General features: G+C 35.7%; 1 pseudogene; it reads right to left on the bottom strand.

Moving 5' to 3' along the window:
• Nucleotides 1-28,522: 28,522 nt before the first annotated feature.
• On the bottom strand, nucleotides 28,523-111,459 carry LOC149552380 (GDSL esterase/lipase EXL3-like; annotated as a pseudogene).
• Between the last annotated feature and the right edge of the window lie 32,720 nt (nucleotides 111,460-144,179).

The following is a 144,179-nucleotide window of genomic DNA, read 5'->3' as shown; positions in this document are numbered from 1 at the left end:
TAGTTTAGTCTTCCATCTTGCATTGCATACTTGAGGGATTCCTTGAGATATTTGCACTCTTGCTCTTGTCTCAAAGAACCTCCCGTTGCATGGTTTACTAGCAAGAAACACGTTTCTAAGGCTTAGTTGAGAGCCTTCATGCTTGAATACTAGCCTCTTGCACTCTGTGGATAGGGAGCTCTAAGCCGACATCCAAGCATTCCAACTCATGGAATTGTTGGGACAGAATGGTTTAGAGTGTGACACATTTCGAGTGTACAATTACCCTTACTTTAACTTAGTTGCAGACACATAAAAGAAAATAGCATGAACACATTTGACACTAAGATTTAACGTGGAAACCTAATTTGGGAAAAACCACCAATTGCAACTAGTTACTATTTTCACTATTCTGAAGTGAGCCCTGTTAAGAGCCAACCCTATTAAAGGTTACAAAACACATTGTTAGGTGTGACCCTGTTAAAGGATTTGATCACCCTATTGGGAGTGACCTTGTTAGAGGTCTTAAGACAATTCAATAGAACTGCCACCTTGTTAATAAGCCAACTCTATTAAGAGATTTAGATAATTACTACAGTGGTTAGAGAGTAACAATGATATGACTTAATTTGAATGCAACTGAATTGTTGATTACAAATCTCTTTTTTGGCTTGTACTTGATCCTTCCTGATCGAATATATCTTTTTTGCTCCACAAAGATATTCTGCTTATCCTTCAAATTTACTTCCTCTCTTCATCATTAAGTCTTCAATACATTCACAACTTCTTACTTCCATTGAATCCACAACTTGACCTTATACTTATATCTTTCATATTGTCAAGTTGGCTCATATATAACTTAGAATAACTAATATTTATCACCTTAGTCAGCTAGAACCAATAGATAAATCATGAAATGTATCTTCCTCTAATTTTATATGATATTTCAAGCCTCTAATCATATCTTTAAGATCAAACAAACAATCTTTCAAAGATCCACCAATTTCTCAATAAACCCCAAATTGGGTATGCCGGAAATAGTGCCAAAAACTTCACAGCTTCACATATTATTAGTAAATCTGAAAGTGGAAATTTTTATATAAATTTCAGCAACATAAAAGCCTACAAAATGACATTTTCATATTTGTATAACATTTACATAACAACTCCCAAACGGAGGATAAAAACAATGCTCATCGGGCTCCCGAAAACAACATAGAATAGCTCGAAAACACCACAAAAACACTAATAATCTATCACAAAAGTATAATCATGACCAAATACATATATTCATCTCTATTTTAACATCTAAAAGTCTAAAATACAGCAGCAACCCAAACTGATATGAAATACTCAACCGAAAACACCAAACTCTTACAAAAAACACACCCGAAAAATCACAAATCTGCACTGTTCAGCACAAAGGAAAACTCTGCATGAGCATGCACATGGAATGGCTTCAAAATCCCATCCTTATCCTTCCTAGAAACCTACAAACTCTCATTCTTGGGTCTCCTTCTCCACAGGTTTGACAACCTTTGAAGAATAACAAAGAAATGAGCAAAAATCCAGTTCTGGAATCAGCCCAAAATGCCTCCAAACCCCTTAAAAGAGGGCATAACCCTAACTCACTTCTAAGAGGGGTTAATAAAACATATTTTAATAATAATTTTCATTTATTAGTCCATTAGCTTCCCAAGATTATCCCCTTTTTCCGAAAATTCACCTTTTTGGGCCTGCCTGCCTTAACAAAGATTATTATTTTTAATTATTTGAAAAGGGGACATGACAAGTCCTCCCCTTTCAAATATTGTTTGTCCTCAAGAAATGGCTGAACAATAGACCAATCAATCCACTTGGATCCCAAATGTAGTCATGAAATATACTATTATCAATTAACACAGGCTCCTGCAATATCCTCTACAATATAACCAAGAGGAATCCATAATCAAACTGACAATTACTGCTCAACCAAACTCCAAAGTCACAACTTCCACAGTCAGAAACCCACGAGACACAAACTCTTAGAACATCAAAACTCAAGTAAAGTGGACAAATCAAATTGCCAACATAGTAAATACCATCAACACATCCCACTAGCCTATATGGAATGTACAATTCAACTCTGCAACAATGGTGAATGCTCTCGAATGAAACTATACCAAGTATGGAGAATCCACACACTGTACAACTCCTACAGTCAACACAACTCTGCAGATCACCGGCCACTATCTCATAACCATAACTCCCATGCACCCCTGATGGTGAAAAGCCATCACAAGATAAACAACAAGGATCAAATGCTAACTGATGTACATACCCTGCAAAATAATGTTGATAAAAAAAACCAACCTCAGTCAACATCTCACCATGAAAAAGTGATACAACCCACTGTGACTGATCACCAGCGAAGTCAGGAGATGTCATAGCCAAAGGAGTAGAATCAATAACAACACCTGCTGAAGCATCACTCCAAAACTCTTGCTCTAAGTCATGTATTATCAAGCTATCAATTGCAGGACCTATTGCCATGTCGTGCCCATCACAACTCTCATCCCGAGGCATCAAACTATCCCATAACTGATGATAAACACTAGGAACCAAAGTACATCTCTGTATCATCATCTCATCAACATGGTCATCAAAGGTGAATTGATGAGCATACGACACAATGTAATGTCGATAGAATGCACTAGTCTCAGTCAATGGCTCAGACTGCAATCCAGATGTAACTAATTGCAATTGATCACTAACCAAGTTGGAACTAACTACTACCTCTGAAGACATCGCCAAGGGAGTAGTATTACTAGTAGGAACCATGCCAATTGTCGGATCACCAACATCACACATGGTCTTTGATACATCATCTCTAGTCTTCGTGCCATTAGTACTAGAGGTCACCACCATGTCAGGCATACCACAACAATCTGTTGCAACACCCAACTCAACTGAACCTGACTCTAGTGGGGACAAAACCGATATGCCAATGTTAGTATCGAGGATGGATGCATCCCCATCTCCACTGTCTTTGACAATATCGACCATGGACATCCTCGGATCACCAGACACCATAGCTTGTGACTGTATAGAATCTGGTAAAGACTGTAGTTGCTCTAACTCCATGGTCACCTTAGCCAAATGAAACTGTGACTCCTTGAAAGCCAATTGTGTACTCTCAAGAATCTCAGAAGTCACCTCAAGCTGCTGAGTAAGCTCACTCACCTCATCTTCCTTGGCCAACAATGCATCATATGCTGTACTGCCCCACTCCATAAGGTAATCTCTATCGGCTACCAACTGCATATAATCTTGTCTCAGAATCTAGATAGCCTCCCATAAAGAGTGGAACTCTGTCAAGGAAAGATAACTACCTCCCTGCTCATCACTAGCAGGAGAACCCCATCCATAAATGGCTAACAACTGATGAGCAGCATCAAAATGCTGGAAAGCGATAGCAATGTCTCGCTCACTAACTCTCAACTGATTAGACACATGATGGCACTGGCTAGACTGTCTCCTACAAACCTCCTCTGATGCACTATCTAAAGGAGTATCCTCAAAGTTACTAGTCTCTAGAGTATTACCATCCATATCTTGTGAATCAACTCCAAAGCTCATATCAACATATGGGGTATCAAAAACTATAGCACTGATGTCTAACTCCTCTATACCAAAAGAAACTGCCAAGGAAACTAAGTCTTCAAAACTACCCACTGCATCCTCCTGGATGTCATCAATGCCAATATGATCCTGGGACTCATCTGTACACACTGCCAAATATGAAAGATCATCAACACATTCCAGCAAGTATGGTCTACTGGATATATGAACAAAGCCCAACACCGGTGTATAAAAACTAATACCAGCATCAGACAAGCTGCTGGCACAAGAAAAGACAACACTGTGCAATCTACTAATCAAATCCATGATAGTACCCAAACAAACACTGCTACCAAAAAGTGTTAAAGATCTCCAGTCAATTGAATCCCAAACGCCAACATAACAATCTCGAGTCCATATCTGTAAACTAGAATCAATTGGTAACTCAAGAAAACTCCTCACCTGAGTAATATGACCAATACCAACTAACTCCACATACCTGTCATGATGAGATAATGAAGTCACAATACTGTCTTTGTTCACTTTCAGCCGGCTGGACAAATCATGTGAAGTACTACCAGCCTCAACCTCATGTGTCGAAGCATCTAACTATGCCTGGTACTCTTTCTCAGCAAAGTCATGAATGCTCAATGTCTACTCGTCTCTACTAGGTATCTCACCATCATGCACAACAACATCCTCATAATCATCATCTGCACCCACTACGCTGTAGTCACTACCTGTTGTAACTATACCATCCTGAATACTTGTAACATCACCCTTTGATGACCTGTATACAATTGTCTCAATTTGAGTATCAAGTTGACCATTACTATCAATCTGCGTAATATCCTTTCTCACTACCTCCTGTGGCGGAGTAGAATCTGAGACCTCAGCCTGGCTATAAGCTAGTTTCTCAAACTCCTCATGCAAGTTCTTGGTAATTGTGTCATCTGCCCTGTGAGAAAATCTGCCAAATAGAAATCCAGTCAACTTATCCACCTTAGCTGGGTCAGACAACATGTCATTCATTATACGGTGGTGCTCAACCAACTGTTTAGACATGTCATGGCTTATTTTCCTAAATTTATCTCGAATGTCTAAATAACCATCCTTTCTACTGTTCTGACTCTGGATATCAATTGTCCAAGATTGTGTCCTCTGAGACTCTGTACTATACCTATCCATTCTGGATAAAGTAGAGTGTAACCCCAATAGGTTATAACTTCTTCAAACACCAAGAACTAACATGCAATTGATTAGAAGTAGCATGCAACCATAGATTTTGACATGCAGCTGATTAGAAGCAACATGCAACCACCAAATTCACCAAGAACTAATATGCAAATGATTAGAAGTAGCATGCAACCATAAATTTTGACATGCAAGATTTGGGTAGTTGTCAAAACTAACATGCAAACTTCTACAAACCCTCAGGCTAGCAAGATCATAGCTCTAATACCATTGAAATGTCCCTTCCTCTTATTTTATATGATATTTCAAGCCTCTAATCAGATCTTTAAGATCAAACAACCAATCTTTCAAAGATCCACCAATTTCTCAATAAACCCCAAATTGGGCATGCCGGAAATAGTGCCAAAAACTTCACAGCTTCACATATTATTAGTAAATCTGAAAGTGGAAATTTTTATAAAAATTTCAGCAGCATAACAGCCTACAAAATGACATTTTCAGATCTGTATAACATTTACATAACAGCTCCCAAACGGAGGATAAAAACAATGCTCATCGGGCTCTCGAAAACAACATAGAATAGCTGGAAACACCACAAAAACACTAATAATCTACCAAAAAAGTATAATCATGACTGAATAAATATATTCAACTCTATTTTAACATCTAAAAGTCTGAAATACAGCAGCAACCCAAACTGATATGAAATACTCAACCGAAAACACTAAACTCTTACAAAAAACACACCCGAAAAATCACAAATCTGCACTGTTCAGCACAAAGAAAAACTCTGCATGAGCATGCACATGGAATGGCTTAAAAATCCCATCCTTAGCCTTCCTATAAACCTACAAACTCCCATTCTTGGGTCTCCTTCTCCACAGGTTTGGCAGCCTCTGAAAATCCAGTTCTTCAATCAGCCCAAAATGCCTCCAAACCCCTTAAAAGAGGGCATAACCCTAACTCACATCGAAGAGGGGTTAATAAAACATATTTTAATAATAATTTTCATTTATTAGTCCATTAGCTTCCAAAGATTATCCCCTTTTTTCGAAACTTCACCTTTTTGGGCCTGCCTGCCTTAGCAAAGATTACTATTTTTAATTATTTGAAAAGGGGAAATGACAAATCAATTAAGCTTAATATAAAAAAACAAGAAAATCCTTCATTAGCCAACCTAGCTCGATAGACACTAACTCAGAAATGATTTCCTGTGTTAACCAACAGAAGCTCAATTAGCACTGCAAACTCACAAAGATCCTTTGGCAACTGAGTGAGCTCGACTAACACTGGTTCCATCCAAATTTTTTTCATTGATCGAGTGAGCTCGGTTAACATTCATCTTCTACAAACTATCCTTTGATGCCTAAGTGAATTTAGTAGATACTACCTTTTGAACTATGCAAACACAGGAACACTTGGTAGACATAGAAAACTGTCTTCACTGCCTAAGTGAGCTTGGCATACACTGACTAATAATGATATGACATTTGTGTAACATCAAAGACAATACATAATTAATCAATTGCATCTAACAATCTCCCTCTTTGGGATTGATGGAAACAAAACATATCATAACACAATTAAATTTTGGAACAAGAATAAAGTAAGAAAAATATCCTTAGTTTTATTCATGAGAGCTTCCTCTATTAGTGTGAGCTCTTCCTTTCTTCAATTTCTTCCTCTTTCTGCAACAACTTTTGCCAAGTTCATTCTCCTTCTTAGATATTTCTTCATAAAGTTTCTATGATAGCAAACTTCTCCTTCTTTGGAATGACAAAAAATTTCTTTGAGATATGATAGTAAACTTCTCCCTCTTTGACAACACATGCCAAAGATAACAACTTTGTTAATATCAATGTACCTTAAGTACTGATTCATTTGCAATATGCCCTTGTCAATTCTGCACTGAATGATTGATCTTCAACTTGCTCTAGTTGATTCATCAGTAAACTTTATTTAGTGAGCTTTAGATAGGGGAATGACCCCTAGCTTACCTCTTAGATACAAAAATGCATCCTTAGGTAATGGCCTGGTAAATATGTCTACAATCTAATCTTTTGTTTTTACATATTCCAATCTGACTTCTTTATTCTGCACCAACTCTCTTGAGAAGTGATATTTTATAGAAATGTGTTTTGTTTTGGTATGCATCACTAGATTCTTTGATATATTGATTGTGTTGGTGTTATCACAGTATATGACTATTGGATCCTTGATCTCTATCTTCATTCCTTCCAACAATTGTTTGAACCAAACAATGTTAGAACAATTAACTGCTTCTACCACATATTTTGCCCCTTTTGTGGATTGAGAGATGCAATTTTGTTTTTTTCTTGTCCAAGACACTAGTCTTTTACCAAGAAAGAATGCTCCACCACTAGTGCTTTTTCTATCATCAAGACTTCCTGCCCAATCAGCATCAGTAAACACCTTCAAGTCCAAATTGCCTCCAATTTTGTACCATAAGCCATAGTCTTCAGTACCTTTCAAAATTTCATGATTCTCTTAATAGCCATCATGTGATTTTCTCTGGGATTTGCTAAGAATCTTGCCACCATACCAACTGCTAGTGCAATATCAAGCCTTGTATGTACTACATACTTCAATTTTCCAATCATTGATCTATATGTGGTTCGATCTGCTTCTTTGGAATCATCATTCTTGGAAAGCTTATGTCTAGTAGACATAGGGGTTCCAGCTCGTCTTGAATTTTCCATTCCAAAATTCTTTTGTATCTCCTTAATATACTTGGATTAAGTGATGTAGATACCATTTTTGTTCTATTGTATCTACAACCCAACAAAGAATTTATCTCACCAAACATGGACATCTCAAATTCTTTACTCATTTCTTCTAAAAATGCTTTGCACAAGTCATCATTTCCTATGAATAAAGTATCATCAACAAATATTTCTGCTAACACAATCTTCTCATTTGTTCCTTCTTTGATATACAGACTATTGTTATGATTTGTTCTTTGAAAGCCATTTTATACCAAGTAATTACAAAGTCTTTCATACCAAGCTCTGGGAGCTTGCTTGAGACCATATAATGCTTTGTGTAACTTGCAAACTATGTCTCTTTTGCTAGGATCTACAAAACCTTCTTGTTGTTCAATGTAGTCTTCGTCATCGAGAATTCCATTCAAGAATGCAAATTTAATATCCATTTGATATACTTTAAATCCTCTATGTGTTGCATATGTTAGTAAAGCTCTAATACTTTTCAATCTTGCAACAGGAGCAAAAGTCTCACCATAATCAATACCTTCTTCTTGAGAATAACCTTTACATACCAGTCTTGCCTTGTTTCTAGAAACTTTTTCATCTTCATTTAGCTTATTTCTAAACATCCACTTTGTGCCAATTACATTTTTGTCCTTAGGTCTAGGAATGAGAGTCCAAGTTTTGTTCTTTTCCATCTATTCTATCTCTTCATTCATTTCTTCAACTCAACTTTCATTTTCTAGAGCATCTTTAATATTTCTAGGTTCAAATTCAGCAAGTAAACATGTACCTTTTAGTTTGCTTCTTGTAATTGTTCCCTCATATTTGTCTCCAATGATTTGATCAGGTGCATGATGCCTTTTGACATATCTTGCTAACACAGGTTCTTTGGGTTTTAAATAAGTTCCACTATTTTCATCATGAACTTCAATATCAAGCTCGGGTTTGACTATCTATGACTTGGAAACATCAGACTCGATTTGAACTAGCTCTGTAGCCTCTGACTACGACTCAGGTTCTTCAAATTGTGACTCAAGTTGCACTATCTGCAACTCAATAACTGTTGGAGATTTTGGGGACTCAGGAGATGAAGCCTCCTTTCTTTCAGATAGGTTTGGTAGGGTATCAGGTTTATAGTAGACAAATCTTATGTAATCCTTTAGCTCTTTGTTGCTTTCTTCACTCTTTTATGCAAACTTATCAATTCTAACATGTGCAGTTTCTATTATTTTACGAGTAGACAAATTCAAACATTTGTATGGTTTAGTTTTGCCAGAGTATCCTATAAATATGCCTTCATCATGTTTTACATCAAATTTGTCTTTTCTAGATTCTTTCAAGATATAACATTTGCTACCAAATACTTTCAAGTAACTTACATTAGGTTTGTGGCCATACCATAGTTGATAAGGAGTTTTGTTTGAATCTTTCTTCAACTGTACTCTATTCAAGCTGTGAACTACAGTGCCAATAGCTTCCTTCCAGTATTTGATAGCAATATTCTTTTCAATCATTAGGGTTCTTGCACAATCCATGATGGATCTATTTCTTCTTTCAGCTATATCATTCTGTTGTGGTGTACCAGGGGCTGATACTTGTCTTTTAATTCCTCTTTTAATGCAAAAATTATTGAATTCATTGGAGATGAATTCACCACCTCTGTCTGATCTTAAACATTTCAATCTCTTTCCAGTTTCTTTTTCTACTCTTGCCAGATACCATTTGAACTTTTGAAAGGCTTCTAATTTTTTTTTAGATACATTACAATCATCATTTTAGAATAGTCATCAACAAAAAGAATGAAAAACTTTTATCCACTATAACTTTCTATTCCAATAGGTCCACATAAGTTTGTATGAACAATTTCTAAGACTTCTTCTGACTGATAGTTTTTGCTCTTGAAACTAGTCTTTCCCGTCTTACCAATATGACAATTCTTGCATAAACTCATATAAGATTTCTTCAAACTAGGAATACCTCTTACTCTTCTATGTTTTCTTATCTTAACCAGATTATCAAAGTTTGCATGAAATAGTCTTTTATTCCATAACCAACTTTCTTCTACTTGAGCAATAAAACATGAACATTCATTGAGATCAAGATAAAATAAATTACCTTTTGTTTGCTTGCTAGATCCAACCAGATTTCCTTTTCCATCCAGTAGTTTGGCCTATCCATTCATGAATTCTACCTTGAATTCAATGTTATTCAACTATGCCACACTCAGTAGATTATGCTTTAGACCTTCAACCCAATAAGAATTGTCACATACAAGTTCTTTAGTCAATGAAATACATCCTTTTCCTTTTATGTGACAAGGTTCATTGTTTCCAAATCTCACACTACCTCCATTATAATATTCCATGTGCTCAAATTTTGTTTTATATTCAATCATATGATGTGAATAGCCACTTTCAATAATCAATATATCATTTTTGCTAACATGAGGGATAAGTGTCATCTTATCTCCTTCATCATCAAATTCATCTTTTCCAACAATATATACCATTTCATCTTCACTGTTATCAAAATCTTTAGCTATAAAACAAGATTTATTACCTTTGTCCTTATAGTTCTTGTAGTTCTTAGAATCCTTCTTGCCTTTGTGCTTATTAATTTTCTTTTCATCTTTGATTTCTTCATTTGGACACCTTGCAACAATGTGACCAACTTCTTCACAAGAAAAACAAATTAGAGGAACTTTACCTTTGTATTTTCCTCTACCTTTGGAATACTTTCTTGCAAGTAGGGCTTCAACAACTTCAAGATCACTATCTGAACTTTCTTTTGTTTCTTCTTCACTTCTTGATTGACTAGACTTTGATTTCTCACCCTTTAATTTGAGTGAGAGCTCAGCTTTAAAAGTAGACTCAATAACCTTTAAACTAGGAACATAGTTATCAAAGTTATCTAACTCAAAGACTGTCAATCTTCAAACTAGAGCATCCAAAGATATTTTATTATTTAGATCACATCTCATCTATTGAATATCAAACACTTTATTTGCATAAATAGGAAGAAGAGCTCTAAGTACCTTGATTACAACTATTTTATCTTCAATGTCTCCTCTAGATGCTTTGATTGCACTTACACTTGCTTTGATTCTTTTCAAATATTTTGCAATATTCTCATCTTCTCTCATTTTCATCTGATCAAAATTAACACTAAGACTTTTAGCCTTAGTTCTTCTTACATTGTCATTTCCTCTGTATGTCTCTTTTAGTTTGGTCCACATATCATGAGTTTCTTTGTAGTCTTTGACTTCATTAAATTTAGCATAACTAAGAGCAGATGCAATATCAATCATCATGATGTTATGATTCTTCTTTTCAGCAATATCTTCAACTGATAATGTTCCAGTGGGAGTCTTGTATTCAACATCAAGATATTTGCATCCTGAATCACTAATAGTAGCCAAATGTAACCTCATAAGTCCTTGCCATGCTGCAAAATTGTCTATGTTTAGCTTGGGAATCTCTCTTATGTAAGACATCTTGATCTTTAGCTTAGGTCCTTGAAACCTTCTTTGCAAGCACCAAAAGCTCTGATACCAATTGTTGGAAATATAAGAGAAGTAACTGAGAGTGGAGAGGTGAATCAATTACTACAAAAATAAATCTCAGATCCCTTAGATGTCAATACAAAATAAAGTTCAAAAACTGAATATTGTCGATGCTCGGCAAACACACATAAAATGATGTAATTTGGTAAGTATCAATTATGCAAATCTTTAAATGTTATCTATTATTACCCTTACTTTAACTTAGTTTCAAACACATAAAATAAAATAGCATGAACACATTTGACACCAAGATTTAATATGGAAACTCAATTTGGGAAAAACCACCAATTGCAACTAGTTACTATTTTCACTCTTTTGAATTCAGCCCTGTTAAGATCCAACCCTGTTAAAGGTAACAAAACACATTGTTAGGTGTGACCTTGTTAAAGGATTTAATCACCATGTTAGGAGTGGCTTTGTTAGAAGTCTTAAGACAATTCAATAGAACTGCTACCTTGTTAGAGGATTTGCAAATAATTGTTAAGCCAACTCTGTTAAGAGATTTAGATCACTACTATAATGGTTGGAGAGTAACAATGAGATGATTTGATTTGAATGCAACTAAATTGCTAATTATAGATCTTTGTTTTGGCTTGTACTTGATCCTTCTTGATCAAATATATCTTTTCTTCTCCACAAGGATATTTTTCTTATCCTTCAAATTTGCTTCCTCTCTTCATCATTAAGTCTTCAATACATTCATAACTTCTTACTTCCATTGAATCCACAACTTGACCTTTATACTTATATCTTTCATATTGTCAAGTTAGCTCATATACAACTTAGAATAACTAATATTCATCACCTCGATCGACTAGAACCAATAGATAAATCAATTAAGCTTAATATGCCAAAATAAGAAAATCCTTCATTAGCTAACCCAACTCGGTAGACATTAACTCAAAAATGATTTCCTATGTTGACCAATAGAAGTTCAGTTAACACTACAAACTCGCAAAGATCCTTTAGCAACTAAGTGAGCTCAATTAAGATTGGTTCCATCCTACTTTTCTTCATTAACCGAGTGCGCTCAGTTAACACTCATCTTTTGTAGACTATCCTTTGACGCTCGAGTGAATTTAGTAGATACTGCCTTCTGAACTAGGGAATTTCAGGATTGCTCGGTAGACATAGAAAACTATCTTCACTACTCGAGTGAGCTCGACATACACTGACTGATAATGATATGACATTTGTGTAACATCAAAGATAATACATAGTTAATCAATTGTATCCAACATCTTTATCTTGGCTTTATAACCTTCCTTCCCCACCCATGTTGGCCATCACAAAAAACTGACTTATCCAAGTTGCCTACCCTCTTCATTGTTCTCATAACATTCACTATAATCAAAACCTTTTCTTGGCCATGCCCACTCTAATAGGGAATCAATTCCCACAATTAGGTTCTCCGAAAATAGATTTTTCATAACCTATTCTACTTCTTCCACTGGGCATGTTATCTCCAACCCCCATGCCATTATTATCACCACTATATCCACATATATATTCCAATGATGGGAGAGTTTTGAAATAGCTCCCCCACCATCTCCTTAATGACTTCTATCACACCTAGCGATGGGCACTTGAGCAGCAGTTTCAACCTCTTGTCCTACACTGGTTCGAACAATGCCTTTTGCTGTCTGCATGTTTTAAAGGTAAATGTCACTTCCATTTTGCCTTTCAATTCAAACACTATCAATTCTGTAAATTCGTCATTCTAATTTTTAGAAAAAGCCTTTCCACCTTTACCATATAATGTCCCTAGTTAGTTTCCACATTCAAGGAAATGTCACATCCACCTTCCTTAAAGATCATGCCTTCCCTGCTATCGCATCTTGTCATGATGAAAACATTTATTGCAGATTTTCCATATCTGTCCATCCTACTTTTTTGATAGTTTTTTATGACATCAGTCATATTTCCATCACCTCTTTTTATTAAAAAACTCAACCAATCTCAAAAAAAGCACCAACTAATAAATGCATGAAATATCTTTGTTAATTCCTTCCCAACGACTACAATTTTCAAAAACTAACTTTCCATCCTCCCTTAAGCCAACCGCCCATTTTGAAAGAGCATCCACATCTTTGTTTGCTTCTCTAAAGACATAGCGGATTTGAAATTCCTCAAATTCATTTAACTCTTCAACTATACATACTAACAGATTTTCTAAGTGCCATGCAAAGATCAAATTATTGCTAATAGCTTGCACAACCACCATCAAATCACCTTCTAGAATCATTTTATTTCCTCCACATCTTTTTGCACATTTTAATACTAGCAATGCTACCTAAAACTATGCTTAATTATTTGTTCCATCCTATAACCTTAAAGTTCCAAAGGCCAAAGTCTCCCCTAAATAATCCCTGACAATGCAACCTGCTCCTGATTTTCCAGGGTTTCCTTTAGATGCCCCATCAAAGTTTACTTTTAAACAACCTTCTTCAGGAGCTTCCCACTTCACATCTTCCCTCTTATTGGTTTTAGAAGTAGATTTTCCCTTTGCCCCTACCTTTCCTATTTTAATCCTTGGCCACATTTTCTAAATAGCTCTGTCATAATTCATAAAAACACATTTTGACATATTTTTCCTAAAGACTGCAACATTAACAACTTCTTCAATAGAATGATCAATCCTTTCTAAAAGTTGATCAATTGTCTCTGATAGTTACTGAAAAATCCTTTTATTCCTTTCCTTCTAGACCTCCCATATAATAATTGAGGGGCTCACTCTCCATATACATTCAAATAAGTTTCTCCTTCCTACTCTTGGCCATGAAATAAAGAAGGCCTTAAGAGAGGGGCTCCAAGGTCTAGACTAACCTAATTTGCCTTGAAGACACCTCCAACATTATGCTGCAATGTCACAATTTAACAACAAATGGTCAACACTTTCCTCTTCCTTTCCACACATAACACATTTTGTAGGGCCTTGGAAACCCAATTCTCTTCTCCTATCCCATATCAGGATTCTGCTTTGTATTGCTAGCCATGAGAGAGTTCCTGCCTTTGGAAGTATTTCTTTACTCCAATGCAAATCCCTCGCTTCAAAACCTTCTTCTTCCTTATTGTCTAAAATTTCATATCCAAATTTAACTGAAAACTTACCATAAGTTGTCACACACCAACTAATCCTATCTTCTTTATTAATTATGCAGACCTTTCTTCTATTAAAGATCTCCCTTAGGGATTGTTGTTGTCCTTCAGATAGACCTTCCACTCTCCAATCTTTCCACACCCACTTTTTCCCAAATACTCCCTCACATTCCACCATATAGTTTCTAACATTCCTACCCCACAAATCACACAATATATGTTTCATTTCTCTATCCCCTATTTCCTCATCTAAAGATTTATTTCCATTCCACGTGTCCCCCCAAAACTTTGCCCCGTTACCATTACCAATGACCCATGAAATATGGTCTGTTATGACATGCCTACAAGAGAGAATAAAGTTCCATATTACTGAACTTCTAATCAGATTTTGAATAGTTAAAATCCGTGTATTCTCATGAGAGTCTAAATATTTGGCTTTGAGAATGCTAATCCATATTTTTTCATCGTCATTTTCCTTTTGCCGCACCAACTTTTCCCCTTGAGCAATGTTCATTGTGTTCCAGTCTCTAATTTTAGCACCTCCAAACTTCTTAGGTTTGCAAAAAAATTTCACATTTAAGTAATGGCCATTTTTTCTCTTCCCCTGCTCCACTCCAAAAGAATTTCCACATTTGCCTTTCCACTAAGTTAATCATCTTCTTTGAGATTTTTAAACACATCATTGAGAGAGTAGGAAAAGCTGAGACCACTAATTTTAGCATCAGAATCCTTCCTACAGAAGTCAACCATTTACCTTTCCATCCATCCATCTTCCTCAAACATTTTTCTACCAATCCCTTCCATACTTCACTTCTATTTTGCCCTTGGAATAAAGGGATTCCTAAATACCTACTTGGAAGATTTCCCTACTTTATATTCAGAGTTCTTCCAATAGCTCTTATCCTATTAAGAGGGGTGCTAAAAAATAAAATTTCAAACTTTTCCCAATTTATCTTTTGTCTTGACACTATTCCATAGATTTCGAGTGTCGTTTTCATCAATCTATCTTCCTTCTCCAAAGCTTCACCAGTTAGAAAAGTGTCATCCACAAGCTACAAATGTGAAATTGTATCCATTCCCCTTGACACCTTTACCCCTTTCCATAGACCTTGAACCCCTTTTTCTTTAATCAGCCTCCCTAACACTTCAACCAAAATTATAAATAGAAAAGGAGATAAAGGGTCCCTGCCTAATCCCTTTTTCTAACTCAAAAAAGGTTGGGAATTGCCATTAACCAACATAGAGAACCTCATAGAGGTTAAACAACCCTTTACCCAACTAATCCAATCCTTGTTAAAACCAAATGTTGTTAGAAATTTGAATAGAAAATCTCTATTTACCTCATCATAAGCTCATTTAATATCCAACTTTACCATCATTTTGCTAAGTTTGTTTGTTATGATCGAGTGGATCATTTCATGGGCAATAATCACCACTTCAAAAATGGATCTTCTTAGAGTGAATCCACTTTGTTCCTTTGATATTACATCATTCAATGCCATTTTAAGCCTATCGGAAACTACCTTCAAAATGATTTTATACACAGTATTGCATAAAGAAATTAGTTTGAAATCATCAGAAGATTTGCACTCATCCCTTTTTGGAACTAATGCAATAAAAGTATTATTCAAATCTTAAGAACAAACCCCCTTCTTATGGATTCCTCCACCATCCCCAAAATTTCCTCTTCTATACACTCCCAAATGAGTCTAAAAAAATTACCTGTAAAGCCATCTAGCCCAACTCTTGTCTTTACCTAAACCCCATAAAGCTTTTTTCACCTTTGCTTTTGAGACTTTAGCATTTAACATTACATTTTGCCTCTCTATAATACATCCCTGAATGCAATCCAAAACATCCTCAACTAAAGCCTCCTCCCCATCCTCTATTCTTCCTCTATCTTTGAAAAAATCTACTACCACTTTCTTTATCATCTTCAGATCACTAATCACCTCACCCTCCCCATTCTTAATAGAGAATATTTTATTATAAGCTCTTACTATTTTAACTGAATTGTGGAAGAACTTTGTGTTTCTATCCCCTTCTTTCAACCATGTTTCTCTAGATTTCTATCTCCAGAATACTTCTTCTCTTAGCAAGATTTCATCATACTCTTTTTTAACCTCTTTTCTTCTAGGAAATCCTCCTCCTTCATCCCCTCTTGAATTATTCTTTCATTCAAAGTTTTAATTGCTTCTTCTAGTACACCTTTTCTTTTAAAAATGTTTTGGAAAGATTCTCTATTCCACACTTTCAACTTTCCCTTTATATGCTTGAGCTTCTTAAAAAAATTAAAAGCCTTATTTCCTTCCCACTCAGGTGCCTTATTCCACCATTTTTCCACCATCTCGTTGAACCCATCTGCCCTCAGCCACATAGCTTCAAATTTGAAAGGCCATCGATCAAGAGTATATTCTTCCTAAATTCTTAGACTGATAGGGAAGTGATTTGAGCCATGAATAGGCAGAATTTTTGCTTTAACAGACCAGTCAACTCTTGTCCAGTCCCCCCCCAAAAGGAACCTATCTAATTTTTCAGCAATAATAAAAAACCCTTGCCTCCTATTGTTCCAGGTGAAATCCCCCTATTTAAAGGGAACATTAATGAGGCCATTTTCCAAAACAAAGGTCGAGAAGTCCTCGTGTTTAATTGACCTCCAACCTTGACCTCCTTTATTCCCCCTCTAGGTAGAATAGTGACTTCATCTTGTAAGATTTCTAGAAAAATCTCCTCCTAAAATAGTGACTTCATCTTGTAAGATTTCTAGAACTTCTATTAGTGTCTTTCATAGTTCTCTCTTCTCTCTGCTTTGAATTGGACCATAAACATTAAGAACATTGAAATCATATCCTAATTGTTTTGAAGAAACTTTTGTCCACTACCAATTCTTGTCCATCTGCATTATAGTTCCAATCACTATCTCCTGATTCTAGAAAACACACATTCCCCCTGAGGCTCCCTCTGTAGCCATCCATTCACTTTTCCATCTATTAAACTTTCTCCTCATCCCCTCCAAACCATCCATCGTTATATTTGTTCCTTGCACTAAAACCACATCCATTTTTTCTTGATCAAGGCCTCTCCTGGTCAAGCACATTTTGTTAGGGGCATTACATCCCTTAACATTCCATAAAAGGATTTTCATCCCTTCTTGGAGGGGTTCTTCCCCCTTCCCATTCTCAATTTACTTTGACCTCTTACACTTCTTGCAATTTGGATCAATGCATTAATGGTTCTTCTTCCTCTTTTTTGACTCTCCCCAATATCTGCTTTCTGTTTTTTACTTTTTATTTTCTTTATAGTTTTTGCATTTTATTTGAAGGGTCATAGTCTCCTCCATCCCAAAGAAATCTTCTTCTCCATCAGCATCCCTTTCCTCGTCATCCTTATTTAAGCTTTCCTCTAAGCTTGACTCTCCTGATCTTCCTTTCAAGTTTCTTATTGGAGAAATTTCAATGTCCTTAAAACACTCTCCAATCCCACCCTCCACTTCTTCTTCCAACCCAATCATATACCCTTCATTTTCCTCCCACTCCCTCTGTATTTCTTTTGGCCTTTCTGACAACATTACCACTTGACACCCTACCTCCTGAGACATTTGAGGTCCCTCTAGGTCCTTACAACCCCTTTTTTCATTTCCATCCAAAGTTCTATATTCAACCCCATCCTCGTTAACTAGCCCTTGCCTTTGTTCTATCCTTATTTCTCCATTCTCACTCACCAACATCTTATGTTGATGTTCACCCCAGTTTTTTCCACTTTTTGGTTTCTCCTTTGATCCTTTGAAACATTCATCACCTAAAACTCTTTCCTGAACCATTTCTAGATTCTCAAATACCGCATACCCTTTTTCTTAACAGTTATTTGCTCTTGTTTTCAACATCATATAATTCTCCACCTCTGCATTATCCATTGTCATAAGATTTTTAGTCTCATCCTTCTCTACTTCTTTTATCCTAGCCATCTCTATAATCTTCTGGAGTAACCTTTCCTCTTCATTACCCTTATGATGTCCTTCTTGTTTACAACTTTTTGAGTCATGTTCCTCACAAAGGAAAAACTCGCACACCTTCAACCCTTCCTCCAAAGACACCAGTTGTCTCCAAACTACACCTTCATTAAAGATCTCAATTATTTCAAGGATTGGATGACAATCATTCCACATTATACATATTCTTGGGAACATTTACAGAGTTTCTCTATCCACCATTTCTACCGCCTTAATGAATGTTCCTAGCTCGTTCCCAATCACTTTATAACATTATTCTCGTTAGTATTCCTAGGGCAGATTTCTCAATCCTAGCCATAGAGGAAGTTCCTTTATTAACTCTTTTTTTGGACCAAAGTTGGAGATCCATTTCTTCATATAGAACCCATATCCTTCCATAAAATAAGGACCACTATTCAAGATCCAATCCCTAGCTTGCACTATATCCACTGTGACCATAAAAACACCATTTTTTAATGTTTTAAAGTCTTTCACTGCACCCAATTTCTCATAACACTAGGTTTTAATCTTACTTATTAATGGCCTTGGACCTCCCCATTTGAGAAATAATGCATTACTCTCCAGAAAGTCAATCTTCTCCTTTACCAAGCCACTTTCCAGCACCACCTTCTCAACTGTGCATCGAGTCAATTGCTGATATTTTATCATTTTCTTCTCCTGGTTTTTCACCACCTATGGTTTTCTCATTTTTTTGGGTGTATTTTCAAAAACCACATTCCCACCAAGATTTACTGATGTGAATCTTTGCATCGGATGACTTCTCCAACCATTTACATTCAACCTTTCTCTTCTATTTTGTCATTTTTTTACATTGAGAGCTTTCTTGGTAGTTTTTGTAATCACCTAAAAATGGTCATCTAGACTATTAGCCCCCTTCTCAGCATTTTGGCTAAATTAATTTAATCATTTACCTAGACCAAATTGCTAATAATCAATTTATTTGATTATAACCTATAGTTTGACCATGCTATCCTAAGTTCATTATTTGATTAAAAGAACATGTCCCCTTTTAATTAAATAAAAGACCCCATTCTTCTAACCCACTTAAAGTGCACACATAAAGTCCTTTTTCTATTTTACAATTAAAAGAAAAGGCTTGTGAGACTTTTGTCTTATGTGACAAGTCAACTTATATTCTATTGGTTGACTTGTGTGTGCACATGGATCACTCCTCTTTTCAAATTCCACTGTTGATCATCCACCATCTTCATCTTGATCTCTACCGTCCGTACAACTTTAAAAGGGAGAGAGCTTTCCCCCTCAAAGGATCCATCCCTCATTTGAATATTGTTATGCTACAGGTTTTCTAACAGGTTTCTTTGGAGCTTTGTGGAGAACTTCTCATTTCTTGTCTCATTCTCTCATTATCATTGTACACTAGTTTAGATTCATACTTACATGCTAGTTTAGTTATTTCCTTGCAATAATCTATCTCACATAGTTTAAATAATTGTATTGTAACACTCTCATTCATATTCTAGCATAGCTGCATCTTGCATTTCCATTCTAGTTTAGTCTTCCATCTTGCATTGCATACTTGAGGGATTCCTTGAGATATTTGCACTCTTGCTCTTGTCTCAAAGAACCTCTCGTTGTATGGTTTACTAGCAAGAAGCACATTTCTAAGGATTTGTTGAGAGCCTTCATGCTTGAATACTAGCCTCTTGCACTCCGTGGATAGGGATCTCTAAGCCGACATCCAAGCATTCCAACTCATGGAATCGTTTGGATAGAAGGGTTTAGAGTGGGACACTTTTGAGTGTACAGTTTCTATTCCTATTTTTCATCTCTTATTCCTATTCCCGTAGTAAAACCTTCTTTCACATCTTCTGAATGGCTTTGTGCCCTTTCCAAACCTCCCAAACCTCTCACTATTCCTGTTACTCTCTATAAACCCTCTCTGAAAACAATTTCTCTAGTACTCCTCCATTACTCCTATTTTTGAGGTGACATAATTAATACATAATCCAATCCATGATTTACATCAATGATCAGTCTTCTAATTAACCAAAATTTTCAAATTCCTTTCATCAATCAAATATAACCATCAAGTCAAACAAGACCTTGTCACTAGGGGCATCTTAGCTTCATCATAATTCATATCAAGTTGAGGTTCTTCAATCCTTCTGAATGAGTGGTTTCATCATAATCCACATCAAATCACTTGAACATACATCATATTTGTTGTAATGTAGTCAAATCTCTAGTGGCATACTGGGTTCATCAGAACCCATATCAATATGAAATTGTCCTCTAAATCTAATAATTATCTTCATCATAACCTATACCAAGTCAATTATCTTGCTCAACCTCTTAACAATAATTAGGCTCTTTATGACCCATATCAATAGGATTATTTGTTCAAATCAAACTTATGGTTTAAGATTCTTTTTTGACAGTAATCAATTTCATCTGAACCCATATCAAATTGGTTATTTGTCATCATCATTAGATAGACATTTAATTTCACCAAAACCCATTTCAAACTAAACAGTTTGGTCCATCAACAATTGAACTTTGTTTAATCAAGCTTGAAGTCGATTTATCCTTCTCAAGAATAGTTTCATTTCTTCATATCAAAATATTCTACACTTCAACCTCAAATATTCTTTGAAATAATGTATTGCTCACACGCCAATTCAAAGAGAGACAAATATAATCACTAAAAATTGGTCTCCTATGTTAGAATATTCAAAATAACTAAGAAAGGGGTGAGGGGGGATGTGTGAATTAGTTATCCAATTCAACTTTTAACAACTTCATACAACTTATTCAATCTCATAAAATCACTTGGCCAATATAGAAACTTATCAGCAACTTAACTTATTCATTCATCACTAGCTCTTTGTTTAGTATATGTTGAATAGCATAAATAAACAACAATAAATAATATGCATCACAAAAAAACATTCACACATAAATGATATCGAGATTTAACATGGAAACTCAATTTGGGAAAAACCACCAAGTAACATGCTACCACTTTTGACTCTTCTAAAGTGAGCTCAGTTAAGAGCCAACCCTAGTAAAGGTTGCAAAAAATATTGTTAGGTGTGACCCTATGAATCACCCTGTTAGGAGTGGCTTGGTTAGAGGACTTTAAATCATTCCATTAGAATGCCACCTTGATTAAAGGATTTAAAAATGACTATTAGGTTAATCTTAATTAAAGGATTTTAAGCCACAATGGTTAGAAAGTAACATCTAGTTTTGTTTCGTCAAGATACAACTCACTTTAAAACTTCTAATCTCCATTCGACTCAATTGTTGGTTCATTGACTGGACTTTGTCATGTCCTCCATCTCAAATCTACTTGGCAACCCTTTAAGCAATCACACATCAATTTTCTCACTTTTCTTCTACTACTTTTTTCTTCATAGGTTCTCCATAAAATTGCCAATAAACAATGAAACAACCTTAATAAATATCTCTTGTGCCTCCTTGGATAGGTATCTTTGATCTTTTATTTCTTAAACATCACTATAAATCTTAGGGTTTGATCATATTCATTGAATATGCCCATCATTTTGTCCTTCTTCTCCTTTCTTGATACTTTTAGAAACTTCTCTTTAAATCCTTGCTTTTCATCACTTAACAAACTTAATTTGTGCATTAAATACACTAACTCATCAATCCTTGTCATGTACATGTCTTGACTAATCCAAAAATTCAACTATTTTGGCCTCAAAACTTGATTCTTCACAAATTGTTAAAATGTTGACACTTAGTCATCACTACATGCATCTACTTGATCAACATTGAGTAGCTCAACCTCTACTATTCTATCTCCCTCAGCTTACATTGGTTCACTTTGTCTTCACTATGCTTGGTCATTGCTACATTTTCCTTCTTCATCTTGCTTGGGAATAACTCACTTGACTGATATTGTTTGCTCAATTATCTCTGAAGTTCCTTAATCTTCTACTTCATTGACCTAGTAAAATTGTCACTTAGTCAAGCTTAGTGTTTTACTCAACTTCTTGTCTTCTCTTCTATACATCAATTCAACTATCTTCTTCACTTCATATAATGTTTAGACAACACATTATATTGTGAAAGACTAATTGATCAAGTGTCCATTACAATTCCAATATACTTGCTCCTCTTTACTCAAACAAATTTACTAGTTCATCTAGTTATCTCTTTTCAAATCCTCTTCATCAATCAACTGATAGAGCACTCTACACTGTTAGCTATTGGTCTCAGAATGGTTTTGACATTTGAGTGTCAACACACTTAAATAATTTCACTATACATGCCAAGTACACTATGTATGCCAAGCTATAGTATGTGCTGAGCTAGAATTTCAACAGGTGTTGAGTGACTTCAGGTGCTGAGTAAGCAATAGATGCCAAGTGATAAATAGGTGTCGAGTCACAGTTGATGCTGAGCAAGTCAGAGTGCTTTATATGCCGAGTGAGCCAGAATCATACATGTGCTGAGTGAGATAGAATGTAATAGGTGTAGAGCAAACTAGGATAGTATATGTGCTGAGCACCAGTAGTCCAGTATGTGTCGAGTAACACAAAATCAACATATGAGTTTGTGCCATCACAAACTCAAATGTAAATGGTTTTTGGAGCTGACATAGAAAGATTTTGAAGGAAAACAAGGATAAGAATGAATCTTGTATATTTCCTATGCAATCAACATGCAACCAATCAAAAAATGGAGAAGGCATGCAACCAATGAGGAAAATGCAAGGAATGAGCGGGAATTCAAGATTCAATATGGATCATAGATCCATACCTAACCCTAAGTCTACAAAGTCTTTATAAGGAGGCTTAGACCCCACAATTTTATGTTGCTAAAGAAAAGTTAGAAGGAAGTTGCTAAGCAGACAACAAATTGCAGAACAGGGCAAACAACAGGGGCATCATAAACTTAGAGAATTGAGTAGTAGTTACACATTCAGTTGATCAGAACAGAACAAGGAATAAGAACATATATCAGATCAAGCAAGGGTCACATCAGAGAGAGCAAATCAAGTGCCTAAAATCAACAATTGAAGATTGTAAGCAATCAGGTCAAAGGTTTCTAATACTCTCTAGCCATTGTATTAGATAGTGAAAATCCTATATTGATAGGTTAGCTTAATAGCTACTTTGCAGATCCTTTAAAGAGGTGACTAAATCCTTTAATAGGGTAACACTTCATGTAAAGTGTTTGTAAATCCTTTAACCAGGTCACTATTGACATAGTGTAAAGCCTTTAACAGGGCAGACCTTTCACAAGGTAGACCATCAGAAGTGGTCAAACAATTATTGCTGCAGTAATTTTTGTGGGTATCAACCCCACCCCAATTTTACCTTCTTATTCCTAGAGGGTTTCTAGGTTACCAAATTCCTGATGTCATGTGTTGATGCATACTTTTATTTCATGTTTGCTTAAATATTTATATGCATGCAGTTTACTTTCAGTTATGTGTTGAAAAGGATTTAAAAGGATAACAACTAGTTACTTCTGATTCACCCCTCCCCCCCCTTAGAAGTACTCTTCCCATTTTGAATATTTCAACAATTAGCAAATGTCTCACAACCAATAAGTTTTGACATCAATGACAACATAATAATTGTTTTAATTGTAGTTTCCAACAATATCCCTCTTTAGTGTTGTTGGTAACACCTGTAGTTACCATGCAAATGCAAAAGGCTTTCTCAAGATTTTTCATTAACAACTCCCTCTATAGTTTGTATCAGATCTTCATTAATATCCTTAGTTTTATTCTGATTCTCATCCATAGGTGCATGGATTTCTGACACCAATTGTATTGGCTCCCTCTTTCACTTCTCTTCTTGTAATTCAACTTCTCCCTCTTATATATATATAATCAAAAACATCATCCACTCTATACATGTCATCCTCTTGTCACTGTCTGAATAATCTTGCAAGCTCACTTCCTCTGTCATCTTTGATTTGTAGCTTTATCTACTTACACCTCTGTCCATATTTTCACATATTTAGGAAGCTCCTAAAGTGTGACCTCTTGCATCAATCTATAAGATATTTTGATCATAACATTTGATACAATGTTGTATCTCTATTAAGCTTGCTTCAATTAGGGGAATGACCCCTAACTTACCTCTTAGATACTCAAATACATCCTTAGGTAATGCCTTCGTGAACATATCATCTATTTGCTCCTCTGTGTACACATATTCCAGTCTAACTTATTTTTCTTGTACTAACTCTCTCAAGTAATGATACTTGAGTGAAATATGCTTGCTCTTTGTGAGCATCATAGGATTCTTGGGCATGTTTATGGCACTTGTGTTATCACAATATATCACTATAGGTTCAATAATCTCCTCCTTTATACTTTTTAACAATTGCTTGATTCACACAATGTTTAAACAATTAACTGCTACAACAACATACTCAACCTCTTATGTGGATTGAGAAATACAATTTTTCTTCTTACTTATCTATAAAATCAATTTCTTTCCTACAAATAAAGCTCCTCCACTTTTACTTTTTCTATCATCAATGTTTCCAGCCCAATCAACATCTGTATAAACTTTCAGCTCAATTTTTCATTCTTCTTGTACGATAATCCATAGTCTTACATTCCTTTCAGATATCTCAATATCCTTTTCACAACCATCATGTGATTCTCCTTAGGATTAGCAAAAAATCTTGCAACAATTCCAACAACTAATGCAATGTTAGGTTTGCTATGAACAACATATTACAATTGTCCAATCATTGACCTATACTGTAATACCCTACTCAAGAACCCAAAAGAAATAAACCTAATATGTTACAAAGTTTACTCAACTATTTTTTTCTAAAGTTTATATAACATCAAAGTAACAATGTGGAAGAAATATACACAAACACAACATTTACACATGCAATCACAATATAGTTTTTATTCCTCAAGGGTTCCTTCACGTTGAGTCACATTTAAGATTTTATTATTATTAATTGTTTAAGTCTTAAGTACAATGTTCGTAATCATAAAAAATATAGCATATTAATCTCATAAGAAAATGCATGAATACAACTAATAAAATCAAATACATCTAATGGATAGCATCCACTGCACATGTCGCAGGGTATTCGAGAATAGATACAAGTACATCAAAATATAAGATACATGATAACATTTAAATACATAAACTGAATAGAAGACTCCAAGATAGGGATAAGAATGATAAAGGTACAATTGCATCATCGAACATCCAACAATTGGTAATGTGAGGGGGACCTAAATGCTGAGAAGAAACTACCTCCTGATTGTGTGATTACCTAGTCAAGCTTCCACTCCCACTGTGTAGGGAAGATAATGAACTATCCACATACGACTAATCAATCATAAAACATTCCTAGGCAAGGAATCCTAATAGCCAAGACTATCTCAATGGTAACACATACTACTCAAGAAGAAAAGGTAACCAAAGTTGAAAGAGAACTCATCCAATACCAACACCACATACCAAGCCAACATACATATACCAAGTATATACCAAGTACCAAAATCATGAGATAAATTCCACAAAAGATATCCACCTCAAGTCAAGAGACACATGTCAAAAGTACAATCACCATAAATCTCCAATCATCATCAAAGAAGGTAAACACCAATAATAAGTACAACACCAATAATTGCACCACTAGAGGCAAATACAAAATCTATGGAGGAGACTCAAGCTACATACTAGGGTGTGTCATCACATGGTAAAACTACTTGAGTTACCCTGAACTAGTCTCTCATTAGACCCAGACCCTAAAGCGTTGAGTTACGTTGGACTGGTCACTCTGGACCCCGACCCCTCAATGTGATACATGAGGAACTAGAACACCCTCTCATGAAGATGAGGAAAAACTAGTCATACCTCTCACTAGGTATCATCCCATTCCCATCCTTAGCCTATACAAGTACTCAAGGCATGGGCGAGGCACATCTCTAACTTATGTTTTTAATGTATCTCAAGGAAAAGGGTTGGGCAAGATATTTTAATTACTACGTTATCACTTATTACACAAATTACAATAGGTTACCCTCGTATTGACCATTTTGGGTTCTGGACCCCTATTTTAAGCCACTCCCATAGACATATACCTAGACAACCTCCCATAAGCACATAAACCACAATTATGTCTCATACCACACCACCCATAATAAAAGAACTTGATTCCTTAAAAGACAACCCCAAAATAATTTGGTTCTCAAAACCCAAGTCATCATATATGTTCACCAAAAAAATCTCATAAACACAAGCCTCAACTTTGAATCATAAAGTGCATCTTGACATCTAGACAAATAGCCATCATAAAAGAAATATTAAAAGATGTCTCTGGTGCACATCCTAGTTTGGCCAGCTAAATAGTTCACATAAAAGCCATCGCAAAATAAAACATCACATTATTTATTTTAAACCCATCACAAAACAAATACCAAAAAACCTCAAATAAACACACCTCAAATAATACAAGGTTCCATCGAATTCAAAAGTTTTGTTTGATTATATAAAGGTTATAAAAGTGTAGATAAATTCAATATGTTAATTATCTAATAATTTTATAATTAATAATTCTATGTTAAATCAATAATATTTAAAAATAAAGATAAAACATTTTCAAAGTTCATAACTTTGAGTTTTTATGTGTTTTCTCTATGTACATTAGCTGGTAATTTAAATGTTATAATCGCATGTGGAATGATGTGGATTTGCAACCTATATCGATGGAAAGATAATTAAATTTACATATCTTTCATTATTACTAGTCCTAAATAAAAATTCATTTGAATGGTGTAAAATATGAATCTTCCTAGCAGTACTATTCAGATTTGAAGGTTACCAGTTTAGAAGAAAGATTATAACTTGTTTGAACTATTGGATATTCATGAAAATCAAGAAAAGTATTCGTAATATAATTATTTAAAATAAAAAGAAGACATTTTTCTTACCATATATTTTGCGAAAGTTATAAGTGATTTGTTCATGTGTCTTTAGTTGAAAAATCAAGCTCAAATAGGCCTAGTTTTAGCATGATAGTCAATATTTGACCATGTCCATACAAAACAATCATATGTGATTTTTATATATGTTAAATAAAATCCAAATGGGTGTCTAAAAGTATCTTTACATTTTTTATAAAATATATTAAATAAAAGTTATAGTAAAATCACATGTCTCAAACTCTTAAACTGACACACAAGTAATTGCAAACAAATTTATTCATAATCAAGAAAACACAGAGAATACAATCTTTCCAATAGAAATTGAAAAGAGACTTGAAAATTCCTACCTTCAAACACCAAGTTCATTTGTTAAGAAGAAGAAGAAAACCCAATTCTAGACTTTATTCCCAAGATTTGAACAAAAAATTTTACTTCCAAAATTTGAATGCCTAACCTGTAACTTGTCTTCTAAAATCTACGTTCTAAATTATTTGATTCTTCTCCAAAAATCTTCTCCCTCTAAAAGACCAGAATGACCTCTTAATAAATAATAAATAAAACTAATAAAACTAAAGTTTCTAAAATAAGTAAACTTACAAAAGAAGGTAACTCAACTAAAATAAAATAATAAATTTTATTTGTTTTCTTATATTTTAAAAAATAAATAAAATCAATTTACTTTTTCTTTAAGAAACAAAATACATGATTTCTACTTTTTTTTCCCTTTCTTTTAATATCAAATAAATGTATATTATTTATTTATTTACTTTCTTTTTACAAAATAGATTTATCTTTTTATAATAAAACAAACAAATATCATTTCTTTTAAATGAAATAACTTATTCCCCACTTAAAAAATCTTATTTTAATTTTCCTAATTAATATGTAATTAAATTGCATATCATTAGTTTAATCATTAATAATAATTAAAGCCTACCAATTATGTGCAAGTCTAATTTTATTATCATTGATTAAATATTCATGATAAATCAATATTTAATCTTTAATATTTTAATTTATCCCTTTTCCAACTTTCACATTTAGACTTTTAAAATTAAGTCTTTTAAATAAATAAAAAATAAATATTTAATTAATTTAATTTCCCAATTAATTAGATATCCTGATATAATAATTCTTCCTTTTTATTTAAATAATATTTAATAATTCCAATATTATGTGATTGATCTAAATATCATAATTAAACCTTTTACCAAGTAAATAACATTATCAAATCCACATAAGCAAACCTATTTAAAACCCAAACTCAAACAACACACACAAAGATAAACTTATGGGTTTAAAAGGGGGTAGAGAGTCAAATACGAGTCCTCTTTGCAGGACAAGTGTTTAGGCAAAGAGGACTCATATTTAGGCTATGGATGGGATTGGATCTAGTCAGTATCTTCCCATTCTTACCACTGAGTTATTGTGATAGGGCATGCTCATCCTGACAGTTCAGTCAATGCCCAGTACTTGCAACCTGCATAAAAGACAAGCATGTACATATGCAGATATATAACTAAACTAGACATGCAATGACATGGAGTGGTACACCGTGTAGATCCCAACTAGCAGGTGACTACGACTCCATCCCTTCACCATATCAGACACGTCAGACAAAAAAGTAAAATAGACACACACACCATATACATGTAAGTATGAGGTAAGTACTATAATGAATCATGAGTCAACTCATCAAATGCTCAGATATAACAATGCATTACTATGAATGTAAAATAATCATCATTTGATGCAGGAGCATCCAGAGGTATAAGGGCAATCCTGTGTCAACAAAAAAAAATGTACTTAGACTTAGTTTCTGTTTTATGTGTTTTCATTTTTGGATACCCATTTGGGTCAAATAAAGGTTCCAACTCTCACAGTTCCACTATTAGTGTTCTAGGATAGAGTATTTGAACACCTTGGGATACATGTAAATGCCAAAAAAATAGGAGTATGTAATTGAGCCATCATTTTGGTGAACTAGAAGGTGTAAATTGGCCAAATGATTGTCAATTTAGAGCATTCCAGAAAAAGAATCAGGTCAAAAGGCCCCACGGTTTGAAAGTTATTACAATTTTTCAATTTTTTGAGACCTAAGAATGTTTCAAAGTCAGGTTAAGGGAATTAAATGACCTCTAACAAGGCCAAAAATGGGGGATGAGAAAAGCTGGTCCATAGGGCTATAGAGTGCTTCGAGAGCTTTTCGAAAATGTAAACGGTTCATCAATTGGAGCTACGGTTCAAAAGTTATGCCTCCCGAAAGTTCGGTTACCGTTTCTATATTCTTCTAGATTTGCGTCGACTTCTAACGCAGCTTTTGGAGCCTTCTATTTGGTCGATGGATGCCAAATAACACTTTCTAGAATGTACTCCTAATCCTTAACCCTCCGGGGTCTATTTAAGAACATTTCTGGCATTGTAAAAGACAATTCGGAGTGGAGTTTGAGAGAAGGTACTAAAAGGAGAAATTATCTCCAGACTTATACTGTTGTAAGCCCTTAGGGCATGTTTTGAAGTCTATTTTCTCTGTATTGAATGTATTAGCTTATTTACAAAGTTAATAAAATTTTTCTTTCCTGTTGTGTCCATTCTGTGCTTGGGTTGTGTCCCCATCAAGTGGTATCAGAGCTGGTTTTCCTGAGTGTGTAGACAGAGTGCCAACTGTGAGGCAGTTTGCACCAGGACTGTGTGGTTGTGGGTTTGAGTTAAAAAGATGCCTCCATGAAGAGAGTGTGGTGGAAGGGCCGAAGCTATTAACCTTGAGGAGGTTAAAGCCCTCCAAAGGTAGGTTCAAGCGTTGCAGGAGGAGCTCTGTAGAGGAACAAATGTTGTTGCAGGCGACGAAAGTGAGGACGACAATGAAGAAGAAGAAATTGGACCAGAAGGGGAATTTGACAGGGAAGTTCTGAATCAGGTAGAGGAAAGGCTTTTTAGGGCCATTACTAAGTTTTGGAAAAGACCCACAATTGATGTGGGTGTATTTTTAGGAAACTTGAAACCAGATGAGTTGATCGACTGGATCAATGAACTGGAAGAGTACTTTGAGTATGAGGATATGAGAGATCCAAATAGGGTTAAGTTTGCAAAGGCCAAACTGAAAGGCCATGCCAAAATCTGGTGGCAAGAGGTTCAATTGGAAAGAAACAAAAGAGGAAAGGAGAAGATCACAAGGTGGGATCGTATGGTGGACAAATTGAAGAAGCAATTTATTCCTGTTGATTATGAGCTTGATTTGTTTAAGAAGATGCATGGGTTAAACCAAACAGGAAATCAGTCCAAGAATATATAGAGGAGTTCTATCGAATTCTTATTAGAGCAGGGCATGCAGAAGCAAATAAGGAGAAGGTTGCTCATTATATCAGTGGGTTGCGACCTAGCATCTAGGAGGAATTAAGTCTAATAAGAATGACCAACGTTGAAGAGGCATACCAGTTTTCCCTACGAGTTGAAGAGAAGCTAAATAAGAGGTTTGAAGGGAGACAAAGAGGATGTGGTCAAGGAGGAAGGGGTAGTGGTAGGTCATTTGCAGGCCGAAATGAAACTCAAAAGAAAAATGAAGATGTGGGTACTAGCAGGAACCAGAGGAACGAGGGTTTCAATTGCTCCCGTGATCAAGACTTTGGAAATCAGAGAGGAAGAGGTAGAGGATGTGGACAAGGAAGAGAAGGCTTTTGTGGTACATGTTTCCATTGCAATGAAGAAGGTCATCATGCCTTTGAATGCCCTCAACGACAAGGAAGGATAGATAGGAGAGCTGAGGGTCAAGCTAGGGTTGCTCATGTGGATGCACATTCAGAAGATGCAGAAAGAGGAGAGACTTTGGTAAATGAAAGGGTCCTACTAAGTGGTGAGAATGAACCTGGACAAAGGAGGAGTTTATTTCGTACCAGGTGCAAGTGTGAGGATAAATGTTGTGATGTGATAATTGATGGTGGTAGCACTGATAACTTGGTATTATAGGAGATGGTCTCTAAGCTGAAACTCAAGAGGGAGAAACACCCCCAGCCCTATCGGATTTCTTGGGTGAAGGATGATCATAAGGTCCTGGTAAGTGAACAATGTTTAGTAAAATTCAAAATTGGGAGTTACCATGATGAAGTTCTCTGTGATGTTATTCCAATGCATGTTTGCCATCTATTGTTGGGTAGACTGTGGCAGTTTGATAGGCATGCAGTACATGATGGTCATGCAAACACATACTCTCTAACAAAGGATGGAGTTTGCCACAAACTAAATCCCATGAAAGGAAGGTGAAAAGGTATGTAGTAGTGCTAGGATTTGCCTTGTTGATGGAAGGAAGTTTTTAGATGGCATGAAACATTAGCGTATGTGCTATGCTTTGATTCCTAAGAAAGATAAAGAAGGTAGTAGTGAAATACCACTTGAAGTTTTAGATTTACTAGGTGAGTTTGGAGATATCATCTCTGATAATGTTCCAGAAGGATTACCACCAATAAGGCAAATCAATAATCAGATAGATTTAATTCTAGGAGCTAGTTTTCCTAACAAGGCTGCTCACAGGATGACTCCTACTGAAATTGAAGAGCTAAATAGACAGGTTCAAGAACTATTGAGGAAGGGCTTGATTCGGGAGAGCCTGAGTCCATGTGTAGTACCTGCAGTACTAGCACCAAAGAAGGATGAAGAATGGAGGATGTGTACAGACTCTCGAGCTATAAATAGGATAACCATCAAGTATCGATTTCCTTTGCCAAGAATGGATGATCTTATGGATTGCTTGAGTGGAGCTCAGTACTTCACAAAGATAGATATCAAGAGTGGCTATCATTAGATACGGATTTGAGAAGGAGATGAGTAGAAAACAACCTTCAAGACCAAGGAGGGTCTTTATGAGTGGTTAGTCATGCCCTTTGGATTGATGAACGCCCCAAGCACCTTCATGCGGCTTATGAATGAGGTACTTAAGAAGTTCTTGGGAAAATTTATTATTTTCTATTTGGGTGATATTTTAATTTTCAGCAAGACTTTGGAAGAACATTTATTGCATATTCGTAGTGTCCTTGAAAGGTTAAGGAAGAGAAACTATTAATTAATTTGAAGAAGTGTATCTTTGCAAAAAGGGAGTTAGTCTACTTGGGATTTGTTATATCACCTGAAAGTCTCAAAATGGATCTAGAGAAGGTAAAAGCCATCTTGGAATGGCCTACTCCAAGGTTTGCTACTGAGCTAAGATCATTTCATGGTTTGGTTAGTTTTTATAGGAAGTTCATTAAGAATTTCAGTGGCATATGTGCACCCCTGATTGACACAATAAGAGGGGATAGAAAATAGTTCAAATGGATTGACGCAGCTGCGAGAAGTTTTGAAATGGTGAAGAAGAAGGTGACAGAACAACCTGTATTGGCACTTCCAGATTTTAGAAAGGTGTTCCAGGTGGATTGTGATGCTAGTGGCAGTGCTATTGGAGCTATATTGAGTCAAGAAGGTAAGCCCATTGCATATTTTAGTGAAAAATTGAATGATGCGAAAAAGAAGTATTCTGTTTATGATCAAGAGTTCTATGCAATAGTTCAAGCCTTAAAGAAATGGAGGCATTATTTATTGCCAAAGGAATTTGTTTTGTATACTGATCATCAGGCATTACAGTACCTAAATAGCCAAGGTAAATTGAATCAGAGGCATATGAAGTGGGTAGAGTTCTTGCAGAGCTATACATTTGTGTTGAAGCATAGAAGTGGAAATCTAACAGGGTTGCAGATGCACTAAGTAGGCGACAGTTGTTGCTTACAGTAATGCAGGTTGAAGTAGTTGGGTTTGATGAACTCAAAAATTTGTACCTTGAGGATCCTGATTTTGCTGAAGCATGGAAAGCTTGTAAAGAGCCTGTTGCTGTAGATAGAACCAAGTGGCTAGACTACTTGATTCAGGATGGTATGTTGTTCAAGGGCAGTCAATTATGCATTCCAAGAAGTTCCATGAGGGAAAATCTGATTAAGGAGAAACACAGTGGAGGGATGGCATGACATTTTGGTCGAGATAAGACCATTGCCATTCTCAAAGAACATTATTTTTGGCCTCAAATGTCATAGGATGTGAAGAAGTTTGTATAGAGTTGTCAGATTTGTCAAGTTGCCAAGGGATTTAGTCACAATATTGGACTATATCAGCCATTGCCTATTCCATCAAAGCCATGGGAGGACATAAGTATGGATTTTGTTCTTGGATTGCCAAGGACACAAAGGGGTAATGACTCAGTATTTGTGGTGGTTGATAGGTTCTCTAAAATGGCACATTTCATTCCATGCCACAAAACTCATGATGCTGTCCATATTGCAAACTTTTTTTTGAGAGAGGTGGTAAGACTACATGGCCTCCCAAGGAGTATAGTTTTTGATAGAGATACTAAATTTGTAGGGTATTTCTGGAGAACATTGTGGAAAAAGTTGAGAACAGACTTGAAATTTAGTTCCACACATCACCCGCAAACTGACGGCCAAACAGAAGTCTGGGCAATTTGTTGAGATGTTTAGTTGGGGATAAGCCCAAGGGATGGGATTTGATTCTACCACAAGCAGAGTTTGTTTACAATAACTATGTAAATAGGAGTATTGGAAAATCACCATTCCAAATTGTATATGGAAGTAGCCCAAGGACTGCACCAGAATTGAGGAAGATAGAACAAGGGGAGAGGACAAGTGCTGAAGCTGAAGAATTTGCTGAACATATCAAGCATCTACATGGGGAGGTCCAGGCACACATTGTCAGGATGAATCAAAAGTATAAAGCTAGGGCTGATCAAAGGAGAAGACATAAGGAATTCCAAGTAGGGGATCTAGTCATGGTACACTTAAGAAAAGAAAGATTTCCAGCCGGTACTTACAACAAGCTAAAAATGAAGAAGTTTGGTCCCTACAAAATTCTGAAGAAACATGACTCAAGAAATGCATACGAGGTGGAGTTGCTAGACGGTATTCACATTTCTCCTATTTTCAACATTGTGTATCATGATGACGGTGCAGACGAGGAGCCAATGTTAGAGCCATGTCCAATTCCTGCTTCTAAGAAGGAGGAGATAGAAGACATTCTAGATTATCGTGTGGGCAGGAGTACCAAACATAGGCAGTATGAAGAGTATTTGGTCAAGTGGAAAGGACGATCGATCGAGGACTCAACTTGGATATCAGCAGCTGAGGTTTCCCATTTGGGATTTCCTCTACCATTCATAAAGTGATAGGATCACTTTTCAATCTACCCTGGGTGTCTGATGCAGGAGCATCTAGAGGTATACGGGAAATCCCATGTCAACCAAAAAAAATGTACTTAGACTTAGTTTCTATTTCATGTGTTTTCATTTCTGGATACCCATTTGGATCAAATAAAGGTTCCAACTCTCACAGTTCCACTATCAATGTTCTAGGATAGAGTATTTGAACACCTTGGGATATGTATAAATGCCAAAAAAATAGGAGTATGTAATTGAGCCATCATTTTGGTGAACTAGAAGGTGTAAATTGGCCAAATGATTGTCATTGTAATTTAGAGCATTCCAAAAAAAGAATCAGGTCAAAAGGCCCCACGGTTTGAAAGTTATTGCAATTTTTCAATTTTTGGAGATCTCCTATGAATGCTTCAAAGTCAGGTTAGGGGCATTAAATGACCTTGAATAGGGCCAAAAAATGGGGGGTGAGCAAAGCTGGTCCATAGGGCTATAGACCGCTTCAAGAGCTTTCCAGAAATGTAAACGGTTCATCAATCGGAGCTACAGTTCAAAAGTTATGCCTCCTGAAAGTTCGGTTACCAATTCTGGATTCTTCTAGATTTGTGTCAACTTCTAACGCAACTTTTGGAGCCTTCTATTTTGTCGGTGGATGCCAACTAGCACTTTCTAGAATGTACTCCTAATCCTTAACCCTCTGGGGTCTATTTAAGAACATTTCTGACATTGTAAAAGGCAATTCAGAGTGGAGTTTGAGAGAAGGTACTAAAAGGAGAAATTATCTCCAGACTTATACTATTGTAAGCCCTTAGGGCATGTTTTGAAGTCTATTTTCTCTGTACTGAATGTATTAGCTTATTTACAAAGTTAATAAAATTTCCCTTTCCTATTATGTCCATTCTGTGCTTGGGTTGTGTCCCCATCATCATTAAAGACATATCATCTAACATCGTTATTAAAGAAATCACATTTAGTAAGAATCATTAAAGTAACATTAACAAATTATAATCATAATCATTAGAAAACACGTGAAATATAATTAACAATGTAATCATAAATGATATTTTGAAGTCATGAAATAACATCATACCATATATCTCTTAAACCAACACATGTATGAAATAGGCCTAAAAGAGTTCAACATATATAATATAAAGCAAACTTCAGGTCAACATTACATATACAATATTTGATTTGCTTCAACATAATCATCATTCTTTGAGAGTTTGTGATGAGTTACCATAGGTGTTCGAACTGGCCTTGATTCTTCCATTCCAAAAATCTTCAATATTCCTTGATATACTTTGTTTATGTAATGTAAATTTTACCTCTCTTCATCTGATAAACTTACAAACCAACAAAGAATTTAATCTCTCCAAACATTGACATCTCAAATTCTCTCTTCGTTTCATTAGCAAATGATTTTCACAACAAACTAGGATCTCCAAATATGATATCATCAAAAAATATTTCAGCTAGCGATATCTTGCTCTCAAATTCACTTTTCAAGTATAGATTGCTATTGTAATTAGTTCTTGCAAAACCAATTTTCACCAAATAAGTGTGTAACCTTTCATACCATTCTCCAGGGGATTGTGCAATTTACATACCATGTTCCTCTTATTAGGGTCAACAAATCCTTCAGGTTTTTCAATGTTGACTTCTTCTAAGATTTCATTTAGTAATGTAGACTTGACATCCATTTCGTATACCTTGAAACCTTTGTTAGTAGCATATGCAAGAAAAGTTCTCACTCCTTCTCACCTTGAAACTAGGGAAAATGTCTCTCCATAGTCAATTTCTTCCTTTTGTGCATATGCCTTACAAACTAGTCTTCTTTTGTTCCTTATGACTTCACCTTTCTCATTTGGCTTGTTTTTTAATACACATTCTGTTCCAATCACATTCTTCTCCTTTGGTCTTGGTGCCAATGTTCGTGTCGCAAGGGGCTACTTCATTTTGGATATTTATGCACACTTCATCATATAATAGGGGCTACCCATATAAGAAATAAGAAAATGCTAGAAATGAATTGTGGTTTAGATTTAAGCATCACAAAGGTTGAGATGGAATTGCTGATGGTTGGTACATACTAGAAAATACATGCTTAGGAACATTGAATAAAGTCCCAAAAAAAAGTAATCCAGCAATAGATTGTACTTATACAACAAGGATATTTTAAATCTATATGATCACACTCAAATATTAAGAGAAGATGGATCCTACAATACATACACTCTAGGCATTAAGTTCATGGCCCCAATAAGGTTAACTGGTAGCAACTTATTTCCCTTATTGATGGTTTTAACTATGATTACTGAATAGTAAAATTGGATGGTCTTAAGATAATCTTATTATGATTCACAACCAAAAATGTAATTCTTGTCCTCCCCTCTAAAACAAATGCCACAAACTATCTTTCTAAACTTTGACAATGGTTTGTCTTCTCAAACAATATTTGATGTTTTGATAAGTGAGTAAATCTTCTTAATTTGAAATCTTGAAATCTGCACCCATTAAATCCCTTAAGACTTCATATATCACAAATGCAATTTCTATGGAAGGCACCAACTTAATTTAATTTGGAACCAATCCCCTCTACAATGCAATAAACCTTTCGCTCTAGTCATTTTCCCTAAATGCATCAACCATATCAGAGTAATGGATAGGAATTGTGATTCTTCCATCTCTAGTTACAATAGGGGAATCATCTTTCCATCCAACCATTTGCATCCTTCCACACACTACATCCAAAGGATAAGCCATAGTCAACCCAATAGTTCCTACGACATCTCCACATGCCAATTTAGTTACCACATTTAACTCAAAGCCATATAACAACCCAAAAGTTTTGTTCTTTGTCAATATGTCCTCGAGAGTCTCATGCACAACAAATATCAATCCAACATATGGAATCACTCCAATAATTGATGGTAACCATGACAATATTCATCAGGGACCCATCAAGTCAAATAGTTGTACTATTCTATCTATTAGATTATTGGTCTACTTGATAGACATGTTTCTTTCAGGTTTATATTTGTGAAAACAATCATTTATGCATGCTAGATGAAGAAAAACCCAATGAGTGTGATGGAGCCTTGATTTTTTGAGTTTGCAATCACAACACCTCTAATTATCAAACTTTTGAACAATTAGAAAACATTCAAGAGTGCTAGAAACAATGAAGAAAGAAGAGTTCTTCCAGATTTTAGAATCATAGATATTTATTTCAAAAACCTTTGAATGATATCAATCACAAGTGAAATTATAAGTATGAAGAATCCTGGATTGAGTCTCAAAGACTAAAACTACAATTATTAGTACATGAGGTCAACATAAAGTTTCCAGACTTGATGATAAATAACTTCATTGACTAAGACTAGTAATCACTGTTCTCTATGTTTTCCATCAACATTGGGTGATGCAGTTGGTGTCTTCTATCTTTTGTTTCAAATTGAAGGCATTAAATGAAGATAAAATGAAGATTTAAGGGGTTGTTGACAACTTCTATCACCATCATTCATCTATAGAAGACCTGTACGTACCTACAATGATATGTTTCAAGGTATTTAGATGCAATCTTATTGAAAGTATTCCCTATTCATGAAAATGGTGAGCATCCATTGGTAGTAGAACAAGATGGTTGTTTTAGAGTATGTGAAGATTTCCCCAATCTAGTACTAGTATGGAGATTGCAGTAAATGAATGTCCACCAAACATATATAAAATATACACCCAACAAGAGATATCATAAATACTTTTTGGAACAACCCCATTGCCAAAACATAATGATGACCACCAAGTTTTAGTAACTCCTTCAAGTGATGCAATATGATTGAGATACATATTCCAAGAATAGGGGACATGCCTCATGTCATCACAATAGTCTATGGATGTTAACCAACAAATGATCTAAGGTTCTGGTTTTAAGAGATCCACATAGCAATAACCACATGTACAGACATATGAGTTCTCTTCTCACCAATTTTTGGAATTGATACAATATTGCAAGACATTTGAATAAAAAACATGGGGAGTGAACCTGATAGAGAATTAAGAGGGAGAAATAGTTAGAGATGAATCACGTTTCATGTGTGCAACTTGATTACCAATTCACTTGCAGAGATTTGCATCTATGAAAATATGACTTCATCATATTTGAACACATGACTCATCTGTAGAAAAGAGTGATTAAAATAAAAGAGAAACTTCCCATGTTGAATGATGTGGCTCCCTTGGACCCAATCAAATTTCCAAACATGGTGATGGAGATATATTTTAAGCATGAAGATGAATTGAGAAGTGTTGCCACAAACGATGAGCCTATATACCTTGTATTCTTAAAATATGATGATACACTTATGATAGTTGGTATCTTGCAATATATTGAAACAATAATAATATTTTTGTATTGAATTAACAGTCAAAACTCAACACCGCCTGTGGTAATATTATGACATCATACAATCACTATTAAGAGAATGACCTTTTCTTGTTCCCCTAATCAACATTCTCCTCTTGCTCTGTAGGATAGATGCACACTTTCAATAGATAACAACATGTTATTCTTAGTATCATTCAACATGACACAATCATGCATAGATCTAAATGTGATAAATAGTCCAAGATGGTGATGACTTCATGTGGCCATGGTAGACCATTTGGTTCCACAACTTTGAAGAGACTCACGAGTAGGGAATGACTGAAGATATGCCTGGCCTAAGTGCCTCAATATGAATGTTGCCAAGGATGTAAACATTAGGCTTACCAAGGATGTAAATATTGGGCTTACCAAGGAGGTTTCCCTTAGTATTAGTGGTACAACATAGAGGATATTGAAATAAAATTAGGAAAATTATTTTCCTTCAAAACTTTAACCATAAATTCATTCACCACACATCCATCTCATCATTTGCATGTAACTGAAATAGCTAGCTAAACATATTCATCCATAGCATGAAAACAAATAACATTCAACATATGTATGACACAAGATATTTGGTTATCCAGAAACCCTCCAATGAGAAGGTAAAAATGGGGTGGGGGATGACACCCACAAATCTCCACTACTGCAGTAATAAGGTGCATCCAATGAAGGCTATAATATTTGATCATAAACTATGATGTACCCTGTGAAAGGTCTGCCCTATTAAAGGATTACAAGATTGTTAGATCCTACACTGTTAAAGGATTTCAACACCCTATTAGAAATGTGCCTGATTAAAGGACTTTAACTTACAATGAAGTAAGCACCATGTTAAAGGATTTACATCACTCTATTAAGACTACTTTGTTAAGAGATTTAACTAATTCACCTGCTAAAATGTCTTAGCAATGATCCTTTGGTTAGCACTCTGCTGCTAGATAACAAATCGCCTCTTTACTAATGTGTACTTGATCCTCTCTAATCAGATGTATTACTTTTGTCCTCTAATTCCTTGCCTTTTTTCTCCTTTAATTAATTTTGTAATGTATATCAATTCACAACTCCTTAGCCACCATGAATACTCTATTTGTAGATGCAAAGTTCTTCTCTTCTTGCATTCCACACTTACATCTTTAGGGTTAGTCCTCCTTAAGAAGACCTAGGTGACTTAGGCTTAGGTATGAATCAACAATTGTGATTCACCCAATTTTGTTGCTTTAAACATCCCTTCAATTGAATGGTTACGTGTACTGCATAGGAATCCTCAAAAAGATTCATTCTTATCATCTTAGAATTTTAAAACAATCCTTAAGTTAGATAAAAAATGATTTACAAAGAAGTTTGTGCCATTATAAACAACTATGTCCAAAACTGTTTACTTGACACTTGAAGTGTCTAATGCTCGGCATCCACTATATCTTCAATGTTGTAACTCGACCTCTAAATGACATGATATTCATTGATCACTAGGCATTTGAATGATTTAGCATCAACTATTTGCTCGAGACTTACTAGTTACTCAGCACATACTGTATATCTGACAACTTATGCTAGACATACATTACTTGTTCGGCATGAACTAAGCAAATGATTTAAGTGTGTTAAAACCAATATAAGATTAAAAATCTCCCCCTTTGACATGAGTGGAAAAAGCACTTGGTCATGCATGAATATCTTTAGCTCTTGAGCATAACTCAGATAATATCCATTTAGCGCTTGCATACAAAATTAAAAAAACTTCAAAATTTTACAAAACTTATGACTCATCAGTCATACCTCAAAAATTCTATAACTCCCCCTGAGTTGATTATTCTATTCTAATTTTGAAACTAAATACTCTTGCTTCACTCTGTTCCTGGTTCTATACTATAGATTTTGTTTCTGTTTGGTCTCCCCCAAAATTTATCTCTCCTTTCATGCATTCTTTTTATTTGTTCTCTCCCCCTTTATTCATTCTACCCCTTTTGACACTTATGTCATGGGTTGTACATGAATTGTGTGTTTGTCCAAGAAAGATTTATCGACCTCCATCATTACTTTCATTGATGCATCCCACTTGTCACATGGTAGCTCTAGAGATTTGATTAGTATGTCTAAATCGACAACAAGGGTGACTAAGCCTTCATGTGTAGAAAGATGAGGATATTTCTTCAACAATGTCTCTACATAAGCTAGTTACTTATGTAACACCTCTATGTGAGGGGTTAACATGGACTAGATGTTGATCAGTGTGGTCCTAATATTTGTATCTTGAGCATGTAAAGTTGCTAACTGACCTTGTGTTGATAATAAATTCTTGAAGTGAGACTGACCTTGGCTAGGAGATTATTGTGGAATGTTACCTATTTTCTTCAGGTCTCCCTCCAGATGGTCAATGTGTCTTTGCACTTCTTGTGTGAATAGGGGAACATCACATAGCTTCATGTAAAGAGACAAAATGTTCTCCAACACCTTCTTCACACCCTCAATCTTGGTTGCTAACTCATCTAAGTTTGTGTCACCATAGGATGTCACCTCATCAACCTTATATGTGCTAGGATTTGGCCTTGATGCTTGCAATGGGGTAGCTTCTATACTCGGTTGGTGAAGTGCTTGACTAGGAGTAGGAGTAGCAGTGTCTAGTAAGGTATCTGGTGTTTGTATTGCTATTACTTCCTCTAGATTCGTATTCAAGACTCAATCTTCAGCCCTATCCTTCTCCTTTTCCTTGATTTTTGCTCCACCTTGTGTTTGTGGTGTAGGTGCAAGACTGTCTTCCTAACTTGTTTGGACTAGCTAACATGTGAAGGCATTGTGTCCTTCATTTGATATACTACCATATGCATGGTAGGTTGCACCTCTGTGGATTGAGAGGCAATAATGGATGATGTATGTGTTTTCTGCCCTGCAAATGCCAATTCTGCCTTCTCAATATCATTCACACTCACCAACATAGGATGATTGCATAGTTGCTCCTTGGTGGTGGAATCAGTTAGTATCTTCTACATATCCTCCTCTATTAGGGAATTGATTTTTTGAATGGTGGTGTTAGACACATCCTTAGCCTTTACTATATCTGCTTGTGGATTGGCACTCAACATCTATACTTTTGGTATACTTATTTCTTGTTGTTGCTCTTCGTCAATTGTCGCCTCTGTAGTTCCTTCCCCATGTACTCTCATTACAAATTCATCATTAGTTACTTCACTACCTCTTCCTCTATTTTGTCTTCACTTAATTCCCTAGGTGCTTGTTCAATAGCCAAGTTGTCAGTCCATAGATCACCTTCCATACATGTGTGCTTTGCTGAAAAACCTCCCCATTTCTATTCTGTAGGATGTTATAGGCTCAATATTTTGGAGAAAATCTTCCCTTATATTTGTTAATAACCTTTGTCATTTTAGATTTTTCCAAATCTGGCATCACTCTTACAAGTGTAGTTTCTCTAATGTTTCTCTCTGTTGTGAGACTATATTTTCACCTTTGCTCAACTCTATCATATAGGTTCTTGGGTAAAGAGTTGGAAATCTCAATTGGAGTCATCTTGAAAGTTGCCATCATGGCATATACAGAATCTTCTACTTTATCCATATCTAACTTCCCAAGTGTATCAAACTCAACATGTGTGAATCCACTTAAATTATCATTATTCTTGATATTTTCACACAAGTTGTCCAAATTAGAAGAGGGACTATGACTTAGACTTTGAATTGGTTGTTTCTGCTTGGGTTCATCTTCTTGTGTAGTTATACTAACTCTCTTGCCTTAGGCTTTTGAACTTCTTGAGTCGTCTTAGCAGTAACTCTTGTGATATCCTTGGTAATAGGAATTGTAGGATTTTTTTGTGAAGGTTTCACAACCTTTTTAGGTTTTCTTACTGCAGGCTTCTTTGATTTCCTCTTCTTTTCTTCTGTGGCAATAGGTGCTTCATTGGCTTCTTCTCCCTTGACATCTTCATCAATTTTTGCTTCTTATTCTCCTTGGTCCTCACCTTGACCATGTGTAAGAGTAAGTGGTTCTTGGGTAGGTGTATCTCCATCATCTCCATTATCTTCTTCCTCTTCATCTCCTTCTTCCCCTTCACCAAATTGTTCCTTGAGTTTCTTCACAAGCTTATTCTTCTTCCTCATCACAAAAGTTATCTTCAAATCCATTATTATCTTGTACTTTGCTACATCATAGTTTCTAAAAGTAGTAGCCTCCTTATCTACTTCTTCTACTAAAGTAATGATGGTTGTAGATGCCTCATCAACATTAATCTCACAAGGCAATGACCTGAGCCATCTCACCCTTGGAACAACAACTTGTAAATATGTGAAACCAACTTCAACTAGAAAATAAACATTGTTGGAATACTTCTCTACTAGTGATACTGGAATCCTTTGTCTTTGTTTCATTGACTTCTTAAAGTCTTCAAAGTAGCTAGTCATCACAGTCTCAAAATTATCTCCAAGTTGCTATGTAAATTTACCAATTTGCACTGCAATTGACCTATTGGTCTTCCAAGCTATTTTCCCAAATGTGGGGAAAGTGTTCTGCACAAAGAAAAAAATGCAAATAAGTATTGAACCAAATTTGCACTGTGCACTTTTTGTTTTCCTTATGGCTCCCAAGTTTTTAGATAATTGTTGGAGTTGTAATTTGGCAAGGTCATAAGGATGGTCTTTCTTCACTATTTTGTAACCCAAATCCACAACCACACATGGTACGCTATTTAACCTACTAGATTGAAAGAACTTATGTGCAATAATTCTTATTGCAAATGCAATTAGGGGATCAATAATTGTGTCTATGGTCATCCCTCTCTTGTTCCATAGTGCCCTTGTATTCTTTTTAATTGCCTCTTTTGCATCACTCCTCATTGTCTTAGATCTATCTAGGGTTGGTACCCTATCACTCTATGAATGATCCTCTTTGTGATTTTGATAGGGGCATCCTCCAACCATACAAAATTGTCATGAATTCTACTAAGAACAATCTTTATCCATTCTGTCTTGAACATGTTTGGAAAATCTAGGGCACAAGTTAACCCTTTTCTCTTTACATTTCTTTCAATACTCTATTCTCACATATCTCTCTTATCTCCATGTCTCCAATGCTTCCAACCTTACAAGTGTAGCAACACCTTACATCTTTTATCATCAAAAGTTGTGGTGGCATCATAGATAATGCACCAAATGGGTCTCCTTTATATGCATTGTCAGGAATCACACAAAAATGTGGTTATTTGATTTCATTACTTGTTAATTGGACATTCAAAACTTCCTTTCCTTGCTTAATTGTAGCTGCAAAAGAGCTAGACACCATTACACCTAACTAGAATTTGTGAAAATTCAAACAACATAGCTCAGCACATGATAAATACCTTGAAAAATATGATGACTTGTGTCAATTAGTAGTTGAATTTAGTTTGCAAACACTTGAATCTTTTTCTCCAACTTGTCTTCATCTCTTCATGCTCTCTTCAATCTCAAATAATAGTAAATGAGTCAAAAATTGACCATATAGCCCTTGAAACTTCACAATTAATGCTCATTGCTTACACAATTGTAAGCTCAAATCCAATAACAATTTTGACTCACTTGACTTCCATGTAATTCCTACTATGCTCAGCAACCATAACAAGCTAAACCAACACTATCACTTTAAATAGCTCGACAACACCTAACTTTCACTCGACAACCACAGTAAAAATTTTCATGCTTGACTGTAACAGGAAAACTTATAGATTCCTTCTAAGTTATAGCCAATACTTTGCATCTTACTTCATGCATATATGACCTTTTTAGAACTAAATCCTTGGAATTGATGTATAATTGAACTTTGAAATATTTGTCCCATACATACCTCTTAATTGCCTAGTTGGGGGTGGTGTGATAATTTGATCCATTGAATGAAGTGATCCCATCTGAGCTTGATGTGTTGCAATCTTCCTCCTTCCATATCTTGTTCATCTACACCTTGACTTCTTCAATATCAACCTTTCCTTTGCCTTTGTTGAATTCATTGCTAGGTGCTCTTGACCTTGTTGGACAATTTATACTTATGTGACTAGTCTTCAAACAACTAAAACATGTAGTTTGAATCAACCATCTATTATAGTAACTTTTGAAATGTGTTCTAATGCAATTTTCAGCAACATGTGCATACTTTGGATAATAGTGACAACTATACCTTGTATTGTAATCCCAATTGTAGGATCTACCAATATGGTTTGCCTTGGCTTGCTTGTTTGACGACCAGTTAGGCTTTGATCTGCACTCATATGCTCTATGTACATACTTCTTACAATTGTAATAGTAACATTCAAATATTTTTGTGCTTGATTTCTTACTCGTACATTCATGTGCCTGATGTCCTTATTTGTTGCACTTGTGACAGTTACCCATGAATTTCTTTTTAGGATTCTAATTTGTTTTTTTGCTCTTGCAAACATTTGTTGTATGACCTATCTTACCACAATTATGACAAGTGGGTTTATAGCTCTTACCTTTGTTGTTCTTTTGTTAACCACTTTTGGATGATTCTCCTTCTTTAGTACTAGTGTAAAACAATCTAGTAGTATCACTAGTAGAGCTAGAAGATCTCATCAATTGCTCAAAATACTTGATGGCTTCATGAGGTCTGTTGAAACTTTCAACAAGTTCTCCTTCCCTTTTCAGATCATTTCTTGGTTGTTCATTTTGCAACTTCATTGTTGTGATTTCAATATCTTTTCCATTAAATTCATGATTGGCAATCATCATTTGATCCAATGTTTCTAGTTGTATATGAGCAATCCTATTCATCTTTAATGTCTTCTCTTCTAGTCTGTTGGTCAGTATCCTTTCGTCATCTTCAATCATTATTTTTTCCTCTTCATCTTTCTTTTTCTACTTGGTCATCTCACATAGCAATACTGATTGGACTTCTTATTCTATCTTAATATTTATTACCTCTTCAATTAGGGTTCCATTAGTTTCCATAAGATCTACAACTATTGCATCAAATTTACTTGTGTTTCTATCTGCAAATAATTTAGTAGTGTCAATCTCTTGGTATTGTGTGTCATTCTCTTCAGTAACTATCTCTTTCCTTCTCTTTAATGAGAGATTCAACTCATCTTTTACTTCATTCAACTATGTAGGGCAGGCTAGATTTTAATCTTCTAATTCTCAATAGTCTTTCTCAACTTGTAGACTTCCATCTTCAAGATCTTTCCTCAAAGCTGCAAAGCTTTCATTTCCAAAGAACTATGCTCTGATACCAATTGTTGGAAATACAATAGGGAAAGTAAACTTTAAGAGGGGGCATGAATCAATACTTCAAAACTTTAACCATAAATTCATTCACCACACATCCATCTCACAATTTGCATGTAAACTAAAATAGCTAGTTAAACATATTCATACATAGCATGAAAACAAATAACATTCATATGTATGACACAAGATGTTTGGTTACCCAAAAACTCTCCAATGAGAAGGTAAAATTGGGGTGGGGATGACACCCACAAATCTCCACTACTATACTAATAAATTATATCTAATGAAGGCTACAATGTTTGATCATAAACTATGATCTACCCTATGAAAGGTCTGCCCTATTAAAGGTTTGCAAGGTTGTTAGATCTTACCCTATTAAAGGATTTCAACACCCTGTTAGAAGTGTACCTGATTAAAGGACTTTAACTTACAATGAAGTAAGCACCTTATTAAAGGATTTACAATAGCCTATTAGGACTACTTTGTTAAGAGATTTAACTGATTCACTTGCTAGAATGTCTCAACAATGATCCTTTAATTAACACTCTTCTACTAGATAACATATCAACTCTTTCTTGATGTGCACTTGATCCTCTTTGATCAGATGTATCACTTTTGTCCTCTAATTCCTCCCCTCTATTCTCCTTTAATTAATTTTGCAATGTATCTCAATTCACAACTCCTTAGTCACCATGAATGCTCTATTTTCACATACAAACTTCTTCCCTTCTCGCATTCCACACTTACATATTTTAGGGTTAGTTAATAAGAAGACCTAGGTGACTTAGGGTTAGGTATGAATCAATGATTGTGATTCACCCAATTTTGTTTCTTAAAATGTCCCTTTGATTGATTGGTTGCATGTACTACATGGGGATCCTAAAAAATATTTGTTCTTATCATCTTAGAATCGCAAAACAATCCTTAAGTCAGCTCAAAAATGATTTACATAGAAGTTTGTGTCATTACAAATTACTATGTCCAAAATTGTTTACTCATAATTTGAAGTGTTTGATGCTCAACATCCACTATAGCCTTAATGTTGTAACTTGACCTCTGAATAACTCAGCATCCATTGATCACTCGGCATCTACTGTCTGCTTGATACTTGAGTGACTCAACACTTACTAGTTACTCGACACATATTGTATATCTGACAACTTATGCTTGGCATACACTACTTGTTCAACATGAACTAAGAAAAATAACTTTTAAGTTTGTTGTCACTCATATGTCAAAACCAATATGAGATTAACAAATAAATGGTTCTTTGCCCAAATATTTTGCAGACCAAACATGCCATATCTGAGAAAATGACATAGATGCATATTTTAAAATTGAAATAATAGCAAATCCAAAAAATTTAAATAATAGTGGATCCAAAAGTTAATTTATTAAAAAAAAAAGAAGCATACCACATTTTCAAATTGGGCTTCCAACTCGAGTTTGCAAATTCTTTTGTCATAGATTTGACTTTTGCCTAATATAGGAAAATTTATAGTCAAAATTTGTTGAAAGAACCACCCGAACATAATGAAGATGTAAGATCTTGCTCTAGATTCTCCAACAAGTTGTTGATACTTTGGATTCAGATTGTAGCACTCAAAAATATGAGACAATGATGCTTTCCAATGGCTAACCAATGAACGTCCCTTTGGATCTGATACCATGTAAGAAGTTTCCTAAGGCAATGAATGAAAACATCAAGATCTAGAAGCTCAATTAATATCACAAGAGATTAAAAATGATATGATCATCAAATGACTTGATTTAATTATGATAAATAAATTTTTAGTACAATGTAGATGTGCCTCAATATATAGGCAATACATGATAACTAGGAGCAGTGCAAGTGATGACCTATCAACTAGAGTAGGTGTAATCACATGTCTACTAAAGGTGGATCATATTTCATTGTGAAATAAAGCATGTGCAATATGTGCAACAATGAGAAGATGATAGTGTGATAAGAACACAAAGGTGGAGCTCACAAACAATGACATGTGAGAGAATAACTATGTGCAAGTAGATTCCTCCTCCACCATGTTCTAAAATAAAATACAAACTCCTATGTGTTTACATTACTATTGACATGAAAATTACTTATAAGTTAACTTAATTAAAGCATAATTGGTAATATAACATATAGTTTATATTATGAATTAAAAAATATGTGCATGAATGTACATGCAAAATTCAATATCCACTTTGGGTAGGCCACCCTGCACATAGGAAAAAGCATCAGATTACTTCCAAAAATGAAATATATAGTCCAGATTACTATTTCACCTCTTTCCCTAGCTTGGGTACTCTTGAGGAGTCAGTCCTTGAGGATCACTTTCACTTGCTTCACATTCCTTTCTTATCCATCTTTGTCTATCTACCAACTTTCTCCTCCATCGTGTCCTATACCTTGCTAGACATTGGGAGAAAATGATGTGATCTTGCTTAAGAACTAGTGATCTCTAAATTATTCTAAAAAATCCAAAAAATCATATATGATGCTGAAAAAATCCTAAAAATCAGAAAATGTCCTGAAAAAAAGATCTTCTTAGTGAAAACCTAGCAATAGGCGCTTTGATTTGTGTCACTCTCTAAACCCTTCTATCCAAATGAATTCCCATCATATTCTTTGCCATAATGTGTTCCGAAATATATTACTCTCTAAAAAAATCATTTTCTTTGACGTAATGTGTTCCCAGATCGATCACGCATTAGTCAAAGAGGGGCAAATGTATGCACCCAAAAATGGTCGCCTAGACTATGGGCCCCCATTATTCAATTTATCAATTTATCAATTTTTTTGAATCAATGGTTTGTAATATTTTATTAAATCATTTCAAATCAATTTCCTTGATCAAATTCGATTTATTTCATTTCTAAGATTGATCATTTTATTCCAAGTCTTATTTAATTAAAAGAAAATCTTCTCTTTTAATTAAATAAAATAAAATCCCCATTTAATTAAAAGAAAACCTCTCTTTTAATTAAACAGTTCATCCACATTTAATTAATTAAGAGAAAAACCTCTCTTTTAATTTAATTAAATATCTTCTATTTAATTAAAAAAGAACTTGCTCCCTTTTAATTAAATAAAAATCCCACTTAAATATCTCTTTTGATGAAAAAAGGAAATCAAATAAATTCTTTTTATTTAATTTCTCTACACTTAAAAATGTGATCTAAGTGGGATTTATCTTTCCACTTTCTCCTCAACCTTCATGCACTACTCCATTCACTCTTCATTCTCCCTTGTCCTTAGAAGTGGCTCCATGTCAAGAGGGCTCGCAAAATGAAAAAGTTATAAATGTTAAGAAAGATCAAGATCAAGCACCCTTTCATCTCCTTCAAAATGTCACTCCTCCATATCCTATATCTTGTCCACCTCCTAAGTATGATGAAGATAACACTTCCATTATCTCCCTTGAGCTTACTGAAAATTATGAGAAAAGTTCTCTTCATATGCTATCCAAGGCTACTTGTCAAGATCAAAGCATCCCCTCATGTTCTACTTCTCCATATCCACTTCAAAATTGTGCTCAAGCTTCAAGTGCTTCTATTAAAAATGCTGTTCCTATCAAAGCTACTCATGAGTCTGTTGATGGCTTTTACCATGTTGCTCACTCTAAAGATGTTGATATCCCTTCTCACTATCCATTTGCATATCCTAATTCTATCCTTGGTCCTCATCCATTAGAGCTAAAGCCTTCAAACCTTCCATCCATATTGGGGCCTTACATTCCTTCATCTCCTATACTTTCCACTTCTAGCTCTCTCATCATACCTCAAGATCAACAAAGACACTCATCCTTGATGAATTTTCACCCATCTATCCATCTAAACCAGTCATATCAGCCTTATTCATCCACAAATCCCAAGTCCTTTGGAAGTGAGAATAAACATAAGAATCCATTGAAAAATAAAGATCACTATGTCCCATCTAATCGACATGTGAATGCTAAGAAGGAGAATTCACAAAAGAGACTGCAAAGGTCAACTATTAAGAGAGCTAAATCAACGCAAATGTGGGTTCCTAAACCCATTATTGAAGAAATATATTTTGAAGTATCGAAAGGAAAATCTAAAGCTATATGAATTCCCAAGTCTCTTTTAAAAGAATTGAATATTGAAAATACTTCAAAATTGACATTCAAGCTTCCAAAGGCTTCCATTCCATCTTCTTCCAAAAATCTTCCTAAAAATATCCCAAAGCCTTCCACTCCACTTTTTTCCAAATCTCTTCTACCACCTCATACATCTAAATCTCAATCTATTTCATCCATGATTCCTCCATCGTTCCAATACCCTTCAAGGTGTGTGTCAATGTTGATCTTGTCCAATATTTCAGCTACCCTCATGAAATTCTTTAAAGCTTACACTAACTTTCTATACATGAACTATTATCCTCCATATATTCTTCCTACTACAATTTCTCTTTCATCACCCTATCAAAATCTTTGAGCATACCTTTCTATGGTCTTGGCTTATCATGGCTTATCTTTCCTATAGGAGCACTATCTAAATTCAAAAAGCTTGAGCTCTTTCTAAAAATTCAAAAAATTCAAAATAAAAAGAAATGAAAAAAATGAAAAAATATGAAAATGTGCCTTGGTGAAAACCACTTCTTGTGGCACCTTGGTAGCAAAATTAAAGCGAAATAAATCCATCCTATGGTGAAAACTACTTCTTGTGGCACCTTGGCTAAGTACTATGATGAAAACTTGGCAAACAGGCGTCATACGTAATTCTTCCATCATCCATCTATCCCCTCTTCTCTCTTTGATCTTGACAATGTTGAGCTATCTTTGCATATTGGCTATCTTATCTACCAGATTTTCTATTGTGCTCTCCCATTCACTCATAGCCTCTATCTTGAGCTTTTTTTTTATTGCTCTATCCCATCGCTATCCTATCTAGTTGACCCCTTGGTCTTGATCATAATAAATGAAACATGGTTCTCATAGGTCTCTTGACATGGCTACTCTTTTGGACTACACACTTTCATGCTATCTCTCTCATTGGCTTCCATTGCTTATCCTACATGCTATCTTACTCATTGGCTTCCATTGCTTATCTTATATGCTATCGCACTTGTTGGTTTCATTGCTTATCCTTCATGCTATCTTGCTCATTTCTTCCATTGCTTATCCAAAATATGCTTCATATGACTATTTCACCTCTTTCCCTAGCTTGGGTACTCTTGAGGAGTCAGTCCTTGAGGATCACTTTCACTTGCTTCACATTCCTTTCTTATCCATCTTTGTCTATCTACCAACTTTCTCCTCCATCGTGTCCTATACCTTGCTAGACATTGGGAGAAAATGATGTGATCTTGCTTAAGAACTAGCGATCTCTAAATTATTCTAAAAAATCCAAAAAATCATATATGATGCTGAAAAAATCCTAAAAATCAGAAAATGTCCTGAAAAAAAGATCTTCTTAGTGAAAACCTAGCAATAGGCGCTTTGATGTATCACCAAAAAAAATTTGAAAAATTCAAAAATACAAAAAATTGAAAAAAGGTCCTAAAAAAATCTGTCAAGTTGTGAAAACCTGAAAATAGGTGCTACTTGAGACCCTTGCACCTCTGTCTATCAGTCTCAGTCACCTATTTTGCTACACATTTCCTAGCTTGGAATTGTTTCTTGTCCTCGTCTTGGGGGCACAACTGCTTAGCTTATTGAGGTATTCTTGTGCATTAGAGTTTCTTTGACAAGTCAGAAAATAATGTTTCTCAACACTTCCCCCACCTTGACATCAAGTGCTTTTCAACACTTTACAGATAGTTTACCTACGGTCTCCAATGTCGCGATATTTCTCACTATCAGAGTCAAGTCTTGAAGAAATGGCCAAGTGACTTGCACACACGCACTTTAACACTTAAACGACTGAGCTATGCTAATCTTTATCTACTTTGTGTGCTGTCTATGATGATTTCTTTGCCATGTGTTCCCTCCCTAATAGTCTTTTGAGGATATCATTGACTAGAAGACTGGGGGCATGGGGCATGTCTTCTTGATTTCTGCTTGTGGGTATACTTTGTTTGTCTATAGTGTTGTAAGCATTTATGCTGGTCCTATTCAACACGTTGACTTACAAATGTATCATCCTTGACTTTTTTGCAAGACCGCACTCAGGGTTTATCCTGGCGCTTATGCCTTGATACAGGTGTAATATTGCTAAATTAAACTTAGGGAATCTAATCACGTAGTTATCTTGACTTACATGTCTCTGATGCTTAGATTGGATTTCCACATACCTATCTAATATCGATCATATTCATATCCTCATAGTTATACTAGTGATGGTTGTATGATCTCATGATGTCGCTAATAAATGCTCAATGATGAAATTAAGAGTCTAAATGTTATGCGCTTCTTGCTGGTAAACCACATTGCATATTAGCTTGCATTTTAGGTTCATTTTCTAGATTAGTCTTGCATTCTTGCATATGGGGAGAGCTCTCTCTTCATCTTTTTTGTGGACATATCAGCTAACTCCTTTCATATATTTCTTTACTTTCTTCTTGTTCATGTCTTTTCACCTTCTTAATCTTTCGCTTCATCTTTTTTCTATCTTATCATCACATTATATAAAGTTTTGACCTCTTAAATAATTTCAACATCCTAGATTCATTTTTGGGATCGAAATCCAAATTCGAGTTCATCTTGATGGTCAAAATCACATTTTAAAATTTTACCTTCTTCTGAGAAGTTAGCTGACCGTTTGAGGTCTAATCTTTGAATTATCGTTGGGGCATCTTCATTTCTTCATGTATTCATCATTTCCATACTTCATATCTATTTCAATTCACTATTTTATGTCTAAATCATCTTTCTACTAGATTTGACCTAATTTTTATGCTATATCCTTCAAGGTCAACTCTAGTCAAACTGGGGCATTTTATTAGTTTCTTATAGTCATTCTTGGGTTCTAATTTTCTCATTTCTAGCCAGTTTTTGCATCCCCTTACCTCATTTCAATTTCGATCCCGAGGGGGCAGAAATACTCCATCACTGCTTAGGAGCATTTGTTTGATCTTCTCACTTGCTCTCATTCTATCTTCTTTTCTAAGTGTTAGTATTCTTCTTGAATTCTGACATCATCTCTTCCTAGTGTTCAGTACTACTGCTATCAGGTTGTGCATTCAAGACTTGCTATCTATTTCTGCATTTCACTCTTCGAAATTAGACATCTATATCTATCATCGCCTACTTGGCTTCAATTTTCTTTGACATAAATGTGTTCCCAGATCGATCACGCATTAGTCAAAGAGGGGCAAATGTAATCACCTAAAAATGGTCATCTAGACTATTAGCCCCCTTTTCAACATTTTGGCTAAATTAATTTAATCACTTACCTAAGCCAAATTGCTAATAATCATTTTATTTGATTATAACCTATAGTTTGACTATGCTATCTAAGCCGGCATCCAAACATTCTGAACTCATGGAATCATTTGGATAGAAGGGTTTAGAGTGGGACACTTTCGAGTGTACACACACTAGGCCCAAAAGATTATTTAGATAACTTTTAAGGATGCAGTCTCATAAAGCTCTCTACAAACACCCTAGTTGGGCATTATATCAATATAAGTAAGGAAGGATGGATCTCTATGAGACATCACAAGTAGAGGAAATCAAAATAACATTATATTACTCCTAATACACATTCGTATTTCCATTAGTGTCAAACAGTCCAAAAAAAAGTTGATAAGATAGAAGTCATTGATTAATGAATGAAGTCACCAAGTCATAGTATTCATTGAGTTACACTATAGTGCCCAAGAAAAGAAGAGTCAAGAAGTCTAAGTATGGAAACTTATAACCGAGTAACAATACTCACCAAGTAGACAAAGATTAACTAAGCACAAAAGTCACCGATCTTTGCAAGTATTACCGAGTCTTAAGGACACTCAGTGACAACATAATTATCAAACAAGAATAGAGTGTACATCAAGTTGTACATAGGCTACATACAAATCTAAAATGGCACAAAATTTTATGTAATGATCATATTGAGTGGAAAACATGATTTACATAGATTGAGGCAAAGATATGGAGATATTGATTGGTAAGTGTCAATTGGTTGTTTATGATTTCTAGGCAAAATATAGGCCAACAAAATAACAAAAAGGAAAAGCATGGAATAAGGACTATTCTAGATTATTGATTTTGACCTATGATATATTCTAGAGAATTCTAAACCCTCGCTAGTACATTTGAGGCCATTTTTCGACCAATATTGGTCAAAATTTTGACCAAATTCGATCAACCCATTGGTCGTAATTTTTTTGGTCAAAATTTCAACCAACCTACTGGTTGGTCCAAAACTTTCAAACATGTTGGCTCAATTTTTGCCAAGCATTGGTCAAAATTTTGACCAATGCCTGGCAGATTTCAACCAAGAATTGGTTGAAATGTCAACCAATTCTTGGTAGATTTTGACCAATGCTTGGTCGAGATCTATCAAGTATTGGTCAAAATTTTGACCAATGCTTGGTAGAAAACTGCCAAGCATTGGTCAAAATTTCGACCAATGCTTGGTCAAATTTTTTTTGAGGCTCACACTTGTTGAGGTCCACTTCAGCAATGGCCCTTCTTGTGAAATTTCTATTTAAAACCTTTCTAATGAGATAATGTGTTATGAGCTCTTCAATAGTGGGATGGAACGTGAATCTAGGAGGCAGTTGTGCATCACCCATATCATGACTATAATTAAAGTTAAGAGCCTCTATTATTGAAATCTCTTCCCTATTTCCCATAGCAAAGGAAATGAATATGGGTGATAGGGAAGAGAATTCAACAATAGAGGCTCTTAACTTTAGTTATAGTCATGATATGGGTGATGCACAACTGCCTCCTAGATTCACGTTCCATCCCACTGATGAATAACTCATAAGACAATATCTCATTAGAAAGGTTTTAGACAACAATTTCATAGGAAGGGCCATTGCTGAAGTGGACCTCAACAAGTGTGAGCCTCAGGGAGGGTTCAATTCCCTCCTTTATTATTCACTATGCGTATAATACCTTCATCTGTACATAATGTCTTTCTAGTTTCGTTCTACTCGCACACCCATTTCATTTCATATGATCATTTGAAAATTGTGTTACTCTAAGCTCTCAACTGTTTCCTCTTGATTGATCATCTATTACACTTCACTCTTGCATTCTTGTCTCCTGATGATGGATCTTGTAGTGTGATCCGAAACATTGATCCTAAAAATACCATACACGATCAAATTGAAAAACAAAAAAATTACTTTTCAAATAGATTAATGTTGATGTAGCTACAAGATTATTCTTACCACAACTTCATTTGATCTAAAACATTGATGTTAAACCACACATTCATTTTATCCAAAAAATTGATGCTAAACCACAAATTCATTTGATCCAAAATGATGATGCTAAAAATATTTACACAATTGAATTTAAAAATCAAATTACAATGTCATTCAAACTTACCATATCTGAAGGGATAAGCAACAACATCCACTATAATGTCATAGATGTTTGAGTAAACAATAGTTGATCCTAGCAGTGAGCTCTCCAAGTTGGAGAGAGTAGGTGCCTAGTTTCTATTGAAGTAAGGTGAAGCATCATTTATTCTTACATTGCATGGCCTCCTTGCCACAGCAAGAAATGTTCTTTTTGAAGGTGAACATCCCAAGATGGACAACCCTACTACTATGAACTTTCTGGCTCCAACATTGTATAGATCCTAGCATGGTTACTGTTAACATTTCCTATATTGAAGAAATAACTAACACCCCAATCAGCATTCCTTGAAGCCAAGTAGTAAAGTGCATTGCATACAATAATCAAAGCACGCTCTGCCCCAACAACGTCTATTATTTGAGATATTTATTCCTTGAAATACTGCACTTGCTTCCACAATGCTATCACATTCAGCACAACCCCACAAAATATAAAATCTCTCAGCCCAAACAACAAATTACCCACATTACATGCACCGGTAATGTAACCATTTTAATGCTTAAATGGAAATGCTTTAAAAAGACTTATTTATGCCTACCCCACTCTTTGCAGTAAAATTATCATAGCCAAAGCCAACTGAAGCAAAGCTTACTCCTGTAGGCAAATCATCTGAGGTGAGACTGTCATCCAGATATGCTAGAACTACTTCTTTGATGCCCAGTGCAGATGCTGTAGAAAAAACTCCACATGACCAATACTACAAGGGAAGCAAATATATCATTTCAAGTAGGAATACAAACTTGTTTGATGACATGAAAAAGGAAAATATTTCAGCCACTACAACTAGTTTTTGAATTTAAATACAAGGATTAGATAATGCTACATGTCTTAAAAGAGTAGCTGGAACTATTTTTTTTTGTATGCCTTAAGGTTATGTTCTTGGGCTTCATTATGTTTTACATATGCTTGGGTTAACTATGAATCTCTATCCATTTAGCCACCTACAAATAAAATTATAAAATGAATAGGAGACTTAATCTAACTTCAACATATGGAAGTGTTAACATAAATAAAATCATGCAATTCAACATGGTTTCTCAATATTGTCTTCTTGTTTGTAAGATTCAAATAAACTTAAAGAAATGGAGGATCATGAATATCTCAAGTAAAACTTGATTTACTGTCCATACATTTCCAAGTCTGGCCAATAGAAATAGTAAATATTTATCAACTTTCTATTTAAATGGGAAGTTACACAAGGTTCCCTAGAATGTAATCATTCCATCTCTAAATTTTGATACAAATAAGAACATTCTAATAATCAGACATCAGAAACTTATGGTGTAAATATAGAAAATAAAATTAGCACCTTAAATGAGTACTAAGTCGATCGAGTTAAGGAGGGGCCTAATTCAAAATAAAGCTTACAATTTATCATTTCCTTAACTGCTTTCTATGCTTGAAGTGCTATTAAACATATACTCTAGATGACTCTTAAGGGCATAGATATTCCTCTAGAGTTTTGAGAATGCTAGTGAAACATTTTATGGCAAATTAAATGATAAAATTATCTATAACTATGGATCATTGGGGAAAGAAATGCTAGTTGTTTAAACAAGAAAGATTGCCCTGTCTCATATCTTGTTTGTATTTACATTCAAAAATTGAGAATTGTCCTCCTCCATTTTCTCCACTAACCAATATTGATTAGCTACATTGCTCATTGATCACTACACTGTAATGAAAATGTCAAAATGAGAAAAAAGAAAAGTAAATTTTTCTGTCATCAGTAATCAGCCAACAAAACATAGTATCTGATGCCATTCAATGATTGAAAAGTTTACCGATATGAAGCATCAACAATTACAAAAACATGGGGCCTTAATTCTTGAAAGGGGCTCAATAATCATCTTTTCTTTGACTAGGACTACCATCAGATTTTCCACCATTCTGACTTCCATAGCAATCATCATCACATCGATCACCATGATATCCACCACCAAACCCTAAGTATGAACTAGGCTTGTATCCTCCAGATGAAGATAGACCACCATACCTAACATAATTATATATTATGTTTGCATTATACGTAAATAAATATAAAAATAAGCTGATCAAGCAATTATTTTATTCCATAGTTAATTTTGAAAGAAGCCAATAACTACTTAGCCACTTACTTGTCTCTATTGGCTGTAGCCTTTTGTCTCACTTCTTGTATTTTATCTTTATCATTGATAAGAGAGAAAATATTCTGAGCCTTCTTTCTCACATTGATTCCCTGATCCTAACTGTTTAGTTCAACAAACTCAAAATCTGAAAGTGTCTAATCAATGAAAATTCCAACTATCAATCTCATAGCTAAAACATCAATCTCAAATATTTTATGGGTGGGGGAGCATAATGGTTGAGCCAACTAAACGCTTCCTAATCCCCGCACAGTGGCTTCCTCTCCTCTTCCTTGTCCCTTTGTCTCTTCATTATATAGCTTAGAAAAATTTCTTCCTTTGCCACATGGGGAGGTGAAATCCACTCCTTGATGTGGCAATCTTGCCACTTGAGAAGGTGTAGTCCACTCCCTGATGTGGCAGTCTTTCCAATTGAAAAGGTGTAGTCCACTCCTTGATGTCTCAATCGATAGATGAGGTGGTAAAAGAAACTTATAAGCACCATCACGCACTTATGGAGGTAAAAGAAAAAAAGCACCAGGAGTTTCCTTTATGAGGTACAAAACATTTTGAAGGTGAGAGCATTCTTAGCAAAGGGGCACACCTGTAATAAACAACAAAGGCAATAGAAAGCAAGGTTGGTCAAATAGGAGGAGAAAACATATCAAACATCTGCTTGCCCTTTGATTTATTTGTTCCTAAATGTAAAAGGAACAAAGCTCATTCGAGATCATCTTCTCTTCAAAAGGTTGAAGGTTTATAGGCTGTAAGTGTAGAAGATCCAAATTCTTCTTCTTTACAGGACCATGATATGAATGAAGTACAAATGGAAAACAAGGAAGGTACTGCGGGTGATGAAAATAGAAATGATTTATGAGTAGTTAGCTAAGGATTGGTTTTAGCATAGTTGAATGACACTTGTCAAAATGTTGTGTACATTTTAGCAAAGATAGGGTCACATGTACCATTATTTGTAGGCAATGGTCAGCTTAAGCAAGTTTTGAAAGAATTAATTGCTTTGTAAAGGCTTTTTTCTGCCATTTGTAATCATGATAGGTGTCTAGTGTTTTTGGATTTAGGAACCCTATGGTTTGAGAAGGGTTCTTGTATGATGAGAACTACATACATACTTGTACCAGATACTAAAGGATATGTAGGCTATCGTGATAATCCAAACTTCAAATTTAATTACAATATGCAAAAAGGTTGAGAAATTTTAAATGAAAAATTTAAAACATCTCAACATAATTTTTGCATTTTCTGTTTGTAGTTAATGTGGAGTGAGCCACAACGATGCCTATATTTGAAGTATCAAGGATATATCACTAATATTTCAAAATTTACATTTTTTAAAGCTTCATAGGTGTACTATTAATTATTAACGAGTAAAATTTTGCTAGAAAAGAGTTGAATATCAATTATATCATTTACAAGGAACATTGATGAACTTGCTAGAATGTGGTTCCTTTCAAAGTTTTTTGAAACCTAGGAGACTAGTTGCCCTTGCCTCTTATTTATTTTCATCAAAACATGGAAGACTTGGTGGACTGCTTACAAAGTTGAAAGTTATCACTTAATTGTTAGAATTTCACAACCAAAATTATTAGATGTTGCAGTATAATTCTAATAAAAATGCACGTCCGATAGTCACCTGCTATCCTTTTACGAGGCCTCAAGTCAACATGTACAAAAGACAAACACAATTATTCAAAGACATTAGTTGATTTGTCGTTAAGCTACTTTTTACCGTGTGGATGGCGAGCATTGCATATTGATAGACACATATTGCAACATAACTATAGGGTTACCGCCAGTTTTTCAGGAAGACAAGAATGCCTTGTTACTACACTACACTGGGTGGCTTAGATCCTAACAATATCATACTAATAACACCTTCCTTTGTGTTACCACCCATGTAGGTAGGATCAAATAAATAAAGAATTGGGTTGTGGGGGAAGAAACTTAATGGATTCAATGAGGCAAGGGAGAAACAATATAAGAAAGGGGAGACAAGAAAGTTTTTAACTAATCATGAAGCCCCCTACCCTAGTTTGAATGGCCTAGGTAGAAGCTATGTTTTCACTTCAAATGCCAAATTAAGGGCCTCACCACAAACTTGCAGCCCATGTACCAATAGTTTATAATATCAACCAATTAGCAAGCCCTTTGTACTGAAACAGGTGGGCCTTATATGACCAAATCAAGCTTAAACTAGATATAATGATGCCTATAATCGGGCCTACGATGAAACATGAAGTTCAAAACTCGAGATTGGAGCCTAAAAATGATTTAAACAGCCTTTGGGTCTAATGAATAGACCTAATATAATTAGACAAGGCCATTATTCAATGTAGAATGTGCTTGATTAGGCCCCAATAGCTAACATACAGGCCTGCTTAGGCCTAGATCCAAGTGGCTAGGGCTTTATCATATAGGGTGTGAATTTGGGAACATATACCGGGCTAAGTTTGAGATAGATCTGACCTCAAAAGGTTAACATGTGGGCCTCAGCCCAGAACATGAAACATATAGGCCTTAGTCACATGAAATAAGACCCAAGTCTGGGCACAAAACTCATAAACAAGGACCTAAACCAGATCCAATCCAAACATGTCGCCTCAAATCTACAAGGCAGATCCTAATTGGCAAGGTGATCCCAAATCGAGGCTCTAAGCTCGATGATAAGAGAGGCCATCAGTAAACTAACATGCATCCTTGGAGGGATAAATCATGCCCTAATTTAATTAAATTTCAAGCAAGTTAGATCCTAGTCAAATGAGTGCTTTAATTGGGACCCATGGCCCTAAATCTGAGTTTCCATTAAACTTATAACTACTTCTATCAACCATATGGGCCTAAATCAGGCCTTAATTTAGATGAGGCATGACATAAATCTGCCCTCTAATCGACCACACAGTTCTAATTTCAAATGCAAGGGCCTTATAACCAAATGTGTGGCCCATTGTTCAATGATTGGCCCCAATATCCAAACGTGTGGGCCTCTAATTGGGCCCCAGATATGAATGCATTAGGCCCTACCATGAAATGTGTGACCTAGAGTTTGTAAATTGGACTAGAAAGAAATGCATTAGGCCCCAAATTGTCTAACGTGTGGACCCAAGGCCTTAAATCTGGCCCCTTGCTCAAGAAAATATGCCTAATTGAGGCCCAAAACTCAAAAAAATTAGACCTTAAGTGAAATATTCTAGCTAAGAATTTCTCTGTATGCAGCATGATATCTAAATTTTCTATTCATAGATAGGATTAGTTTCAAATTAAGTTAACTAATCTCCAACACTTCCACCACAAACTAGTTACAATTCATCACCTACTCATAAGATATTACCCAACTGACTTCAATCACTAGTTCCCTTATATTTGCACCATTTGATGAGCTTGGTAGCTGCTACAGGTACATCAGCATCTGAGGATGCTCAATCTTCCTTGTAGACCTAATTGTAGTGGAAAAATATCTTCCTGGAAGTCTCAACAGAAACATATATACTAACCCCCATGAACTTCAGATTTTACTTTATCACTTTTGTCATAAACTCATTATTTCACTGATTAATATGACTACCAAAGCTAACTGGGGCTACATTCAGGCAACCTACAAGGGTATCCTCCTGTGAATGCAGTTCTGGTTTGAACTTGCAGAGCCTCAAGAAAAATAAACATGTATCATCAACATACCCATTTGTCTCCTAGGAAATTCCCTAAAATTAACCCTCCAGCTCTCACAAGATAGATTTTAGATTTCTTCCAAATTAGGAGACCACTGATGGAATGTTTCTAATTCAAACACTCAATCACCAAGTCAAGAGAGCCTTTGATTAAGTTGAGGGATAAAATTGGCTAGAGAAGAAAAAACAAATTAATTGCCACTTGAGGTGGGGCCATTACATCAAGCATCAAACACATGGGCCCTAAATCTAGCAGGTACCCTAGAGTTTAACAGCCAGACCTTATTGCTAAAACGTGTAGACCTAAAAATTTATAGGAGAGACCCAAATTGCCGAACATGTAACCTTGAAATCATAAGTTGGGCCTAAATCATCTTCAAGAGACCATATACCATGAAAAGCATGGGCTGGACAGTCCCAAAATCATGAAAACTGACCCTAAATTTGAATGAAAAGAGGCTCAGATTAGATAATTAATGTGGCATATATATTCAATGCCCAAGGATAAGACTCTAATCAAATGTATGGGCCTAAATATGGGTGTAATTTTGACATGTCAAACCTTAATTAAGACATGTGGATTCAAAACTCTAAGCTTGTAGCCCCTTTCTAATCAAAAATTTGGATGCATATTTAAGATAGGATGTCACCAATTTTAAATGATAGACATCAAACATGGCATCAAGTTGCCTCAAGTTGAACTAGGAGAGGCTTAAATTTAATAATGTGATACCTACATAGATAGCTTTGATGCATTAAAGGGGTTTAAATTTTATTTTAAAATGACAGAGAGGCCTAGATTTAATAAAACTATGAATTCAATGCAAATAAGAGTGATTATTAAATGTTTGATAATAATGATTAAATTTTTCTAGAACTACAAGGATAGAATCACTCAAAGAGGTCATCTCTATATAAATAAAGTCATTTGTTCATTTCAAAATATTTTTTTCTAACTAATTACAGGTAGATATGAGAAATCCAAACCATCAAGACAAGGATTTTGGAAGTTTTTCAATCATATTGTGGCAGATCTAAACAATGGAGATGATGCAATTTGACACACATCTTTCTCCTCCAAGTTTTTGGGTTGAAGATGAACTGATTACCAGCATTCATCATCAACTTAAGGTCTAATTGCAGGTGTCTACTAGCAAGTTAGGCTCTAATTATCAGCATTCATCATAAAATTAAAGACCCTATTTGCATTTACTAGCATTAGAACTTTGATTCCATGCACCTACAGGCAGTCACCAGTGTAAAAGTTCTGCTTTCAAGAAAATTGGGGTCTAATTGCAACAAGAGGACTCAAATTTCAAGAATTTGCCAGTATAAACTGTAGTCTCAAGCTTTTACAATCAAATTAGGGTACTTGCCAGCAAATCAAAGCTTAATTTCCATCATCACCAATAAGTGCCAAGGTTTGAATTAAACAAAATCAATCAAGGTCTTGAAGCTTCACCTCCAACAACTTTATTGTTGCTGTTAATAGTGGTTTGCAATTACTTCCAGATTTATATAATTCCATATCATAATTCATTTTCCAAATCTCAGTCCTCTTTTCCATTTCCACTAAGAGTGAATTAAAACCAAATTGATAAAGGTGACATGAGGCCTAGTATTAGAAAATGACTACATTCCTAAGTGTTTAAGCCATTTAGACTTCTAATTCACTAATTTTAAAAATCTAATGTAAATGTCTAGGATTTGGTTTTAGGTACTTCAACAGCTATTAACTTTAAAATTTAGTCCAAGTTTGATGAAAATGAGTTGAAATCTGATTAAAGATTGTTGTGGCAGGATTATTCATGGAGAAAGGAGGTGAGAACCCAAAATCCAAATCCAAATCCATAGCCAAAGCTGAGGAGAAGAAAGATCCACCTATAAGAGAGAAAGAAAGAAATGAGCAAGCAACTATAGGAAAAGGAGTTAGAAATGCTGAAAGCGCCGAGGCATGAAGGTTGGCATAGTTGAAAGCTGATACACAATAAATGACACATCAATCCAACTTCACCTCTACATGGGAGAAAATTGAAGACACCAATCTTGGGCCATTTGACATGAAATTTTATAAGGGATAGAATGTATGGAGTCAACCAATCCAAGGTGATCAAGATGATCATTATGAATGGCATCGCATAAGCAGTGGTCTTCCCTCCTACAAATTAATGGATAGAGTTAGTTTTAGAGATGGCAAAAAACTACACTCTAACCACAAAACAAGTCCTCACACCGAAGGGAAATGTTGTAGCTCCACTCATAGTGGATGCCATAAGAGAAGCCCCCAACATCCCAGAACATAAGGTAGATGTTAGTAAGACAAAGACGAAGGCCATGAAAGGATATGGAAACAAATTCAATGATTACATTAACCGTGTCAACAAGGAGTGGTTGGCAAGACCTATACGAACTTGCTCCCAGCTCCCCAAGTTAACGAAGATTGATTTTAGTGAAGATGAAGGAGATTTTAGTTTAAAAAATTGACAAGTGGAAACCTTATCTTGAGCTGCATTTCATTCCACACACATCCTATATGTTTTAATTTTTAACTTCTATTTTTTCTAGGTCGGTAACTTTTGGCCCGTTTTAATTTATACAATCCACACATTTTGATCCATCAAACATTTTCCAATCTTGAGGGAATGATTTTTATACAATTAAAATTTGCCCCATTTAATTTATACTTCATGCAATCCCTTTGAATCTTTAAATTTATGGCTCAATATTAATTTAGATTGTCTACATTTCCTCTCTATTAATTCAATATCTAAACTCGAGTTTAAAAACAGAAGATCCACACAGTTTTGTCTTGATTTTTTGTTCCGATGACTATGTTTCTCTCTGTTATGGAAGAAAGGAATGCTCTCTTGCTTGCTTCGGAAGCTAGAGATCTTGATGCAATTCAAAAAAATTATGACCAGAACCAAGATGTACTGCTTGTTCATACTTTTCAAAGAGATACTGCTCTGCATATTGCTACAAGGAACGACATTCAAATCCTGTTAAATGGTTTCTAAAAAAGAAATGCTCTTTGGCTAAAATTCAAAACAAGGATGGAAACATGCCACTACATGAAGCTACTAAAAGTGGTAGTCTAGGTGTCGTTGATATTTTCTTGCTACTCAAAGAGAGTGTGTTCTATGGTTCCAATAAGTTTGGAGAGACAACTCTAGTGATAGCCTTGCAGCATGGGCACTTGGGAATACTCAAAATTTTATTGAATGTCAAATCCTCTAAATATTGAGTCACAAAATTTGATTGGGATCAATCTCATCCTACATTCTACATGACCCCTTACCTAGTCTACACGATGGCATGGATGCCTAAGTATCCTGGCTTGCAGTATCTTGGGACAATAAGGAACTAGAAAGGAGAACTTGTGGTTTATGAATACTACCCTCTACTAAACCTCCGCAACATCAGTGATTTCAAAATTGCTAATGGTGTATTTTCTATGTTTAAGGTGAGGCTATTGTAAGGGAACTCACTAAGAAGACTGTCAAAAGAAGCAGAGGATCTAGTAAAGAATCATGGTTCATGGTGCATTCAATTTCCCAAATTCACTTACATCTAGATTCTACAAAGTGTGGTGTGTTCAAAGAAACACCCTAGGTTCCCACCTAATGAGCCAATACTAATGGAGGTGGTGAGGCAGTTGTTGATGTATGACATGATTCAAAAACACAAGCATAGGCTAGGGGTTTTGTTTCCATTTAGCCTTGGGAGTGAAGTATGCCCAACTCTTCAAGCAGTAAAGAAAACATAAGAATTTGAATTCTAATCTTTCAGATTATATCATGGCAGAGCTCACTATGATCTCGACCATCAGATTAAGAGAGCATATGGAGTACAGTACAAGCACATGGAACATATAGAGGATCATTGGCCTAATGCTAGAGATGACATAGAGATAAAAAGATAAGCAAGTGGATTTAGATTCCTAACCAAGTGGAAGATGATAGGCAATACCTTCAACCTAATTATGAGATAGAAAAGAAGGATAGTATTCCAAACATTGATTGGAAAGACAAAAGTGAGGTAAGTTTGGATGCAGTAATGGTAACAGTTAGAACATTCCCTGAAGTTTGGTTGCAAAAACAAATAGATCAACTACAAGTGAGGAGGCTTCTATAGACTTACAAAATAATGAAGGATGTAATTGAACTTGAAGAGGAAACATCTGGACAACCAAAGGGGATGAGTACTAGATTTAAGGGTCATGCATCAAGTTTTCCCTTAACATTGTAAGAATCACCACAACTGGCAATATCATTTCTTGGTTCTTCCAGTAGATTCCAACACCTTCCAATTATACTGGGGCAAAGAATGAACTTTGACCTAGTTTGTGCCTTGCATGAGTATCCTAAAGCCTTACCCATGAGGCTTCACCTAATATGTTCCATCACCATCTCAAACATCACAATATTATTGAAGTGTACGTTCTCATGAATATATTGGAACAAAGAGAAAAGTCCAATATTGTGGAAGTGGTTCAACCTATGGGCCTCACAGTCAAGTTCTAATTCCAAACACCATGCTTGGATTATAGTTAAACACTTTTGGCAACTCTAAGACATCTTAAAATCATACACAATGGGAATTATTTGAAACTGAAGTAAAAGAAGGTGGGCCATTGTCTTGTTATCTCCAGGAGGATTTCATTTAACTTACTTAAGTAGATGAGTGTATCTAGATCTAACAAAACCATGTAGTCTAGAGGAACCTAATTTTTCAACAGAGATTGTATTTTGAATGCTGTGGACTTAATAGGAAGAAGAGTTACAATTTTCAATATAAGAACTTACATGATGTCTTCTCATGGAATGCAATGATTACAAGATATGTATGAAATGAATTAGTTGAAGGGATCTATAAACATTCAATAAAATGAAATTGAAATGTGTAGACACAGATTCTACAACTTATGCTAACATTCCTCATTCTTGTACTAAAATAAGATCTTTGGAATAGTGCACAGGTATACATCAAAGTTTCAATTCAAGTTTCCTTTTGTACCAAAATAAGATCTTTTAGCAAGTTTCTAGTTGTTGCACTATGGATGATAGGCACAAAACATAAAGCTAGGGCCAAGTTAATCAATTTACTTAGTTAAAATGATGGAATGGTGGCTATGGTTAATCACTATCCTAATCGATAACAATTAGAAAACTTGTGAAACACAAAAAACTTTGTACAAACAAAAGAAGATTCAGTGGTATCCAACACACCATTCAGTAACAACTTACAGCTACTTAGCAATCCCAACTACTCTTTGAAATAGATAGGCCTCAACAGGGAGCCATTCTTATGGAGAAATCAAAGGGTTTAATTCAATTTTTTGAAGGGTAGAAGTATCTTTCATTCAATTAGTAGAGAAACTAGGGGATTGGGTATGAAAAGCTCTCTCAGTTTTGGAGACTGGGGCACAATTTGGGATAAGGTAAAAGTTTAGTACAAGATATAGGAAATGACTATTTCATATTTAAAAAATATATTTAAAAAACTCAAAATTTCCATTTTAAAATATAAATAAATGAAAAAATCTTGAACAACCTAAAAGAATATGAATTTTTTTAATGTACTACTAAACAGTATATGGGATGCATAGTAATAATCCACTAGATATATAATTCTTCTGATAGTTATAACATGTATTAGGATTTGTGTTGCATTAATTGAAGTTACATAACAAGTAGTCCAAAGCATGAGCTAAGAAATGCCAAAAAAGAAAAAGAAAAATGTTTGTACCTACTCCATGAATTTATCTAGTAACAAGCTCCAATATTTTAGAATCATCCAATGGGTATCTGAGAAGCTTCTCTTGAACATTAGAATCATTAGACTAAATTGCACCCTAAAAAAAAAAACCCAATCATTACTGACTACACAACTTAGTCTTCCTAATAATGATGAAATAGAAAATCAATGATAGTTTACTATCCATGTGCAGTAAAAAATCTGAACCATGACTAGATAGAGTTCATGGAATGAAAAGAACAATGGGTTACTCAAAGGTAAGAGTGCAACATGACTGAATGAAGTTCACAATAATAAACATAAAGATCATAGTATCTAATAAAAGACTATGAAAATGAAAGTTTATATAGCAGATGTAGAAGGCACAAAGGTTAAAAGTTACATAGAACAAAATATGTAAGAGACATATAACTTCCAAAATAGAGGACTTAAGACGATGAAAAAGTACAAGAGCATTCACTATGTTATTTATGCCATTCCCTTACATTTTTATTTAGTCCTAATTTGATGATGTTGTTTCAATCTCCTTTGTGTTGTAGGTTGCTAAAGATCTATCTAGGAAGGACATCAATGCGCTGGAGTAGCACATAAAGAACTTTCTTTGCCCTTCAATGTCATTTTTCTTCAATACCCTGTACGATCCATATAGGGAGGGTGTAGATTTTGTTCATGGATACCCTTTCGGTCTATGCCATGGAAACAAAAATAAGCATAAATAAGCATAAATAAACACATAAAGAACTTGCTTTTCCCTTCAATGTCATTTTTCTTCAATACCCTATATGATCCATACAGGGAGGGTGCATATTTTGTTTGCAGATACCCTTTCAGTCTGCGCCATGGAAGCAGAAATAAGCATACAAGTCTTTCCGCCATAACAATGATTTCGGGTGCGAAATAGAAAAATTTTCATTTTAACATAATGTAGCCCATGTTGGTCAAAATTTGAACCAACACTTAGTGTTGGTCAAAATTTTGACCAACACGGGCATGAATTTTTAAAAAATGACATTTTTCCTTGCCTATTCCGACCAATTGACCCCATTTTAATAGATGGTATAAAATTTTGGTCTAAAAATGGGGTTAAATGTACTAGTGCCTAATTATGTTAAAGATCATAAGAGGCCAAAGAAAACTATTCAAGGACCTACATGGAACAATTTATTGTTGTTGTCGAGATTAGATTTGTTGCTAAAGTTAGTATTATGTTGAGAAGGATTTGATATAGAAGGATGAGTAGAGATTCAAGAAGCATAAGGAATGATTTTATTTATCAGTCACATGATGTGATATATCAATGAGTAGAAGAGGGATCTGAACCAACAAAGTAAGTTGCATCATACCGATTAATTTATTATTATTCCCTAGTCATTGTAGAAAATTAAATACTTTCACATGGTAGACTTATTAGTCTTGATGTAAATTTTCCTAACAAAGTACACACTTTATTTAGTGTTGTAAAATCCTTTTAGAAGGTATACCCCAATAGATCTATTTGTATTACTCATAATAGAGTAAGTCACTAGAAGTGATGCCATATTATAGCCCTTACAAGGCACCCTCTTACTGTAGTACTCATGGATTTGTGGGCACCATCCCCACTACAATTTTCTCTCTAATCAAGGGTTTCTATGTGACCAAATACTTGTGTTATGTGTAATGATTTTATGGTATATGTTTCATGATTCATGCAAGTTAAATTAGTTGAAGTTATTTTATGGTTTATCAAGTTGCAAAAAGGGACAATGACATTATATATTTAGATTGTGAGCTAAATTTATAGAGGATATCAATTCAACCACCCCCCACCCCCCCAGCATCGTACCTTTTCTAAATAAACCAACATCTTATCACCAAAGAAAGATGAAAGGCCCAAGGATTCCCCATCCCTATTTCCTATTGTGTTCATATTTTCATAGGAAAAAATATTTTAAGTCCCAACATAATTTGGAGGCCTTCCATGAAACCCCAACATTCAGAAGGAATGCTCCAAAACAAGACGTACCAAAAAACACATACTAGACTGATCTAAAATGAGTTTCTACCTCAAATCCTCATCCAGTTGCCACTAGACCTAATCAAATCATGGAGAGTGATTACATGGTTATCAATAATTGGACAATAGAAAGATTATGGTGTGACTATCATGACTTAGGAGTTGTGACATCTTGGCAAGGTAGTTTTTTTTTGAATTAGATTTGGCAGCATGGTTGTCAATACATTACAAAGGAGAGGTATGTACCACTGAACTTCAAAATGGATTCATTTTTGTAGAATGTATAAACAATCAAGTTAGAGACAATTTTTTATCAAGGTTTCCCTTGTCTTTCAAAGGGTTCTATATTTCCTTTTTAAAATGAAGTAGAGATTTTAATCTATCTAAAATTCCCATGGAATCTTCTTTTCATTGGATAGAAATTTCCAATTTTCTTGTCAAATTAATAAATGTAGGCATTCTTTAAAAAATGGGGATTCACTTGGTGGATTCAAGGGTTTACCTAAAAACTTAGTTCCAACTTTATGAGGATTTGGTAGATTTCCCCACCAAGAAACTACTCAAACCAATCAAAATCATCACTAATAATTAAATTTTTAATCTAACCCCTTTTTCCTTTAAAGGATCTATTGGTTCTAATATTCCTTTTGTGGATCCTGGACTTAGTAGAAAGTTTTATCATGTAGAGGATAGCTTTACTTACTTAGAATATGAGGTAGGTTTTAGGTTTTTAGATAAGGGGGGTTTCAGATTTGACAATATCTCTCCTTCAATTATAGTTAGGAATATCAGCCTTCCCCCTTCCCTAATTTTGCCTTTGAATTCCCTTGTTGTGGAAGCTAGACATGTGTCAGGTCTGTCCACATCCTTGCGTAAGGATCATCCCCTTTTGATATTCAACAATTAGGGTCATAACTAGATTGTGAATGAAAACATCATTCCAAAGGTAAATTATATAGATTTGATCTCTGATCTAGATATAGAATAGGTTGATAAGGAATCAAAGGATAAATGTTTTATTGAAGCTGCTCACCTTTGTAAGAATCAAAAGTTTAAACAATATGGATGATATAAACAACTTTATTATCAAAGTAGAGTATAATATGTCAACCCTAAATATTCTAATGAAATATTTAATGCTTTCACATGAGGAATATATAAATATATTTCCTTGTGGTTTCTTTTTTGCTCTGAACTTTCCAATGAGAGGATTTTATCCCCCCCTAAGTTCATTCTAGTAATCTCAAGTTTCCATACTGAAGAAGGTATTGGTTGGACTGAGGAATTTGGTGTGGACCCCCAAATGGGTCTTGATATTTGTTTCCCATCCCTCCACCTTGACACTCCAAATCTTAATTTAGTTGCTCATGTTATCCCTATAATCAATCAATTTTTGTTGGAAGTTATGTCTAGCGAAGTCATGATACCTGCTTCTGGGTTGGAGGCTCTTGAGGGCAAAAGTTTGGCCAAAGAAATTTCATTAGTTTCTCCCTCTAACCATTCTAAGTTGGATGATAACTAGTCAGAGGATTTAGGTATTGTTGCTTTTATAGATGGTCTTGATCATCCTAAATTGCTAAAAAACGTATAAAAAAAGAGAGGTGGGAAACCTCTAGTAGAACTTTGAAAGAAAGATGGGATGATTGAATATCAATAAAAAATTATAAATCTTTTCAATGTTGGAAGGGGGAAGTTCTCTTCCACCCCCATATGAGAATTTCTACTTGGAATGTTAGGGGTCTAAATGCCCCTAACAAATAACAACTCCTACAAAGGAGTTTTAAAACTTTTGACTCATATTTAATATTAATTCAAGAAACTAAATTAAACAAAGAGGAATATCAAATTTAATAAAAATATTAGATTATGGAATTCCACTTGGGTCAAATTAGATGGTGCTTTTGAGGGACTAGCTATGATATGGGATCCAAGGAGGATTAATTTATATAATATTAACAATGGAAAAAATTGGATTTGTGCTAAACTTACAAGTTTTCATAGTAAACTAGCGTTTTCTATTATTAATGTATATGGACCAACTAAGACAAAGGATAAGGTTGAGGTTTGGGATCAAATTAATTCATTACTATCCTAGCATTCATTGGATAATTTTATTGTTGTAGGTGACTTCAATGTTATATTAGATGATTTTGAGAAAAAAGGAGGTAGTAATTTTATTTCTCAAGCTCAAAGAGACTTTAGCTAGTGGGTTTCTTCCAATAAACTATCTGAAATCATAACCATAAATGGAATTTTCACATGGACTAATAGAAGGAAGGACTTTAGTAGCATATCTGATAAATTAGATAGGTTTTTTGTTCAAAGATGATCTAGCTAGCTTTGAGTCTTTCTTGAAATAGAAACCCTTAACCACTCAAGATCATACCACTTTCTAGTTAAACTTTATATTCATGAAATTTATTTAGAGCTAAACATCATTTAGATTTGAAAATATGTGGTTGGAACATAAGGACTTTCTTAATTTGTTCATGTCTTGGTGGGACAGTTGTGAAGTGGAAAGTTCTAAAATTTTGAAATTCATTTGTAAACTTAAACATATTAAGACAAAATTAATCACATAGAATAAAAAGCACTTCAAAAATATATTCAATGAAAAATTAGAAGTTGATCAAGAAGAGTTAACTTGTCTAAATAATACTATAATCAAGGAAGGTATGGATAATGAACATTTTCTTATGGAAAAATAATTTCTTGCAAATGTCAAAGATGTTTTGTCCAAAGAAGAAATATTTTGGAAACAAAAGTCCAGATAAATTTGGCTTTATGGAAGAGATCTCTAATGAACTTGTTAATTTCTTCCTAAAAATTACAACAAGAAGGACTATTCTAATTTGGAAGTGCAATCTAAAATGAAATCTACCATTCCAAACCTTATAACCAAGGAAGATCATAAGAATCTAAATGAATATATTTCCTTTAAAAAAGTTAGGACCACAAAATTTCAAATGAAGCTGGATAAATCCACAAGACTAGATGGCTTTAACCCTAAGTTCTTTAAAAAAAATTGGGACATCATTAGACATGATCTTCATAAATCTATTGAGACTAATAGAAATGTTAGGTCCATCCTACCTGAGACTAATAATACATGTATTATTCTTATCCCTAAGAAATCTAACTATGAATAAGTTAGCATTTTTAGACCTATATCCCTGTGTAACACTATTTATAATTTTTTCTAAATGTTTTTGGCTATAGACTTAAACTACTACCCAAAATCATCTCTAAGGAGCAAACATGTTTTTTCCTAATAAATCCATCCTTGAAGGCATTATTATTGCACAAGAACTTATTCACTCTACCTAAATTCATAAAGACCCTTATATGATGATAAAGCTCAATATTTTGAAAGCATACAACAAAGTTGGTTGGCACTTTTATGATTTTCTTGCAATTGGATTAACCTTACTTTTAGTTTTATATCCACTCCTAAGCTATCCATCATGATTAATGCAATGTTAGAAGGCTTCCTTAATATGTCCAATAATATTAGGCAAGGTGACCCATTATCACCATTTCTTTTTTTTTAATTATGGATGAAGTCTTACAGATATCCATACAAAAGGCACATAGAGAGGGGAAAATTAATGATGTTCAAATTGTAGAAAATACTCCAAATATTTCCCATCAACAATTTTTTGATGAGACTATCCTTCCAGGGGAAAGCTCATGTGAGGAGGCTAGGCAATTTAAAATTATTCTTAATAAATATATAAAGGCCTCTTGTCAAAAGGTCAAGGTTAATAAGTTAGAGATTTTCTTTATGAATAATTCTCCCTCCATAGAGAATGACATTTGTAACATCCTTAGTTCAAATCAAGGGATTTCCCATGTAAGTATTTGGGGGTCCCACTGGATAAAGACACTAGATGTAATAAGCTTTGGGGGATTTTTAAATCTAAATTTCACCATAAAATTGAGGGTTGGAAAGGGAGATGGTTTCTAATGCAAGTAAAATTAGCATGACCAAATCAGTTTTGTTGGTTATTCCTATTTACCAAATGTCTATTTTCCCTATCAACACCTCTAACATTAACAAAATAGAACCCAAAATTAGAAATTTCTTTTGGTAAGGATCTTCATAAAATAAGAAGTTTTCTCTTATTAAATAGGAAAACATTTGCCAATCTATAAAGAATGGAGGGTTAGGGACTAAAAACTTGGCTAAGAAAAATCTAGCTCTATGAAAGAAGTTAGTTTGGACCTTCTTCAAGAATGTAATAGAAAATGGGCATTCATTCTTTTAAATAAGTATGTTGTCAATGCTAACCCTATCAATCTATTTTGGACTTGTAATCATCCAAAAGGTTCTAGATTGTGGAATTTCAATAATTCTTGTATCACTCCTATTAATAAGAAGTTATCTTTGGACATAGGCAATGGGACAAATGATCTCTCCTAGTAGAATTTAGTTAGGGTTTGACATATCTAGAACAATATAAGAATAATCAGTTATATGCAGAAATAAAAGAAGAATATAGAATGAACACAAATAACCCACAAATTTAACATGGTTCAGCCCAAAACTTGGACTATATCCACCTACATAGCCTTCAACCTTTCTATTATCAAGCAAAAATGTACACCAACATTACGATGCATTATGCATCTCAACAATATTAATAGATTCTTGGGTAGGCTATGCTCATTTGGACTCTTTAGGTTTAGATCTCAACATTAAAAATATTATACATGAAGCTAGAGGAAAGAAACTTTGTAATTATATTATAAAGGATAAAGATTCTCTTTTAAGATGGAGGTGGAAAGATTTTAGTGATCTCCCATTATCATAACAAAAATTAGAATCCTTTAATAATATTATTTCTAGTAAGAATTTCTCTATTAAGGATAGATTGAATAGAATAATCTATGTTGGTTCTAAAGATGGGAATTATAGAGTCAAATAAGGTTATAATTCCCTCTCTTCCTCCCTAATCCATCCTTCATTTTTTTTTTTCTATAAAAATTTATAATGATAGGAATTGTGGCCCTAAAGCTAGTACTTTTTTAGGGGCAACTCTGTAAAGAAAAATCCTTACTACAGATTGGATCAAAATATGGGGCTATGAAGGTCCTTCTATATGTATCATGTGTAAGATGGATGTGGAAAATGTGAATCAATTTCTTTTAAATTGTCCCTTTGTTATAAATTTTTGGCTGAACATTAGCACAAAACTAAATTGGCAATATGCCCTCCATTGTGACCTCATAAAGCATCTTAAACAACAGCCTAAAAAATACATAAAGGATTATATGAGAACATGTGGAGAATTATCTGATCAATTGTTACATGGGAATTATGGAAAGAAAGAAGCATACATGCCCTATTAATGGGCCTTCAAGGGTTAATCCTTGACAAAGGAAGGATGGATCAAAATTAACTTTGATGGGGCTACTCGAGGAAATCTGATTATTTCAAAATGTGGATGCATAACATAGGATCATGAAGGTAACTCAGTAGCTCTTGTTGCTAAAAGATTTAGTGATGGGTCCAACAATGTGGCAGAATATGAAGTAGCAAAAGAGGCTCCAATGTTAGGAGTCAAGTTGGGCATCAGGCGAGTGCATTTGGAAAGAGACTAAGAGATTATCATTAATGGGATAAATAAAGACAAATCAAAATCATGGCATCTCGATAAGGACATTAACCAGATAAAATGCCTCTTGACGGAGTTTGAGGACTTCAAGATATCCCATGTTTATAGGGAGGCAAATAATGTGGCAAATAAATTGGCCAACTTGGGAGTGAATGCCCTCTTTGGTAACCAGAATGACATTTTTGAAGAGTTTGGGCTTCTTAAATTCAATTAATGTTGGTGTGCCTTAAGTGGCATTATGTCCACTCAACTCCTTCTAAAGGAGTGATTTGCAATTATTAATCCCCGTTACCAAGGACACTCATAAACAAGTAATCCTCTAGGTGTGACAAATGATCCACACTCATCAAGATTTTGAATTGTGGGCTTCTAGATCCTTTGTGGGAGTGTTTTTAAATAGGGAGGAGTCTCTTTTTTCACAAGCAACTGAATGAAGATTTTAGAAATGGAGGCCAAATTTTCATTGGAGTTAGACAATAAAATATAGGCTTATGAAGGGAAAATCTCAATGAGGCAACTGAAGATTTTTTTCTCATCAAAGATCAAGAATTCATGAACGTCGTTATGGAGATTTTTGGCCTAGAATATATGGACTCCTACTAGAGAAGGATGACCAATCTGGACATTGTTTCCCTCTTTGTAGCTCTAGCACTACTCATTTGAGAGACAAAAGAGGAAATTCAAAGGATCATCGCTATGTGTATCAACCCGCAATGGCTTTTGGGAGCTGATGAGATCATTGACAAAGTTGAGCTGGGGGAAGGGTTGGAAATTAGGTAGGAATCGTGGAGGTAGATTAGAGATGTTGATTCCTCATTACAACCTTTGGTTGTGTGGTCAACTATAATCCTCGATGAGGTACACATGCCAAAAGTAGTCAAAGGATGGAGGAAAGTGGTCAAATTTTTGTAGGAAAAGGTCTGAGTGTTGGAGGAGGGGAAGAAGGGTTTCATGAAGACAACTCCAAGGAAGAGCATGCATCCACCTAGAGAACCATTGAGGCACCAACTAGGCAAGGGGAAACATGAGGTTGATGGGGAGTCCACGTGAGTAGGGATGTGGATTGATGTGTCTCTAATAGGGGATGCAAAAACAAATGGCTCTGGAAGGTAGTGACACTCCATGGAGGATGACCGATCCATTTTGAATTTCACTAAGGAGCAAGTTGCAACCTGGTTCAAGGTCTGAGATGGCAAGGTCTAGTTTTGGATGTCTAGTGGCTTTACCCATTTTTTCTTTCACTTATGTAATGGGTTGGGAGTAGTATAAAGGTGTTAATGCCTTTTTTTACTAGGATGCATTAATTTTTTCATTGATGGGGGTTATATGAGGACTATTATAGTGTCCTCTTCACACTATGTGAAACTATTGTAAGAATCATCAATTAAATTAATATAATTAAATGTTACCTATCAAAGAAATAGACACAATTTTCCAAAATAAAGAAATGTCAACCAAATCACTCTTAAATAAGATGAAAGTTGGTATTGTAAAAACTTTAAACAATAGAATTCATAACCAAACCCATTATGAGGGTATTTTTCTATTATGGATGGCATCATTCATAAAAAAATGGTTTGGATTAATCATTCCTGCCCAATTTGGGCAAGGAGATGGTATCAATAAAATTTTGAGAGAACAGTGCAACTGGGTTCCTCTCAAGTTTGGGTGGTTCAAACTTAATTTTGATGGTGAATCTAGGGGGAATTTGGGAAAAGAAAGTATGGGATGCATTCTCCACAATCATAATGACAAAGTTATAGCCAAGTTGGCTAGACCCCTCTTTGAAACCACCAATAATATAACTAAAATTCTCGCATTAATTGAAGGTTAAAATTTGAACAAGTCATTGTACATTTCCAAATTGGAGATTGAAGGATATTCAAAAATAATTATTAATGATTTATGTGTGGGGAGAACTCCTAACTAGAAAATCTAGTCTTATTTAGATATAGCCTTAGATATGTTAACAACATTTGAAGACCCTGAATTCAAGCATATTTATTTTGGAGGCAACTCGAAGGCTGATCTATTAGCCAACATAGCAATTGACTATGCATCCTTGAATTTATTCCCAAATTCTCTATCTTTACTTCTATATTCTTTTGGTTTGTAATTAGGGTATGAATTTGTTCTTTCAAGGTTTCCTGATCTAAAGTATTTAATCTTAGAGAAGTACCTTGTTGTTTTAATCTTCTTTAGTCTAATTCATTATTCTTAAGTATATCTGAGGCCTTGAGTCTTCAACTCGAAGTATTTCCTAAACCAAATTGTGATTATTTTATTATTCTAGATTTTGTTTTTGTAATTAATATCTTTATTTATTGATTTTTTTTTCCAATTAGGAGATTTTCATGGCTAGGTCTTTTTTGTCCTTTTTAAATAGGTATTTATAAGTAGACAACTTAGTACTTTATCTCAAATCAGCTAGTAATCTATCTAGCCTTTGAATTTTCCCCTCTATATATTCCTAGTTTTTGTTCTCATTCATTAATTTGATCAAGCTCTTATTAAATTATAGTATAGATTTACTCCATGGAACATCTTAGTATTCTAATCCCTTTTGTTAATTGATAGGAGATTTCACACGTCTTGTCAGTATTTTTTATTATTTTCTTATTCAAGATTAGTTTTACCTTTCTTTGAATATATCCTAGTTATTGTTTTAGTCATCTATTTTTATTTTTTAGCAAAAAACCTTTGTATGTTTAGCATGACTTGTCAATTGATATTAGTAAGGAACATCACTATGTATATCTTTACATATCTCTCAGGTTTACCCATAATAGTCCTTCATAAGTCTTGGCTATCTAATTAAGTATTGTCTTCTTTAATGTTATTCATTGTTATTCTTTCCAAACACTAGTATGGTTTTGGCACTTGTTACCATTGAGCAGATCAAGAGTTCATAATTTGTGTTTTCTTGAAAAGCTGCACCATATTCATTATTAAGTGATGCTCTGAATTAATAATAATGCTAAGAGTGCTACATCAATCTATAGATAGTTTTAACTTGGAGTGTCATTTACGTACCTAGTTTAGAATTGTCGATTATAAGTAGTTAGATCTTTCCACTCTTAAATTAGATCCATAGGTCAGATTAGCCTTTCAACTTATTGAAGTTTATTCCTCCAAAGACCAATTATATATCAATTTTCTCTTTGTTAGTTGGCTAATAAAATTCATGATCTTCATGGATGTGAATTTAATTATTGATATGGTTGTCCTTTCCTTCGATCTCTGTTGGCTTTCCATATTGTTACTTTAAGCTTTTTTTAGACCATCTCTTAGCTGGTTTCTAACTTTCAAATCTAGTTGGATTCATTTATTCATCTTAAGAGTAAGTAACATATGATTAATTTAGATGTAACTATCAACTCAATTTTTTTTCAATATGGTATGTAGTTACCATTGAGATCCCCTTAGGTCCCGTTATTTAGGTTTATATTTTATGATTTTTTGACCTCTACTAATATGCTAGTAGGTGTTGGGTATAAGTCATGAGTTGGTATTGTATAATGACCACTCCTTCATTTCTTTCGTAAATGTGGTTAAGGGTCATAACTATCAGTAGACACAATAGCTACAAAGAATGTTTCTCAATTGAATTCCTTTGATATCTCATCTTTACATTGGCCATTAGCTATACCCTTCCTTGGATTTATTCCATCTTCTAAAATATCATAGAGAATATTGCTATAGTATTATTCTATTCTTAAGAAAATAGGACTATGGCATTCTCGGGATCGATCAAACTAGAGAGATGGGGAATAATTTTTCAAATCCTAGATGACATGGTTTAGTTGGTAGTGATTAAAGTACTTGGGGATAAACATTTTAACTACAAGAATACCTGGAGAACTAATAGTGAAGTGATTGGATGTTTTATTACATGTTTCCTGGACGTTGGTGTCACCTAGTGAGACACTGTTAGGATTTGTGAATTCATATTAATCCTACTTGGATGAAGTGTCTTCATAACACAAATTTTAACAAAAATAGTATGATGGAGACTCCTTATCTTGAAGATTAAATGTATTTTACAGTTGGAAGCCTAAAATTGGCCAAAATACCTAAATGACCAATTCTTTCCATTAGAGATCTAGTCCTATTTGAAAGGGTTTGGCTAGAAATGATGGATAATGTGTAGTTTATCCTTCATTGGTGTAATATTATTAAAGAAAGAGACAATTAGTGTTTTGCTCCAATTTTCAAGAAACTATGAATTGAGATCCCTCTAGTTATAGACTTGAACAATCACAATGACTTTGAATTTATATGGACTGAAAAAGTCTAGCAACCTAAGGAAGATCAAGGATTCTTATGCAGCAGTAGGCTATGGCACCAAAAATGAAGGAGAGGACATGAACAAAGAACTGATAGTTATACATCAGTCAGATGTTTAACTTGTCAGTTTAAATTTTCCCATTTACTAGGCTAAAATGCTTCTTTTGATAGGATATTATAAGTCATTATATTTTTTTATTTGTCTATGTTAGTATAATCATATTAAATCATTTAGTGAAGATTAACTCTTAGGCTTGGCTTTGTAATTAAGTTAGACCTTCAAGATCAACATATATTTTCTAGTTTTGTTCTTAAAGAAAAACTTTTTTTTATACGACCTTATAAAGCTGTCTTATAATAGAATATTTAGACACATACTTTCTAAATTTAAACAATTCTTTTGAATACTATAAATCTAGTAGATATTTGAAATCAAATTGAAGTAATGGTGGATGGTTTGTTAGGTATAGGCTATTCTTCAAGTTGATTAGATATTGAGGAATGAAAAAGTAAATGGTTTATATTAAAAATTCAAGTGTCTTTGTTCTTTATGATAGCAATCAATACTTTACATGGTTTTTAGTTTTTACTACACCTTACATTAGAAAAAATCTTGATTTAGTTAAAATTCTTGATGATGATCAAATGGAATGTATGTGACTTGTAAACTAGTTCTATAGGCAAGCATTTGTGGGCTTCAAACATTGACAACTGAATCAAGTTTTAAATTCTAGACTTATCTATAGTAATAGATGCCATTATTCAATTTTTTATTTCCTTACATCAGAAAGATCCACACAAATGTGTCAATTTTATGTAATTTGGGATAGTTTACTCATAAACATTGTTTTGGGCAATGGTTGTCATTATCATCTTTCAAATTAGATAAAACACTAATAAATTTTAAATGATTTTTATATGCATTAGATTTCTCTATTTTAATAACTTGAGACACAAAGGTCTCAAAATGGCCTCAATTTAAACTATCTCCTCTTAAGATTAAACACTTTATCTTAATTCCTTATTTGAAGTTGATTAAAGACTCATAATTGCTTCTTTATCCAATCTTTGCATCATTTTTCATATCTATGATAAGTATTATTCAATTAATTTTTTTCTTAGTTCATCATTTTAGCAATCCTAGTAAAATCGAGTCTTTTTTCTTTCTTTCTATAACTATAGCTTTTTCTTTTTTAGGTCTCTCATTTTTAGAATCCTAGGTTGTTGTATTATTATCAAATTAATTGATTCATTTTTTGGTTAGTGTGATTCATTTTTAATTTTTTTTCAGTAGGGTTTTCTTGGCTAGAAGGACAACTAGAAACAAAAAAATAAAAAATACCAAGACAAAGAGAACATTAATCCATATTCATAAGGAGATTAATGACCTCCTTCTCCAACATCTCCATCTTCCTAGCAACCTCTTTCATCTCTATGAGCTCATTGTTGTACTCTGAGGCTCTCTTCTTCTTGCTGGCTCTTGTCCTCTTCCTTGGGCCTTTAGCCTCTGCCCAGTGCCACATTCCTGTGCTATGATCATTTCCTTTTCCATTCTAGTAGCTTCTAGTTGACTAATAAGAACCTTGAGGTTTTTGTTGGAAGCCTTCATGATATGGTAGCTCTGATTAGCTATGCTTCGCAGAGTAGCCTAAGTAGCTTCAACTTTATTGGTAAGATCCAACACCTTAGCTCCCAGACCATAGAAGGTAGCCAGATTCACACACTAATTGGAGTCATCACTCTCCCCCTCCCCTGTTGCCTTCTTTCCTTACAACAGACTCATTCTTTTGTTAATCTCAACAATATGGTGGAAAAGCCATTTTATGGACCTAAAGTTTTCCATCATGTTGTTCTTAGCATTGTTTAGCACATTGATGTTATCTTCCTTGCTAAAGTCTCTCATGATTAACATTGCAAGGTTAATGAGCTTCTCAAGAACAACCTTCCCTTTTAGGTCCTCATGAACTTGCAAGAATATTTTTTCTCTAGCAATCCCAAGTCAAATGCTTTCCATGTTTATTTTTTTCTTGGTTGTCACGCTCCCTTTAGTAGAGGCAGTGATAGAAACTATTTGGTCTTTCATCATATCATCCATAGGATTAATAGGGATTCCATTCCCCTACTGAACTTCTAGACTCATTTCGTTGATTGGGCTATGCTCCCCATCCTTCTTAGTTCCAATTGCCTCCTCTTGAATGGGTCACTTCTCCTTTTGTTTAGGGGTCTTTCTTTTAACAAAAGTCTCTTCCTCCACTTCTATATCCATCTCCTCTCCTTTCTCATCCTCATCCTCAAAGGAGGAATCCCTCCTTTTTTTCTTCAAGGTCTACTTGGTTTCGCCTTTCCTCCTCTATCTTTTAGTAGAGCTTGTCTTACCAATAGTGTCCAATCCCTCTATATTCGTGTCCATGTCCTCTTCACTAGTATTGAGCTCATCATTAGACTCACCAAGGTGATTGAAATGTTTTCCAATTGAGACTTTGGTAGACCCTTTTTGTTTTTGGGCTCTGGGAGCTTTCCCCTTGGATGTTTTCTTCTTCCTCTTACTTGGGTTTAGAGTCTTCATTAGATTCAAGGCCATCATTGTCCTCCTCCTTCGAGGATTCTTCATATTCTTCAAAATCATCTCCTTCACCCTCAGCATGCTTGGTCTCTAGGAACTTCATCACAGTTTTGGATTTGATATCCTCATAAATAAGGAGCATCAAGCCATCATGAAGTGGGGGGTTGTTGATATTTTGATACAAGACCATCTTGGGTGTAAAAGCAATCTTGCATCACTCAATTTTTTTTTAAATTTTCATCCTTTTCTATTTTAATAAAGACTAGTATACAAGGGGGTTACTATTTCTAGGAGCTTACTATTTTTATTAAGTTTTTCATACAAGCTCAGAATGTTTTGATGTTCTACATGAAGGTTCATTTTAGAATAATAAGCCTAGCATAAAAATCTCATTGCTCCAACTTAAATATTAGAGAACTTACTATGGATTTTTGGTGGAAAATTTTGGAAAAAATCTTTGAGCTTAGTTTTGAAGGCCTTAGAGGCCCTGGATGAGGTCTAAAATCTCAATAGAAAGGTGCTTGCATTATTTTGAGCCTATAGAATAGGAACCGACGTTTCCAAAAAGTTTCTATAATAGTTAATCAAAGCAATAGAGTTAAAGCCTTCCAAAGTTCAACTACCTGAAATTTCTAAAATAAATGTCAAAGATGTATTTGGTTGACTCAGACCCTAACATATTAAGTTGGAATGTCTAGGACCTTCCTAGGTAGCATAAAATTGCCTATCTAAGAAAGACCCAAGTAATGTCTAAAACAACTTTGGGTGTAGTTCGCAGGTTAGCCTTGCAGATTTTTGTAATGCAGGTGCCCATGTGGGTTAGCATATTGTACTTGTAAATTCTATAATTTTGCATTTGCGACAATAATAAGAAGTCCATATTTTTTTCTCCATTTGTTATTGTTTCTTTGTTTCTGTTATGTGTTTATGGTATTAAGGGGAGCACCCTTCATCAAGTGGTATCCGAGCTAGAGTTCTTGAGTGTGTGGACAAATCATTGACTATGAGGTAGTTCACACCAGGACCATGGTTTGGGCTGAGCACATAGATAGATTTCTAATTGTGAGGCAGTTTGTAATAGGGTTTTAGTGGAAGCACAAAAATGAGTCCATGAAGAGAGCATGGTGAAAGTGTTGTAGGTGTTACACCTAAGGGTTTTAGAGCCCTCCAAAGACAAATGCAAGCATTGGAAGAACAAATACGTAGAGGAATAAATCTTCTCGTAAGAGATGAAAGCAAGGATGAGGGCGAAGAAGAAGAAAATGTTTAAGTAAAGGTAGTTTAAAACTCAGAGGAAGAGAGGTTTTTTAAGGCCATTTCTAAGATTGGAAAAAGACCTAAGTTTGAGGTTCCCACATTTTTGGGAATCTTAACCCAGAGGAGCTGATCAATTGGGTCAATGAACTAGAGGAGTAATTTGAGGACGAAGATATTGAGGATCCTAATAGGGTCATGTTTGCAAAGGAAAAACTAAAGGGACATGCAAAAATCTAATGACAGGAGGTTCAGTTGGAGTGAAATAGAAAAGAAAAGGACAAAATCACCAGATGAGATCAGATGATAGCTAAACTAAAGTGATAATTCATTCCCATGGATTATGAGTTTGATCTATTGAATAAAATGCAAGGGTTGAAGCAAGTGAGTAAATATGTTCAAGAGTATACCAAAGAGTTCTACCAAATTCTCATTAGAACCAACCATGCAAAAGATGATAAGGAGAAAGTGGCCCATTATCTTAATGGGTTAAGGCCAAGTATTCAAGATGAGCTGAGTCTGGTTTGAATGAATAGTATTGAGTAGGAATACGAGTTTTCCCTAAGAGTTGAGGAGAAACTAAGCAAGAAGTTTGACAACAAGAATAGTGGAAGAGGTCAAGGGGGAAGATCTGGCAGACGATCTTATGGAGGTCATAATGATGATTAGAAGAACAAGGATGAGGTTGGAAGTAGTAGTCAGAACTAAGGGTGAAACAATTCTAGTCATTTCTATGATTAGAACAATAGAGATTAAAGAGGAAGAGGTAGAGGACAAGGATCTGGAAGAGGAGGTTTCCATGGGAAATATTTTCACTTGGGAGAAGAAGGGCATAGAGCATTTCAATGTTTCCAGCACAAAGGAAGGATAGATTACAGAATAGAAGGCCAGGACAGAGTTACACATGTTGATGAAGATGCCAGATCATCACATTTTGAAGATGCTAAAAGAGGCAAAGTCCTAGTTAACAAAAGAGTCCTGCTAAGTGGTGAGAATGAACCTAATAAAAGAAGGAGCTTGTTCTGCACAAGGTGCAGATGTGAATATAAGTTTTGTGATGTGATAATTTGTGGTGGAAGTACTAACAATCTAGTGTAAGAAATGATGGTCACAAAGCTGAAGAGGCAGAAACACTTACATTCATACTGTATTGCTTGTGTTCACGATGACCACAAGGTCATGGTCAATGAGCAATGCTCTGTGAAGTTCAAGATTTGAAGCTACCAAAGTGAGGTACTTTGTGATATTATACCTATGGACATATGTCATATGTTGCTAGGTAGGTCATGGTAGTTTGACAGGCATGTTGTACATGAGGGGCAAGAAAATACCTAATCTTTGACCAAGGATGGAGTGAAGCATAAGTTGAAGTCGTTGAAGGGTAAAGAAGAAAAGCTATGTAGTGCTACCAAAATATGTTTTGTTGATGAAAAAGAGTTTCTCAAAGGTATGAAGGGTGAGCATATGTGTTTTTCTATAATTTAAAAATATAGTAAAGAAGAAGTAGAGGAGGTTCCTGCAAATGTTGCAGATATGTTGGAAGATTTTTCTGATATTGTATTAGATAATGTATCTAATAGATTTCCCCCAATGAGGAAGATCAGTCATCGGATGGATTTGGTTCTAGGAGCCAGTTTTCCAAACAAGGTAGCACACATAATGACACTAGTAGAAAGTGAAGAGTTGAAGAGACAAGTTCATGAGTTTTTGCAGAAGGGGTTGATTCAAGAGAGTCTAAGTCCATGTGTTGTAGCAATCATATTAGCACCAAAGAAGAATGGAAAATGGAGGATGTGCATAGATGTTAGAAATGTTTTAGAATAACTAAGAGGGGGGGGGGGGGGGGCGGTGAATCAGTTATTCAAGGTCCAAATGTCCTATTCAAACTTTTCACTAAGTATAGTGAGTCCATTCAACCATTCGTTCATCCAAGCTTTAACTTTTCTAATCAACTAGTTATTGTAAATCAACATGGAAATATTACACATAAGAAGTCAACACATAACACAATGATTTACATGGAAACCTAGTTTGGGAAAAACCACCAGTAACATGCTACTCAATTCTCACTCTTCTAAAGTGATGCCATGTGAAAGGCCTACCCTAGTAAAGGCTTACAACACACTGTTAATGTGACCTTATTAGAGGATTTATCCACCCTGTTAGAAGTGGGCTTGATTAAAGGACTTTAGAACATTCACTTGGAATGCCACCTTGTTAAAGGATTTACAAATGGCTACTAGGCCAACCTAAGCCCATAGAATTTTCAGATCTAATGCAATTGCTAGAGAGTATTAGAAAATCTTGAACTGCCTACAAAATACAACTTATCTTGCAAATCTCAGATCACTTCTTAGCTCATACCCTTGCCTAGCCTTCAATCTATGAAAATTTGATAGCTTGTCCTCCTTTTAAGCTTAGTCTCCTTGAGTCTCCATGCTCAATGTACCAATGTAATCATCTCTTCATGACCACTCATAGAAGCAGAGCCTTTGTGCTCTTCCTTCTCCTAGATGTTCTCCCCTTGACACCCTTCTAACTACTTTGCAGATTTGGCTCTTCAGTAGCAACAATATCAACTTCTCTTTACTTCTTGGTCTATGAATCCTTAAATAAAAGTCTTGGAGTTCCTTTTCCCGCTCAATTATTCCATTCTTTATTTTCAATTCACATGGATTAGGTAGGATTCATTGCATCTAACCCATATTTTTTTTCCTCTAGAAACTTTTTGAATAATCCTTTAGAATTTGCCTAAAAATAATTTACATAGGATTCTATGCCACCAACTCATCATTCTTATCTTCCAAATCATTCACAAAATTCAATGTAACCATTATGTTGGCTTAGATTTGGCGAATCTTCATCATTTGAAATAATGCAGCAGCTCGACACTATTGAAATACAAGTGCTCGACACATACTGTGTTACTCAACACCCACTTTGTTTTTCTTGATGCTCGACACCTGAAGATCACTCAACACCAACTAAGAATTTTCTGATGTTCGACACCTAATCTTCACTCAACACCTAAGATCACTCGACACACACTAGATTTTCTTGTTACTTGGCTCCAACTAAAAATTTGCTCGGCTTCAACTAACTTGCTCGACACCCACTAATGATCTTTAGTTTAAGCTTTGCATTCTACCTTTTTACAACTTCTTCCTTTAATGCTTCTAAGTGTGATCAACCTCTGTATCCTTAAGTATGTTATCAATACATCATTTAACCATTGTCTTAACTGATCCTTGCACTTCATTACAACATCATACCTCAACCTTTCCCTTAGGTGCTCTTGTTACATCTTGTTGATCAAATCCTCTTCATCAATCAACTAAGTGATAGTACTTGGATCTTATAAGAAAATATTATACCTACAAATAGTAGGTTTGACATCAATGACAAAACAATGATTGAAAACATTCTTTTAACAACAATCTTTCTTCTTTCCAACAATCTCCCTCTTTGATCTTCAACAATGTGCTTTTCAATTAGATTTCCAACAATCTCCCTCTTTGGCATTGATGGCAAACCAAACTGATCAACCATCAAACTAAACTATTCAACCATAATCTTACTAGGTTAGAACAATAAGTCAAATGCCAAAAAGTAAACTGTAACTTCACTTTTCCTTCTACTATTCTGATTGCTTCATTTCAACTTCTCCCTCTTTGTTGTTGTATCCTTATTATTTATCTTTCTCCCTTTGTATTGCTTAGCTTCGTCTATTATGATCAACCTCTAATTATTTCTATCAATTTCACCCTCTATCTTCATTTGATCAATTTTCTTCTATTTCTGCCTCTTGATCCTTTTCTTGATCCTTCTCCTGTTGATCAGTTTCAAACATCTTCTCCCTCTTTGACAACAATGCCAAAGACATATTAGCATCTTAGTATGCAAATGTAGCTTTTACAGGGCTATTCAATTTCTCCCTCTATCACCTTTCTTGTGACTAATTTGGAATTTCAGCACTTCTACTACTTCGGGCATGAATCCTAAAGTAAACATCCTCTGCATCAATGTGTGAAATCTTCTATATTCAGCTCATTTGATGCAGGGCATACTTGCTTGTGCTTCAAATAACCTTGGCTAAGGGTATCACCCCTAACTTACCTCTAAGATACTCAAAAGCATCTTTAGGTAGTTCTTTTGTAAAGATATCAGCAATCTATTCCTTTGAGCTAACATATTCCATCTTCACTTGCTTGTCTTCAACTAATTCTCTTACATACTGATACTTGATTGCAATATGCTTGCTTTTAGCATGCATTACAGGGTTCTTTGATATATTGATAACACTTGTATTATCACAATAAAGTATTACAGGCTCAACTACCTCTTCCTTGCAACAAATGTTTGATTCATACAATATTGGTGCAATTTATAGCAGCTGCCACATATTCAACTTCATCAGTGGATTGTGAGGTGTAGCTTTGCTTTTTGCTAGTCCATGTAATCAACCTTTTTCCCAAGAAAAGTGCTCCTCCTCTGGTGCTTTTTCTATCATCAATGTTACCTCCCTAAGCTGCATCAATGCACGCTTTTAGTTCAAATTTCTCACTCCTTTTGTAGTACAAACCAAAGTCAACAGTTCCTTTCAGGTATCTCAATATTCTCTTCACTACCATTAAGTGATTTTCTCTTGGATTTACAAAAAATCTTGCTACTATTCCAATAGCTAATGCAATGTATGGTCTACTATGTACAACATATTGTAATTTTCCAATCATTGACCTATACAATGTCTGATTTACTTTAGTAGATTCATCATTCTTGGATAGCTTATGGCCTGTTGCCATTGGTGTGCTAACTAGTTTTGATTCTTCCAACCCAAATGTTCTGAGTACCTCCTTGATGTATTTAGATTGGGTCACAAATATGCCATGCTTCAATTGATGTACATGTAATCCAACAAAGAATTTGATTTCTCCAAACATTGACATCTCAAATTCATGTTTCATTTAATCAGCAAAATCTTTGCAAAGAATATCTTTTCCTCCAAATATTATGTCATCAACAAAGATTTCTAATATCAAAATGTCTTTGCCTTTTTCAGCTTTGATGTACAAGTTTTTTTTGTCATCTATTCTCTCAAATCCAATCTTCACAAGATATTTGTGCAACCTCTCATACCATGCTCTAGGTGCTTGCTTCAATCCATAAAGTACTTTGTGTAGTTTGCAGACCATATCCTTGTTCTTCTCATCTACAAATCCCTCTAGTTGTTCTATGTAGACTTCCTCTTCTAGTATACCATTTAGAAAAGTAGAATTTACATCCATTTGGTATACTTTGAAACCTTTATATGCAGCATATGCAAGTAATGGTCTTACTCCTTTTGTTCTTGCAACAGGGGCAAATGTTTTTCCATAATCCAATCCTTCTTCTTGTGCATAGCCTTTGCAAACTAGTCTGGATTTATTTCTTGTTATCTCTCCATTCTCATCAAATTTGTTTCTAAACACCCATTTGGTACCAATCACATTCTTATTAGTTGATCTAGGAACTAGAGACCAAGTTTTGTTCTTCTCAATCTGATCTATCTCCTCTTCCATACCTTTATACTAGTCATCATCTTGTAGTGCATCTTTCACTATTTTAGTTTCAACTTTTCTCAACAAACATGATTCATTCCTCAGTCTATTTATTGTCATTGGTCTAGCATCCTTGTCACCAATAATTTGATCTGCAGGGTAATGTCTTCTCACATACTTGGCTAGTCTGGGTTCTGTCCTTCTTTCCATGTTTGATCCTTCAGCTTTGGAGTCATTTTGTTCTTCTTCATCAGGCATTTCATCATTCCTTTCATATGTACCATTTTCAAAATTAGAATGTGTATTTTGTACATTCTGCAGCTCAACTTCTAAATGTAGCTCGACATTCACTAGTTGAGACTCAACAGATATTGAAGTTTGTGGCTAATTTCCAACTTGATTTGTAGCATTGTCTTCAACAGTCATTCCTTCATGAAAGTATATAAAGGATCTATAATCTTCTAGTTGCTTGGACTCATCAATTTTGACTTTTGCATGCTCATCAAAATTTACATTTGCACTCTCCACAATCTTGTTAGTGTTAGTATTCAAACACTTATATGCCTTACTTCTAGTGGAGTATCCAAGGAATATGCCTTCATCACTCTTTGCATCAAACTTTCCATTTCTAGTATCTTTTAGAATATAGCATTTACAACCAAATACTTTAAAATGTTTAGCATTAGGTGAGTGACTATACCACAATTCAAAAGGTGTTGCATTTGTGCCTTTCTTGACTTGAACTCTATTTAATGTATAGACTGTAGTGCTTACAGCTTCTCTCAAGTACTTTAATGCAAAAATTATCTCCATCATCAAGGTTCTAGCACAGTAAATCACTGACCTATTCCTCCTTTCAGCAATACCATTATGTGGTGGAGTTCTTGATGTTGATGTTTTCCTTTTGATACCTTTGTCATTGCAAAATATTTCAAACTCCTTTGATGTGAAATCACCTCCTCTGTCTGACCTTAGGCATTTTAGGTTCTTTCCCATTTCCTTCTCAACTCTGGCAAATACCACTTAAACATTTGAAATGCATTAGTTTTTTGCTTTAAAAAGATAGCAGTCATCATCCTGGAATAGTAATCTACAAATAGCATTATGTATCTATCTCCTAGGTAGCTTTGTACTTCTATTGGATCACATAAGTCTATATGGACTAGTTCTAGTACTTCATTGGAAGTGTATATTTTTCTTTTGAAACTAGACTTGGTCATCTTCCCTAGTTGACATTGTTTGCACATTGTGTTTTTAGGTTTCTTTAACTTGGGCAATCCTCTGACCTTCTTCTTCTTGCTGATGCTAATCAGAGTATCAAAGTTAACATGACATAGCCTTTTATGCCACAACCACACATCATCAATTCTAACAACAAGACATGTTGCATCTTCCATATCTAGGTAAAATATATTACTCCTAGTTTGTTCACCCTTTCCTATCAGATTTCCATCTGTGTCATAGATCTTGGCAGTTTTGCTTCCAAATTCAACTTTACAACCTACATTGCCTAACTATGATACACTCAACAAGTTATAATTCAATCCTTCAACATAGTATGCATTGTCACATGAAATCTTCTCTATGAGCTTAATAGAACCATTTCCTTTTATTTGACATGGAGCATCATTACTAAATCTAACACTATTTCCATCATATTAAGTAAAGGTAATGAACTTACTTTTATCTCCTGTCATGTGATGTGAGCATCCACTGTCTATGATCCACTTGTCATTCTTGTTCATACAGATAACCAATGTTGTTGCTTTATCTTCTTCTAATTCATCCTTCATGGACACATAGACGACTTCATCATCATTCTCATCAGAATCTTCTTCAATAATGTAGCATCTCTTGCCTTTCTTCTTGTAATCTTTGCTATCATCTTCTCTCTTGTTCCTGTACTTGTTTCCTTCTTTGTAGTTCTTCTTATGTAGACGTCTTTCAACAATATGACCAACTTTATTGCAATTGAAACTTATAATAGGGAGCTTACCTTTGAATTTACCTTTACCTCTATGGAATCTCCTAGTCAGTAGTGCTTCTAATTGTTCCACATCTTCCTCATTTGCACTACTATCACTGGATGCATGTTTTCCCTTTCTTCTCTTTTTACTTGATGTGTCCTCCTCAGTGTCTTTTATTTTCATCTTGGCCTTGAAAGTTTATTCAAGGTTCTCAGGTCTGTAGTTATCAAAATTGGAAAGCTCAAATGTAGTAAATCTTCCCACTATTCCTTCAAAGGTTAGTGTGTTTCCTTGTACACACCTCAGCTCTTGGATATTTGAAACTCTAATAGCATAGATAGGAAGCAAAGTTCTTAAGTATTTTCTGATGGCTATTTCCTCTTCCAATTGTCCACCTAGACTTCTTATTGCACTTACCACTTCTTTCATTCTTGCAACATATTGGGCAGCATTTTCACCTTCCTCCATCTTCATGTCATCAAACTTTCCTCTTAGGCTTTCTCTCTTTACTCTCTGGACATTTTGATCTCCTCCATAGATTTCTGATAAGGTTTTCCACATTTTGAATGTAGTGTCACAATCTTTGATGTCATTATATTCTACATAATTAAGTGTGGAGGCAATCTCTAGCATTGCTTGATTGTGCTCCTTCTTTTTGTTCAAATCATCTGTAGTAAGAGGTTTTGTTGGAGTTACATGTTTTGTTCCAATAGAGGTTTGTGCATAGTCACCTATTGATCCAAGGTGCAATTTCATCAGACTTTTCCATGCAGCAAAATTATCTTTGTTGAGCTTGGGAACTTCTCTCTTGGAAATCTTGATCTTCTTGCTTCTAGTACCTTGAAACTAAATCAGTAGATGGCTCTGATACCAATTGTTAGAAATATTTTAGAATAACTGAGGGGGTGGGGGGGTGAATAAGTTATTCAAGGTCCAAATTTCCTATTCAAAGTTTTCACTAAGTATAGTGAGCCCATTCAACCATTCGTTCATCCAAGCTTTAACTTTTCTAATTAGCAAGTTACTGTAAATCAATATGCAAGTATAGCACATAAGAAATCAACACATAACATAGTGATTTATGTGGAAACCCAATTTGGGAAAAACCACCAGTAATATGCTACTCAATTCTCACTCTTCTGAAGTGATGCCCTGTGAAAGGCCTGCCCTGTTAAAGGCTTACAACACACTATTAAATGTGACCTTGTTAGAGGATTTATCCACCCTGTTAGAAGTGGGACTGATTAAAGAACTTTAGAAAATTCACTTGGAATGCCACCCTGTTAAAGGATTTACAAATGGCTATTAGGCCAACCTAAGTCCATAGGATATTCAAATCTAATATAATTGCTAGAGAGTACTAGAAAATTTTGACTTGACTACAAAATACAACTTATCTTGCAGATCTCAGATCATTTCTCAGCTCATACCCTTTCCTTGCCTTCAATCTATGCAACTTTGATAGCTTTCCCTCCTTTCAAGCTTAGTCTCCTTGAGTCTCCATGCTCAATGTACTAGTGCAATCATCTCTTCATGATCACTCATAGAAGTAGAGCCTCTATGCTCTTCCTTCTCCTAGATGTCTTCCCCTTGACACCCTTCTAACTACTTCACAAATTTGGCTCTTCAACAGCAATAGTATGAGCTTCTCTTTGCTTCTTGGCCTATGAATCCTTAAATAGAAGTCTTGGAGTTCCTTTTCTCACTCAATTCTTCCATTATTTATTTTTAATTCACATGGATTAGGTAGGATTCATTGCATCTAACCCATATTCTCTTTCCTCTAAAAACTTCTTGAAAAATCCTTCAGAATTTGCCTAAAAATAGTTTACATAGGATTCTGTGCCACGAGCTCATCATTCTTATCTTTCAACTCATTCACAAAATTTGATGTAACCATTATGTTGGCTTAGATTTGGCGAATCTTCATAATTTGAAATAATGCAGTAGCTCAACACTATTGAAATCCTGGTGCTTGACACATACTGTGTTACTCTGCACCCAATGTATTTTTCTTGATGGTTGGCACTTGAAGATCACTCGGCACCAACTAAGAATTTTTTGATGCTCAGAACCTGATCCTCACTCAACACCTGAAGATCACTCGGTACACACTAGATTTTTTCATTACTCGACGCTAGCTAAAAATTTGCTCGACTTTAACTAACTTGCTCGACACCCACTAATGATCTTTAGTTTAAGCTTTGCATTCTACCTTTTTACAACTTCTTCCTTCAATGTTTCTAAGTGTGACCAACCTCTATATCCTTAAGTATGTTATCAATACATCATTTAACCATTGTCTTAACTGATCCTTGCACTTCATTACAACATCATAACCCAACCTTTCCCTTAGGTGTTCTTGTTACATCTTGTTGATCAAATCCTCTTTATCAATCAACTAAGTGATAGTACTTGGATCTTATAAGAAAATATCATATCTAAAAATAGCAGGTTTGACATCAATGACAAAACAATGATTGAAAATATTCTTTTAACAACAATCTTCCTTCTTTCCAACAATCTCCCTCTTTGATCTTCAACAGTGAGCTTTTCAATCAGATTTCCAACAATAGATTCTTGCACTGCCAACAAGATCACAAAAAAGTACATATTTCCATTACCAAGGATGGATGATATTATAGACTATTTGAGTGGGGTTGAGTATTTCACAAAGATAGATATGAAGAGTGGGTAGCATTAGATTCATATCAGAGAAGGTGATGAGTGGAAGATTGCTTTCAGGATAAGGGAATGACTGTACAAGTGGTTAGTCATGCCTTTTGGGTTAACCAATGCACTAAACACTTTCATGAGGCTCATAAATGAGATACTAAAGGAGTTTCTTGGTAAAATTTTCATTTTTTACCTAGACGATATTTTGATCTTTATTAAGACATTGGAAGAGAATTTGATTCATATTTGCAAGGTGTTTGATAAGTTGAGGGAAGAAAATTTACTGATAAATCTGAAGAAGTACAATTAAGGAGGAGTTGGTGTACTTGGGATTTGTAGTTTTAGTATAAGATTTGAAAATGGACCCAAAGAAAGTGAAGGCCATCCTTGAATGGCCTACTCCAAGGAGTGTGACAGAGATAAGATCTTTTCATGGATTGGCTAGTTTTTATAGAAAGTTCATAAGAGGTTTTAACAGTATTTGTGGACCCTTGACTAAAACAATGAGAGGGGATAGGAAATAATTTAAGTGGACTGTAGGAGCATATAAGAGTTTTAATCCGTTGAAATAGAAAGTTACCGTGCATCCTATTTTAGCACTTCCATATTTTAACAAGGTGTTTCAAGTAGATTGTGATGCTAGTGGTACTGCAATAGGAGTTGGTAGACTTGTTGTTTATTTTAGTGAGGAATTGAATGATGCCAAAAGAAAGTATTCTATTTATGATCAATAATTTTATGCTATAGTTCAAGCGTTGAAGAAGTGAAGACACTATCTTCTTCTTAATGAGTTTATTTTGAATACTGATCATCAAGCTTTGCAATATTTGAATAGTCTAGGAAAATTAAACCAAAGGCATTGGAAGTGGGTTGAGTTTTTGTAGAGTTATAAATTTGTTTTGAAACATGGGAGTGGAAAGTCTAATAGAGTTGCAGATGCTCTTAGTAGAAGACAATTTTTGCTGACAGAAATATAGATAGAGGTGGTTGGGTTCAAGGAACTCAGTACTTTATATCCAGATGATCTTGATTTTGGTGAAGTGTAGAAGGCTTGTACAAAACCTATTACACTTGACAAGATAAAGTGGTTGGATTTCATGATTCAAGATAGTATGTTGTTTAAAGGAAGCCAATTGTGCATTCCCAAAAGTTCGATGAGAGATAATCTCTTCAAGGAGAAGCATAGTGAAGTATTGGCTGGACATTTTGGTAGAGCTAAAACAATAGCTTTGGTTGTTGAGAATTATTACTGGCCACAGTTGTAGCAAGATGTAAAGAAGTTTGTACAGAGTTGTAGAGTATGTCAAATGGTGAGAGGAGTGAAGTAGAATACAGGGTTGTATCAGCCATTACCTGTACTAGAGAAGTTGCGGTAGGATGTCAGCATGGATTCTATTCTTAGATTATCAAGGACACAATGTAAGAATGATTCTATTTTTGTGATGGTTGATAGGTTTTCAAAGATGGCACATTTTATTCCTTGCAAGAAGACTAGTGATGTTGTTCACGTGGTAGAGTTGTTTTTCAAAGAAGTGGTGAGACTACATGGTCTACCAAAGAGTATTGTTTCAGGTTGAGATACTAAATTTGTTGGCTATTTTTGGTGTATGTTATGGAAGAAGTTGAAGATAGATTTGAAGTTTGGTTCATTGTATCATCCACAAATTGATGGATAAACAAAAATTGTGAATCATAGTTTTGGAAATTTGTTGAGATGTTTGGTTGGCAACAAGCCAAATGACTGGTATTAATTTTACTATAGGAAGAATTTGCACATAATAATTTTGTCAACTAGAGTACTGGTAAATCATCATTTCAGATTGTATATGGGAGCAGTCCTAGAAATGCTTATGAATTGTGACAGTTGGATAAAGGATAGATAAGTAGTGTTGAAGCATAATAATTTGATGAACATTTGAGGAACATCCATGAGGAGGTGAGGAAGTATATCATAAGATAAATACATAGTACAAGGATAAGGTAGATGTGAAAAAGGAGGTATAAGGAATTTCAGATTGAAGATGAAGTCATGGTTCATTTGAAAAATGAACATTTTTCAGTGGCTACATATAATAAGCTGAAGATGAAGAAGTTTAGACCGTGCAAGATAGTGAAAATGCACGATTCTGGAAATGCTTATGACGTGGAGTTGCCTACTGAATTAAATATTTCACCAATATTTAATATTTTCTATTTGATAGAGTATTATGAAGGAGGTGATGGAGATGAAGTTGTAGAAGCATAGTGGAGTATTCTAGTAGCTAGTTTGGCTACAAAGGAGATTGAGGAGATACTAGATAGTTGTGTTGGAAAAAGTACAAGGAACAAAACTTATAAGGAATACCTAGTCAAATGGAAAGGGAGGCTAGTAAAGGATTCATCATGGCTAGCAAGGGAGGAGGTTAAACATCTTGGTTAAACTCTAAACACCTAAGACGTGATAGAGTCGCTTCTCAAATTAGCCTAGGTGTCTGATGCAAGATCATCTTGTGTGTAAGAGCAATCTTGCATACCCCAAAAATATTTTATTTTCAACCTTTTCTATTTTAATAAGGACTAGTAGACATGGGGTCACTATTTCTCGGAGCTTACTATTTTTAGTAAGTTTTTCATATGAGCTCAAAATGTTCTAATTTTTTACATGAAGGTTCATTTTAGAATTACAAGCCTACCATAAAAATCTCATTGCTCCAGTTTAAGTATCAAAGAAGTTATTATGGATTTTTGGTGGAAATTTTTGGAGAAACTTAGAATGTTTTGATTTTCTACATGAAGTTTCATTTTATAATTATAAGCCTACCATAAAAATCTCATTTCTCTAGCTTAAGTATCAGAGAATTTACTGCAAATTTTCGGTAGAAAAATTTGGAGAAATTTTTTTGAGCTCAGTTTTGAAGGCCTTAGAGGCCTAAGATGTGGTGTGAAAATTTGATTAAAGGGCACTTGCATTGTTTCAAGCCTATAGATCAAGAGCTAATGTTTTCGAAAAGTGGTTATAATAGCCAATCAAAGTAATGGTTTGAGAGTTATGGCCTTCCAAAGTTGGGCTACTCGAAATTTCTAAAATAAATGTCAAAGATGTATTTGGCCGACTCTATATGTATTATTATGGTTTGTTGGCCCTAGTTATTAAGTTGGAATGTCTAGAACCTTTTGGGTGGCATAAAATTGCCTATTTAAGAAAGACCTGAACATTGTCTAGGAAAACTCGGTGTAGTTCACAGCTTAGTAATGCATATTACTATAATGAAGGTACCCATGTGGGTTAGCATATTGTACTTGTGAATTCTATAATTTTTTTATTTACGATGATAATAAGAAGTCCATATTTTGTTCTCGTATTTGTTGTTGTTTCTTTTTTTATGTTATGTGTTTATGGTATTAAGGGGAGCACCCTTCATCATGTTGTAATCTCTTACCCCATTGATGTTATTGGTCACCAAGGAGTAAAGATAAAAAAGAATAGATATCTTCACATCATGCCTAAAGTGATTTAATAGGACAAAATAATACGAATAAACCCTACAAAATCAACCATCAAGGTTGATGTAGGAAACAATAGCCCTAAGGATAAACATCCAAAATTTATTCAAACAATTGGGCTAAAAGTAAGTGATACCTTTTTTCTTCGCCAGTTTCTTCCTCTTCTTGGGCATTTTTGGGAAGCTATTAGCACTAGAGTTAGAGATCTTCTTATCTCAGTAAAATTTCTTTCCAACAATCAGAATGCTAGTGATCTTGGAGAAATAATCCTCTGTGATAGAGAACTTTCTTCCATTCACTGTTAAGAAACCCTCATTCCAATATTGCAAAAACAATTGGGTGACTTGGGAATTTCCTCTATGTAACCTCTCTAGAAATTTCCAAATACTCCCTTTGCCTAGCACATCCTAGATACACACTCTCTTCCTCCATTTGTAACAACTTGCTGCCTCCCAATGCCTTCTTTGACCCCCAATTCTCTTCGAAAGATTTGTAGAGCTCAATGAAATACTTGAAGTGAAGGTAAAAGTAATGAAAATAACTAGAAAGACCTAGAATTCATGTGAAATAATAGTAGAGTGGTAGAAAGTACCACTGCCAGCTCCCCCACACCTCATGATCAAATACACATCCTTCTTAGCATACATAACTATCTTTAATGATGAACGCTTTAGTGCCTACCATTGCGTCATGATTGATTCTTGAGATGATAAGATTGTGTAAGTTTTCATTCCATTTTTGCAAACTATGACATGTCACAACCATGTTGGCCATGTACACTCGAAAGTGTCCCACTCTAAACCCTTCTATCCAAATGATTCGATGAGTTCAAAATGTTGGGATGCCGGCTTAGAGCTCCCTATCCATGGAGTGCAAGAGAGTATATTTCAAAAATAAGAAGGCTCTCAGATGAGCCTTAGAGATACTATTCTTGCTAGTAAACCATGCAATGGGAGGTTCCAAAGACAAGATGCAAGAATGCAAATGTCCCAAGGAGTTCCTCAAGAATGAAATGCAACTAAAGATTAAACTAGAATGAATATGAAAAGTGCAACTATTCTAAGCATGGATGAGAGTGTTACAATACCATTATTAAGCTATGTGAGATTAAGCTACATGTAAAAATGAAAGCTGAGCTAAGCTAGAATGCCATGATGCCATGGATGAGAGAATGTAGACAAGAAATAGAAGTTCTCCACAAAGCTCCAAAGAAACCTGTTAGAAAACTTGCAGCATAACAATATTCAAAATGAGGATTGATTCTTTGAGGGGGAAAGCTCTCTCCCTTTTAAAGTCATGCGGATGGTAGAGATCAAGATGAAGATGGTGAATGATCAATAGTGGAATTCAAAAATAGGTGTGATCCATGTGCACACACAAGTCAACCAATAGAATATAAGTTGACTTGTCATATAAGACAAAAGTCTCACAAGCCTTTTCTTTTAATTGTAAAATAGAAAAAGGACTTTATGTGTGCACCTTAAGTGGGTTAGAAGAATGGGATGCTTTATTTAATTAAAAGGGGACATGTTCTTTTAATCAAATAATGAACTTAGGATAGCATAGTCAAACTATAGGTTATAATCAAATAAATTGAAAATTAGCAATTTGGCTTAGGTAAGTGATTAAATTAATTTAGCCAAAATGTTGAAAAGGGGGCTAATAGTCTAGATGACCATTTTTAGGTGATTACATTTTCCCCTCTTTGACTAATGCGTGATCAATCTGGGAACACATTATGTTAGAAAATAGAAAGCCAAGTAGGCAGTGATAGATATAGATATCTGATTTCAAAGAATGAAATGCAGAAATAGATAGCAAATCCTGAATGCACAACCTAATAGCGGTAGTACTGAACACTAGGAAGATGATGTTAGGATCCGAAAATAATTCTAACACCTAGCAAAGTGAATAGATCGAGAGCAAGTGATAAGGTCAAACAAATGCTCCTAAGAAATAGATAGCTGTAACAATCAGCAATAAAGTATTTCTGCCCCCTCGGGATTGAAATCGAAATGAGGTAAGAGGAAGTAGAAACTAGCTAGACATGAGAAAATCAAGATATAGCAATGTCTGATATGACAGATAAATGATTAGAACCCAAGAATGACTATAAGAAACTGATGAAATGCCCTAGTTTGACTAGACTCGACCTTGAAGGATATAGCATAAAAATTAGGTCAAATCTAGTAGAAAGATGATTTAGATATGAAAAGGTGACTAGAAGTAGATATGAAGCATAAAAATGATGAAGACATGAAGAAATGAAGATGCCCCAGTGATGATTCAGAGATTAGACATCAAAAGGTCAGCTAACTGCTTAGAAGAAAGTAGAATTTTTAAAGACAATTTTGACCATCAAGATGAACTCGAATTTGGATTTCTATCCCGAAAATGAATCTAGGACGTTGAAATTATTTAAGAGGTCAAAAATTTATATAATGTGATGATAAGATAGAAAAGAGATGAAGTGAAAGATTAAGAAGGTGAAAAGACATGAACAAGAAGAAAGTAAAGAAATATATGAAAGGAGTTAGCCGATATGTCTATGAAAAGATGAAGAGAGAGCTCTCCCCATATGCAAGAATGCAAGACTAAGAAAGAAAATGAACCTAAAATGCAAGCTAATATGCAAAGTGGTTTACCAACAAGAAGAGCATAACATTTAGACTCTTAATTTCATCATTGAGCATTTATTAGGGACATCATGAGATCATACAACCATCACTAGTATAACTATGAGTATATGAATATGATCGATATTATATAGGTATGTGGAAATCAAATCTAAGCATTAGAGACATGTAAGTCAAGATAACTACGTGATTAGATTCCCTAAGTTTAATTTAGCAAGATTACACCTGTATCAAGCATAAGCACTAGGATAAACCCCAAGTGCGGTCTTGCAAAATAGTTAAGGATGATACATTTGTAAGTCAAAATGTTGAATCGATCAAGCATAAATGCTTACAACACTATAGACAAACAAAGTATACCCACAAGCAGAAATCAAGAAAACATGCCCCATGGCCCCAGTCTTCTAGTCAATGACATCCTTGAAAGACTATTAGGGATGGAACATATAGTAAAGAAATTGTCATAGACATCAGACAAAGTAGATAAAGATCAGCATAGCTCAGGTGTTTAAGTGTTTAGGTGCGTGTGTGTGAGTCACTTGGCCATTTCTTCAAGACTTGATTTTGATAGTGAGAAATATCGCAACATTGGAGACCGTAGGTAAACTATCTAAAAAGTGTTGAAAACCACTTGATGTCAAGGTGGGGGAAGTGTTGAGAAACACTATTTTGTGAGTTGTCCAAGAAACCCAAATGCACAAGAGTACCTCAAAAAGGCTAAGTAGTTATGCCCCCGAGATGAGGACAAGAAACAATTCCAAGCTAGGAAATGTGTAGCAAAGTAGGTGATTGAGACTGATAGACATAGGTGCAAGGGTTTCAAGTAGTGTCTGTTTCCAGGTTTTCACCACTTGATAGATTTATTCAGGACTTTTTTCAATTTTTTGTATTTTTGTATTTTTGATTTTTTTGGTGATACATCAAAGTGCCTATTGCTAGGTTTTCACTAAGAAGATCTTTTTTTCAGGACATTTTCTGATTTTTAGGATTTTTTTTAGGATCATATATGATTTTTTTTTGGAATTTTTTAGAAGGTTTTAGGTATCACTAGTTCTCAAGCAAGATCACATCATTTTCTCCCAATGTCTAGCAAGGTATAGGACATGATGGAGCAACAAGCCAGTGGATAAGCAAAGATGGATGAAAAAAGAGTATGAAGCAAGTGAAAGTGATCCTCAAGGACTGACTCCTCAAGAGTACCCAAGCTAGGGAAAGAGGTGAAATAGTCATATGAAGCATATTTTGGATAAGCAATGGAAGTAATGAGAAAGATAGCATGTAGGATAAGTGGTCAAGCCAACAAGTGTGATAGCATATAAGATAAGCGATGGAAGCTAATGAGTAAGATAGTATGAAAGCGTGTAGTCCAAAAGAGTAGCCATGCCAAGAGACCTATGAGAACCATGTTTCATTTATTATGATCAAGACTAAGGGGTCAACTAGATGGGATAGCGATGGGATAGATCAATAAAAATAAAGCTCAAGATGGAGGCTATGAGGGAATGAGAAAGCACAAATAGAGAATCTCATGGATAAGATAGCCAATATGCAAAGATAGCTTAACATTGTCAAGATCAAAGAGAGAAGAGGGGATAGATGGATGGTGGAAGAATTACGCATGACACCTGTTTGCCAGGTTTTCATCATAGTACTGTAATCACCTAAAAATGGTCATCTAGACTATTAGCCCCCCTTTTCAACATTTTGGCTAAATTAATTTAATCACTTACCTAAGCCAAATTGCTAATAATCAATTTATTTGATTATAACCTATAGTTTGACTATGCTATCCTAAGTTCATTATTTGATTAAAAGAACATGTCCCCTTTTAATTAAATAAAAGACCCCATTCTTCTAACCCACTTAAAGTGCACACATAAAGTCCTTTTTCTATTTTGTAATTAAAAGAAAAGGCTTTGTGACTTTTGTCTTATATGACAAGTCAACTTATATTCTATTGGTTGACTTGTGTGTGCACATGGATCACTCCTCTTTTTGAATTCCATCGTTGATCATCCACCATCTTCATCTTGATCTCTACCGTCCATACATCTTTAAAAGGGAGAGAGCTTTCCCCCTCAATGGATCCATCTTTTGAATATTGTTATGCTACAAGTTTTCTAACAGGTTTCTTTGGAGCTTTGTGGAGAACTTCTCATTTCTTGTCTCATTCTCTCATTCCATCATATTAGCATAAGATCATATGGCATTCTTAGCATAGTTGCATTTTAGTTTAACTTTGATTTCTTGCAATAATCTCACATAGTTTAAATATTTGGTTTTGATATCAAGTTGGTAACGGTAGCCACATGCCTTTCATTTTCAAGCAATTGGAAACACCACCCAAACGTCCTCACAAACAACCTTGTGATAAGAATCTCGAATTTTCTCAAACACAAACATCTAACGTTTGGCACAACCCACTTTATAGTTTTGAAAATCCATTTGGTACACCCTTTGAGACACCCGAGGATACGAGTGGTATAGTCACTATGGTGCATCCTGATGAAATTAAACATCGCTTAGAAGAACAAGCACGTGAAACCCAAAAGACTTTGGAGGCTATATATGCTATGGAGAGAGAAAATCAACAAGCTAAAACTGACAATCAGGCACGCTACGAAGGATATAAAGGAACTTGTCCTCGAAATCCCTTTGAAAATAATGATGGTAATCACACGCCTCCAAGGACTTCTAGAGCTGCCGCTAGTGCATGTCCTTCACCTAAACCATCTCATCATGATAGTGATGAAGAAGTAACTAGCGAAGATGTGATCAAATTTCAACAAGATGGCTTCGCCCAAAAATTAATGCTCAGAGCTTTAGAGGAAAATGGAGACCAATACTTCCGATACATGACAGCTAGGGGATGGAAACTCCCTCAAGGTTTTAATGTTGAACATATTATTCCAAAGCGAGAGCCCACTGAGGCTGAAATCTTAAGGGAAGAAATACAGGAACTAAGGAAACAATTTGCACAACTACAAACTTCAAAGGAGCCACCTAAGACATCATTTGTTGACTCGATTTGCGCTCTTCCATTCGATAGGAGTCTATACATGCTGCCATTTCCTAAGGATATAGAGGTTCCTAAGTATGACAAATATGATTGAAATGGTGACCCTCACGACCATGTGAGACATTTCTATGCTATTAGCATGGACTTTATGCATGAAGACACCTTTCTTATGCGTTTTTTTCCTAGAAGTCTAAGAGGACAAGCTATGGAATGGTTCACAAAATTGAGTCCTCCTCTTAAAACATTTGACGAACTTGCGCAACACTTCATCCAACAATATTCATACAACATTCAACATCCTGTGACTGTGCTATACTTATGCAACATTAAACAAAAACCAGGAGAATCTTTTGCAATATACCTCCAACGATAGAGATCTTTATACTCTCGGTATCCTCGGCAAGTGCCTGAGGCTGAAAAAATTGACATTTTTGTCAATACGCTTGTACCCGAATTATACTTTGATCTAAGAAAATAGTTATTCACATCCTTCAACACCATGGTAGAAAGTGCATATCGCATTGCGGATGTTTCTATCAAAAAAGGTGATATTGCCATAAACAAGGACAGAATTAACAATGGAAACAACAAAGACAAAGGCAAACCTTGGAACAAAAACAAGTATGTTGTCAATGACGGAGTAGTGGACACTCCTAAGACTAAGGAACCTTCATTTAACCTCTCCAATGCCATCTATGCAACAAAGCAACAAGAAGGTTCGAAACCATGAACCTTTGACAAAGGCTCTAAATTTGCAAAGAAGCGACGTGTTTACACACCTATGGTCAAACCTTATGAAGTGGTTTTAAAAACCTTAATTGCAAACAAATTGGTCACCTTGCCAGACAAATCACGTCCTTACAATCCACCTATTAGACCTCCATGGTGGAGAGAAGATCATACTTGCAGCTATCATCGAAGTAAGGGACATAACACAGAGAATTGCTTCAAACTCAAAGATGTAATTCAAGACCTCATCGAAGCTGGCAAAGTTGTTACAGATGGCCTTGTTAAGAATATTGATCATAAGGCTTTCCAAAAACCATTACCTAAATATGAAAAGGGTGAGACCTCAAGGGTAGCTACCAAAAAGAATCATGACGCCAAAATCAGTTATGCTTATGCTGACACTGATAATGTTATAAGCATGCTTGAGCCCATTGAATACGTATGTATGGCAAGCTCCAACAATGACAACTGGCCAAATTATGATGTTGAAGATGAACGACCAAGAGTGGTCTTAAGGACATGATCCACTCCTCAAAATCATACTGATACTAGACCCAGGGTGGTACTCCGGGTGGCTGAGTCTTCATCTTCTCAAGGTGAACCACTCAACGCTGTCACTAGGGGGCAATCTAAGGTTGTCCTAAAAGTTGCTAATGATCCTAAAAATGCTTCATCATCTAAACAACCAATTACTTCCAAAATCTCCAACTGTGATCTTATTAGCCAACTGCAATGCACGCAAGCACAAATCTCCATTTTCAAATTGCTAGAGTTATCTCCTTTGCACAGGGATATCCTTGAGAAAGCTTTACGTGCTGCCAATGTTCCCACAGATATTGATGCAGAACAATTCCAAGCTATGGTGAACCACATCTCCTCGCCTCACTATCTCACCTTTTCTGAAGAAGATGATCAAGCTCTCGGTCATCCCCATAACCTTGCTCTTCATATCGAAGTTCAAATCTTTCCTACTCGCGTCCGTCGAGTCCTGATAGACAATGGTGTAGGGTTAAATATCATTCGTTCAATGTAATCCAACAATTGGGCATGTCTAAATTTTCCATCGGTCCTAAGCGCAAGATCACTATAAAGGCCTATGATGAGGTTGAAAGGCCTTCTAAAGGTCTAATTGTACTTCCAATCAGAGTTGGTCCAATTGAGAAGAATGTCGTTTTCCAAGTCTTAGACATACCACTTGCATACAACTTGTTGTTGGGATGACCATGGATTCACGATATGCAAGTAGTACCCTCTACATACCATCAGTGCATTAAGTTCCCTTTTAATGGTACTGAAGTGGTTGTCCCCGACGACAACTCCATGTCTATCAACACATTATCTGTTGCCGAAATGCTAGTCTTGCACAATCGCTCTTCTCATGAGCTAGCACCATCTTTCACAGAATGTGAACAAAAATTGAAAATAATGAGCCTTGGTATGGGCGAGTACACTTTGGACTCTATTGCTGCCTTACCAATTTCCCCTTGGTCTTATGGGAAACCAACTATTGCAAAGAAGTCTTCTGCTTCTGCTATGACACTTTTTGGCACTTTTGTGCAATCTTCCATACCACTGGAAGTAGAGAAGGAAGAACAAGCCATTAGGGACTGGATCTACAGAGAAGAGGAAGATGAGGAGGTTACAATGACTACCCCTATTTCTCCCAAAAAATATGGAAAAGGCTATAAATTTTTGACAAAAATGGGCTACTAGGGCCACAAGTCCTTAACTGGTTGTAAGAACGCTCTAGTTGAACCTTTAAGTCACACTCAAGGTCATGATGCTCGAGACACCACTGGTCTAGGCTTTGGGCTAGACAATAATACACCAAACTGTAATCGAAGATTACTCATGTCTAGTGAATCGGAGGATGATGACTCTCCCGTAATTGCTACTACTGCATAAGACGAAGACTTTGTTCCTCTCACTTCCCTCCTTTGGGGAGAAGAAATAGTTACTGCTAATAATGAAGAAGCTTCTAACTCCCAAGAATAGGAACAAGAAGGGTCTACTTCTGAGGACATAAATAGAGGATGAATTAGGCAGAATATTGCTCATCTCATAGATAGGGGTCAAAGTACAGATTCTCATGAGTATGAGTGGGAAAGCCTCTCTGATGCATCTTGCGAGCTAGGGGTGGATGTCATTCATGCCTATGCAACCCAACTCAATGTAGTTGAATGGTCTAGTATGGGGTCGGATGAGTTTGACTCACAACATGTCTCAATGGATCATGCTAGTTCCTCTAGGACTATTCCTGAGCTGGACTCTTTTGCGACATTTTCTATAGGCTCAACTTCACAAGTAACCAGAGATGACTCCTTCCATATCAATCACATTGAAACTTCTCCCTCACTCTCACTAATTTACCCAGATCTCATAGATTGGTCTATCCAAAATCAAAGAACTGAAATACGGTCTTTCCAAAATGACTATGAGATCGCTTGTTATCTAAACGCAATTGAACCTGTCATTTCTTCCACCAGCGAACCCGCGGTTAACATGACGAAATCGGATATCAAGTACCTCATTCAAAAAATTAAAAGAAAAAATAAGCAATCAGACAGCGAAAACCACATTGTGGCGGTGTTTGACCCTCAAAAAAGTAAAAATAAAGACGTATCTAATGGTGAAAACCTCTCTGAGGCACCTGCAGATGAGGTACTTGGTAGTCTGCCAAGCTATTTCCAGGATAGATCTTTGGTTCTAGTCGAACCTACACAGCCTATCAACTTGGGAACAGAAGAATGTCCTCAGATTATCCATGTAGCTCAATCTTTGTCAGACAAAGAAAAGACACAGTTTTCTCAATTCTTTCAAGACAAGAAGGTCAACTTCACATGGACATACTCTGACATGCCAGGGCTTGATACAGATCTCATCATGCATCACTTATCAATCTCACCAAATGTCAAGCCTGTTAAATAGAAGTTGAGAAAAATGCATCCACATGTGGCTCTACTGGTCAAGACAGAGTTAAAAAAACTATTGAATGCAAACTTCATTAGGGCCATTGATTATGTTGAGTGGATTTCCAACATTGTACCTATCTCCAAGCATGACAAATCCATACGAGTTTGTACTGATTTTAGAGATCTCAATAAAGCGTGCCCTAAGGATGACTTTCCACTACCAAACATCGATATGATAGTGGACATGACTGCGGGTTATGAGATGTACTCGCTCATGGATGGATTTTTTGGGTACAACCAAATAAAGATAGCTCCAGCAGACCAAGAAAAGACAGCCTTTACATGTGCATGGGGTACCTTTTGCTAGAATGTCATGCCTTTTGGGCTCAAAAATGCTAGCGCTAAATATCAAAGAGCAATGACAACCATCTTTCATGATATGATGCATAAAAACATGGAAGACTATGTTGATGACACATTGGCAAAATCAAAGAAATGAGACATACATCTCAAAGACCTTAGTTTGATATTGGACTGTATGGAACAATTCCAACTTAGGTTGAGTCCAAAAAAATGTGCCTTTGGTGTCACTTCTAGAAAATTGTTAGGTTATATGATTTCAACAAAAGGCATTGAGGTTGACCCTGAAAAGGTCCAAGCTATCATGGATATGCCTCCACCAAAGACTATCAGTCAGCTTAGAGGTCTTCAAGGACGGCTACAATCCATAAGAAGATTTATCTCTCAATTAGCGGATAAGGCTCAACCTTTCAATAAAAATCTGCATAAAGGATCTACCCACATTTGGAACAGTGACTGTCAACAAAGCTTAGACCAAATCAAAGGCTACTTGGCAAAACCGCCAGTTTTGATGCCACCCATTTTGGGAAAACCTTTGATTCTGTACATTTCAGCTATAGATTCTTCTCTAGGAGCACTCTTAGCCCAAAGTGATGAGACGGGTAAAGAAAGAGCCATATATTATATCAGCCAAACTTTGGTGGCTTATGAACTAAATTATACAAGTATAGAGAAGGCATGCCTTGCTGTAGTTTTTGCCTCCCAAAAACTTCGGCATTATATGTTGGCCCATACAGTTCACTTGATTGCCAAGATAGACCCTTTGAAATATTTATTAAGTAAAGCTGCACTTACTGGTCGCCTTGCTAAATGGATGATGATTCTTTCTGAATTTGACATTTAGTATGTTGAACGTAAGGCAATCAAAGGACAGGCCATAGCTGACCAGTTGGCTGACTTCCCACTTGAAGATATAGCACCTATGCAAATTGAGTTTCCAGATGCCTCAATCATGAACATTACTGACATAACATGGAAGATGTTTTTTGATGGATCCCATACTCAGAATGGAGCAGGAGTAGGGGTGTTGTTTGTTTCCCCTCATGGTTATACGATCCCAAAGTCCTACAAATTATTGTTCTCATGTACAAACAATATTGCAGAGTATGAAGCATTAACAAATGGGATCAAAATGGCCCTTGAATGGTGAATAACTGAGCTACACATCTATGGGGATTCTCAACTGGTTGTGAAGCAAGTGAATAATGAATATCAAACAAAGGATGACAAGTTGATCCCTTATAAAAAGTTGATAGATGCTCTAAGGAATTATTTTACCTTTGTAACATTCCAACAAATTCCTAGAGCAGAAAACAAGGCTGCTGATGCTATGGCCACCTTAGCATCTATCCTCCAATTATAAGAACATGAATCGTGATTTGAGTTCCTGGTGGAAGAATTGTGTCATCCAGCCTATGATTCCTCAGATAACCAGGTGATCTACACTATTGTGGGTCACGATTCCTCTCGCTATGCGGCTATTTTCTCCTACCTACGTGATCAGGTTATTCTCGAAACCCTCACGCACAACCAAAAATGCCAACTCCTTCGTACTGCCTCACACTACACTTTGGTCTCTGGTGACTTGTATAGGAAGGGTCTAGACGGAACGTTGTTTAGGTGTTTAGAGCTAGAAGAGTCCGAGAAGGCACTTGCCGAAGTCCACGATGGCATTTGTGGGGCACATTCTAATGGCCTTGCACTTGCTTGAAAACTGCTTAGGATGGGTTATTACTGGCCCACCATGCAAGCTGATGCTGTGCGCTATGCAAAGTCCTGTCAGAAATGTCAGCTCCATGGCAACTTGATACATGCTCCCGGGCAAGAGTTAATCCCTTCTGTGACATATTTGCCATTTCAGCAATGGGCCTTTGACTTGGTAGGAAAGATTCATCCAAGCTCATCTAGCGGTCATAAATTCATCATCACAGCAACAAAGTATTTCACTAAATGGGTTGAAGCTGTACCATTATCTGTTGCTACAGGCAAACATGTTGCCCTGTTTATACTGAATCACATCATTTGCTGATATGGTATCCCATCCTCTATTGTTACGGATAATGGAGGTAAGTTCAAGAATAAGGACTTAAAACAGCTATGCAAAAAGTTTTGAATTAAACAACATTGGTCCTCCATTTACTATCCCCAAGGAAATGGCCAAGCTGAGGCCTCTAATAAAACACTGCTGAAAATCCTACACCGCACAGTTCACAAGTCTGGGAAAGATTGGCACTTGCAAATAAATTCGGCACTTTGGGCCTATAGAACCTCTATTCGTACTCCTATAGGGGCTACACCCTTTTCTCTAGTCTATGGCTCTAAGGTTGTTCTCCCATTAGAAGTCGAGATACCTTCTTTGCGCATCTCCTTACATGGGTTAATAACCGATGAAGATCATAGAGCTATGAGAGTACAGGAATTAGAGACTCTGGATGAATGGCGCAAAGCTGATTTTGATCACATGAGAGCTTATCAGAAGCGCATGTCTACATAATATCACAAAAAGGTTCACCCTCGTGAGTTCCAAGTTGGTGAACTCGTGCTTAGAGAGAATCCCAAAAATCAGCAAAATCGAGAACAGAAAGGGAAATTTGAACCTAACTGGTTGGGTCCTTACATTATCACAACAGCATTTGGGTCTGGTGGTTACCAGTTTTCTACTTTAGAGGGTGAAGAACTTGTAGAGCCTATCAACATCCTACACTTGAAGAAGTTCTATACTTAGAGGCTTGTTGCTCAACTATCTTGTATATATCTGTGATCCTGAAAAAATCTTAAAAAATCAGAAAATGTCCTGAAAAATGATCATCTTAGTGAAAACCTAGCAATAGGTGCTTTGATGTATCACCAAAAAAAAAAAAGTCCTAAAAAAATCTGTCAAGTGGTGAAAACCTGGAAACAGGCACTACTTGAAACCCTTGCACCTATGTCTATCAATCTCAATCATCCACTTCGCTACACATTTCCTAGCTTGGAATTGTTTCTTGTCCTTGTCTTGGGGGCACAACTACTTAGCCTATTGAGGTATTCTTGTGCATTAGGGTTTCTTGGACAACTCACAAAATAGTGTTTCTCAACACTTCCCCCACCTTGACATCAAGTGTTTTTCAACACCTTTCAGATAGTTACCTACGGTCTCCAATGTCGCGATATTTCTCACTATCAGAATCAAGTCTTGAAGAAATGGCCAAGTGACTTACACACACGCACTTTAACACTTAAATGAATGAGCTATGCTAATATTTATCTACTTTGTGTGCTGTCTATGATGATTTGTTTGCCATGTGTTCCCTCCCTAATAGTCTTTCGAGGATGTCATTGACTAGAAGACTGGGGGCATGGGGCATGTCTTTTTGATTTCTGCTTGTGGGTATACTTTGTTTGTCTATAGTGTTGTAAGCATTCGTGCTTGTCCTATTCAACACTTTGACTTATAAATGTATCATCCTTGACTGTTTTGCAAGACCGCACTCAAGGTTTATCCTGGCGCTTATGCCTTGATACAGGTGTAATCTTGCTAAATTAAACTTAGGGAATCTAATCGCATAGTTATCTTGACTTACATGTCTCTGATGCTTAGATTAGATTTCCACATACCTATCTGATATCGATCATATTCATATCCTCGTAGTTATACTAGTGATGGTTGTATGATCTCATGATGTCCCTAATAAATGCTCAATGATGAAATTAAGAGTCTAAATGTAGTCGCTTCTTGCTGGTAAACCAATTTGCATAGTAGCTTACATTTTAGGTTGCACATTCCTACATGTGGGAAGAGCTCTCTCTCTTCATCTTTTTCATGGACATATCAGTTAGCTGCTTTTATCTTTCGCTTCTACTTATCTTTTCACCTTCTTAATCTTTCGCTACATTTCTTTGCTAACCTGTCATCACAAGGGGTTAATCCAAAAAAATCATCACATACAATCTATCCAAGTGTCACATTTTCACAAAAAACATTTAAATCTATACCACCCATATGAGAGATCAAAAACAATACACATAAGCATATACACATACATGAGCTGAAAACAAAAAAACTGAAACATCACATGTGTACACTAGAAAAGGTGCACTTCTCTAAATCATTCTATCCAAAATTCTCCATAGATTGGAAAGCTCGAATGCCGACTTAGAGCTCCCTAGTCATGGAGTGCAAGGGGCATACAAATGAGTATATAGGAGCTCTCAGCTGAGCCTTAGAAATACAGCCCTTGCTAGTAAACCACAAAATGGGAGATTCTTTAGACAAGAGCAAGAGTGCTAGTGTCAAAGAACTCTTTAGATCATGCAATGCAAAAATGAAACTAAATTAGGATGAGATGCACAATGCAAGCTATTCTAATAATGAGATGGGAATGTTACAAATCCAACTATTAATCTATGTGATCTAATTATTTGCAAAGGAATCAAAGTTAAACTAAAATGCAACTATGCTAAGAATGCCATATGATCTTATGCTAATGTGATGGAAATGAGAGAATGAGACAAGAAATGAGAAGTTCTCCACAAAGCTCCAAAGAAACTTGTTAGAAAACCTGCAGCATAACAATATTCAAAAATGAGGATCGATTGAGGGGGAAAGCTCTCTCCCTTTTAAAGATGTATGGATGGTAGAGATCAAGATGAAGATGGTGGATGATCAACGGTGGAATTCGAAAATAGGAGTGATCCATGTGTACACACAAATCAACCAATAGAATATAAGTTGACTTGTCATATAAGACAAAAGTCACAAAGCCTTTTCTTTTAAGTGCAAAATAGAAAAAAGGACTTTATGTGTGCACTTTAAGTGGGTTAGAAGAATGGGATCTTTTATTTAATTAAAAGGGGACATGTTCTTTTAATCAAATAATGAACTTAGGATAGCATAGTCAACCTATAGGTTATAATCAAATAAATTGATTATTAGCAATTTGGCTTAGGTAAGTGATTAAATTAATTTAGCCAAAATGTTGAAAAGGGGGCTAATAGTCTAGATGACCATTTTTAGGTGATTACAACATGAAAGCTGAAACATACATTTTGAGACAAGTGCACAAGAATATCGATAAACCTAGTATCTCATATATATATCAAATGTGTCATGGTACATATACAAATGTGAGATCCAAAATCTGGATATATGTCTTAAAAATACATAAGGTACAAATCAAAACACAATGTCATGTCTGACTGCCACCCTCTGCGGCTGGTGTTGGCCCTGGTGGAGGAGCCTATCTCCTATCTGGAGCCTGCACTGCACCCTCTGATTTGCCCATTCGCTCTGAATAATCAGGAAGACCCTATCTTGGTGGTACCACACTCCTATAGGCAGCATAATAGTATGCAGCTCGGGCACCATGATGCACTGCCTCTCGTCTCACAGCATCCCACTCTCGGCGCAGCTCATCTGCTCGTGCTCGCTCATCCATCAGCTGCTGATCTCGTACTGCAATAGTCACCCGAAGTGCCTGCATCTTTGCCTCTAAGGCACGGATCCTCGCACCCTCCTCCTCTCCTCCTGTTGGCTGCTCTGCAAGTGCCTCTACCCTCACCGCTCGTCGCCTCCTCAAGGGCACCTCCTCCTCTCCTCCTGTTGTCTGCTCTGCAGGTGCCTCTACCCTCACCGCTCGTCGCCTCCTCAAGGGCACCTACTCCTCTCCTCCTGTTGGTTTCTCTGCAGGTGCCTCTACCCTCACCACTCGTCGCCTCCTCAAGGGAACCTCCTCCTCTCCTCCTGCTAGCTGCTCTACAGGTGCCTCTACCCTCACCGCTCGCCATCTCCTCAAGGGCACCTCCTCCTCCTCAGACTCCAAGGACTCCTCTGCCGCATGCCTCGCCTACACTCGCATCCTCCTCCGCCCTGCTTAGGAACTCTCCCCCTCCATCTGCCTCCCCCCTCTCCCTCCTCCTCCGCCTCCTCCTCCTCCGCCGCCACCTCCATCTCCCACTCCTGTAGGTGCTGCATCTGGATGTGTGAATCAGGGGAATGGGTGTCTCTGCATCTCATAAAGATACTCCGGATCAGCCCCTACATCTGCCACATCTGGGCGATAATCCCAGGGAGTCGCCACTAGTGCTACAATATCCTGAACTGCTATATGATAGTCCAGCATCGACAACTATCCCAATCCCTCATCTATGCGTATCCGGGCGTAGGTAGTAGTCTCCACTGACACCACCTGTCACTCTACAAACTGTCGCCATACGCGACTGATCACAAACCGCTCCATAATGTCTGTGCTCCGACCCACCAACGGCCTGCTATACCGCATGTAATCTAACTCCCATGAATCTGACCACCGCTGATACTCCCGGTATGGTCGCCATGTGAATGCTGTCAGCTCATCAAACACGTGTCGGTAATAGGTCACATCTCCACTATGCCTTTGTGGGATGAAACCTCTATAACAAAAAATGTACGGCTGGCTGCACTCTCATGGCTGCACCCGTGGTCGGATCACAGCGATGTGCTCCCAAGCCTAGATCTACGCTAACACTGCTCTGCATGCCCATGATCCACCCTCATGATATACTATCTCATGAAGCTCGTGGTACATCTCTGCCAATATCGCAAGCCCCCATGCCATCCTACGTGGTCGGGAGATCAGATCATATACCAACCGACCCCATCCTAGTGGAAAGCCCTTCTGGCCTCGATCTGTCACCAGGGCCTGGGCTACCAAAGAACATAACAAGTTGGGCAAAGGATAGTCATATCCATACTCAGTCATCAACCTCTCCCAACTCAGGTGATGATCCAGAATGGTCACATCCTGGAAAAGCTCCTGCACTCGCGTTCGCCCCTCTGTCGGGGTCGTATCATAGTACACCTGTGCCATCATGAAAACTTAACATTAGTACACCTAGCATCCAACATTGAAATGGCTAAATCAACAAACTACTAACCAAGTAACTTACTGGATCGCCGTGGCATGGCACTCGCAGAATGCGATATACGTCCTCCAAGGTAATCGACGCCTCGCCGGTCGGTAAGTGAAAGGTGTTATGCTCGCTATGTCACCTCTCTGCCAGCGTAGACAACAAACCATGGTTTGCTCGAATATGGGGCATCCGTACAACCCAGCACAAGCCCATAACCACTAGCGCAGTCTGCTCCTCATCGCTCAAATGCTGCACAATGCGCAAACCAACCACCCTGGGAGCTCTAATCTATAATGCCGGGAATACCTCCTGTCTAGGTAAAACAAGCAATCATTAGTAATAGTCACATGACAAAAAAAGCATTCAGAAAAATAACAAAACAATCTGTACGACACTTTTTACAAAGAGAGTGCGACACTTTTTTGAAACAGTGTCGCGCGACACTTTTTTAAATAGGAGTGTGATATTTTTATGTCGTGCGACATTTCGCACCACATCATGCGACATTTGGGTGTGGCTCGCGCGATACATTTTCTTGAACGATGCGAAACTTTTTTTAAAAAAAAGTGTCACGAGATAATATTTTTGAAGCCGTGCGATACTTTAAAAAGTATCGCACGAATTTTTTTCAAAAAACTTAAAAACGTGCGAAAAACTCACAAAAAGCTCGAAAAAGCAACAAAAAGATAGTCACTTACCAGCGCCCCATATCACTCTGGCCGATTGTGCAACCGGCTATGCTCGAAACGGTGTCAATGAAGAGGAATGTTCACCCGAGCCATGATGCTATGTGGACCACACAAAATCTCTCAAATCACAAAAAGACAAATGAATAGTGAAAATGACACTTGGACCCCTTTTATAGCCTCCAACCTCATTTTGACCTAATTTTTAAAACTCCTCAGAATTGTGCAAAAATTGCACCCCTAGCTAATTTCGACGTCTTGGATCCATTTTCGGGATCAAAATCAAAATCTGAGTTCATCTTAATGGTCAAAATTGTCTTTTAAAATTCTACTTTCTTCTAAGCAGTTAGCTGACCTTTTGAGGTCTAATCTTCGAATCATCACTGGGGCATCTTCATTTCTTCATGTCTTCATCATTTCCATACTTCATATCTACTTCAATTCACTGTTTCATGTCTAAAATCATCTTTCTACTAGATTTGACCTAATTTTTATGCTATATCCTTCAAGGTCAACTCTAGTCAAACTAGGGCATTTCATTAGTTTCTTATAGTCATTCTTGGGTTCTAATCATTTATCTGTCATATCAGACATTGCTATATCTCAAATTTTTCATGTCTAGCTAGCTTCTGCTTTCTCTTACCTCATTTCAATTTCGATCCCGAGGGGGCAAAAATACTCTATTGTTGATTGTTACAGCTATCTATTTCTTAGGAGCATTTGTTTGACATAATCACTTTCTCTCGATCTATTCACTTTGCTAGATGTTATAATTCTTTTCGGATCCTAACATCATCTTCCTAGTGTTCAGTACTACCACTATCAAGCTGTGCATTCAGGACTTGCTATCTGTTTCTGCATTTCATTCTTTGAAATTAGATATCTATATCTATCACCGCCTACTTGGCTTTCTATTTTTTTTGACATAATGTGTTGCCAGATCGATCACGCATTAGTCAAAGAGGGGCAAATGTAATCACCTAAAAATAGTCATCTAGACTATTAGCCCCCTTTTTCAACATTTTGGCTAAATTAATTTAATCACTTACCTAAGCCAAATTGCTAATAATCAATTTATTTGATTATAACCTATAGTTTGACTATGCTATCCTAAGTTCATTATTTGATTAAAAGAACATGTCCCCTTTTAATTAAATAAAAGACCCCATTCTTCTAACCCACTTAAAGTGCACACATAAAGTCCTTTTTCTATTTTGCAATTAAAAGAAAAGGCTTTGTGACTTTTGTCTTATATGACAAGTCAACTTATATTCTATTGGTTGACTTGTGTGTGCACATGGATCACTCCTCTTTTTGAATTCCACCGTTGATCATCCACCATCTTCATCTTGATCTCTACCGTCCATACATCTTTAAAAGGGAGAGAGATTTCCCCCTCAATGGATCCATCTTTTGAATATTGTTATGCTGCAGGTTTTCTAACAGGTTTCTTTGGAGCTTTGTGGAGAACTTCTCATTTCTTGTCTCATTCTCTCATTCCATCATATTAGCATAAGATCATATGGCATTCTTAGCATAGTTGCATTTTAGTTTAACTTTGATTTCTTGAAATAATCTCACATAGTTTAAATATTTGGTTTTGTAACAATCTCATACATGCTTAGCATAGCTGCATTTTGCATTATCATCTTAGCTTAGTTTTCATACTTGCATTACATTCTTGAGGGATTCCTTGAAGATATTTGCACTCTTGCTCTTGTCTCAAAGAACCTCCCGTTGCATGGTTTACTAGCAAGAAGTACATTTCTAAGGCTTGGCTGAGAGCCTTCATGGTAAAATACTAACTCCTTGCACTCTGTGGATAGGGAACTCTAAGCCGGCATCTAAGCATTCCAACTCATGGAATCGTTTGGATAGAATGGTTTAGAGTGTGACACAAATCAAGTGTACAGGTACTTATCCAAGGTGCCACAAGAAGTAGTTTTCACCATAGGATAAATTTATTTCTCTTTAGTTTTGCTACCAAGGTGCCACAAGAAGTGGTTTTCACAAAGGCACATTTTCATTTTTATTTTTATTTTATTTTATTTTTTTAAATTTTTTTTTTTGAATTTTTAGAAAGAGCTCAAGCTTTTTGAATGTAGATAGTGCTCCTATAGAAAAGATAAGTCATGATAAGCCAAGACCATAGAAAGGTATGCTCAAAGATGTTGATAGGGTGATGAAAGAGAAATGGTAGTAGGAAGAGTATATGGAGGATACGAGTGCATGTATAGAAAGTAAGTGTAAGCTTTAGAGGATTTCATGAGGGTAGCTAAAATATTGGACAAGATCAACATTGACACACACCTTGAAGGGTATTGGAATAATGGAGGAATCATGGATGAAGTAGCTTGAGGTTTAGATGTATGAGGTGGTAGAAGGCATTTGGAAAAAAGTGAAGTGGAAGGCTTTGGAATAATTTTAGGAATATTTTTGGAAGAAGAGGGAATGGAAGCCTTTGGAAGCTTGAATGTCAACTTTGAAGTATTTTCAATATTCAAGTCTTTTAAAAGAGACTTGGGAATCCATATAGCTTTAGATTTTTCTTTGGATACTTCAAAATACATTCTTCAATAATGGGTTTAGGAACCCATAGTTTCTTTGATTTAGCTTTTTTAATAGTGGACCTTTGAAGTCTCTTTTGTACTTTCTCCTTTTTAGCATTCACATGTTGATTAGATGGGACATAGTGATCTTCATTTTTAAATGGATTCTTATGTTTATTCTCGCTTCCAAAGGACTTGGGATTTGTGGATGAATAAGGCTGATATGACTAGTTTAGATGGATAGATGGGTGAAAAGTTATCAAGGATGAGTGTCTTTGTTGATCTTGAGGTATGATGGGAGAGCTAGGAGTGGAAAATGTAGGAGATGAAGGAACATAAGGTCCCAATATAGATTGAAGGTTTGAAGACTTTAGCTTTGATGGATAAGGACCAAGGATAGACTTAGGAGATGCAAATGGACAGTGAAAAGGGATATCAACATCTTTAGAATGAGCACCATGGTCAAAGCCATCAATAGACTCATGAGTAGCTTTGATAGGAGCAAAATTTTTAATAGGAGCACTTGAAGCTTGAGAAAAAATTTCAAGTGGATATGGAGAAGTAGAACACCAGGGGATGCTTTGATCTTGACAAGTAGCTTTGGATAAAATATGAAGAGAACTTTTCTCATAATTTTCAGTAAGCTCAAGGGAGATAGTGGAAGTGGTGTCTTCATCATATTTAGGAGGTGGACAAGATTTAGGATATGGAGGGGGAAAATATTGAAAGAGATGAAAGGGTGCTTGATCTTGATCTTTCTTGACATTTATAGATTTTTCTTTTTGAGAGTCCTCTTGACATGGAGCCACTTCTAAGGAAAAGGGAGAATGAAGAGTGAATGGAGTAGTGCTTGGATTAGGCATAGTAGTGCATGAAGGTTGAGGATGTTTAGGATTAGTAACATGGAAAAAGTTTGCAGCCAAGTGAAGGTTAGCTTGAGTTTCTTTTAGAGGTAGCCCTTGAGGATACATGTAGTCAATGTGGAAAGCATTAGGTTCCTTTTTTGATAGAGGCATGTTGGAAAGCTTTGAAGTGTTGGGAGATGCATGAGTGTTGGAAGAAGTGGAAGATGTAATGGAGCCACTTCTAAGGAAAAGGGAGAATGAAGAGTGAATGGAGTAGTGCTTGGATTAGGAATAGTAGTGTATGAAGGTTGAGGATGTTTAGGATTAGTAGCATGGAAAAGGTTTGCAGCCAAGTGAAGGTTAGTTTGAGTTTCTTTTAGAGGTAGCCCTTGAGGATATACGTAGTCAATGTGGAAAGAATTAGGTTCCTTTTTTGATAGAGGCATGTTGGAAAGCTTTGAAGTGTTGGGAGATGCATGAGTGGTGGAAGAAGTGGAAGATGTAATGGAGCCACTACTAGACATAGGTTCATCAATGTAATCTTGCTCAAGAGAAGTATCCTCAGCACATGAGTCACTAGATGTTCCAAGATCAACAATCTCATCATCAATAAGATCTTGGATTTTATGTTTCAGCTCTATACAATCAAAAGTAGCATGGTCATTAGACTGATGATAATCACAATAAGCATCCAAGAAAGGATTTCCATAGGAGCTAGACTTAGGCAACATGATGAGCTTAGTTTCAAGAAGTGTTTGCAAAATGTCATCATAAGAATGTTCCAAGGGATTAAAATTCCTCTAAAAAATATGTCTAGGATCTTCTTGTTGTTTCTCAAGTGAATAGCATGTGTTCATGTCTTCATCATTATCTTCGTCAAAGATAGGTCCATCATGAAATTTTGCATAGGCTCAAGTGCTTGTTCTCTACAAAGGTCTTTAGGTCTAGAAGATGAAGACATTTGATGTCTTGAAGTAGAGCATGTAGACCTAGAAGAAGAGGATGACCTCAAAGAAGGTGAATCACATGCATGTAAAGACCTTAAGGAAGATTCATGTAATGATGCAATCTTCTCCTCTAACCTTTTCTCAAGTTTAGACTTCATTTCTGTCATGCGCTTAGAGAGATGAAGGTAAGAAAGATCATTTGTCTCTTCTAGTTCTTTGTATTGCACATATAGATCTTGAAACTCTTTAGTGACATGGAGGATATCATGATCATCTAAATTTGGTTGAAGTTTGGTAGCACAAGCTTTGAATTCCATAGTGGTAGATAGATAATCAAACATGAAGGAGACTAGAGGAAGCTAATAAGGTGACAAAAGATAACTTGATGTCCAAACTAGAGAGGTAGATTATTCACTTGCCAATATAGTAATGATAGAGATGAAAGTGACTTGTCAAACAATATGTCCAAGAAACTTATGACATGAATGATTCAAGTCAATAGCTAGGCAACATGCCCTAATAGCCAAATAGATAGAGCAAGCAGGGTGACAAGTGAACAACTTTCCCAACCCAAGAGTGTAGTCAAGAAATCAAGGTAACCATTTCAGCAAAAGGATAACTAGCAAGTATGCATAGACCATGAAGATAGAAAGATCGAGAGCACCAAGACCAAAGAGTCACTTTAAGCATGTTCAAGAACTAGAGACATAGAAAATAAAAATCAAATGATGAGACTCCCCTTAGCAAGCAACACAAGTTTGACAATAGTTGATAGCATAGCAAGTTTGATGTTCAAAATAAATTTCTTTCCAAGCAAAATAGTGACACATGGAGTAGTCTTCAAACAATCAAGTAAGGGACAAAGCAACCTTGCATGATACAAGCATATGTGAGGTCTTAAAAGAAAGCTGTATAACTATCATCATGTGTATGTTCCAAAGATTTCCATAGGTCTAGCACATTCGAGAACACATCAAGCAATATCTACCTAAAGGACATGGTTCATTACTCAACAACTTGGCCCACACTTGATGCTCCTTCACCTCACACCAAGTGGTTGCCCACAAGAGATATTGGCTTTGTCATAGAAATGCCATAAGCATAACCAAGGGAACACATATGGTGAGTGTAAATCTTGGGGTGATCTGGGTAGTCCACTAGGATCAATCCTTGCATCAAGAAGTTGAGCGGCTAAAAAGGGTAGTTACTAAATTAGGATGTTTAGATAGGGCTTCCGTTCATAGTGTTCATCTTGCTCCCAATTACGGGACACCTCACCTTGCGATGAGTAACCGATTTCGCGACCACAAGAGTACCTTAAGCATTCTTGCCTAGTGATCTTCCTATGGTCGAAATCCCATAAGTGATCACACTAGGTGAAGACAAACACTATGTCTACCAAGGTTTTGTGTCCTTGATAGCCTTGAGTTTATAGTGAGTTGGAAGATCCGGGTAATCTTCTTGTCCCCACTTGGGTCGTTCCTCTCAGGTTGTCCGAGAGCAGGCCCTCTAAAGGATTCTAACTACACAAAGTGGATCAACTTTCGGAAGTCAAGATTTCTGATTCACCACAAGGGTGAAGAGCATACTCTCCTATTCCAATCATTTTCTCTCAAACACACCAAGAGGATTCAGTTACCCCTTGCTTTTGAAACCAAATGGCAAGTCAAGATTTCTGATTCACCACCTATTACCAAAAGACTCCAATCACAAGTTTTATGTGCCTATGAAAAATGAACAATTAGTCAATGCCACACATGAGACAAAAAAAAATAAGCAAATTCGAGTTTTTATGCTTTGGGCAGCCCTGCAAACAATGTTAGTAGCCTTTGTGCATTTGAAGCTTTGACATGCGTTCTTTTTATGCAATGTTTTAATTTTTTCATAAGGATGGCAACCTGTAATCACAACTTGTTAGCACCAAAAGTTAGTGTGAAATAACATAAAAATTTGCAATAAAAAATGGTTATTTTCCTCAAAAATCTAATTTATCTTCCAACCAAGTGCATGCAAAGAAAGTGCAAGTTAATCACAAATGCTCTCATTTTTACTCTTTGATTTTGACCTAGTCAACAAGATTGGACTTGTTTGCTATGATTTTGGATCCAAAAACAAAAATGAAAAGAAGAGACCCCTACTAAAAATTAGAGAGATTTCCAAAAATGTAAGAAATTCAAAACAATCTCTTCATTTTCTCCCTAGAGATCGATTTTGTCAAAACAGGCCAGATTTATCAAATTGAGTTTTTGATCCCTAATACGACCTCAAAAGTCAAAACACAAAGAAAGTACCCCTCTTATAATTCAAAAACCTTTCTGAAAATGTAAGTTTTTATTAAAAAATGCATTTATTTGCCATCATAAATAGATTTTTATGAAAAACAAAGAAAAAATCATAACTCCTGAAAATCACGTCCAAATGCTCTAAAAATCGGACTAAGACATGTTGGACACATATCCAACTTGAAAAAAAAAATTCAAAACTAAATCCTAATCATTTTAAAAGATATGATCAAATCTTGAAACCAATTAGATTTTTGGCCTTCAAACCAATCTACTTATGGGTTGGCCTTAAAACCCAAGTGATAATTCTACAAAAGCACTTGATTAGATCAAATATCCTACTGTAAAAAACTAAAGATGAAAAATAAAAGCAAATGGAGCTAGAAACTTGATTCAAGCCCCACGGCAGGCGCCAAAAATGTACACTTGAAAGTGTTCCACTCTAAACCCTTCTATCCAAACAATTCCATGAGTTCGGAATGCTAGGATGCCAGCTTAGAGCTCCCTATCCATGGAGTGCAAGAGAGTATATTTCAAAAATAAGAAGGCTCTCAGATGAGTCTTAGAGATACTATTATTGCTAGTAAACCATGCAATGGGAGGTTCCAAAGACAAGATGCAAGAATGCAAATATCTCAAGGAGTTCCTCAAGAATGCAATGCAACTAAAGATTAAACTAGAATGAATATGAAAAGTGTAGCTATTCTAAGCATGGATGAGAGTGTTACAATACCATTATTAAGCTATGTGAGATTAAGCTACATGTAAAAATGAAAGCTAAGCTATGCTAGAATGCCATGATGCCATGGATAAGAGAATGTAGACAAGAAATAGAAGTTCTCCACAAAGCTCCAAAGAAACCTGTTAGAAAACTTGCAGCATAACAATATTCAAAATGAGGATTGATTCTTTGAGGAGGAAAGCTCTCTCCCTTTTAAAGTCATGCGGACGGTAGAGATCAAGATGAAGATGGTGAATGATCAACAGTGGAATTCGAAAATAGGTGTGATCCATGTGCACACACAAGTCAACCAATAGAATATAAGTTGACTTGTCATATAAGACAAAAGTCTCACAAGCCTTTTCTTTTAATTGTAAAATAGAAAAAGGACTTTATGTGTGCACTTTAAGTGGGTTAGAAGAATGGGGTGCTTTATTTAATTAAAAGGGGACACGTTCTTTTAATCAAATAATGAACTTAGGATAGCATAGTCAAACTATAGGTTATAATCAAATAAATTGATTATTAGAAATTTGGCTTAGGTAAGTGATTAAATTAATTTAGCCAAAATGTTGAAAAGGGGGCTAATAGTCTAGATGACCATTTTTAGGTGATTACAGGCCATAGCATTGGTGACCCGATTGGCAACCTGATAGGTGTGACTTATAAAACAGTCCTCAAAGGTATACAGGATAGAGATATTTTTCATTATAATATTTTCTATGGACCAAGGTAGATTGAATAAGCCTCTAAGGAATTTGATAATGTTGAGTGAGTCTCCCTCTAGCCAAAGTTTGGAAACACCCCTCTCTAGCCAACTTAGTGGTTTGAAGGGCAGCCATGGCTTCAACAACATGGTTAGTATGAACACCTAAAGGGAGTGCCACTCCTACCATGCCATGACCTAAATTATCTCTGATCACTCCCCTACACCTAGCCAGCCCAGGATTACCTTTTGTTGCCCCATCAAAATTCACTTTGCTCCACCCTTCAGGGGGGGAGTCTACTGGCAATTAGCCCAACCCTTGCTAGGAGCAATCTCATTTTGTTTATATTGGAGAATCTCCTACCATCCTAAACAAGACACCTTTCCCAAAATGGCGTTCATCACCTTAGAGGACACCATACCTTAGGGGGAGGGGGAATCATGAAATATACTATTGTTTATTTCTTTCCAAAGTCCCTAGAGAATATGAGGAAAGGAGAGGACCCAAACAAAGGTATATAGGGGAGAAACAAAAGGGGGAGGGACCCACTAGATAAAGTAGTCAGAAATGTTCCTTAGGAAGGACCAAAACACCCTAACTTTGGAAAATAAATTAGACCAAATGTATGAAGAAAGGGGACAATGGATGAGTAAATGATCAATAGATTCTGCATTAGCTTTATAAAGATGATAAATATTAGGGACCATCATTCCCCTCTTGCACATATTATACACAATACAAATTTTGTTCTGTGGTGCCAACTAGAGGAAAACATTGATTTTGGGGGTGAGGCTGGAGCTCCACACTTTGTTCTAGTTAAAGGATCCATTATGTTCTCTAAGTCTAGCAAGATAGGTAGAGGCCACTGAGAATAATCTCTAAGCATTGCCATCCTAGATGATAGTGTTTGGAAAATTGCTTATAGAAATATAGTTCAGGAGAAACATAATATGGTTTATGGAGGGATCTCTCTCTCTCTTCCAAATTAACCCAAGCACCATCCACCCAGTAGTCATCCACTTTTGTTCCAAACCTAGCTTCACATAAGTCCTTCCAGACTTGGAGATTTTCAAAAGATTTAATAGGACCTCCAAGAAGCCATTCATCCTCCTAGAACCTTATGAGGTTTCCCTTTCCAACTTTCCATTTGATTCTTAGCATTGTTGTTCTTCTAACTTTCAAAAGGCTATTCCATATCCGAGATCCATTTCAAATCTCTTTAGACTAAAGAAAACTAGTCAAACTTGGGGAATTAAAAAAGTAAATAGACCATAACACCCTAGACCAATCACCATCACCTTGAAAAATTCTCCAAATATACTTAGCAAGGAACACATTGTTGAAATCCCTTCATTTCCTAAGCCCCAGTCCCCCTCTCCTCTTAAGAAGGTAGACTTTTTTTCAGGCAATAAGGGGGATTCTTTTATGGTCTTTAGCCCTTGACCAAAGGAACCTTTTTTGAATTTTTTCAATTGCTTCCACATATTTATTTGGAATTTGAAAAAGACTTAGAGCATAAGTTGGGAGATTTTGAAGAGTTTATTTTATCAATTAAATCTTCCCAACTTGGCTTAGGATAACTCCTTTCCACCCATCAAGATTCCTATTGATCATATCCACCAACTCTTCTCAAAATGAATCTAGGGGTTTAGCACCTAGGGGAAGACCTAGATATATCAACAAAACCTCTTTAATGTCATACAACACAATATCAATAATTCTTCTTTGTCTACCTTGAGGCATATTGACAAAGAACAAGGCACTTTTATCCTAGTTGATGAGATGACCAAAGGCCTTATAATAGCTATTTAAGAATTCCTTCAAAATTGTAGCTTCTTTGATGGAAGTCATACCTCCCAAGATAATGTCATCAACAAATCGTTAATGGGAGAGTGCTTCATAACTAGAAGAGGGTTTAATGCTTTCCAAATGATTGTTATTTATTTTATTTAAGATCATTCTTCCTAGTCCTTCCACAAGTATGACAAAGAGGATCAGGGAAAGTGGATCTCCCTTCCTAAGACTATGGAAGGGTTTGAAGGAGGATGGGGGTTTATTCACCAAGACCACCATAGAGGCAGAGGACACTAACTAGAGAACCATTTGATTGACCTTGTCATTGAACCCAAAAGCATAGAGGACCTACGAGAGGAGGTCCCAATCCACCTTGTTGTAAGCCTTACAAAGGTCTAGATTTAGAATAAAGTTTTCCTTATTAGTAGCCATCATAGAATGAATATATTTATGGACAAGAGAAATCAAATCTAGAATTTTCCTACCAGGGGTAAAGCCAGATTGTTGGGGAGAGATAATTAGAGGAAGGATCTTCAAGAACCTGGAAGTAAGAGCCTTCGAGATGATCTTATAAAAAGAATCACAAAGTGTATCATCTTAAAATGGAAGCACTTTCATGTTATGAGTGTTTAGCCCTCCAAGTAAGTGGTTTGGGGTCATGCCAAGTGCCTTGAATGGGTCTTTGACTTGGATCTAGCTTTTTCCCCTGTTTTTCCCTCTTTTCCACTTTCTGTCTGCAATTTTCTAGCATTTTGGACTAAAACCCTAAGATTCTTGACTTTTGGGTCAAGGATGACCTTTTAGGTCAAGGTTGACCTTGACCTTGACCCTAGGTCCAAATTTCAAGGTTCCATGATTTTAAAATGTTGAGTTTTGGAAAGAATTATTTTCCTACTTCTAGGTTAGTTGTTTTGGTCTCTGAAATGGTAAACTCTTAAATTGTATTAATATAGGTCCATTTCTAAGGGTTAAGGTTAATTGGGATTTAATGCTCCTATGTCAACCTTCTCTCGAAGTTTATGCCCTAGATCTCTATATAAGGAAGCCTCCTCTCATTTTCTACACACACCATATATCAAATGAACACATAACAATGCATAAGGAGGTGAGACGAAGTTATACTCTTTCATGATCAAGCATTCAAGCATTATCAAGTTCAAGAAAGCATCCATCTTCAAGCATTCAATTCATTAAGGAGATCTGTTAGTAGCCATTGAAGGATTCAAGCTCGATGGAACCCTCTTCTTGAAGATTCATCCATTTCCATCAAGCCTCTTCCTAATCCAAGATTCATTCAAGATTGGTGTTGAAGATCTAGTGCCATTAATTCAAGACATCTTACATTCAATTCTACATTTATTTTGAGCATACCTATTGTGGATTCAAGGATTTGAATCCTCCATAAGGATTTCAACATAAGCAAGGTGAATAGTTCCATTTACTTTCTTTATGCATAGTGCAATTTCAATTACATTTCAAGGTTGATTCCTAACTAGGGTTTGACTAAGAAAAATCCTCCATCAAACAAAAAAACCCTTTTTCTTGCAAGTACAGGTGTAGAACAACAAATATCAGTGTAGATTTGGATACCCTTTTCATTGAACTTGTGAGATCCACAAACAAATATTTTGTCGGAGCAGTGCAGGTCAAGGTCGACTTTTTGGGACATAATTGTGCCCCGCTAACTGGGTCAAGGTCAAACTACCCTCAGAAAAGAAAAATATTTTTGGGTTTTGTAGAATTTGCAGTTTTAGTTCAAGATCACAAAAATTGATAGTTTTTGAAATTGTTTGACATGGTTTTTAGCCAATTTTTTCCAGAGTTAAGTACCTTTTATTCCTTCATTTTAATATTAATCATCTACATTTACATCCCATATAATAAAAGTTCATATTTATGTGTAAAATATGGGCTTAGGGTCTCTTTCATGTGCATTATTCTAAACCCTATTCATCAACCATATTTTACCCTATACATTTTGGTGAACTTGACATGCTTACCCCCTCTCTTTTGTGGAATTAGATGCCCTATTGTGTTTTGTGGTGTTAGATTTCTTTTTATATTATCTTGTTGGTGTTAGATTTGTCTTTTATGTTAAATCTTTCATGCTAATTAGATCTCTTGCATTTATCTTTCTAAAATACAAAAAATTACAAAATTTCTTTAAAAAATAAAAAATATTTCCATTCTTCATGCCTTTAGTGTTATTTTGTGTTCAACATGTATGATTCTTGTTTTGAATACTTTGATGAGGCTTTTATTACAAAAGAAGATAGATCTCTTAAAAATGGTTTGGATAAGATCTCCATTAATCCAATTCCTATTTCACTGTTCTCCAAAACCTCTCCACTTGACTTCTACCTTAGGGTGTGTGCATTGTTGCTTTCATATTCCATTATTTTCAATATTGATAAACCTAAAATGATATTTTCTAGTGAATGTGATGTTGCTTTTTCCTCTTTTGAATTACCTTGCAAAGATATATTAGAGCAAGAAGATGACCTTAATCTATATCTTTGTGGAGATGATTTGAGGATTGATGTTAATTCTTATCCCAATATGTCTCCTTTCTATGAGCCTACTTTTGAATATAATTTACCTTTTCCCCCCTTCAGGGATTAATCTTTAGTGATTTATGGCACTCCTACAATGTCCTTTGTTGAAAGGGATGATAATCTTCCTATTTGGGATGAACCTTTGGATTTGGATGTTGATTACTCTCTTTCTCATGAAACCATTATGGATGATCCCATGGATAAAGACATTGATTTATCCCCTTATCATGAAGAATCTTTGATACAAGAGGGTGATTAATTAATGAATGACATATTCATACATGATGACATTATAGATGCTTTACTTCATTTCGGATTCCTTCTAATGATGAGGCATTAGCAGAGAATGATATGTTTTCCCTTAATGCTCTCCCTCTTAGTGATGATCTTATGGAGAATCAAGATCCTACCTCATCTCCTCCTAGGATGTCTTCTTTGCTTCCTTATTTTGAATTTGTTTGTAGTGTTGAGACAACTAACATGGTTTGAGACAACTAACATGGTTTATCTAGAACCTTTGTTGACTATCAAAGGCTGTCCTCTCATTACTATCAAAGGTAAATCTATGGAGTCTTTAGAGTCTTTTAATGACCAAGATTATATGGCTCACACATATTTTATAAGGAATAAAATTCAACCTAATCCAATGGTTTCTACTTCATTGTCACCTTCTCAACCCATTCTTCCTCGTCCAACCCATCTTCATAGCAAGGAGTATGTTTTGATAAACCAATTGCAAAATACCTTGGCCAGGATTTCTTTATGAGAGTTTCTTCAAACTTCACCTACCTACTATGAATCTGTGCAAAAAGCTCTAGAAACTCTTCCCACTCCACCTCCTAATCAAGAGAATGTTAATAACTTCTTACAATGCATGTATACTACCTCAAATGTTTTAGATATTGTATTTACTCAAAAGGATTTACCTTCTAAAGAAGTTCAAAATCAATATAATGCTCTTATGATGGTTGTTACTATCAATAAAATTATCATTTGTAGGACGTTGATTGATAATGGATCTAAGCTTAATGTTTGTAGCATGCACATGCTCAAAGCAATTAACTTCGATCTTTCAACTATTCAACCTGATAATGTTCCTATATGTGGCTTTGATAATATTTCTAAGAGTACTTTGGGAATCATTACATTACCTATCAAATTAGGTCCAGTCATCCTGAATACACCTATTCATGTTATGCCTAGACCTCTCAATTATAAACTTCTTTTGGGTAGACCTTAGTTGCACAAGATGCATGATATCCCTTCCACCCTTCACCGTAAAGTCAAGTTTATATATAACAACATGATGTATACACTGCATGCGGATGATGCACCAAATCCTTGTATGAATATTCAAGACCACACTACTCCTATTTCTAATAGTAATCCTCCTTCCTCTAATGCTCTTCCTAGTGATGATTGGGGAACCTTGGATTTTAATCCTACCTTATTGAAGAGTATAAAGTTTTTGATCTTGGTTTTATGAAGCCATAAAGAGAGTTTGAACAATGAGTTTTTACTTCTAAATTTCTTCATAACAAATTTTTCATTTCTTCTATCCATAATGAAACTACCAAACCTACTAACGATGACATAGTGATTACTGAAGTTCCATTGACTCCTTCTGATATGGCTTCTCATTATGGTCCTGATTATCATTTCCTAGTTAAACAAGGATTTAATGGTCAAGAATATGATAAGTATAAACAGGGAATTCAAATGCCCTTATAAAATGGGGGGCATGAGCATTCTTATGGATTGGGATTTAATCCTCAATAATAAATCAATGTTAACAACATCTAAAATAACACTTCAAAACATGATGAAACTATGAAGGATTTTGACCAACAAGTTCTTTACCTAAGCTCCTTCATTCTAAGATGATTACAAGAACTAAATACAAAAAGAAATGTAGTCCACACTTGAAGACTCTTCCTTCTTTTTTATATCATAGATTTCATGATCACTCTACTAATGAATGTGAAGCTTTACATTATAATATTAGGAAACTCATTGATAGTAAGGTTATTTATATATCATGTGGCAATGAGTTCTATTTCAATCTTGTTTTCTCTAAATAATATTTATGTTCCTATTATGGAGCTCTACATTATGTAACCAATGTTACCCTAATCTTTGGGGGCTCATTGTTTTGTATAGTGTTGTGAGCGATACAATAGGTCCCCTTTCATCCTTGTTCCTATGCTTGGGGGACAAGGATGTCATCTCCTTATTTCCTGTCTTTCCAGGATCCACTTTTCCTTGGTTAAGAAATATCTATCTATTATGTGATATTCAATCATACATGAAAATTTTGGTTTTCATTAAGGATCTCTATCCTTGATCATAACCTATTTCATTTTTTGACATTGGGTTTACATGGTTGATAAATCTCTCACCTTGGAAGTTGCATTGTGTGATATTCCTCACAAGGGTTACTTTTTCACTTCTTACATGATATCTCTTTGCATTCATCCCTTCCATGGCTTCATAGGAGTTGTGACTTTCTTGGCTTGGACTGGGTGTTGTCTATGGATATTTTCTTGATGTTGAAGAAGGCTTTATCCTTGTTGTTTTCTTTCTTTCTTTAACAAGCTTTATCCTTGTTCTTTGCTCAAGATTGGTGTTGAAGATCTAGTGCCATTAATTTGAGACATCTTACATTCAATTCTACATTTATTTTGAGCATACCTACTTGTGGATTCAAGGATTTGAATCCTCCATAAGGATTTCAACATAAGCAAGGTGAATAATTCCATTTAATTTGTTTATGCATATTGCAATTTCAATTACATTTCAAGGTTGATTCCTAACTAGGGTTTGACTAAGGCAAACCCTTCATCAAACAAATAAAACCCTTTTTCTTGTAGGTACAGGTGCGAAACAACAAATATCAGTGTAGATTTGGATACCCTTTTCATTAAACTTGCGAGATCCACAAACAAAGATTTTTTCGAAGCAGTGCAGGTCAAGGTCAACTTTTTGGGATACAATTGTGCCCCACTAACTGGGTCAAGGTCGAACTACCCTCAGAAAAGAGAAATATTTATGGGTTTTGTAGAACGTGCAATTTCGGTTCAAGTTTGCAAAAATTGACAATTTTTGAAATTGTTTGATAGGATTTTCAACCGACTCTCTTTTGGAGGTAAGTACCTTTTATTTATTCATTTTAATATTAATCATCTACATTTATATCCCATATAATAACAATTCATATGTATGTGGGAAATATGAGCTTATGGTCTCTTTCATGTGCATTATTCTAAATCCTATTCATCAACCATATTTTACCCTATCATAGAGGCTTATGGGTCTAAACATGTCCATTGAGTTAGCGCTAGAAACTTTCAAAACTAGAACTAGAAAGGTGGAATTAAGTTCTTCGAGAAAATTAGTCGAACCAAATAATTCTTGTACCACTTTCACCACATCCTCCCTAACATTCTTCCAGAAATGTTGAAAGAAGACCAGGGGGAACCCCTCCGGACCCAAGGCCTTATCACCATCAAAGGAAAATATCACCTTAGCCACCTCCTTCTCCTTAGGAATAGCTAGTAAAGACTTGTTTTCCTCATGATCAATAAGAGAAGGAATGTTCCTTATAAGAAAATCTTGGTTATTTTTCGAGAGAGATAGATCATTAGATATAAAAGATTGAAAGAAACTCTTTGTAGCTAGCTCGATTTTTTTCTCCTCTTTTAAGAATCTACCATTAATTAGAACCACTAAAATATGATTGGTTTACCTTTGTTTGAGGATGGTAAGATGAAAGAATCTTGAATTCATGGCCCCCTATTCAAGCCATTAAATTCTAGAACTCTGTCTCCAAAACGTCTCCTGCTTGCTAATAATATGATGGTATTTAGAGAGAAGATCATTTTCCTTGGCCAGAGAAAAATCATCATACCCTTCTTTTTGCACCATCATTTGGATCTGGCTTAATTCACTCTATAATCTAGCCTTAGCTTCAAAGTTATTTCCAAAGTCCATCTTGTTCCAAACCTTGATATTGTCTTTACATTCCTCAAATTTTTAGCAACCTGAAACACTCTAGATGTTAATAGACCACTACTGCATAATCTCATTTTTTAGGCAAGGATGCTTCAACCAGATTTTATCAAATATAAATTGGAATCCCTTTCTTCTACAAAAAGCTTCTATTCCTAGGAAAATAGGGGAATGATCTGAACCAACTTTGGTAAGAGTCGAGAGGGAACTAGAAGAATTCAACAACTAGTCCAAAGAGATAAGGACTCTATCAAGTCTAACTTGAATACACTCCTTCCACGATATTTTATGAGTCTAAGTGAAGTCTACTTCTTGAAGATCCACATTGAGAAGATAAAGATCATTTATAAATCTCATAAGCTTCATTTTGCTAGCAAGATCTCTATCAGATCCCCCTTGCTTCTCATGACTTTTAAGAGGGGTATTAAAATCCCCATCAAAATCCACTTTTCTTTTTTCAAGTTTCCAAGGAGGTCTCTTAACCTGTCCTAATATCTCACTCTACCTCTTTTAGAGTTTGGAGCACAAATATTTAACATATACCAACTAACCCTATCCCAAGAGTTCAAAAATTTTAGAAACATGATATTGTGCCCTTAAAAAATAATGTCACCAATAACCCTAAAAGAGTTCCAAAGGATAGCCAAGCCTCCTAAAGCTCCATCAGAATTTGAGCCTAGAAAAAAAAAAGTTCTTTCAGAATTTCAATCTCCCAAGTTTTTCCTTCTACATTTTAGTTTCTTGTATCAAGAAAACACCCAGCTTATGGTACCTAATAAGGTTCCTTAAGATATCTTGTTTATGTGGTCCATTCAAACCATGAATGTTCCAAGATATGACCTTCATTGATTTTTCTAAAAGTAAGCCTCCTAGATGGTGAGGTGAATCCCATCTGCAATATTCATGTTTGTTTCCTCTTCTCTAATCAAATTGGCCCTCTTTCTACCCAATATCTTTTACCTAGCTACCACATCAGCCTTATTTATGAACCTAGTGGCGGCCAGTGAGACAAGGGAAGGGTCTTTATTGCTTTTCATCCCATGTTTTCTGGATGTCGTAATTCATCGATCGTTAGAAGGAATCACCTCTCCCTCACTTCGAATATCATCAAAAATAACATCCTAGCTCAATCTTGTATCTCCCAACACATTGCATCCCTGACCTTCCTAAAACATGGACTAGACAAATCCATTCTCATTAAGATCTTCTTGGCCCCTGATCTTACTTTCTTCTAAGGTTTTCTCTCCAAGAGAATTTCAGACCATTGAGAGAGTGGCCTCACCAATTGGTTTGGGAAACTCAATAGTACCCTCCCCTTTGGCATTCTTATTGAAGGTATCACTATCTTTCTCTATCTGAATCGTAGTGATATGATGTAGAATGTTCTTCTTAGAATTAGCAGGATCATCTAGTGCTAACTTTTCCTAAGTCTACTGCAAACTAGCCTCATTGTTAACTGCCTTCTCCTTAATCCTATTGATTGATGGAGGTATAAACAAGATACTTAGAGGGGGGGTGAATCAAAATCTTAAACACTTGAACTTTTCATCAATTCATTCACACCTATCAATAACTTGTGCATGTAAAACTTATAATGTAAACATGTTGTAACATATAAATCTAATCAATCAAATGCATGAAAATGAAACACGTAACACAATATTTTTTATCTAGAAACCCTCCAAGATGAAGGTAAAACTGGGGTGGGGATGACTCCCACAAATCTTCACTACTACAGTAATAAAGTTAATTGGATAAGGTTACAATGTTTGATCATAAAATATGATCTACCCTATGAAGATTTTTCCCTATTAAAGACTTAAGAGATCATTAGGTCTCACCTTTTTAGATGATTTAACACTTACAAAAAAGTAAGGACTCTATTAGGAGATTTACAAAGATCTTCTAAGACCACTCTATTAAGAGATTTACCCTAATTTAAGTTGGTTAACTCAGTTTGCTTTGTAAGTTGATTTGGAGTCTTCTCCTTGCTAATTAATCCTCTCCTCTAATCTGATATTACTTGTCTTTTCCTTTCACTTCACTATCATGAATAGGTCACTTGCTCAATTAGATGATAATAGAACCCTTCACTGACTTCGTGTTTGCATGCATGTACTTCTCTACTCTTGCTCTTACTTTGCACTTGTTGTGGTTCCATAACACACACCCCAGTCCACCTAAAAATATGGACCCCCTACTTTATTTTTTTGGCTTTCTAGAAACCTAGTCCTTGGGCTGAGTCTTTTTAGGATTTTATCTTTTGTTTTTGGTTAAGATTTGGGTCCCAGTTTAAAAACCAGATCTCAAAAATCTAAATTCAGAGGGAGATAAGTCTTTTCTACAAAGAAAAAAGGTGCACCAATGCACCTAATAAGGTGTGCTAGTGTGCCAAATCATTATAAAAGGGCATCACTCCTTAATGATGTGCATCTGCACAATAGTGCACCTGCGTAGTTGCACAGCACCTAGGGGCGTGAAGGGACCCAGGTCTATAAAACTAGGGACCCTTCTCCTTCCTCCCATTCGTTTTCTTCATTTTTGCATTCTTTACTTCCATGATCTACAACATCGCACCTCTACAGGTGCACCTTCCTCACCCCTTGCTATCTAAAAAACACTAAAAAAAAATGTTAAAACTCCAAATTAAGGTGCATAGTAGTGCACCTAATTAGGTGCGCTACTATGCACCTTTGTTCATCTCATCTGCAAAACACTGAAACCCTTAAGACTAAAAAAAAGAAAAACATATAAAACTAAGGTGCATAGTAGCACACCTAATTAGGTGTGTTGTTGTGCACTTTAATATTCCTTTTAATGTGTCTAAGTGCATAAGATGTGCATTAGCACACCTAATGAGGTGTGTTACTGCACATCCAATACACAATAAAACTTAACAAAATAAGAAGGCATACCAGGTGCACCAATCAGGTGCTCCAAGTGCACCCTTTTTTGCAAAAAAGGTTCAAAATTATGGTTTAAAGAGGTTTAGGGTAATTAGGGTTTTTGTTGTTTTCCCGTGTCAGTTATAGGGTTTAAGTTTATTGATTTTTTTCAACTTTAGACTAGTACACATTCTTTTTGTGTAGATTCAATGGCTTCTTCATCATCCTCCCTCGCCACAAAGATGGTACCAAAGCTCGTAGTATTCAAGTTTCAAGATGTTCCGACCAAGGCACGGTTTCAAGATGACTATTCAAAGATTTAAGACACCAAATTGGGTCACGTATATTTGGAAACATTCTTGACATTGTGCAATAAACCCACAGAAAGATCACCGATGATATCCACTCTAATTTGCTCTATACTAGTTAGTGCAACATCACATCTAGTTTCAGTGTAATCCTTAGAATTGGTCATGACACTAGCGGAGAAATATGTTCCTAAAGAAAGGGTCATGAAGAGCATAACTAGAGAGATCATCTTAGATCTATGACCCAAGAATATAGAGGTGTTCCATCTTCCAAGAGTGGATAAATTTATTAGATTAACTTATCACCAAGCCAAGAAATGGTACAAGGAACATATTGGTGAAGCTTCTGAAATCATACAATCATCATACCTCATAGAGAAGACTGACTTCTCTAGAGCGAAAAGTAGGCAAAGTCAACATGACAAGAGGATATATGAAGGAAGATATTGGATATTCAATCATACTCTTGAGAAAAGTCTTGGGTTTTCACACTTCTAGACATTTGAACATATGGATGGTCCATTTCATCGAGACTATCAAGATGACGAAGATGCCAATCGATTGGGCTTCCATTCTCAGCAAGAACTTGGGTGACCAGCTAGTGGCAGTGAAGAATAACACATTTTTTTACATGACATCATACTTGGTGTACTTGTTAGCCACAAGGGTGACAAATTATCCTGGGCTCTGTAAGAAGGGCAGTATGCAAGATGCCAATACATGGCCATACATAGTATATCCTTAGCTAGTAAAAAAGAAGCTTCAAGAGCATAACAAGGAGTACATGATAGTAAATGATGCTTCCATATTCACAATTATCCATTTCATTGAAGGATATTATGCAAAGAGGATGTTAGAAGAGGCAACGACTAAGATTTCAAAAGTTGGAGCCTACTACATCCAATACCAAACATTTACATATTTGAGGGTAGCAGGTACACCTGTCAATCCTAAGAAGCTCCCTAGGTATCCTAGTGACAAGCTTATAGTATTAAAGATTGCTCGACAACTCTTGTCTACATATTTTAATCACCTAAAAATGGTCATCTAGACTATTAGCCCCCTTTTCAACAGTTTGGCTAAATTAATTTAATCGTTTACCTAGACCAAATTGCTAATAATCAATTTATTTGATTATAACCTATAGTTTGACTATGCTATCCTAAGTTCATTATTTGATTAAAAGAACATGTCCCCTTTTAATTAAATAAAACACCCCATTCTTCTAACCCACTTAAAGTGCACACATAAAGTCCTTTTTCTATTTTGCAATTAAAAGAAAAGGCTTGTGAGACTTTTGTCTTATATGACAAGTCAACTTATATTCTATTGGTTGACTTGTGTGTGCACATGGATCACTCTTCATTTTGAATTCCACCGTTGATCATCCACCATCTTCATCTTCATCTCTATCATCCATACAACTTTAAAAGAGAGAGAGCTTTCCCCCTCAAATCATATCATCATTTGAATATTGTTATGCTGCAGGTTTTCTAACAGGTTTCTTTGGAACTTTGTGGAGAACTTCTCTTTCTTGTCTACATTCTCTCATCCATGGCATTCTAGCTTAACTTAGCTTTCATTTTTACATGTAACTTAATCTCACATAACTTAATAATGGTATTGTAACACTCTCATCCATGCTTAGAATAGCTAGACTTTTCATATTCATTCTAGTTTAATCTTTAGTTGCATTGCATTCTTGAGGAACTCCTTGGGACATTTGCATTCTTGCATCTTGTCTTTGGAACCTCCCATTGCATGGTTTACTAGCAAGAAGAGTATCTCTAAGGCTCATCTGAGAGCCTTCCTTGAACTTGAAATACACTCTCTTGCACTCCGTGGATAGGGAGCTCTAAGCCGGCATCCGAACATTCCAACTCATGGAATCGTTTGGATAGAAGGGTTTAGAGTGGGACACTTTCAAGTGTACATTTTTGGCGCCCACCGTGGGGCTTGAATCAAGTTTCTAGCTCCATTTGCTTTTGTTTTTCATCTCTGGTTTTTTACAGCAACATATTGGATCTAATCAAGTGCTTTTGTAGAATTGTCACTTGAATTTTAAGGCCAACCCATAAGTAGATTGGTTTGAAGGCCAAAAATCTAGTTGGTTTAAAGATTTGATCATATCTTTTAAACCACTTAGAGTTTGATTTTGAAAGTTTTTTTGCAAGTTAAGTATGTATTCAAAATGTCTCAGTCCGATTTTTAGAGAATTTTGACATTATTTTCAGGAGTTATGATTTTTTCTTTACTTTTCATAAAAAGCCATTTTTGATCGCAAATCAGTACATTTTTAAAAAAAACTTACATTTTCAGAAAGTTTTTTGAATTCTAATGGAGGTTCTTTCTTTGTGTTTTGAATTTTGAGGTTGTATTAAAGATCAAAAACTCGATTTGATAAATTTGGCCTGTTTTGACAAAATCGATCTCTAGGGAGCAAATGAAGAGATTTTTTTGAATTTCTTACATTTTTTAAAAGCTCTCTGATTTTTAATAGGGATCTCTTCTTTTCATTTCTATTTTTGGATCTGAAATCATAGCAAACAAGTCCAATCTTGTTGACTAGGCCAAAATCAAAGAGTAAAAGTGAGAGCATTTGTAATTAACTTGCACTTTCTTTGCATGCACTTGGTTGGAAGATAAATTGGATTTTTGAGGCAACTAACCACTTTTTATTGCAGATTTTTATGTTATTTCACACTAACTTTTGGTGCTAACAAGTTGTGATTACAGGTTTCCATCCTTATGAAAAAAATTGAAACATTGCATAAAAAGAACGCATGTCAAAGCTTCAAATGCACAAGGCCTACTAACATTGTTTGCAGGGCTGCCCAAACCATAAAAACTCAAAATTTCTTTCTTTTTTGTTTTTATGTGTGGCATTGACTAATTTTTTATTTTTCATAAGCACATAAAACTTGTGATTGGAGTCTTTTGGTAATAGGAGAGTATGCTCTTCACCCTTGTGGTGAATCAAAAATCTTGACTTGCCATTTGGTTTCAAAAGCAAGGGGTAATTGAAACTTCTTGGTGTGTTTGGGAGAAAATAATTGGAATAGGAGAGTATGCTTTTCACCCTTATGGTGAATCAAAAATCTTGACTTCCAAAAGTTGATCCACTCTTTGTGTAGTTAGAATCCTTTAGAGGGCCTGCTCTTGGACAACCTAAGAGGAACGACCCAAGTGGGGACAAGCAAATTACCCGGCTCTTCCAACCCACTATAAACTCAAGGCTATAAAGGACACAAAACCTTGGTAGACATAGTATTTGTCTTTGCCTAGTGTGATCACTTATGGCATTTTGACCATAGGGAGATCACTAGGCAAGAATGCTTAAGGTACTCTTGTGGTCGCGAGATCGGTTACTCATCGCAAGGTGAGGTGTCCCGTAATTGGGAGCAAGAGGAACACTATGAACGGAAGCCCTATCTAAACACTCTAAGTTAGTAACTACCCTTTTTAGCCACTCAACTTCTTGGTGCAAGGATCGATCCTAGTGGACTACTCGGATCACCCCAAGATTTTACACTCGCCATATGTGTTCCCTTGGTTATGCTTATGCCATTTCCATGACAAAGCCAATATCTCTTGTGGGAAACCACTTGGTGTGAGGTGAAGGAGCATCAAGCGTGGGCCAAGTTGTTGAGTAATGAACCATGTCCTTTATGTAGATATTGCTTGATGTGTTCTCGAATGTGCTAGACCTATAGAAATCTTTGGAGCATACACATGATGATAGTTATACAAATTTCTTTTAAGACCTCACATATGCTTGTATCATGCAAGGTTGTTGTGTCCCTTTCTTGATTGTTTGAAGACTACTCCATGTGTCACTATCTTACTTGGAAAGAAATTGCTTTTGAACATCAAACTTGCTATGCTATCAACTATTGTTAAACTTTGTCAACCAAGTCAAAGCATCAAGTCTTAAAAATTTTCTTGTGTTACTTGATAAGGGGAGTCTCATCATTTCATTTTTATTTTCTATGTCTCTTGTTCTTGAACATGCTTAAAGTGGCTCTTTGGTCTTAGTGCTCTTGGTCTTTTTGTCTTCATGTTCTATGTCCACTTGCTAGTTATCCTTTTGTTGAAATGGTTACCTTGATTTCTTGACTACACTCTTGGGTTGGGAAAGTTGTTCACTTGTCACCTTGCTTGCTCTATCTATTTTGCTATTTGGGCATCTTGCCTAGCTATTGACTTGAGTCATTCATGTCGTAAGTTTCTTGGACATATTGTTTGACAAGTCACTTTAATCTCTCTCTACTATATTGGCAAGTGAATAATCTACCTCTCAAGTTTGGACATCAAGTTATCTTGTGTCACCCTATTAGCTTCCTCCAGTCTCCTTCATGCTTGATTATCTATCTACCACTATGGAATTCAAAGCTTGTGCTACCAAACCTCAACCAAATCTAGATGATCATGATATCCTCCATGTCACTAAAGAGTTTTAAGATCTATATGTGCAATACAAAGAACTAGAAGAGACAAATGATCTTTCTTACCTTCATCTATCTAAGCGCATGACAGAAATGAAGTCTAAACTTGAGAAAAGGTTAGAGGAGAAGATTGCATCATTACATGAATCTTACTTAAGGTCTTTACATGCATGTGAGTCACCTTCTTTGAGGTCATCCTCTTCTTCTAGGTCTACATGCTCTACTTCAAGACATCAAATGTCTTCATCTTCTAGATCTAAAGACCTTTGTAGAGAACAAGCACTTGAGCCTATGCCAAAATTTCATGATGGACCTATCTTTGACGAAGATAATGATGAAGACATGAATGCATGCTATTCACTTGAGAAACAACAAGAAGATCCTAGACATATTTTTGAGAGGACTTTTACTCCCTTGGAACATTCTTATGATGACATTTTGCAAACACTTCTTGAAACTAAGCTCATCATGTTGCCTAAGTCTAGCTCCTATGGAAATCCTTTCTTGGATGCTTATTGTTCTTATCATCAATCTAATGACCATGCTACTTCTTATTGTATAGAGCTGAAACATAAAATCCAAGATCTCATTGATGATGAGATTGTTGATCTTGGAACCTCTAGTGACTCATGTGCTGAGGATACTTCTCTTGAGCAAGATTACATTGATGAACCTATGTCTAGTAGTGGCTCCATTACATCTTCCACTTCTTCCAACACACATGCATCTCCCAACACTTCAAATCTTTCCAACATGCCTCTATCAAAAAAGGAACCTAATGCTTTCCACATTGACTACGTGTATCCTCAAGGGCTACCTCTAAAAGAAATTCAAGCTAACCTTCACTTGGCTGCAAACCTTTTCCATGCTACTAATCCTAAACATCCTCAACCTTCATGCACTACTATGCCTAATCCAAACACTACTCCATTCACTCTTCATTCTCCCTTGTCCTTGGAAGTGGCTCCATGTCAAGAGGACTCTCAAAAAGAAAAGGCTATAAATTTCAAGAAAGATCAAGATCAAGCACCCTTTCATCTCTTTCAAGATTTTTCCCCTCCATATCATATATCTTGCCCACCTCCTACGTATGATGAAGATACCACTTCCATTATCTCCCTTGAGCTTACTGAAAATTATGAGAAAAGTTCTCTTCATATGCTATCCAAGGCTACTTTTCAAGATCAAAGCATCCCATCATGTTCTACTTCTCCACATCCACTTCAAAATTGTGCTCAAGCTTCAAGTGCTTCTATTAAAAATGTTGTTCCTATCAAAGATACTTATGAGTCTATTGATGGCTTTGACCATGTTGCTCAATCTAAAGATGTTGATATCCCGTTTCACTATCCATTTGCATCTCCTAAGTCTATCCTTGGTCCTCATCCATCAAAGCTAAAGCCTTCAAACCTTTCATCCATATTGGGGCCTTATGTTCCTCCATATCCTACATTCACTCCTAGTTCATTCCCTAGCTCTCCCATCATACCTCAAGATCAACAAAGGCACTCATCCTTGATGACTTTTCACCCATCTATACATCTAAACCAGTCATATCATCCTTATTCATCCACAAATCCCAATTCCTTTGGAAGTGAGAATAAACATAAGAATCCATTGAAAAAAAAAGATCACTATGTCCCATCTAATCGGCATGTGAATGCTAAGAAGGAAAATGAACAAAAGAGACTACAAAGGTCCACTATTAAGAGAGCTAAATCAAAGAAAATGTGGGTTCCTAAATCCATTATTGAAGAAATGCACTCTCAAGCACCCAAAGAACGAGGAAAATCTAAAGCTATGTGGATTCCCAAGTCTCTTTTAAAAGACTTGAATATTGAAAATACTTCAAAGTTGACATTCAAGCTTCCAAAGGCTTCCATTCCATCTTCTTCCAAAAATCTTCCTAAAAATATTCCAAAGCCTTCCAAATCTCTTCTACCAGCTCATACATCTAAATCTCAAGCTATTTCATCCATGATTCCTCCATCATTCCAATACCCTTCAAGGTGTGTGTCAATGTTGATCTTGTACAATATTTCAACTACCCTCATGAAATCCTCTAAAGCTTACACTAACTTTCTATACATGAACTATTATCCTCCATATACTCTTCCTACTACCATTTCTCTTTCATCACCCTATCAACATCTTTGAGCATACCTTTCTATGGTCTTGGCTTATCATGACTTATCTTTTCTATAAGAGCATTATCTACATTCAAACAGCTTTAGCTCTTTTTAAAAATTCAAAAAAAAAAAAAAATAGAAAAAATGAAATGTGCCTTGGTGAAAACCACATCTTGTGTCACCTTGGTAGCAAAAGTAAAGAGAAATAAATTTATCCTATGGTGAAAACCACTTCTTGTGGCACCTTGGTAGCAAAAGTAAAGAGAAATAAATGTGTCCTATGGTGAAAACTACTTCTTGTGGCACCTTAGATAAGTACCATGATGAAAACCTGGCAAACAGGCATCATGCGTAATTCTTCCACCATCCATCTATCCCCTCTTCTCTCTTTGATCTTCACAATGTTGAGCTATCTTTGCATATTGGCTATCTTATCCATGAGATTTTCTATTGTGCTCTCCCATTCACTCATAACCTCCATCTTGAGCTTTATTTTTATTGCTCTATCCCATCGCTATCCTATCTAGTTGACCCCTTGGTATTGATCATAATAAATGAAACATGGTTCTCATAGGTCTCTTGATATGGCTACTCTTTTGGACTACACGCTTTCATGCTATCTTACTCATTAGCTTCCATCGCTTATCTTATATGCTATCGCACTTGTTGGCTTCACCACTTATCCTACATGCTATCTTTCTCATTACTTCCATTGCTTATCCAGAACATGCTTCCTATGACTATTTCACCTCTTTCCCTAGCTTGGGTACTCTTGAGGAGTCAGTCCTTGAGGATCACTTTCACTTGCTTCACATTCCTTTCTTATGCATCTTTGCTTATCTATCGGCTTGTTTCTCCATCGTGTCCTACACCTTGCTAGACATTGGGAGAAAATGATGTGATCTTGCTTGAGAACTAGTAATCTCTAAAACCTTCTAAAAAATCCAAAAAATCATATATGATGCTGAAAAAATCCTAAAAATCAAAAAATGTCCTAAAAAATGATCATCTTAGTGAAAACCTAGCAATAGGCACTTTGATGTATCACCAAAAAAATTCAAAAATTCAAAAAATTTGAAAAAAGTCTTGAGAAAAAAATCTGTCAAGTGGTGAAAACCTGGAAAGAGGTGCTACTTGAGACCCTTGCACCTCTGTCTATCAGTCTCAATCACCTATTTTGCTACACATTTCCTAACTTCGAATTGTTTCTTGTCCTCGTCTTGGGGGCACAACTGCTTAGCCTATTGAGGTATTCTTGTGCATTAGGGTTTCTTGGACAACTCACAAAATAGTGTTTCTCAACACTTCCCCCACCTTAACATCAAGTGTTTTTCAACACTTTACAGATAGTTTACCTACGGTCTTCGATGTCGCGATATTTCTCACTATCAGAATCAAGTCTTGAAGAAATGGCCAAGTGACTTACACACACGCACTTTAACACTTAAATGACTGAGCTATGCTAATCTATATCTACTTTGTGTGTTGTCTATGATGATTTCTTTGCCATGTGTTCCCTCCCTAATAGTCTTTCAAGGATGTCATTGAATAGAAGACTGGGGGCATGGGACATATTTTCTTGATTTCTGCTTGTGGGTATACTTTTATTTTTCTATAGTGTTGTAAGCATTTATGTTGGTCCTATTCAACACGTTGACTTACAAATGTATCATCCTTGACTGTTTTGCAAGATCGCACTCAGGGTTTATCCTGGCGCTTATGCCTTGATACATGTGTAATCTTGCTAAATTAAACTTAGGGAATCTAATCATGTAGTTATCTTGACTTACATGTCTCTGATGCTTAGATTGGATTTCCACATACCTATCTGATATCGATCATATTCATATCCTCATAGTTATACTAGTGATGGTTGTATGATCTCATGATGTCCCTAATAAATGCTCAATGATGAAATTAAGAGTCTAAATGTTATGCGCTTCTTGCTGGTAAACCACTTTGCATATTAGCTTGCATTTTATTTTCATTTTCTAGCTTAGTCTTGCATTCTTGCATATGGGGAGAGCTCTCTCTTCATCTTTTCATGGACATATCAGCTAACTGCTTTCATATATTTCTTTACTTTCTTCTTGTTCATGTCTTTTCACCTTCTTAATCTTTCACTTCATCTCTTTTCTATCTTATCATCACATTATATAAATTTTTGACCTCCTAAATAATTTCAACATCGTAAATTCATTTTCAGGATCGAAATCCAAATTCAAGTTCATCTTGATGGTCAAAATTGTCTTTTAAAATTCTACTTTCTTTTGAGCAGTTAGCTGACCTTTTGAGGTCTAATCTCTGAATCATCACTGGGGCATCTTCATTTCTTCATGTCTTCATCATTTCCATACTTCATATCTACTTTAATTCACTGTTTCATGTCTAAAATCACCTTTCTACTCGTTTTGACCTAATTTTTATGCTATATCCTTAAAGGTCAACTCTAGTCAAACTAGGGCATTTTATCAATTTTTTTATAGTCATTCTTGGGCTCTAATCATCTATCTGTCATCTTGGACATTTCTATATTCTCAATTTTATCATATCTAGCTTGTTTCTATGTCCCCTTACCTGATTTCGATTTTGATCCCGAGGGGGCAAAAATACTCTATTGCTAATTGTTACAGCTATCTATTTCTTAGGAGCATTTATTTGACCTTATCACTTGCTCTCAATCTATTCGCTTTTCTAGGTGTTAGAATTATTTTCGGATCCTAACATCATCTTCCTAGTGTTCAGTACTACCGCTATCAGGCTGTGCATTCAGGACTTGCTATCTATTTCTGCATTTCACTCTTCGAAATCAGACATCTATATCTATCACTGCCTACTTGGCTTTCTATTTTCTTTGACATAATGTGTTCCCAGATCGATCACGCATTAGTCAAAGAGGGGCAAATGTAATCACCTAAAAATGGTCATCTAGACTATTAGCCCCCTTTTCAACATTTTGGCTAAATTAATTTAATCGTTTACCTAGACCAAATTGCTAATAATCAATTTATTTGATTATAACCTATAGTTTGACTATGCTATCCTAAGTTCATTATTTGATTAAAAGAACATATCTCCTTTTAATTAAATAAAACACCCCATTCTTCTAACCCACTTAAAGTGCACACATAAAGTCCTTTTTCTATTTTACAATTAAAAGAAAAGGCGTGTGAGACTTTTGTCTTATATGACAAGTCAACTTATATTCTATTGGTTGACTTGTGTGTGCACATGGATCACTCTTCTTTTTGAATTCCACCGTTGATCATCCACCATCTTCATCTTCATCTCTATCATCCGTACAACTTTAAAAGAGAGAGAGCTTTCCTCCTCAAATCATATCATCATTTGAATATTGTTATGCTGCAGGTTTTCTAACAGGTTTCTTTGGAGCTTTGTGGAGAACTTCTCTTTCTTGTCTACATTCTCTCATCCATGGCATTCTAGCTTAACTTAGCTTTCATTTTTACATGTAGCTTAATCTCACATAGCTTAATAATGGTATTGTAACACTCTCATCCATGCTTAGAATAGCTGGACTTTTCTTATTCATTCTAGTTTAATCTTTAGTTGCATTGCATTCTTGAGGAACTCCTTGGGACATTTGCATTCTTGCATCTTGTCTTTGGAACCTCTCATTGCATGGTTTACTAGCAAGAAGAGTATCTCTAAGGCTCATTTGAGAGCCTTCCTTGAACTTGAAATACACTCTCTTGCACTCCGTGGATAGGGAGCTCTAAGCCAGCATCTGAACATTCCAACTCATGGAATCGTTTGGATAGAAGGGTTTAGAGTGGGACACTTTCGAGTGTACACATATGACAGAGTATGAAGACAACATAGAATAACTTGAGTGTGGCCTATTGCTATAGGACCATTCAGTGTGGATCAAAGACAAGACATTTCATCTTTTGAGTGTGAATGGGATCAATATCCCTTAGAAGAATATAATTCTTCATGACCCTATTTTGATAGCATTGGAAGAGTGCAACATTTAGCTGGTAAGACATTTCAACATGAGGATGTGATTGAGGACCATTGGATGAAAATAGTGGATGACTACGATATTCACACAAGGGATTATTGTAGGATGACTCTATATCTGGCAGAAAGTGCTTTAAAGGTGAAGATTCCATTGAAGATTATGCAACCAGATATGAAGGATCTGCTCGATCCATTTTTCAACAAGGACAAGATTGGTGATAGACCTATTATGAATGCCAAGATTGACAAAGAAGAGAACTTAGACATTAATCATAGAGCAAGGTATGTCATCAAATTAACAAAAGATTGGATCAAGAGACTTTTTGAACTTGATCTAATTCCTCAAACAATGGGCTTTCATGCTCAAGCCCCACCAACTAAAGGTTGAGGAGCTAAGGTCACAACGCCTATATTTATAGTCCAGTCACCAGTGAGACCTAAGATAGTACACCAACCTGATAGACCAG

This window comes from Cupressus sempervirens, chromosome 6, assembly GCF_028749045.1.
Source record: "Cupressus sempervirens isolate cs-2001-9-10 chromosome 6, ASM2874904v1, whole genome shotgun sequence".
In the NCBI taxonomy this organism is placed as follows: Eukaryota; Viridiplantae; Streptophyta; class Pinopsida; order Cupressales; family Cupressaceae; genus Cupressus; species Cupressus sempervirens.
The sequence above is the reverse complement of the archived record's forward strand: the minus strand, read 5'-3'. Positions and strand labels throughout refer to the sequence as shown.